The sequence below is a fragment of the Macaca mulatta genome, chromosome 1, assembly GCF_049350105.2.
Source record: "Macaca mulatta isolate MMU2019108-1 chromosome 1, T2T-MMU8v2.0, whole genome shotgun sequence".
Taxonomy (NCBI): Eukaryota; Metazoa; Chordata; class Mammalia; order Primates; family Cercopithecidae; genus Macaca; species Macaca mulatta.
This window is the reverse complement of record NC_133406.1, coordinates 146052199-146196377: the sequence shown is the minus strand read 5'-3', so window position 1 is coordinate 146196377 and position 144179 is coordinate 146052199. Positions and strand designations below refer to the sequence as shown.

At 40.0% G+C, this 144179-nt stretch overlaps 1 protein-coding gene and 1 non-coding gene across 6 annotated transcripts; one reads left to right on the top strand and one right to left on the bottom strand.

Moving 5' to 3' along the window:
• Positions 1–44602: 44602 nt before the first annotated feature.
• LOC114675336 (small nucleolar RNA U13) lies at positions 44603–44706 on the top strand. The gene has a single exon (XR_003726386.2). It is a non-coding gene; the product is annotated as a small nucleolar RNA U13 (small nucleolar RNA).
• A 21040-nt stretch (positions 44707–65746) lies between these two features.
• On the bottom strand, positions 65747–141607 carry ARHGAP29 (Rho GTPase activating protein 29). Of its 5 annotated transcripts, none has more exons than XM_077952829.1 (24): positions 141466–141607; positions 124894–125130; positions 123159–123270; positions 112939–113073; positions 102548–102644; positions 101838–101910; positions 98621–98669; positions 98056–98193; positions 96632–96696; positions 95813–95923; positions 95632–95712; positions 95219–95407; positions 94366–94503; positions 83080–83237; positions 82359–82495; positions 81980–82084; positions 79644–79742; positions 78476–78615; positions 78015–78203; positions 77308–77445; positions 72880–73112; positions 70993–71320; positions 70753–70861; positions 65747–67915 (listed from the first exon to the last, which is right to left on the bottom strand). In XM_077952829.1, the coding sequence occupies exons 4-24, from the start codon at positions 113009–113011 to the stop codon at positions 67032–67034; spliced, it is 3534 nt and encodes a 1177-aa protein (XP_077808955.1). In that variant the 5' UTR covers positions 113012–113073; positions 123159–123270; positions 124894–125130; positions 141466–141607; the 3' UTR covers positions 65747–67031. The 5 variants fall into 5 exon arrangements, with proteins under 5 accessions (XP_077808955.1, XP_077808953.1, XP_077808948.1 ...); XM_077952827.1 differs by lacking the exon at positions 141466–141607 and adding an exon at positions 131200–131357; XM_077952822.1 differs by lacking the exon at positions 123159–123270.
• Positions 141608–144179: the final 2572 nt, after the last annotated feature.

The window sequence follows — 144179 nt, the reverse complement described above, 5'->3', positions numbered from 1 at the left end:
CAGCCTCTGTTCTCCCACGTGAAAGGCCTCGACACTGATGCCAGAAGCACAGCGCTAGAGATCCAAATGTCACGTTAGTAAGGAACTGGAAAGAAATTTCCCCGAAATTCCTGTCCTTATCTTCATCTCCCTTTTATTACCAACTGGAAGTCATCACAGGCATTGTCAGGACTTGAGTTTTGCGAGCTGAAGAGAAAGCAAAGGGGAAAATGAGCAATCGGTGCCGACAGCACCCCCTCTGTGGGGGTGGGAGAGGAAGCTAAACAGGGCCTGGCAGGAGCCGCACCACCCCAGGGCCTGGGCACTGCAGGCGCCAAGCTCACCCTGCCTCCAGGCTGACCCTGGGTTCCCCTTGTCTAGTTTCGGTGAAAACCTCAGGGTCTGAGAAGCCAGAAAAGCAGGTATGGGCTCCTTCACTGTGCAGGGAACCAGTGTGAGAACCTGCTTCCAGGAGCCGGTGCTGACCACGTGGGGTGGGGTCCCTCACTCCTCTGGACTCAGACAGCACCCTGTGCAGACCTTGATCTCAGGGTTGACACAGGCTCTGAAGTTGTGTTTATGTCTCGTTCTCTCCTGGAGTCTGGAGGAAGACCAGACCCAGCCAGGAGGGAGTCGGGAGGGTGTCTGGTATATCAGCTGCTGCAGATCTTGCATTCTTGCTGTGTTCATCACACTGAAGAAGCTGGGCGGGGAGCCCTGAAGGCCCAGAGGACAGCTGCAGCTCTCACACCTGAGCCTGCAGAATCACCTGGAGGGCTTGTGAAGCACAGATTGCTGGGCCTTATCCCAGGGCTTTGGACCCAATTCGCCTGGAGTGGGGCCTGAGAATTTGCATTCTTAACAAGCTCCCAGGCATTGCTGATGCTGCTGGTCTCTGGGCTTTGAGAGCCCCTGGACTGGAGTAAGAAACACTGGATTAGGATTGACAGGACCTGGATTCCATCTGGCTCTGACAATTTCTAGCCCTGTAACTGTGCACAAATCACCCCAGCACCAGACGCCCAAGCCTCCTTCTCTGTTGACCCGTCTCAGGATTGTTGTGAGGAGTAAAGGAGCTAAGGGATGTGCAAGTCATGAATTAGTGGTAAGAATGCTCTACATAAATAGAGGAGATTATTTAAAGGGGTAAAATAAATTGGGGTTGTATACACAGGTCAGAAATGTGCCAGGGGATAGAAGAAGGAGTTTCCTGGTGCTGAGAAGGAAGTGGTCCAGGAAAGCAGAGGTGGGCTCTTCTGCAGCGTCTCAGGTTCTGTAGCCCCGGGACGCCACCGCAGCACTTGCCAGCACTGTGCTGGCAGCTTCCCAGCCCGGAACGCTCCTCTCACTATGTGGCTAACAGACAACTCTGCTCAAATACCACCTCATCAGGAAGGCCTTCCTGAGCATCCCCCTTAAACCTGCCCTTGTGTCCCTCTCTAACCCCCGACCCTATTGGATTTTCCTTGCAGCAGCCATCACAGCCAGGAGTCACACAGCAGAGTCTCTGCTTACCTGAGCGCTGCCTGTGGCCCCACTGGAATGGAAGTTCCTCGGCCTGGGGTTTTGCCTGTCTGGTTCACACTGTGCTCTAATACCTATAACTGTCCCTAAATAGTTGAGTAATAAATGAATAGACTTCTGTTTCCTCATCTATAAAGAGGAGGTTGTACCCCATGATCTCTACGTTTCCTTCCAGTTATAAAAACCTGAGATGTTTTAAAGTTGCTAGGATGTGTGCAGCTTTGAGTCCTATGATGAGAATGATCACGATCTCAAGTGATCCCCCGGTTTTTTCCTAAATACAAGGCATTAAGTGATGGATTCTGAATGTGAACACAAGGAAGAAAAAAGAATAAAGTCAACATGTTTCTTGCCTTTCTCAGGCTGGGTGCTTCCCCCCTCCCCTCCAGGGACCACCAGCCAGTGACATCCACCTACCTGCTCCGGCCGGACTTGAGAGTTGATCAGAAGGTGGACCACTGAGTCAGACAGGCCAATGTTTTTAATGAGAAATAATGTCAGTGTTTCTTCGTCTTTCAAGATATCCCTTATCCGTATTCCTCTTCCTACATATGAATAAGAGAAAGAACAGGGTATTGAAGGGGAAATGGGTCAAAAAAGGGAAAACAGCTAGAGTTGATTGGGAACACTTCTAACTCGACTCTCAGAGGAAGACTCTGTTCTTGGGGTCTCTGGGAGCCCCTAGAGGTGAGGCTCTTGCCAGTGGGCTGCCCCCAACACAGTCACAACACTGACTGCTGAAGCAGCTGGGCCCAATTTAGTAAGAAGGTGGAAAAAGTTAGCCAGGGCTGGGTGGGGGTGTCAGATGCTTTGTGGGGTTGGTCTAGGACAGTGCTTCTCATTGAGGTGGGTCTGGGGAGCTGGAACAGGGGAATTTCATCCTCCTGGGACTATTTGGCAAGATCTAAAGACATTTCTGGGTGTCACAACTGGGGAGGTGCTAGTGGGTAGAGGCCAGGGGTGCTGCTAAACATCCTGCAAGGCCCAGGACACTCCTCCCTCCCCCACACAAAGGGTTGTCTGGCCCCAAGTGTCAGTAATGCTGAGGTTGAGAAGCCCTGGTCTAGGATTGGAGGAGACACGTGCTTTTCCCACACTGCAGCTGTCACAGGGTAGAGGACCCTTCTGGGTGTTTCTATCATCTCAGCTTGGGCTGAGATGCCCAGGGCACTGTCATGGACTAAGAGAAATGAGCTGGGGCCATTGAGGGCAGGAAAAGCTCCATGTAGAAAGAGGAGAGCCAGGCACATGCCTGGGCTCCCTCCAGCTCCTCTCAACACCTGTGGGAAGCAGGGTTTCTTTATAAGGAGGCATAAAGAACACCTAACAGTTAAGGTGACCTTGGGGCAAGTGACTGAGCCTGTCCCTGTGTCTGCACTTTCCACATCTCCCTCATAAGATTGTTGACTCGGGGTAAGGAATGTGAAGTGCTTAGCTCCCAGGCCTCAAAACAGAGAGCACTCAATAAATGCTTGTTATGATCAAATTAATATTCTTACCCTTCCTGGGAGATTCACACAAGCACCCTCCTCCTCAGCTGGCTTCCAGGGCCAATTTAGTAAGAAGGTGGAAAAAGTTAGCCAGAGCTGGGTGGGGGTGTCAGATGCTTTGTGGGGTTGGTCTAGGACAGTGCTTCTCATTGAGGTGGGTCTGGGGAGCTGGAACAGGGGAATTTCATCCTCCTAGGAATATTTGGGAAGATCTAAAGACATTTCTGGGTGTCACAACTGGGGAGGTGCTGGTGGGTAGAGGCCAGGGGTGCTGCTAAGTATCCTGCCTCAACCCCGCTAGTGCTGTAGCTCATGAGGCTCTGACCAGAGAAGAGCCTTATGGGCCTGGGTGTCTATGAAGGGACTTCAACATGAAGGGAAAGCACTGGAGTGCGTGAAAATGCCAATCTCTTTACCCCGAGTTCTTCAGGGGCATGGGTGACTGTTTATCTCCCACTTCTTCTCTAACTAACTTTAACCATCATGTGTCCCCATTCTTTCCTGGTCCCAATTCCACAGTGTCCCATCCTCTCCCTCTTCAAATTCTCCCCTCCCCAAGTGGCCAGAGGCCTGCCCCTGTGTGCTGGACAGCCACCCTTCTCATCCCCAGGTTGTGCCTTTTCCTGAACAGCACCATATCCAGATTCATGTTGCAGCTACTTTCCTCTGGAAGGGTCTTGGGCCAACCCCACAGGCCTGTCCATGCAGCTAGGGCAGGGGAAGCCAGTCCTGAAGTTTGACCACACAGTGGCACAGTGGCCTCTCTCACAGTAATGGGCGCCCTGAGAGTTGTGCCTACTGTCACTCCCCTTTGCATAGGAAAGATTTGAGGACTTTAGGGAAAGCTGGACACAAGGCCCCAAGGGAAGAAGAGGGCTCTGAGGGGAGCTGCTCCCTTTTATTCTAGTCTTCCCTCCTTTTCAAAAACATAAATCCGGCTGTCTTCCAAACCCAGCCTCCTGCTTTTCCTCCTGTCGCTGGGTGCCAGCTCCACTCTTCTTTTCCCAATTACCCCTTCATATACAGCCTTGTACACTCTCACTCCACCAACACCATCCCCAACACACACATGCACACACATGAACGCACAACATGCGCACACACACATGCATGCACACACACGCATGCACACACATGCACGCACACACATGCACACACATGCATGCACGCACATGCATGCACACACACATGCACACACATGCATGCACACACATGCATGCACATGCAGACACACACACATGGGAGATCTCTTGAGAGTTGGGGGCTATGGCTCCTGCTTTTATTATACTCCTCATTGTACCTAGCAATGCTGAGTGCACAGATGCAAGCCCTTGAAGTCACCTCTCTCTGACACCAGCATTAAAGACTGACATCAAATCAGAGTCTCAATAAATGTCTGTTGAATGACATGAGGCATTCAGTAAATAACTGTTGTCTTGACCTGAGAGTCAGGACTCCATTTGACTGTTTATCTCTTCGTTATTCTTTAACTCACTCACCTGACCTTACATACAAATATCTTGCTGGGGAGAAGGGGCAAAACAAGAAAAGCCGGGAGCGATGTTGCCCAGGCTTGGCACGCCAGACCACCCAGGTGACAGGGCTGCTGTGGCCCTGGGGGGAAGGGGGAGCGTGCTGGCTCCCGGTACACCTGAGGAGGGTGGGGGCCCGGGTGAAGAGGAGGTCGATACCAGACAGAAGCTTCCCTACGCTCCTGAGGGAGAAATGTGAACTGGGAGCCTGAGGAAAGAAAAATAAATTTCGTTTAAAATGTGGTTCTTCTTGTTCCCTTCCCTGGGAAGATTAGAGGCTGGGGGGTGGGGACTGCTGAGGCCCCAGGAGCTGAGGGTGGGGGTGGGAGGGAAGCCAGGAGAATGTAGGAGGCTCCAGGGAAGAAGGTGTTTTAAAGATGATTGAGAGACCACAGGGAAGGGGGCTCCATGCCTGGTCTTTTACCATTAATCCCCCCTGCTGAGAATACAGTACTACAGGTTTGCCATGAAAGAAAACCTCTGCCTGGGTCAACCAGTGGCATGCCTTCCCAGGTGGCTGTGCAGCAGCACGCCCAGCACCAGCCCTGCCACCCCCACCCGCTTGCTTTCCAAGGTGGGCTCTTCCACAGCACTGGCCTGATGGGTCCATGCTCACAGTGAGCAGCGCCCCGGTGAATCTCGACAGACTGGAACAGTCTTTGTTCCTGACAGTGCCCTTCAGGCCCTGGCCTGGGATTTCCTCAGAGACCGTGTCCCTTACTTGGGGATGGACCCCTGTCCCCTCTCACAGCCTCTAAGGCCAGGGATCTTGCAGAGCCTCCATTCCCACAGGGCCGTGGCCAGCCTTTCCTGAGCCCTTGTCCCCAGATTTGCTCCGTTATGGACTTCTCAAAGCCTGAAGCCGGCAGAAGGAACCGCCTGCATACCGACTCAAAACCAGTCCTGCTCTGGGGTTAAGAAATAGTGATTTGGGTTCTCATATCCACATTGTAAAAGTCACAGAGAAACTGTGGTTTGAAATTACTTCCTTCACACTTCCTCCCAGCAGGACTCAATCTGATGATCAGACACTTAAGTGAAATGTCTGCCTCATCATCGAACCCACTGGATGTATGAGGTATGTCGTCCCGCCAGGAGCTGGACAGCCCACGTTTGCATCTGTTTGTTTAAATTAGGAAAAAAAAAAACCAAAACACCTTCTGGTTGGTGCCTAGGGGAAGGGGGGTTTCTTACTATTAAAATGGTAATTGTACTCATACCATATAACGTTCTTCAAACTTGGGCTCACTAAAACAAACTTTTCTATCCAGGGCAGCAAAGAATGGAGTGTTTATAATGCAGTTTGTAGAAGTGACTACATAAAGTCTATGCTTTACTAGTTTGAAACAATGAGAACGTAATTGAGCATCTTGATGCACCAATCTGGTCATACGCCTGTCCTTTCTCACTCGGATAGGGAGAGAAGGCTTCAGAAGGTGGCTGGATGGGAGGATCAGATTCTCCTCGGAGAAGTTTCCCCCGTTGACTCTCCTGTGCTCCTGAATCTCCTACTTACTTCCCTCCACCCGGCCGCGCACGCGCTGTGGTCATTTTCTGCTCACTCATCTCTCACCTTCTGCCCTGTGAGCCCTCTGAGGGCTGGCATTCGCCTGACTCATCTCTCCATCCCCAGAGACCAGCCCAGTGCCTGGCTCACAGGAAGCACCGAAAGTTGGCTAAGTGTTGAAGGAGCTGCACGCACACTGAGGAAGGTGTCTCCGGGGCTGAGTTCAACCATTCTCCCACATTTCTTGTTTGGAACCTGCAGCAGAAGCTGTTCTATCGATACAGCCTCTCCCACTCCCCTGGTAGACCACTTGGTGACCCCTTTCTCATCCCTGTCAACCTCTAAGGTCATCCTTAGAGTCAACTCCCTCATCCCAGGAGCATACATCTCCCAGAAGCCCCTAACGGCCGCCTTCGCAGCCTCTGAGCCCGGTTCCCTCAGCAATCTCCCTCCGACTAGCAGCCTTTTCTCAGAGGGCACGCTCCACCCACAAGGCTGCAGTAACCTCTGGATTTCCGGGGGGCTTTACTTCCTCACGACCTCTCATTTCCTCCACTCTCACGAGTGGGCTCCAGTGGCCATTTCCAGTCCCTCTAGCCATCTGCAGAGGAGCCTACTACACATGTAACAGCACACAACACCCACTCACACTTTGTAAAGGCACACTGGAGTTGTTACTCTCGGGCTGTTTCTTGTTCTTTCCCTGGGGAGGGGAGACACAGGAGAGGGAGCCCATTCATCCTTCCTCTTCGCTCTTCCTGACTCCTGGTGGCTCCCACCCTGGTGCCCAGCTCCTGCCATCTTCCTGCACAACCATAGTGCCCATGTGGGGCCAACACCCTCACCTCCCATTTCCTCCTTGCCCTCACCATGCACCTGCACCTCTGCTCCACTTCACCCTGGCCACATCTGGGGGCCAGTCATCACCCGCCTACCTTGCCTTCGAAATCCTGAATTCACATATTTCACTTTCTGACCACAGCCATCAACTCTTTTATCTTGTTCATTTTCTCAATCACTTAAACAGGGTCATCACACCCATTGAAACTTCTATTCCCTTGCCTCTTCATTTCTCCCAGTCCATTTCAGTACCTCTGCCTTCTCATCCTTCCTCGTGCAGCCTGGACCTGATGCATGTAGTCCAGTGCCTGCCTTCTGCCCCCTGCCTGTTGACCTTCCGTGGTGCCTCCCTACACACCCCCAGCCCTGCATCACCCACTCTCTACTTGCACTGCCTCAGTGCCTGGATGGTAAATATTACTGGGAGAAATAGTACAATTATGCGTATTTATATCATGATGACACATGATCTCCAACCTCCCTGGCTCCTTAATGATAGTTGGCCTTGCTTCTTCATGTTCCTGGTTAGCTCTCTCTCTAGAACTCTGTGAGAGTTGCACCATATCTTTACCAAACTCTGCAAACTCCTCTCCCCCTGCTTCTAGTCCTTGACCTCATACTTCCCATAGCACCATCTGTCTTAGCATTCTTTCTATCTCTAGACTTAACTGGATGAGACCTTTCCTGCCTTCCTTCCCAACTTCCTACCTTCCAGGCTTCTGTGGAGGAAGAGGCATCTCCATCAAGGTGATGCTCAAGCCGCCTCCAGACCCCATCCCTTCCTGCCTCCGCTAGTATCTTTTTCACCAAATCTCCCTGTTCTCTCCCATATCTTCAGTCTCTCCATGGGTGAGGCAAGTGATGCTTGAGAGCACTGGAGTCCCGCTTACCTGCAATTCTCTCCGGGTGAGTCCGGAGGGTGTCCATGAATTGGGACAAGATGCGGAGCTCTGTCCAAATATGGCCAAGGTGCTGGCTCTCTGGTGCATTCATGAGGAGTTCTTGAAAATCTCGATATACCCTTGCCAAGCTGTAAGGACAAAGCCTCATTAATAAGGAAATAGCTGTTATTCTTCTAATAGTGATAATATCTCATGCTATTTTTAAAGATTTATGTGCCTGAACTAGCTACTACATTGAGTATCCTTATAATACTGCCAAGGTAGGAGAAAGAGGTAATTTTACTTCCTTGTACATATAGGCTAACTGACAGCGATATCTCACTATCTGTTCAGTCTCCCAGTTTTGGCAGGGCCTGGTCACCTCTCAGTCCCATGCTCTGTGTGTCTCTTGCCCAGAGAAGCCTTAAACAGGGTGACATTGGTAGATATTTTTTCCAGTTTTTACCCAGATTTCTGAGACCTGTCCTTCCACCCATTCACACGGGTAGGCTCTGACAGCCATGCTTCATCCACAAGGACCTCCCTGCACACACACACAGGCACACACATACATGCACGCCTCTGCCAAGGCTGATGAGAGAATAAAGCTGGATCAACCCGATTTGTTCCCAGGGATTCGGATGGTGTTCAGAGATGGGCTTCTGATTGCCCAAGCCGAGGTGCTGTGAACTGCATGAACGGTGGCAGCCCAGTGCATTGAGGAGCTGGGGAGACTGGTCCATGGAGAGAGGTGAATGGAGTAGATACAGAGGCCAGGCCATGCAGGCCCAGATGGAAGAGAGTTGAGGAGGCAGCTCCTGACAGCTCCCCAGGTCTTGGCCTGCCCCTCCTGAGCCCTGCCTTGCTGCCCTTGGCTCTGTGAGAAGGTCTAGTATCCAAATCATACATTTCCTTCAGGGGTTTAAGATTGCTTGAATGGGTTTCCATACCTTGCAAGCAAAAGAGCCTTGAATAAGCCAATATTTCAACCATAATGTGTGTATGAAACATGAAACCCAACTTTCTGGGTTCAAATGCCAAATACAACTAGTGTCTGGAGCCCCCTTCTCCAACTCCCATCCCTCAGTTTTCGCCAATAACTTCTACAGACACTGCTAGGGCCATTCCCACCAAAGCTCCATGCAGCCTCCACTGAGCTGTCTCCAGGCCTCCCTGATCCCACATGTGACCCCATACGATCTCTCTGGATAGGCAGGTGTTTCTTAAGCTGAAAGTGCAATTGTAAACTAAAACTGCAAGGCAGTGCTTGCAGGAATATAAGCCCTACTAAATGCCATTTCCTTGACTTTGCTAGGAAGACAGATGTTTCCTCTTCTATCATCCTGTAATCTGGGGGTCAGCAAACATAAAAATTACAGACTTACAGATCATACAGTCTCTGTCACAACTACTCAACTCTGCCATTGTAGGGCACATGCAGCCATAGTTTGTTCACAGTGGGGAAGGCTACCTCCAATCATTAGGTTGATCTATCAAACTCTTTTTCCTTTTTAGTCTAAAAGTGGGCTTCTCCTGGAAGAATCACACTGAGCTCCTCCAAGGAAAAAACTAAAGTAACCAGGTATCTCAGTTTTCACCTAGCCTGGTGTTTATACAGGTAGGGTAAAGCCTGCTCCCCAACAGGCCCTTGCTGGTGGCTTTCAGGTGTGGGCTGTCCAAGATGCTGCTTAAGGTCAGCACAGCGGGTGAGGAATGGCCCTGTCCCCACCCTAGGCCTCTGTCTCTAGGATATGTTCCCATGATGTTCTGCCAATGCTCTGAAAGGGAATTCCGAAGACAGACCTTCTTCCTGTGGGATTCGACTTGAGTTTTGACCCTAGACCAGAGGCTATTAACCTGGCATCCACAATTCCCTGAAATCAGATGTACAGTGTAATGTTTGGTATGTGGCCATTTTTCTTGGGAGACGGGTCATTGGTTTTCACCAGTTTTTCAGAATGGGCTGCAGGCCCACAGTGAAGAGCCACTGCACCGGAGCCATATTCCAAGATCTCACCACTCCAGGGGGCCGACGGCAGTTACGACAGAAGATTTGGAAATTGTCTTTTTCTCCCAGGAAGTAAACTTCACTTTGTAAACCTGACTTCATTTATCTTCTCAATGCTCCCTGACATTTTTCCTAGCCCTTAGATGTCCAAGAAAGCTTTTAAAGAGAGATCTGTCCAGGTTGATCAGCATGAGGGAACTGAGGTTTTCTCCTACAATGATTCACTCCACTCAAGCAGGTCAATGACCAGAAGGCAGTGGACATATCTCTGCAGTGGGCTGCCATCGGACTCCAGGTCACATTTTGGGGATATAAGGACCAAGAAATTGTGTGCATGTGGCCTTAGCTTGGAGATTTCTCCCCAAGTGCCCTGACAGTTAACAGAATGTTCCAGAGAGGAAACCTGCTCTGCTCCTAAGAAGTTAGGGGCTCGGCAAGCCACAAGAACACTCTTCCAGTGCTCCATGCTCTGTGCACGCACGTGTGCATTTCAGCACGTGAAGGAGTGTGCAGCTTCCTCCCCCGCATGGTAGAGATCTCAAGACTTACATGGAGTTGTTGTAGTTTGACACAATTCCAGGAGATTCTCCTGGGGTGGGGCTTTGAAAGCAGGGATTGTTCACATTGCAGAAGATCCCCTGGAGCCACGGCAGCATTCCTGCTGAGGGCATCGCCTTGTTAGGAAAATGGCCTTTAAAACAGAAAATGAGGACAAGACGGGATTAGTCATGGAGCCCAAGCAGGATGCAGACCTAGGAGTTGGCTTTTTTGGGAAGGAGCCCGGGCCCCTCTGATGTCCTTCTTCATTCTCAGCATTTAAGAAGCAGGAGCATCTCATGTGGGCCAGGCCCTGTGCTGGGTGCTAGAGACATGGCCTGTTCTCTCAAGCTCCCGGTGTAGTGGGGAGACAGACAGTTGTTGTAATAGGCATGGGTGGAAATGTGAAGGGGAAGCAAGGGGGGACACATCATTTTGTGCTGAGAGGGGCATAGGAGTGTTAGTTCAAGAAGCCTCCACGCAGCTGCTGCTGCTGCTTGAGCATAGGTTCATCTATTCCTTCAGCCACGGTGAACTGAGCACCTACCCCCAAGCATGCAGTAGGGCTGCAGGATATGGGCTCCTTGGGGAGAGGTAAAGAAGGAAGAGTCTGATGGATAGGAGGCTGATTCAGAACTGGGGCCTGAAACTCATGAACGGGAGGGTGAAGATCAAGAATAGAGGACTGGGCAGCTTTGCATAATGCTTTAGGCTTCCACATTAGCCGCATAGACGGCCAGAAACCAGGTGAAGCATTTCCCACAGGGGCAGAGTGTAACAGAGGCTCTCACTAGGTTCCTTTCAGGTCTGCAGACACCTCAGGGGTCCAAGAAATAAAATTTTTCTTTAGTACAATTGTATAGCATCCCTTTTCCTCAGTTTTCTCTGGCATCATGTATAACATATCCTCTATACTGATTTCTGAAATATTTTACAGAACTCATCTATAAATCTCTTCTCTTTAAAACAAGAGAGTTTAGGTATAAAAAATAAAAAACAAAACAAACAGAAATAAGTGCACAGTCTCTTAGTAACTACACACAAGTATTTGCTTAGAATGTTTAGGATTAAAACACGAAAATTTGGGCTGGACAAGGTGGCTCATGCCTGTAATCCCAGCGCTTTAGGACGCTGAGGTGGGAGGATCACTTGAGGCCAGGGGTTCAAGACCAGCCTGGGCAATGTAGTGACTCTGTCTCTACAAAAAACAAAAGATTAGCTGGGAGCAGTGGCTCATGCCTATAATCCCAGCACTTTGGAAGCCGAGGCAGGAGGATCACTTGAGCCCAAGAGATAGAAGTTTCAGTGTGCCATGGTCCCAACACTGTACTCCAGCCTAGGCAACAGAATGAGACCCTGTCTCTAAACATTTTCTTTAAAATTATAATTTGTGTAACATTGATACATCGGTCATATGCATCATAGACATGAAATGATGATAAGCGGATCAGATCCCCACCCCCCCCACCCCAAGACCTTTCTAGACAAAAGGCCCAGACCAATATCTCTCCAGGGCTTGCCCAAGCTACCCTGCTATGCTTACATTCATGTTGGCTATAGAGCGGGTTGGCGTTCCTTAACCAGATCAAGACCAGAAATAAAGATAAAGGCCACACGAGTTCCACCACAAAGCGAATCTGGAAAAGCAAAACAAAAAGAGAGAAAGTTCAGCGGTGCTAAGAGATTATAGAAAACATAACCAGAGCAGACACACCCATCCTCAGAGCCCATGTGAGAAGTAGGACTTTGGTTGTGGTATATTTACCTAAACAGTTTCCTTCTTTTACCCCCTCCCCACCATACAACCTCTGCCTTGTTTTATTATATCAATCAGATTTTGTGTCCATCTGGGTTCTACTCTGCCTCTATTTTAGAAAGCTGCATTAGCATGAGACTTTCATAAAGGATCATCAAGATCCTCTGCTTCAGTGCATTTTAGCTGTCACTATGCACATGAATGCAGATTTGGGTTCAGTATGGCCCCACCAGAGCTTGCATTTCTAATATGCTCCCAGGTAATGCTGATTTAACAGGTAGTAAAGATTTCTCTGTCACCACTCACTCTGCAGATAAAGGAAGAGGCTCAGAGGAGGCAGGTGACCTGTGCAGTGTCACATCAGCAGTGGCAGCATCAGAACCAAAATCCAGCCTCCTGTTTCTGGGGCCAATGTCCTTTCCCACCCTCCCCATTACCTTGCCCTTGCAAATGTGGTCATTTAATGAATGAATGAATGAATGAATGAGTGAATAAATGACTGTGATCCATAGCAAAGCCAACAAAAATCAGGCCTACCAACATGTTTCCTTCAACAGTTTCTATTGCTTAAAGAAACAAAGCAGGGCACACGGCCATGGGTTTTTACATTGGAAGAGGCTGCTGATGTCAACGTACAGTTGAAAGTTGGTATTTAAACTTTGGTTCCATTTGGAGCTTAAGGACTCTTGACTCCAAAAGCAGATCCAGTGGCTGTGGCAGTCCACACCCTGTGGCACTGCGCATGGGGGTGGGGGTTGGAGATGTGTAATTAGGAGAGGAAGAGGGAGAGGGACAGGTGAATTGGAGAGTAGAATAGTTCTATGCAACCCTTACTCCAGGGACCTTAGGAAGGAAACACGTAAGATCTGAAGGAGATCTGAAGCAGCTGGCCGGGAATAGCAAGTTTAATAGATCAGCTAGGGGCTATTCACATGGTCTTTCATGTAACCCTTTGTTGTTTTCCTCTCAAAGAAATGTAAATAGGCTCTCAGCAAAATAAAAGACACCATAGCAGAGGCTCAATACATGCTCCTTTCCTGCTAGTAAGAACAAACCATGTTCTGCTTTTTAAAAAACAGCCTGCTGGCAACCAGATTATAAGAAACTAAAAAATAAATTGATGGGGTAAAATGATCATGCATTGAAGAAAGAAAAAGCAAAACTATTTGCGGGCAGGTGGTGATGATGTAGCTGTAACTTTTTACAAGATGTTTTGCTCAAAATATGTATAGGGAGGATGTGTTGGAGGAAGCGCGCACACACGCACACAATATGGGAAGAAAAGTATAGATTTTTCGTAAGGCACTCTTTTTTTTTTTTTTTTTTTTTTTTGAGACGGAGTCTCACTCTGTCACCCAGGCTGGAGTGCAGTGGTGCGATCTTGGCTCACTGCAAGCTCTGCCTCCCGGGTTCATGCCATTCTCCAGCCTCAGCCTCCTGAGTAGCTGGGACTACAGGTGCCTGCCACCATGCCTGGCTGATTTTTTTTGTTTTTGGTATTTTTAGTAAAGATGGGGTTTCACCTTGTTAGCCAGGATAGTCTCGATCTCCTGACCTTGAGATCCACCCGCCTTGGCCTCCCAAAGTGCTGGGATTACAGGCGTGAGCCTCTGTGCCTGGCCCTGGACTTCCCTTTCTTAACACACACTGCACTTGAAGGTCATCACTCCTCCAAGTAAGTGAAGCCCTCGAGGGCAGTAAGCTTCCTGAGGGCAGGAACCTCATCTGTCATTGTCACAGGACCCCACATGGGGCAGGACTCATAATAGGTGCCCAATAAATATCCATGGAATGAGTGAGCCTTTGTCAAGACTGGTTTAGGAAGCTTCTCCACCAAAGCCTTTGGTGACACAGGGCTCTGATCACTAACAGTCTGTAGATTTAAGAAACAGCCTCCCCCAGGGGCATATACCTTGGTGTCTTGCCTTCCATTCTGGATCATTCCGTCAGTGGGTAGGGCTGGGAAACAAGTTCAGCAAGATAGCAACATTGAGTGATAAGAGCAAATGATGAAACCTGGAAGTTGTTCCCAGTGTCTTCACCAAAGAAATGAGACATCCAGTTCAAATCCAACACATTTGACTCCTTTAGACAACTGCTTGCAATATTGGCTTTCTATCAAGTAGACTGGCTGTCTTCCATGCGGCAACATCTATCTGGGAGTGGTCTGGTTTGTTAAACACTGATGCTGATTTGGGAGTTAGTGGGAAGATCTGGGTTAACAACCACTTTGGGGCTTGCTTAACCTCTGAGTCTCAGTTTTCTCCTCTCTGAAATGGGACTACTCATGTTTCCTACAGTGTACACTCAGGGTTAAGAGAAGGTTACTCTGAGGTCAAGTAACTGGGGTTACTATCCAACCTGTTCCATCTTAGCTATGTGACCTTGGGCAACCCACTCAACTCTCCGTGCCACACGGTCTCATCTGTGAAACGGATGTGATACCAGGACCTATCTCCCAGAGCAGTCGTGAGGATGAAATGGGACACCTGTGTTAAACACGAAAGCACAATATGGCATGAGGTAACACTCAATAAACGTGAGCCATTTGTTATTGCCTCACAGGGTTGTCACAAGATCACAGGGATGTTGCAACGGCAGAAGAGGAAGGAGACAGAATTAAGATTATCTGCAACCTTGTAGGCCTGCCCTCCACTTAGTTCGTCTCCCTCCTTTTTGGATTCAGAACTGCCCAATTGCTGGCTTGGAACCACGGAGCTTCCTAAGAAACCAGCCACACACCGTCCTCTGCTCCATATGTAAAGAGGGAGGGCTATGCACCACGGAGGGGACCAGCCAGCTTGGCCTGCCTGTCCCATGGGTAAAATTTCCAAACCAAGCTAGTGCATTGTCATCCTCCTTTGCAAGGCTTGTCACGCACACTCCTGGCATCCACCCACTCCCTCACTCACTCATTCTTGTATTTTTGAAGAATGTGGTCTCCACAAGGCACAGTGACTTCAAGGCCTCCTCTCAGGAGTAGGGGCAGGATCAGCACCTCCTTTCTTCCTTCCTTCTTTGTCTGGCCCTGGGACTGATCCTACCTCACCTGTGCCCTCTTCTCATCCTTGAATTAGGCTGTTGTTTTCTGCCTATAGTCCCCCTCCCTCAAATAATCACCCCTGTTGATTAAGTCATCACTTCTCATGTGGCTGCGCGCTGAAAACATGCCGGGATCTCAGGTCATGCCCCAGATCAACTACATCAGAATCTTGGGGCATGGGACATCAGGGTTCTTCTTTTTAACACTTCTTAGGTAGTTCCAATGTGCAGCCAAGGCTGAGAACCACTGATCTAGGTAATGGTTGGTTGGTAATCTTTATTTGTTTTTTTTTTTTTTTTTTTTGAGACGGAGTCTCGCTCTGTCACCCAGGCTGGAGTGCAGTGGCCAGATCTCAGCTCACTGCAAGCTCCGCCTCCCGGGTTTACGCCATTCTCCTGCCTCAGCCTCCCGAGTAGCTGGGACTACAGGCGCCTGCCACCTCGCCCGGCTAAGTTTTTGTATTTTTAGTAGAGACGGGGTTTCACTGTGTTAGCCAGGATGGTCTCGATCTCCTGACCTCGTGATCCGCCCGTCTCGGCCTCCCAAAGTGCTGGGATTACAGGCTTGAGCCACCGCGCCCGGCTGGTTGGTAATCTTTAAAAAATATTTGTTGAGAGGTCACTGTTGTTCTAACTCTGTGAGAGTGTGTTTGGATTTTTTTGGCAGGGGCTGGGGGCAGGTGCTGCATTTCACATGTCACTCCCTGGTCAAAGACCACCAACCATTCTTTTCCTAGCCTGACAGGTCTGGTCTTCGCAACAGCCTCTTCTGCCTGCTTCCAAAATCATGCTCAGCACCCCCGCCCCAGAGCGGCATCCTTGTCCTTGACGCTCAACTGCGCGCAGGCATACCCCAGGGAGAAATTCCACAGTATAATTAAAAACATGTTTTCTCAGCAGCTCAGACTCCCCCCACTCTGCCCTTTACACATGTCTGTAACTTTAATTAAGCCCAGCCAAGGCTCAGAAGAGCTGGTGGAAAATTCTTTTTTTCCAAACTGGTATTTCCTTCTGTCTTTCTTTTTCTTTTATTTCTTTTCTTTTTCTTTCTTTCCTTCCCTCCTTCCTTTCCTTCCTTCCTTCCTTCCTTCCTTCCTTCCTTCCTTCCTTCCTTCCTTCCTTCCTTCCTTTCTTTCTTTTTCTTTCTTTCTTTCTTTCTTTCTTTCTTTCTTTCTTTCTTTCTTTCTTTCTTTCTTTCTCTCTCTTTCTCTCTCTCTCTCTTTCTTCTTTCTTCTTTTTCTTCTTTCCTTCTCTCTCTCTTTCTCTTTCCTTTCTCTCGCTCTCTCTCTCCCTCTCACCTCCCCTCCTCTCTTTACCATTCAGTCGACATCGGGAGGAGGGTTTCTGGCAAGGGCACAGTTGTGCTTGTTGTTTTAAAACTGAGCCTGTTACATTTTCCTCCTTCCTGCTCTGTTTTCAATTTAACAGAAGGCAGCCGAGGCCTAACATGAGCCCCATGATTTTTCTTTCTGCACCAAGAACCAGGACAGGATTCTTAGCCTGGACAAACATGACCAAGAGCCTGGGTACACTGGAGTTGGTGCCCAGCCTCTCCATACTTGCCACATTCTGGGCCTGATGTTGGGCCCCGGACAAAGGCCACAGCTGTCCCCAGGTGCTCAGGGGTGTGGTGTCCAAAAAATGACTAGCGCCCCACATTCATGAGTCCTCAGGCCTCCCCCAGATGTCTGTCCTCACCCGGAAGCTGGGATGAAGGGATGACACCAAGAGACCCACCTAGTGATCTTCATAAACCCTCCCTGACGCAGCGCCCGGTCCACAGCCGACACAGGCGGATGTGTGTTTGTCTCGTGCAGTGGAGAGAGCTCTCGTCGCTGGGAATGCACGTTAGCAGGATGAACTCCTTGGGAAGTCTTCTCTCATCCTCTCCTCATCATGCCTCCTCTGAGCTCCCAGACCTACTCCTCACTCCCACCTGTGTTTCCTTCTGCTCCACGGCTCCCATATTGTGCTGTATAGTAATTATACACGGGAGCCGCTCCTGCCTGGCTCTGAACTCCATGAAGGCGGTGGCTCTGTCTAGCTCACATTGGTATAGGGCAAACACGCATCCCAGTTTGCCAGGTCCAGTGTTAGTTTACATTTATTGTCCCAGTGCAATTATTAATAGTACTCCCTTTCACTTTCAAAACTGCCCTGATTGGATGATAAATTATGTGGTCACTGTGTCTTAGTGAGATCAGTGACCAGACTATTGGACAGATCTTGATCCATGGGGGTTGGTGTGGTGTAATGGCCATGCCTGCCTGTCCTGGGTCACACAGCATGGGTGTGAATCCCAGGTCCAACACCACCAATTACTAATCCTTCTCTGGAGCCTCAGTGACCTCATCAGTACCGTGGGGATCACAGAGAGGCCTCTCTCGTGGAGCTGTTGGGAGGGTTCAGGGAGGTGATGCACTTAGTACAGTGCCAGACACTTAGTAACACTTGACAAACTTTAACAGAGGAAGAAGAAAAAGGAGGGAGGAAAGCAGAGATCTGAAGATTTTCATCTTATGCCCTTAGGGATTGGGAGCTGACGAATGAGGAAATTTGGTATCTGTTTTTACTCTTGCTCTGCCTACAGGAGGCATGGAGGTTTGAGGGAAAACCTGGGAGCTGAATTATGGGCTGGGTGGTTGTACTTTTCTTAGAGGGACCATCTTCTAGAGGCAGAAGTTTCCAGAAAAACCGAAAGCTTAGGAAGGAGCCACAGATCCCTCTCAGAGCTACTGAAACTGTGGGGGGTGCCTCTGTCTTACCCAGACATCCTGGAAGCTCCTGGAATGTGGTAGCAGATGGGGAGCCACTGGGAGGCATGCCAGACAGAAATCTCAATTTCCAGGCCATCGGGACGGCATCCAGTGAACGCCAGCCCAGACCAGGCCCAGCCCTGGGAGGTGGCCCGGCCAAGGCCCTCAGCCTGAGTGGCTCCATCTCCTTGGGAGCACACTGTGGAGAAGGCAGAGTCCCTGAGCAGGAGCTGCCCACACCAGGGAAAGGCCAGATTGAGAGGGAGGGCACCAGACCATTCTGAAAACAGGGTTATTCTCTGTCACAGCGACATGAACGCCACAGGAATGGGCTCATTTTAGGCCAGCAGCTACAGTCCTCAGTTATCATGTGACCCCCTTTGAGGGTCACAGAGAGCACAGTGAGAATAACATGAACTGAGAGCTTTAATTTCTTATAGGAAAGAGAGAACAATGGCATATTGGATTTTCCTCCACAATCCACAGACGCCTCACATAGGCAGGGGCTGGGAGGCCTTGTTGCCATTGTATACCCATGAACCTAGCACAGTGCCTGGAGATTATTTGTTGATAGAATGAAAGAATGAATACATGAATAAATTTAATCATGAGTTTTTTCCAGTTTTGTCAGGATTTTCATGCAAGAAGGGAAGCTCCTAGGAGAAAGGACTGAGTTTCTGATTACTCTTAACACTTGGCCCCTGGGGACAACAGATAACTTCAGCAACAGTCTTGACAGAGGAAAGTGGCCTGAGGACAATGGCGCTTCCCAGACAAGCCAGGTCTAACTTGCCTCTTCCCCCTGCAGCCTCCCTGCATCCTGGGCTAGCCACCCACAGGCTTTGGAGCCATCCACGTGCATGGTTGAAGTGTGTCCCGTGCCGCTTTCTTTTATGCTGCTTGTTAAGCTATTGTCCCTTGGCTCTACATGCACCAATCTTCCAGGGCTTTCTCCTCAGGTGTCCAGACCCGAGGTCAGGCTCAGAGACCCAGCAGCAGCCTCGATGCACGCCTTGCTCCCAAGTCCTAATGTCAGCTCCACAGACCTCTCATCGATGTTTCCAAGTCTTAATAATTCCTCTCTCTTCCCTTGGTTCTCTCAGCCCTAGGGGTGGGAGCTGTGTCCTGCAATTGCTACCTCCACGATACCTTAGAGTTTTCTTTTACTCTCTCAGGTACCAGCTCTATACTTAGCTAACACCTTTTCATATTCAACTCTAAGGAGGCCCTCACTGAAACACTCATTCGTAGGCCTTCACCTGTTCCAGTTGGCCCCATCACCTACATGAACTTATTCTGAACCGAGATTTGGAACAAATACTGTTCTCTTCTCATCTAAAGCAGGTCTCCCTCCCTTTCCTCCTGAGCTCTCCAGTGGCTTGCAGCTCCCATGGTCCTAATCTCACCCCTACGCAGCCCCCACCCCTTATCCCCTCCTTCCTCTTTCAGCTCCTTTAGTCATTGGCATTTGCACGACTCTGCAAGGCTGTAGCAAAGTGCATTCTTTCTTTATAGTTCTATAGTCACGCCTTATCCCTTCCCAGAAAAAAATGCACAAAGCCAGTTGTCATTTACACGTACAGTCTTGGTCTTCTCTGATCTCCGGCACCTTTTGCCCGCACTTCTTATGGAATATTCCACCGTAAATATTCTGTGGAATATTTACGTTGCTCTTGGTCTCAAAACATACTTTGGGTTTTCCCAGCCAGCACAGAAGCCAGTGCAGGGTGGAATCTGTGTTATGCTTTTAGGGCTCCAGTCTAGCCCAGCCTGGTGTCTGCTCATTGAAAGAGTTCAGGAAATGTGCGTGATGGTTAATAATGTATTGCGTCTCACAGAATCTAGGACACAGTCAATTGTAAGATGCACTGTTATTTTTCTGCACCACTAAGAAAGAAAAAAAATGTGTCCAGTTAAACTGTGACTTGATCGTGAGCTGCATCCCAATTTCAAAATGTTAACATGTGAAAAAACAATGTGCCTTAGAGAATCAATGAAATAAGCCCTCACTAAGCTGGGAAGCTATTTGAGGGAGTTCTTGTTTGCCTTTGGCCTGCTCTTCAGGGCTTAAGGTTCTTCCCACTGCTCAATGTGGATGCCCTAGAGGGAGGTAGAGTGGACGGGCAGGTGTAAAACCGGGGGTGGGGGAGGGGTGGGCAGGCAATAGATTGACAGGCAGAGTGGGCAAAAGATTCTCATGTGGCTGAGGACAGAGAACACATCTTCCCGGGAAAGGCACCGTCAGAGGGGCCCACAGAGCGGCCATCCAGCTAAACACGGCTTCAGTGCTAATCGGCGACAAGCCCACTGACCGCTCACAACCCCCCGCCCTGCCCCACCACCCCACTCCACACTTCCAACCTGTTTATTTGCTCCACACCTCGTTTTTAAACCACAGACAGTAACTGTTACCTTTTGCCTTTTCCGCAGGGTCCAGTTCTTCCAGAGCAAAAGCTGTATCTGTCTCACGAAGCCCATGCTAATGACCACACGAAGACCAGATTGGTCAGAGTTGAGGTCCCGCAGACAGCAAAGGACATAAACGCCGCTAAGAGCGCCTCCCGCTCCAGCCACTGTGCCCTTCTGGTGATTAAAGGCTACTTTTCCCCTTCAAAGCATAATCCTTTTTAATTACGCATAAGCCCTTTGTTGGGGAGAGGAGCCCGGACACTGCGTTGGCTCGTTTTTAGTGAGAGAAAGAGAACCCTGAAGACACAAGTGGCTGGGCACCAGGGAAATTGAGGTGGGGGATGCAGTGGGAAACCAAGACCCTCAGGTACTCTCCTCCATGAGAGGGGTTCCTGAGGGGGATGTCTTTAGATATCTTTGACCTTAAGTTTGGAACAAAATCTCTTTGCATAAATATAGGCTGGGCATTTGTCCTCAGCAAGAACCTGCCATGAGCCGGCAGCCGGGGTTTGACTGGCCCTTTAAGTCCAATCAACTCACGTGGCAGATCTGAAATGATTTCTCCCTCTTTTAGTCTTTTATCTTGCTCTGTAATGACTTCAGGACAGCTAGTTGGGTTGTCTCTGAGCTTACTGGAGGGTAATGATGTTTATCTCTTGTGCTAAAATTGATCAACTAGTAGTGGTTGCCTGGAGCTCTGACAGGAAAGGCACTGGAACACTCCAGGCTCAGCAGGACAGAGCCGTGATCGACTTCCAATGTCTGACTGGGGTGCCGGCACGAGGAGAGGCAGCAGGTGGGCCCGTTACTGTCATTCCAACCCTGCAGTGGGGTGGTGCTGGGTTGACTCATCACCAGGTGAGGGATCTGTGATCCGAAGGGACACCCCAAATAGAAGCCTCCCTGGCACCTTGCTATGGCCCTTTTTGTCTCTGCCTCCTCAAATCTCAGAATGTGTTCTCTTTGAAAGACTCTAGACCCTTGAGACCTGGATAGGGGTGGAGAGAGAACCACAGACAGGAATGGATGCTGACTTCATGGAGTTTGTGGTCTGGTTGTAAACACGGGACTTGAACTCAAATAACTCAAGGAGTGTGATGAGGGCCCACAGGCTGTGCATGGTGGGGCTTCCAAGAGGAGAGAGATGGTTTCTGCGTACGAAGGCAAAAAGGCTCCTTGGAGGTGATGGCATTTAAGACAAGCTTGCAGAATTACAAAATAATATTTTAGAGTAAGTTTATGATTTATAAACTGCTTTTGCATATGCTATTTCATTTTAGCCTCACTACAATTTTGTGAGGCTCATGTTTGCCGTTTTACAGATGAGGAACGTGAAGCTTAGTGAGATTAAGTACTTTGCTCAGGGTCCACATGACAACGGTGGGTCCTTGAACAAGTGAGTCATTTAAACTCTGCAAAGACAGGGAGGAATAGCTTATCTTGCCCAGGAAAACCACAAGTGAAGCATGGCTGGAGCGAAGGCTATGAATGGAGGATGCGGAAAAGGAGACAGGAACCGGACTGAAAAATTGATGATGATGATGATGATGATGATGATGACTGATTCAACTGAGATTTACTGAGCGCCTGTGAAGTGACTGGAGTGGCCCACAAGTGCAGGCCACCCCCAAGCAAAGTCTGGCAGAATCATTAAGACCTTGTTACATGCTAAAGGGTGTGGGTTTTATCATGCAGAAGGTGACGAAAGATTTTAATCCAGTGGCTGCCAAGGGTAGTCAGTTCACCTCGAAGCAATGTGGGAGTGGTTTCGGGGGAGGCAGAGAGCCTGAACCATGCAGTGACAGCCATGATGGAGAGAAGGGGAGGGACTGGAGGGATAGGAAGGAAGGAGACACAGCAGTGCTGGATGAGTTACTGGAAGAAGGTGGTGAGGAAGAGGCAGAAGTTAGTTAGATGGAGTTTGGGGCTTGAGCACCTTGACCACCAGGTGCTCATAACTGAGAAGGGAATGCCAGAGAAAAGCCAGTGGGGAGTAGGAGGCAGTCGGGGAGAACAGGGGTTTGCATTTGATATACTGAAGCTGAAGTTCCTATGACATCTGACCACACATATTCAGCAGGCAGTTGAATACTTGGGTCTGGAGTCAAGAATAAGCTTGTGAGATGGAGACATAGATTTGTGAGTGGTCAATACATAGGTGGAAGATTAAGTCCTGGGAGTGATTAAACAGGTGACCCAGGAAAGAGAAACTTGGAGAGTATATGAGATTGCTGAAGGGGAGCTACAGCTGGTGAAGGAATATGCCTCCTTCCAATTCCCAAACACATCAGCTATATAAATAACGTTCTGTCATAGTTTTAAAATGGTCCATTCTTCATTGAGCTAGAAAGGAGAAAGTTAAACTATGAGCACTTTGTTAATATTCAATTGATGATGCTCTAATGGTATTATTCCCATCTAATCAATGTTCTTGCCTGAACAAATCTGTTTATTGAGATTGACACATACATGAAATAAAATGTATCATTTGAACCTTATTTTACAATTGAGTAGTGTTAATACGTTCATATTGTTATGCAGCCATTAGCACCATCCATCTTCAGAACTTTTTCATTTTGCAAAACTGAAACTCTGTACCCATTAAACACTAACTCCCCAGTGTTCCCTCCCCCTAGCCCCCGCCAACCATTCTATTTTCTGTCTCAATGAATTTGACTACTCTAAGTACCTCATCTAAGTGGAATCATAGAAAAGCATAATCTTTAAAGTTCATCTATGTTGTAGCAAGCCATCTTAATCTGTTTGAGCTGCTATAACAAAATACCATAAACTGGGTGGTTTATAAACAACAGAAACTTATTCCTCATGGCTTTGGAGGCTGGGAAGTCCAACATCAAGGTGCCAAGAGATTTGGTGTCTGGTGAGTGCTTGTTTCCTGACATGTAGATGGTACCTTCTTGGGGTGACTTCATCCAGTTGAAGGGAAAAGGGGTCTCTCTTGGGCTTCTTTTTATAAGGGCACTAATCCCATTCACAAGGGTTGTACCCTCATGACCTAATCACCTCCCCAAAGCCTCACTTCCTAATAGCATCACCTTTGGAGTTAGGATTTCAATTTATGAATTTTAGAGGAACACATAATTTAGACCATAGCAGATGTGTCAGAGTTCCAGAATTTCTTTTCTTTCTTTCTTTCTTTTTTTTTTTTTTTGAGATGCAGTTTCGCTCTTATTGCCCAGGCTGGAGTGCGATGGCGCAATCTCAGCTCACCACAACCTCCGCTTCCTGGGTTCAAGGGATTCTCCTGCCTCAGCCTCCCAAGTAGCTGGGATTGCAGGCACGTGCCACCAAGCCCAGATAATTTTTTTTGTATTTTTAGTGGTTATGAGGTTTCTCCATGTTGGCCAGGCTGGTCTCAAACTCCCGACCTCAGGTGATCTGCCTGCCTTGGCCTCCCAAAGTGCTGGAATTACTGGTGTGAGCCGCCATGCCCGGCCACAATTTCTTTCCTTTTTAAGGCCAATTAATATCCCATTGTCAGTATAGACCACATGTTGTTTATCCATTCCTCCATCCAGGGTCTTCTGGGTTGTTTCCACCTTTCAGCTATTGTGAGTAATGCTGCTGTGAACCTAGGGGTATAGATATCTGAGAATCTGCTTTCAATTCTTTGGGGTATAAACCTAGGAGCGAAATTGCTGAATCAAATAGTATTAACTTTATTTTTTGGAGAACTACCGTGCTATTTCCCTTAACAGCTGCACCATTGTACATTCCAATCAGCAGTGCACAATGGTTCCAACTTCTCCACATCCTGGCCAACACTTGCTGTGCTCTGCTTTTCTTCTTATCATCGCCATCCTAATGGGTGTGAGACAGTATTTCACTGTGGTTTTGATTTGCATGTCCCTAATGTTTAATGAGGTTAAGGACATTTAACTCTTTTTTACTCTTTCAATATTATAGATATTTGGTAGGATTTTTCTCTCAAGGTAACTCCAGTTGTTTAAAAATTATGTCAAACTAAAAGCTGTGTTCAGTTTTCTCATATATTTCTGAGAATATACCTAGTGAGTCAAGAATGACACTGATAACTGCACATTTCATTCTCATAGTTATCACCATTAACACAAATTGATCAGGGTAGATATGAAATTGATGTGGTCTTGGCAGTAGTTTTGAGCTAGGACCCTGCACATGGATTGAGAGTTGTGATGTTAAGTGATAGACCATATCAATTCACATTTACATTCAGAAGTACAAAGAAGTCAAGGGAAATGGTGAAGTTTTAAAGATCTTCTCACTTCTATTCCTGAGGGTTGAACTAGGAAGAGGCATTCTGCTACTTATATCAGTTATTCTGCAAACACAAATTCAGTAGTGGAGAGAAGTAATTTATAACTTTTTAAAGTTTCTGTTTGGAAAAAAAGCTATGGAAAAATTATATAGACAAAATTACTTTGAAATTACTGTAATTTTGGAGTGGAAATAAATTTGATAGTGAAACCAGTACCAAAAGATCTCCATTAATTCACTTGCAACAAGCTGAAGAAAATAGAATGTCCCAAAATATATCATTAGACACATATTTATTTGAAACAGTGATTTTAGGTGGAATGAGAAGACATTATGAATCTATGTCACAAGTATAAAGGCAGTTTTGGGACTTCATAATGTAAGATGAAAAATATCTGATTTTTAAATTTGAATTTATTCCTACCAACCTCAAAACTAAATCATTGTGCAATTAAAACTTGAAACGCCAATCATCATGAATAATATGTTTCCTCAGCTTATGCAATAATATTTCATGAGATGATAGTGCAATAAATAAATCAGCCTCAGTTTATGAAAGTTACACATAGAAAAAACTCCAAGGCTGAGTGGAAGCTGCCAGCAGGTTGGCTGCCTGGCTCACAAGATTTGCTCTTTTCTAGGAGTGACTCCAGTGCCAAGGGAAGAGTCTGCAGTAGGCTTGTTAATACCAAAGGGATTGGTCATGTGTAGTCACATGATCTTCACTGGGCCAATCAGGGCCTATTCACAGAAATTTGGGGCGTGGATCTGTGAGAAGCATGGGTTAATCATTACAGAAGTACAGAAGTGATGAGAAATTAGAGGCCATGCTGGGTGGCTAGGTTCAGTTTGTGTACGTAGGGGCCTAAGCAAAGACTGGGGACTGGATCTCACTTGTTTTGCTAAACAAGCCTGGGATCCAGGTACAGGACTGCATCCTAGCAAAGGAGATACCTTTTTCCTTTCACAAAGGCATCTTCTGCTCACCAAACTATACAACCACAAGGCTGCATCCACCCAGAGAAGCACCTTTTCTATTTTGCATAAAAGTGCCACATAGGCTAGCAGAGGACCTGAGGCTGTGTTCCCCACCACTAGGAGAAATCTGATCTGCAGTAACAGAGAACGAAGGGAATGCACAGAGAGGCCGAGGTAGAGAGCATGGGTTCCAGTTGTAGCTGAGTCCCTGGTTCCAGCTGTCCTTGGGACACAGCTGCTGCCCTCCTCTTCAGGCAGGTTAGCAGTAAGACACTCCAGTCCTTTCAATAAAACCTCCTTTTGCCTAAATTAGTTCAAATTTGGCTTCCATGGTATCTGAATAAAATTCCTGGGTAGGTCCATGATTGCAATAATAATATAAGTATTATAAATACTAACATAATCTAATGGAGTTGCTGCAAAATTTAAAGGAGAAGAGATTACTGTCGCGAGTATCTTCTAAGAAAGTAAAAGAAATACAAAATACCCAATATTAGCAATTCCTGCATCTATTTTAAAAAGGCTCACAAGTTTTCTTTTTCTTTTTTTTTTTTTTGAGACGGAGTCTTGCTCTGTCGCCCAGGCTGGAGTGCAGTGGCATGATCTTGGCTCACTGCAACCTCTGCCTCCTGGGTTCACGCCATTCTCCTGCCTCAGCCTCCCGAGTAGCTGGGACTACAGGTGCCTGCCACCACGCCTGGGTTATTTTTTGTATTTTTAGTAGAGATGGGGTGTCATCGTGTTAGCCAGGATGGTCTCGATCTCCTGACCTTGTGATCCGCCTGCCTCGGCCTTCCAAAGTGCTGGGCTTACAGGCGTGAGCCACCGCGCCCGGCCAAAACAAGGCTCACAAGTTTTAAAAACTTGCTAAGCAGTGTCAAGCCAAGTAGGAAGATGTGTGGTAAGTTCAAAATACATCAACCATTGCACATTACTAGCTGGAACGGAAGTGCTTTCATAGGTTATAAAAACATTAAAATGGTATCAACTGATTCTCCAAATCCTTTTATGGCCAATTAATCAAGTGAAATATTTGTTTCCAATTTTGAATCGGCCTTTTGTTTAAAATTTATTTATTGTTCACTCAGCATTACCAGAATTCTTTCTAAAGTGCTTCAAAGTGAAACTGTAAAAATATTTTTCCTTTGTTTTCAAAAATAGAAGCAATATTACATAGTTTACCATCAGAGAGAAGTGATGGCTATTTCAAAACCATTTGGCACAGAGAAGAGGAATTTTTCCAGAAAAAAAGTCTCCAAAAGTCGCATATTTTAAAACATCTTTAGAGGAGAAAAAACTTAAAATCATAAGATTTGGGGTAAGGCATATCCCCCTGCCTCCTCAAGACAGAATAAAATTAATATCTATTACTGTAGCTTACTAACTACATCAGTAAATTTAAATTCACACTTTTTTCTGATAATTATACCAAAATGAAAATAATTTCTGAATTATTGAATAACAAAACACTTAAAAAAACTTTACAAACTTGATGCAAATGTAATTCCAGAACTTTACTTTTACCTCTTTTACCTAAAATGCCTACAGCTCAATTTTACTTATTAATCAATCTTGACTGTTCTCTTACTTGACATGGTCTTATTAGTAAGCTGTGTGGCTCTACTGCATATTGCTTTGATTTGGCTGGTCATTGTAGCAAGAATGGCATGCCCAATTTTCTACCTTTCATTGCTAGGAAAATTTACACAATAAAAGAGGTCCCCTCATCACTAATTATTGTGGAGCAGAAATTAATGACCAAACTAATAGAACTAAAGGACTTAGTGATATTGTGGAATCACTGGGCTCACCAGCTGATAAATCAATTTTGTTTTACTAATTGAATTTCCCTATAAAAATCTTGCACTCCAGCTGGTACTAATTTCACTTTGCCTGTAATAATTTTGGACTTCAGGTTGTTGTTACTCTTGGATTAACATGTAGATATTGAAGTTTAGCTTATGAAAATAGTACTATTTACAAAAACAATACTCACTTAAACATTTTCATGAGTTTTTCTTGGGAATGAGAAGAGACTTACTGCTTTTACGTCTAAACAATCTTTGTCCATCAGCTCCTCCAAATATTCCAGAGTTCCTCCAAATATTCCAAATATTCCAGGGGACTATGTAGGCAGAAAGGTCTAAGATGGAAATCTAGGGAACTGACTGTTTAAAAGGCAGGTTCACAAGTGTTCATCACAACATCCCTTCTAATAGCAAAACTTGGAAATATCTGTCACAGAAGAATGGATAAATGAATTATGGTATATTCTCTCAGCCAAATCTCTCACTGCAGTGAGCATGAATAAACTACATCTACAAAAGTATAATTCTCCCATACATAATGCTGAGCAAAAGAAGCCTGACAGAGCATTCATAGCCTACATTTACAAAGTTCAAGCACAGGTAAAACTCAGCTCTAATGCTTGAAGTCAAGATGGTAGTTACTCTTCGGGGGGCCTGGTGGCTGGAACAGGCACAAGGGCATTGCTAAACGTGCTGGAAACACATCATCTTTTGATCTGAGTGCTAGTTACGTGGAGTGTTCTGTTTGTGAAAATGATCAACCTGTGAACTTACGATGTGTGCACTTCTCTGTATGTATACTTCAATCACAGTCTGTTATTTATTTATTTATTTATTTATTTATTTATTTTTAAGCAGGTGAAGGAAGAGAATCCAGTGAGGGAGGCTGAGCAGGATGAGCTTGAGATGATGGAGAAAAGTCTGGAAAGAGGGTGCCCTGGGAGCCACAGAAAGAGGATGTTTCGGGAGGAAGGATCAGTCTACAGTACTAAATGGCTCAGGAAAGGCCTAGAAGGATAAAAACTGAAAGCTGCCCATTGGATTTGACAACTGACCTCTGAGAGAACAGTTTTAATGGGAGGCAGAAACCAGACAGTAGAAGGTTGAAGAACAAGACCCTGGAGATGGGAGCTACTCTTTCCAATGGCCAGACTGTGAAGGGAAGAGTGATGGCCACAGCAGCTGGAGGGAACAAGAACACTGGGTCCAGGAGGTCTTCTCCCTGAAGACAGGAAAGATTGAACCACGTTAATGTGTGGGAGACAGCTGGTTGAAAGAGAGATGCTAAAGTTACTGGGGGATGATTGATGGGGTCTCCAAGGAAGTGGAGGAGGTGGGCTTAGCCCTGGGCAGGGGAAGGGGCACCTTACATTCCACAGACACTGCAGGAAAGGAGGCCAGGAAGTAAGTACGATTCAATGAGGGAGTGGAGGCTGAGAGTTGATGGTGCTCATCCTCATGACTTCTAACTTAAATGTGCATAGGAGGTCAATAAGGGGATTAAGTGAGATAATGAGAAATCTTATGTGCAGATTCATTACCTCATCTTACCTTTGCTCTCCTTTGATCATTTTTAAAGCAAAATGCAGTTTAGTCCGTCATCTACAATGGAAGAATAACTTATAGACAGTGTGTAGAGATCTTAGGGGGACAAATTATTCATAGACAACTCCCCCTTCCTTCTCACTCAGACACATACACTCACCATTATATTCATTGAATTCATTGGCAGATGACAGGTAAAGAGTAATGTTATTCAGTTCAGCTTGACGGTTTAACCCAATAATTAGCACCAAGAACAATGCTTTCTGGAAATTGTTTTCCCAGGTACCGTTTCTTCTGGCCCAGCACAGCTGAATCCATTCAGAGGTCTCCTGGCCCCAGGAAAAGCAAGGTCGAGTTTGGGTCCTGCAGTGGAACCAGCTTTCTTCTCAATCTTCAGCTGCTTTGGGGCTTCTTCTGGCACCCCCAGCTCTGTCAAAGGCAGATCAATTTGGGGTGACTGCACATATGGAAACTAAAGATCGGGGAATGTATTCATATAAACTACCTGGCCAGGCACCTTTGGGAAGTCTTCATGGAGTCCAGGGAGGCACAGGGGTGGGGTGGAGTATGCCCCAGCACGATGGGCTCTGCTTTCGCAGAATAAAGCTAAATCCAGTTGTTATCAAAAGTGAGAGGCAGGTTGTTATTCCAGGCACATCTTATACACTCACTTCCAAAGCTGTTTAGAGTTTTACTGATTTGACACCCAGAAAACCCACAGGAGTCCAGAGATTTTACATTTTCTGGGCATTAAGTGCAAAGTACTTGCCAGATAACAGAGTTTTAGGGGAATGCCAAGGAGTGTTGCATAGCAGACCATGAGTCTGGGCTGTTATCACATGAGCCGCAGTGAATTGCCGGCCGAGTACAGAGTGTGATAACACCTGAGAAGCTTCATTCTCAGGGCCAGATCTGTCACTCTGAATCTCAAGGCATCCCGAGCTCGGCTGTGGTTGTGTATTGAGAGTTGGACATTTCAAAAGGCTATGGTCAGAAGCAAGCAACCCAACCCAGTGACAAACTTAAAAAACAGAGGGAAAGAGACGTTCTAGTGCCAATAATAATTTTTTGGAATTAGGGACCCAGATTAACTCAGCACACGCCTTGTAGTGATGCATTTACTATGAATAAGTTGAATGATAGTAACTTGAGTGTCTGCATGGAAGTGTGTGCTTCCTTACACTGCCTTCCTTTGAAGGAAGCCTTGGCCCCTGACTACAAGAATTTGTGATCAGGAGGTTGAGAAGTGAAATCTCCACAGACCTGGAACTTGCATGTGCCTGAATAACTTTCAACAACAGGTACAGAGCTTGCCTCCTGGTACAATCTTGCAACCAACAAATGATCAGGAGAAGCACTTTTCCAATTTGTCCACTAAAGGGCAAAACCAAACAATGACCTAAAATGACGTTGGTTTTTCGGTTACCATTTGACCTGGAGCGCGGGGAAAACAAAAGGAAAATGGAAACTACTTAGGCAGCATTTTGTGAGGAGGTGGAAGCAGCGTGGGAAAATATTTCACATGGCTCTTGCCTACTCAGCCTGACAAAAAAAGCTGTGGTTTGTTGTCAGATTCCTTCAACTAAATGTGTCAAAGGGAGAGAAACCTCTCTTGAGTGAGAGACCTCTCTCTTCAAACAGCTGCACATCGCCTCCCGCCTCCCCGGCTCACACCATCCCCAGCCCTCTGTCTCCTCCTCTCTTCACACATGTTGGAGCTGGGAAGGAGAATGGAGAAGAGGTCCATATCCTTAGCTCTGCCTCATGTGTCAGCCTTCATCCCTGCCATGGACTCGTTTCCAGCTCCACCCCAGTGGGATGCCGCAGGGTCATTTTAGCAATCACAAGGATAGCCATGGAAGTAACAGGGCCCGAGTGGACCCCCAGCAATCATCCCAGGAGCCCCCATGAACGGTCTCCAAGTGGCTTCTGTCCCTGAAGGTGAAGCAAAAACGTTGACCCTCTTTATTCTGTTATGAAAGTAGATTATTTTTAAAGTGCTGATCCTCGATACCACTTCATTGATAAAGATGCGAGTGTGAGTATTGTGGTATTGTGGAATACCGTGGTCTTTGGAACCAGACAAAACTGGGTTGCGATCTCATATTTGCCTCTTAGCTATGTGACCTTACAGAGGTTTAAAAGTCTGGATGCTGCTATTAAAATGATGACAGAAAATGTCTGCATTAAACCAGGAGCACCTCAAGTAAATACACGAAGGGCCTTTTCTCTTAATCAGTGATACGTCTTCATCTTTCTCTCGGCTGCCGCTTAAGCTGCTAGATTAGATTCAGGGAAAGTTTAGACATGGCCATGGAAGTCCCATAACATAGAAGACTACGTTGCTTTTCTAGAGGTCACATCAGGTCAACACTGGTTTCTCAATGATGCCTGGAGAGGCTGTCTTAAGTGAAAGCCCTGTCATCAAAGGCAAAACAAACCTTTCTGTAAAATGGTTATCACTGGCTTTCAACCTTCGGCAGCCAAGTTGCAGCTAGGGAACGGCAGACCCTTGGGCCTGAGCTGAGGAGCTAATCCCAGCAAGGCTGTTAAAAATCTTTTCCAGAGCATTTAGGCTTTCCCTCTGAGAGATGCTGGATCAAGACTTTTCCGAAATTCTCACTTTTCAGAGTAGATACTCATGCCCCGTATAGAAGGTGCAGCCATAGTTCGTATCCTGTAAGTCATATGGGATAAAAAACTGTATTTCTTAGGGTAGGAATAAAACAACCTTTCAGTGCCAGGCGCGGTGGCTCACGCCTGTAATCCCAGCACTTTAGGAGGCTGAGGCGGATCACCTGAGGTCATGAGTTTGAGACCAGCCTGGCCAAAGTGGTGAATCCCCATCTCTACTAAAAATACAAAAATTAGCCAGGCATGGTGGCATATGCCTGTAATCCCAGCTACTTGGGAGGCTGCGGCAGCAGAGTTGCTTGAGCCCGGGAGATGGAGATTGCAGTGAGCCAAGATCGTACCACCGCACTCCAGCCTGGCCGACAGAGTGAGACTCTGTCTCAAATAAATAAATAAATAAATAAAAATAAAACAACTCTTTGGCTCCCATTGCCTTCTTTATGGGGTTGGTGCATTCAACCAGACTGGAGGGTGGGGGCACAGGGTGAGCTTTGGGGAGAATGTCAACAGGCCTCTTTATTTATGATCATTATTACTGTTGTTGAAGACAAAATGAGATCAGTAGAGATCAGTCGGAGATAGCCTTGACAAACACCTCTGAGATAAGCCTTTGTTTTCAAACACAGCAGGTTTTTGTCAGTGCTTCCTAGAATCATTTGTCTTCCACTTTTACTGTTTCCCATATCCATGGAACACCAGTACTTTATTATATTTAATTGATTTTCAATTGACTCACTTAAAAAAATAGAGTCTTACCATGTTGCCCAGGCTGGTCTTGAACTCCTGGACTCAGGCAATCCTTCCACCTTGGTCTTCCAAAGTGCTGGGATTATAGATGTAGCCACTGCACCTGGTTTAACTCACTTTTTTTTTCTTTTTTTTTGAGACGGAATTTCGCTCTTATTGCCCAGGCTGGAGTGCAATGGCACAATCTCGGCTCACTGCAACCTCTGCCTCCTGGGTTCAAACGATGATCCTGCCTCAGCCTCCCAAATAGCTGGGATTACAGGCATGCACCACCATGCCCAGCTAATTTTGCATTTTTAGTAGAGACGGGGTTTCTCCATGTTGGTCAGGCTGGTCTCAAACTCCTGACCTCGGGTGATCTGCCCACCTTGGTCTCCCAAAGTGCTGGGATTACAGGCGTGAGCCACTGTGCCTGGCATTGACTCACTTTTTATACTTAGCTGAACCCTAAACAATAATCTGGGAAATCACAGGTTTATAATACTTCTAGAAAGAGCACAGAGCTATTAAAATACATTTTTCATGTACCTTTTAAAATCTTCTTGTGCAGCACTAATAGGCCATATTTTAGAAGACACTTCTTTAGATGATTGACTATATAATGAAAAGACTATTACAGATAGGGCATTAATGGTTATTTTTCTTTTTCTATACTACTTACCAAAATTTCCCCCAATCCCTTTCTGGTTGAAGAAACTCTTAATCAAGCCCTTCCTTTCTATGGTATCCAAAAATACTTTCATATGTACCATCTCACTTGATTCTCACAATTACCTATAAGGTGGGCCAGAAAACATTATGTCCCCCCAACTCAGGAGAGATTAAGGCTCAGAATTTACTTACCCAAAGACATGTAGCTAGTCAGTAATAGGGTAGGTCAACTTGTCACAGAGACTAGACTTCTGTTCCAATTATAGATAGTACGGCTTCCATTCTCTTTTTTGGTGGTCAATATGGTTTGGCTGTGTTCCCACCCAAATCTCATCTTGAACTGTAGTTCCCACAATCCCCAGGTGATGTGGGAGGGACCCAGTGGGAGGTAATTTAATCATAGGGCAGTCACCCTCATGCTGTTCTCATGATAGTGAGTTTTAATGAGATCTGATGGTTTTATAAGGGGCTTTTCCCCCTTTTGCTTGGTATTTCTCTTGCCTGCCACCATGTAAGACGTGTCTTTTCTTCTCCTTTGCCTTCCACCATGATTGTGAGGCCTCCCCAGCCACATGGAACCGTGAGTCCATCAAACCTTTTTCCTTTATAAATTACCCAATCTTGGGTATGTCTTTATTAGCAGCGTGAGAACAAACTAATACAGTGGTTAAGAACATACGCTTTAGAGTCAGACACACCTGGTATTTATTTATTTATTTTTGAGATAAGATCTTACTCTGTCACCCAGGCTGGCGTGCAGTGTTACAATCATGGCTCACAGTACCCCTGACCTCCTGGGCTCATGAGATCCTCTCCTCTCAGCCAAGACTACAGGCACATGCCATTGTGCCTAAGTCTCACTATGTTGCCCAGGCTGGTCTCTGAACTTAAGCGATCCTCCTGCATTGGCCTCCCAAAGTGCTTGGATTACAGATGTGAACCACACCACTGGGCACTACACCTATGCTTTAAACCCTATTCTACTGCTTATGAGGTATACCAAATGGGGAAAGCTTTTAAAATTTCCATTTTTATCAGTTTTATTATATGTAAAGTGAAAATAATAATATCTGTTGCATAGAGTTGTTAATAGTGGTTGTTGAGAACTCCTACCTCAGATGGCTGAGATTAAGTGAGATGATATGAAAGGAAGCACTTATCATGGTGCTCAGTCTAAAGGAAGTGTTAAACGATGGCATTATTACTTAGATAAGAAATGCTGACTGTTGATGCATTTACTACTTAATGTCTTGAAATCACTGACTCACTTGAGGACATGATTGTCTTCAAGTGAGACATGATTGAACTTTTAAAACGGAGGTCCATCTTCTTACATATAAAAATATATCTGTGATGCTGGGCACGGTGGCTCAAGCCTGTAATCCCAGCACTTTGGGAGGCCAAGGCAGGCGGATCACGAGGTCAGGAGATCGAGACCGTCCTGGCTAACATGGTGAAACCCCATCTCTACTTAAAAATACAAAAATTAGCCAGGTGTGGGGGCAGGCATCTGTCATCCCAGCTAGTCGGGAGGCTGAGGCAGAAGAATCACTTGAACCCGGGAGGCGGAGGTTGCAGTGAACCGAGATTGCACCACTGCACTCCAGCTTGGGCGACAGAGCAAGACTCCATCTCAAAAAAAAAAAAAAAAAAAAAAAATCTGTGATAACTGGTATGTCCACTCAAACACTTATTATCTCTTCTCTAAATGCAAGAAAAGTTTCCTCTCCTCTCACTTGCCTCATTTCTGTGATTAAGTAACTGTTGTCACCCCTCCAAATACCTTCACAGAAGCAAAGATAACTTTACATTTTTATAGGCTTAAAATGTGAAGGCATTAACTCAGGTACACTAGCTGGCTTGTCCTTCACAACTGCCCTGTGATGCAGGTATTATTCTCATTTCACAGATTAGGAAACACCCTCAAAAAGCTGGATGACCTGCCAAAGTCACGTAGCATGCCAATAGAAAAGTTGGGGCGGAAACACAGGCTTTTTCATTCTGTCCCATTACACGAGTCTTTAACAAAGCAGGAAATACATGGTTGAATCTTCCTTTGACTTTTATCTCCCCTTCCTGGTACGTAATGTCATCAGCTTCTGCAAAAAGTTGCCAAGTGCATGTATAAGTAGGGAAGCATCCCATTTTCCACGGATACCAACGCAGGAAGCTGTTGTTAGCCCTTCATTCTAGACTGCCATTGGGCAGTTGTGGTTTTATCCCTTTTATTTAAAACAGGGAAAACAGGCAGCTGTAATTCAGCATTTGTTAAAAAGGAAAACTGAGTCATTTGTTTTTCACTAATTTCCATTCTAACCTCCCTCTGTGCTGATAGAAGGCAAATGGCTCCCAGACCTTTTGGTGATTCATCCACATATTGGCAGCTAGTCTGGGGTTCCAATTCAGTTCCAGGAGCACTGATTTCCTATTTTCTCCTTGTTTCAGAAATTATCACAGTAGACTTTAATTACCACTGCAAGCATCCAAAGAAAGGATAAGATCAGGTTGGTTCTGCAGACTGCTTGGTGCTTTCAACCCTGAAGATGGGCCTTTTGGACTGGAGCCTGCAGGTGAAATGCATCACCAGCCAGCCATCTTTGTAAAAGGAACCACCTTCACGGGGACCTGGGGCTCAGACTTTACTCACACTTCTGAGAAAAAGTAACGAAAGGAAAAAATGGAGAGGAAGGAGTGAAGAGGGGAAAGACTAGAAAAGTTAAAGGCAGACAGAAGGGGAAGCCGCTAGCCTCGGGTCCTCCTCACTGGTTCTTTTCCTTGGAGCAGGGAAACTCACAGGTGCTCGGACGCTGGAAGTGGCCATCTGCCTTCCGCCTCCCTCCTCTTGTCCCACAGAGGCCCACAGCCTGGATTGCCTTCAGTTGAGCACTTTCACAACATTGCTTACCAGCTGCTCCCCACTGTAGAGGATGTTGTCAGGTTACTTAATATTAATCTCTCTTGATTAGATTGCAAATTATATGTGAAGCTGTTTTAGTGAAGTCTGTATCCTATTTTCATTCAGATTAAAGGGTAAGATTTGTGAAAACATTCCCAACAGCTTTGGTAAAACAGTTTAATTAATTGGATTTGAAAACATTGGCTCCAAGACTGAATCTCAGCCAGCAATAAATGTCTCCAAGGGGCATATAAGGTTCTTTAGGTTTCAAGTACATTTGTTTAAAAAACCCTCTTTTAAATAGTCTAAGACATGCCTAGTGCAAGCAAACTCCCGCCTAGGTTTTTAAGCCCTTGCATCAGTTTCCTTCAGCTACTGGAAGTAAGAAAAAACAAAATGCACCCCAGAGCAATCTTTCTGCTGGTGTCACATCTCCTGCATCAACCTGGAGTGGCCATTAAACATACAGATTCCCAGGCTCCAATGGCTGAACTACTCAATGGGAACCTCTGGGAGTGAGGCCCAGGAATCTGAATGTTTAACAAGGTTTTCAGGTGGCTCTGATGCATGCACCTAGCATTTGAGAAGCACTCCAGAGGCGATCAGAAAGACAGGCCAGTTTTCCACTGGAGTAAGTACCAGGGTTTGCCTTCAGGCTCTCTCGTCCAAGTCCAGTGAATTCTCACAGCTTTAGGATCACTACAAACCAATCACTGCTAGAGGGAAAGTGGAATTGGTTTACACGAAGAAAATATAACACTGGCTTCTATTACATCACCAAGCACAACACACCAAAACCAAACATGCAAATGTGGGGGAATTTTCACTTATTGGATCACGTAACAACTCTGAAATCTTTTATGTGACGCTCTCATTTGACTGCACAGCTATTTATCCATTTTTAACTCAAGGGAAAAGACTTCATAAATATAAAGGATGTTTTATGACAACAAAGGCATATTCTTTCCGCAATCTTACATTGTTAGTAACCAGAATCTCCTTACAAAATATATACATATATATTCTTAACTTACAAAATAGGTTGGGCCTGTCCAGGTTAAGTCAATAATTTGGTGGGCTCAAATGACATAACTCAAACAAGTGTAGCTGTGGCTTTGCCAGCATTTTATTTACTCAGTCTCTTTGGACTTATCTGATGCAATGACTCTGCCAAGGCTGCTCCAGTGAAGGAAGACATCTCATAAAGCTTCATCTCAAACCAGTTTACCAATTACGTAAACAATTTTTGAGGGTTGTCTATGTGCCAGACAATTATGCTGGCTACTTATGGATAGAATGGAGCATGGTATTAAAAGAATGCCTCTCAACTTTTAGCCCTGTGTCAGAACTACCTGTGAAGCTTTTTGAGAATACTAAAGTATGGGCCTTACCACACACCCACTGAACTGAACTGGAACCTTCAGGAGCAGCATCCAGGCAACTGAATTTATAAAAATCTCTCCAGATGACCTGAATGCAGAACCAAGATTAAAAGCGCTGTGTTAAATCCTACAAAGAGCCTTCCCCTTCTGAGAATTTTCAGTCTATGGGAGATATACTGATGTAAATCCATCTGCAATAGGACACGTAGTAAGAACACATTTTAAAGAAAGCACATTAGTGATAGATAACATCAAATATGACATAGAAACAAATGTATAGACAGAAGAATAAACACAAACTTGACAGAGGTTAGGGCAAGCAAGTAGACATTTCTGGGCAGATTCTATTGTATCTGATTGGTAGGAGAAGTAACAGATTCTGCTATTCATTTTTTTTGTAATACTAAATTAAAGGCTCAGCAAAAGTTTCCAGTTTAAAAGTCAATGCTTTACTTTTTAAAAATTCTGATGTATTTGAAACCATATACAAATTTACAAAGAAATTATCTAGAATATATATACTTTTTATTAAAAATACACAACTTTTAAAATTTAGGTTAGAGCTACAGATGACTAAGTCCTACATAAGACTGCATATGTTGTCCAGGAAAAATAAAAGACTAAAGTAATATGCTATGAGCATACATATGAACATGTATCACATCCACGTTTAAATGAATTCCAGGCAGTCATATATTAAATGAAAAGAAATCAAAGGTCTGCAGTCTGGCTAATGAGAGGTTCTCTGAAGGGCATTCTGTGGAATGCATTTCTCTTCGCAAGTTGCTGGGGTGGACTCAATTCAATTCTAAGCAGATTTCTTTAATCCTTGTTTCTAAGTGGGTCAGCACCATCTGATTTTAAGTATTATTGCAAGAGACATATGCACAATGATTACTGCAACCACCCTTCCCGGGAAAGTTGCTTTTCCTTTGATAATGCTTGGAAGACCTAATTCACACAAAGTTGAAGAGTCTCAGGTAGGACCAGCACTGTCACAGAAGAGGGGACAAACTGAGTACAGCTGGTGGCTTTCAGATGATAAACATGCCAAAAATTCCATTGAGTTTTTTTTTTTTTTTTTTTTTAATAGGCTGCTTAGGAAGAATGCTTAAGCAGCTTACTATATTCTTTATATTGGTTCAGGAAGATTCTGTTGGATAATCTGAGGACATGGTCTTGAAGAGAATATAACTGAAGACAGTTATCTGTCTCTGGTGAGGAGGAGGGCCAGGGAGACAGTTTCAAGATGGCCGCTGGGTGCTACTAGTCAACTTGGGACCTAGGTGTATACTAGCATTTTCCTGAGTTCTCGAGTTGTTTGTAGTTTGTCAGTGATTCTCTTTGGGTTTTTATGTTTACTCCTTTCCAAGTTTTTTGCCTCTACATTCTTTCACGTGTTTAATTGTACTGGCTGATATTTCGAATACAGTGTTAAATAGTGAATTGTAGGAACAGCAGGCATTCTTGTCACTTTTCTTTCTATCAGGATGCTGCCAGTGTTGTTTGCCCATTAAGGATGCTGCAAACCTTTTAGGCTGTGATGCATTCCACCCTCAGATAAAATTACATTTTAGATTTTATGTTACGGGACCTTCCATGCATTTCTGAAAAACACTGCAGAGGTTACAAATGTAAGTGGCATGAGGCCAGCTGGGCCTGAGAAAGCCGAAGTGCCAATTTCTCAAGTAAATAAACTAAAAAAGAGGATCTTATTTCATTTGCTTTTGGGATTTCTACACTGAAAATTCACCACAGCAAACATACCATCTGCATCCCTGTATCCATAAATATTCATTGCCCAAATGTGCCCGGTTTGAAACATTTTCCAGTGCTCTTAGGTCTTTTTAATTGGGTCTTCAAGTCATAAAGCCAGATTACCTGGAAGAGATCTCCAAGCCCTCAAACACTGTCTCTCACAGAGTCCTAAGCACCCCATCAGGAAGACTTCTGGCAGTCGGCAGACCCTAGAGCTCTCTGTGATTGCCCTTTTCCATCAGTCCCATCTCTCTCTGCCCGTTTGCAGTAAGTCACCTTCCCGATGAGTGATTTCCACAGTAGGACAGTAGCATCTATCCTTGTTTATTGGGCTTCAGAAACTGGAAGTGTCTACAGGCTGAGGTTTGTACAGAGGACGAGATGCCAGAGAAACCTCAAAGGCAGGATTTGTGACTCATCTGGGTATGCAGGTTGGGGATACTGGGGAATAGGAAAGGGTGACTCTGCAAGAAGGAAGGAATGGCAGCAAGGAGTGAGGCTCCCACTGAGCTCTGCCAGTAAGGGGAAGCAGAGACATCAGTCTACCAGGTAATTCCATAATATTCTCTAGCTCGATGGTCTTATGTTAAAAGACATGTGAAGGTTTTTTTTTTTAAATTGTAAATCAACCATATCTATAAATTATAATGTATAATTGTATATGTTTATGAGTGCAAAGTGATGCTGTAATTTATGAATACAATGTGAAATAATTAAAGAAAACAAATTAACATATCCATCACCTCATTTGAAGGTATTTTAAAGTACATAAATACTAGCACCTATTATTTAATAGTAAGATAGTGATTAAGAGCCCTGACTTTGTAATTGGACAATTTGTTTTTTTTTGTTTTTTTTTTTTTTTTTTGAGACAGAGTCTCGCTCTGTAGCCCAGGATGGAGTGCAGTGGCCGGATCTCAGCTCACTGCAAGCTCCGCCTCCTGGGCTTACGCCATTCTCCTGTCTCAGTCTCCCGAGTAGCTGGGACTACAGGCGCCCGCCACCTCGCCCGGCTAAGTTTTTTTTTTCTATTTTTTAGTAGAGACGGGGTTTCACCGTGTTAGCCAGGATGGTCTCGATCTCCTGACCTCGTGATCCGCCCGTCTCGGCCTCCCAAAGTGCTGGGATTACAGGCTTGAACCACCGCGCCCGGCCAGTAATTGGACAATTCTATGTGTGAGTTCTGGCTCTGTCAATTACCGGTTGTGTGACCTTGGACAAGGGTCCAAGGTCTTAGTTTTCCCTTTTGTAAAGCAAGGATAATGCATCAACCTGTTTCTTAAGTTTGTTGTGCAGACAAAATGAGAGAATGTAGGTAGAGTGCACAGCACCACAGAAGCTCAGTAAATCTTAGTCACCATGATTTTCTCTTTAAGGTTCTATAAGCTAATAGGATTCTTTTTATATTTCACATTGTGAGACCTAAAAACAAGACTTCAGGGCAAAGAGAGCGGCTATTCATATCCCTCTAGTTCTTAATGCCATTTAGAACTCTTATGCAACTTCCCATAACATGTATTTCATCTCACAGCCAAGGGAAATATGGTTCAGAGTGTTTAGAACCAAGCATATTGCTCACAGACTCGAATAAAGTCTAAGAGGCCACGATTTCAGAGGAGCCATGAGTCCCTGAAGTAGGTTGCAAACCTTATCTATATGTATAGAATAATAGCTATGACATGGTCATACAAAGCAAATTTAGTACAAATGAATATAAAATGCATATGCATATACTAATGTGGACAGTTAGGCTATTTTGGTCCATTTTATATTCTATTTTAGACGTATTAGTGAAAACCCAGCAGTGGGAATTCCTGTATGTAAAATAGACACTTACTGAAATAGTTAGTGAAATATTTATCTCACAGTATGACTCATTCATCAAATCCAAGGATCAGCAAACTTTTTTCTTTAAAGAGACAGAGAGTAAAGATGTCCCAGCTCCTCAACTCTAATGTTGTAGCAGGAGAGCAATCAATCATAGGCAATGTGTAGATAAATGGGCATGGCTGTGTTCTTAGTCAAAAATCATCCTAGGTAAAAATCATCCTATTGGTGATTCTTTTTGAGTTTTTAGTTTTATTTACAACTTTACAAAAACAGGTGGCAGGCCTGATTTGGCCTATGGGCTATAGTTTGCTGACCCCTATCATACTCCAAATAACATGACTTACTGAACTATTCAGAAACAAGCTAAAGTAAATCTGGTTTCTGTACTATTTAACAATTTGTGCACTGTCCACAAATGAAGTTACTTACATATGTATATGTGTGTTATATTACATATGTGTGTTATATGTAATTGATATGTTATAAATATTTGATAATTTTTAAATGTTTTATATAACTGTGAAAAATCTTAAAACTACTGTATTTATTTTTATGTCCATATTTTCAGTTGTTGACAGTTTTATATGGTGTTCTTTTTATAAAAAAATAAATACAGTTAAGCTGGTCTTAAATTGTGAGGTCCTAAGAAGTCATATTATTTGGAATATGGTTCAATAGTTTTAAAACAATAGTTCATCTCTCTTCCAATGTTTTTGTTTTGTTGTATGCACACTTTAATTTTTTAATCTTCAATTCAGTTCTGAATTTCTTTCACTGTTACATAAAACACTCAAATTGTCAGCACTGAATTTGACTGGAAATTTTTAATTTACGTATGTCAAAGCCCAAGTCCTGAAAGACAAACTATCAACATATTGTGAGATTTTTAACTAAACCACACGATTCAGAAAGAGCCTTAAATATATCTTCTTTGTGCAATCCAGTTGATGATCACTAGTAAAAAGTGGTAAAAATGAAAATTCTGGTGTAAAAATATATAAATACAGATGGTAGGTTTTGTGTACTACAGAAAATATTGGAAAATGAAGCTGTTGTCATTCGGAAAATAAAAACTGTTAAAAAACAAAACAAAATCTTTCAGCTCTTTTTACCACCCTATAATTCATATTGGAGAGATTTTTTTTAACCATGATAGTCAGAAACACTGTTTCTCTGCTTAAGCACTTGGTTCCGCTGTAGGAAGTGAAGCGGTTTCTTGCTGATTCCATCAAGCAGCTTGACAATTGTACTTTATCGAAGATAGATTCAAATAGATCATTTTATGGCAGCAAAAAATCAATAGAACCTTTAAAATTATAAATTAGCATTTAGCATTTATAAATTCCAAAACACAATATGTAGTGATGTGCATATGGCTAAGAAGGAGCTGTCAACAAAAAGAGTCAAACTCTGCAAAATATTTGAAAAGATTTATTCTGAGCCAAATATGAGTGACCACGGCCTACGACACAGTCCTTAGGAGGTCTGTAGAACATGTGCCCAAGGTAGTTGGGGACGCAGCTTGGTTTTATTCATTTTAGGGAAGTATGAGACATCAATCAAATACATTTAAGAAATACATTGGTGGCCGGGCGCGGTGGCTCAAGCCTGTAATCCCAGCACTTTGGGAGGCCGAGATGGGCGGATCACGAGGTCAGGAGATCGAGACCATTCTGGCTAACACGGTGAAACCCCGTCTCTACTAAGAAATACAAAAAATAGCCGGGCGAGGTGTCAGCGCCTGTAGTCCCAGCTACTCGGGAGGCTGAGGCCGGAGAATGGCGTGAACCCGGGAGGCGGAGCTTGCAGTGAGCTGAGATCCGGCCACTGCACTCCAGCCTGGGCTACAGAACGAGACTCCGTCTCAAAAAAAAAAAAAAAAAAAAAAAAAAAAAAAAAGAAATACATTGGTTTCGTCTAGAAAGTTGGGACAACTCAAATCAGGGGGCTTCCAGGCTACGGGTGAATTTAAACATTTTCTGATTGACAATTGGTTGAGTTTGTCTAAAGACTGGGGTTAATAGAAGGAAAATGTTCAGGTTAAGATAAAAGATTGTGAAGACCAAGGGTCTTTTGAAGTCTTACAGTGGCTGCCCTTAGAGATAACAGATGAAATGTTTCCTACTCAGATCTTTAAGAAGTGCTAGACTTTCAGTTAATCTCTTTAGGATTGGGAGGGCCTGGAAGTAAAAGATCTAGCTATGTTTATAGAGATTCTTTACAGATGCAAATTTTCCCCCATGAAAGACAGCTTTGCAGGGCCATTTCAAGATATGGCAAATAAACATGTTTTGGAGTAAAATATTTTTATTTTCTTCCTTGTCTCATAATGTTATGCCACAGTCAGGTTGGAAAGTCACAATATATAGGGTTAAATAAAATCCATCTGATGAGAATTTATGGTTTGTAGGGCATGACTCCCTAGACCCCTTAGATAGGGATCTGGACAAGATTAAAAAAAAAAAAAATCAGAACTTAGTCCTCAGAGCTCATGAGGCTTATAAAATGCCATTGCATGTTTGGGCTATAATGTTCTCAGTACTCTGAAAGCAGTTCAAGAATTTGGAGCTGAGCAAGATCTAGATTTTTACTGAATTTTTATTTTATTTTTTTAGATATCTTGATCCAAGGCTAAAAACCTGGTGTCTTCTGAAAAAAGAATGAACATCAATTAATTTTTTACAAACCAAACTTGAGGGGAATTTAATTAACAGCCAGTGTAACTGAGTTCATAGATGCATAATCTTGTAAATCAATAAAGAGCTCACTAAAATTTGCTGAGTGAGAATAGAAACAAAGTGCTTAGAAGAGTACCTGACCTAATGAATTCTCAATACAGGTAGCTATGTTATTAAGATCAGCATTTCTTGTAGTGTACACCATGTCATGGGATAACAGAAAAATCACAGACTTAGAAGCCAGGCCAGCCTAGGTTCACATCCTGACCAATCCAAATTACTTAATCTTCCTTGGATAGTTTTACCATGGGCAAAATGGAAATATTCTGGATTCTTTGGAATAACACTTGCAAAACTTGTCTTAATTTTCATTTCCCCTATTTCTGCCATTACTCTCATTAGGAGGTCTTGTAAGAAGTTGTCTACATACAGGCAGACTTACAGATCTAGTCTTTGCCTTTCAAGTATAGAACTCAAGGTGGCTAGCTTCCCAATTGGGTTTCAGAGAAAATGGATTAGGAAATTTCCCAGACATTTTTCATTTGGGGGAGGAATGATGTTTTGAGCTCTTTGTCTTTGAATAAGTATATAATGTCATCTGAAAAAAAGAAAGAAAGAAAGAAAGGGTTGTCACTTTACGTACCATAACCAAATTTGTGTGACGCTTAATAAGAAAGCCTGACTGGTTGGACGGATGAAATCACTTTCAAAAGATACGTTACATAATTTTTTTATTTTTATTTTTTGAGACGGAGTCTCACTTTGTCGGCCAGACTGGGGTGCAGTGGTGCAATCTCGTCTCACTGCAAGCTCCGCCTCCCAGATTCACGCTATTCTGCCTCAGCCTCCCGGGTAGCTGGGACTACAGGCGCCCGCCACCACGTCCGGCTAATTTTTTTTGCATTTTTAGTAGAGACAGGGTTTCACCATGTTAGCCAGGATGGTCTTGATCTCCTGACCTCGTGATCCACCCGTCTCAGCCTCCCAAAGTGCTGGGATTACAGGCGTGAGCCACCGCGCCCAGCCGGGTTATATACTTTTTTAAACAAATTATTCTCAGTCTAAAAGATACATACACATTAGTGAATACTTCCTTCTGCTTAGCAGAAAAAAAAAACCTGTTGACTTTTTGACAGAGGTACAGATCTCTAAAGTTATATTAAAGGTACTCTTTGAAGACCTCTTGTAGTTCATAAACATGATGATCAGGGTGTCAGGCTCATGTGTAAAATGTGCCTCCCTCAAACCTTGTTACAACATGAGCACATTGCCCATGTGACATGAGGAAAAAAGAGTACACTTTGTATATATATATGGTTGCGTGTATTTAGATTAGCATAATAACTTCAAACATGGTTAGTCTTTTAAAACTTGCTTCTTTGAAGATATGTTCATGAAAACTTGAGCATTTCCATAAGATAAATTCAAAGAGGTGAAGTAGCTGAGTCAAAGGACTATCAGGATTTCAGTAGGCAGACATTGGAAAATTAACCTCAGAAAAGCGACACTAATTTACACACCAACCAGATGTAACTATGCCCTGAATCCCAAGGATTTTGCCAACTCACTCAATCTGCTTTTCAGTTATACTCAACCCAGTGAGAGCATATCATATTAGACGACTTAGATGCTCTCCTTAACTGATCAACTAATAAAGCATAATATCCATTCTGTCAAATGAAGGCTGAATAAGTTTAAAAGTGCCATTTTTGGCCGGGCGCGGTGGCTCAAGCCTGTAATCCCAGCACTTTGGGAGGCCGAGACGGGTGGATCATGAGGTCAGGAGATCGAGACCATCCTGGCTAACACAGTGAAACCCCGTCTGTACAAAAAAATACAAAAAAAACTAGCTGGGTGAGGTGGCGGGCGCCTGTAGTCCCAGCTACTCGGGAGGCTGAGGCAGGAGAATGGCGTGGACCCGGGAGGCGGAGCTTGCAGTGAGCTGAGATCCGGCCACTGCACTCCAGCCTGGGAGACAGAGCAAGACTCCGTCTCAAAAAAAAAAAAAAAAAAAAAAAAAAAAAAAAAAAAGTGCCATTTTTTCCCATCTGCTCCCAGATTTTCTTTTCTTTTCTTTTCTTTTTTTTTTTTTTTTTTGAGACAGAGTTTCACTCTTGTTGCCTAGGCTGGAGTTCAATGGCTCAATCTCAGCTCACCACAACCTCCACCTCCCAGGTTCAAATGATTCTCCTGCCTCAGCCTCCTCAGTAGCTTGCATTACAGGCATGTGCCACCATGCCTGGCTAATTTTGTATTTTTAGTAGAGACAGGGTTTCCCCATGTTGGTCAGGCTGGTCTCAAACTCCCGACCTCAGATAATCCACCTGCCTTGGCCTCCCAAAGTATTGGGATTCCAGGCGTGAGCCACCTGCACCCGGCCTGCTCCCAGATTTTCTTTCTTCTCTAGTCTGAACCCATGGTCCACGTTTTGTCACCCAGAACCCTTAGTTCCTCAAACTCTATGATTTTTTGCTGTGTCTACCCTAAAAAATTCCAGTTCCAGGAATATTCCAGCCCTCCACTCTCCTGCCTTCCTGTTCACTGCTGAAAAACATCCAACAATTCCGTGCCTTGCCACCGTCCTGACTTTGAGCTGCAGCTGGCCCTGAGCACCAGGGCCCACCAGAATCATTTTTGGTCATTGTCTCACCTAACCTTCTTCCATGCCTGGGACTGCTGGCCTCTCTTCCCTGGGTTCCAAGGCTATTTTGATTTGCTTTCCCAAGTCCTCCATATATTTGTAGAGCATTCTAAGTGACCCAGTTCCTTGCAGTTGGACTATAAACACCAACGTATATTCTTAAATTTCTGAGGGAAAAACTTAGAGCGTAATGGAGAAAAGCACAGACTCTGAAGCCTAGTTGCCCAGGTCCTGGCTCAGCCCTGCCTGCCACTTCCGCACTGGGCTAGGCAATCCCACTGCCCCATGTGTCTTCATCTGTGAAAAAAGAATCCTATGTGTACCTGTGTGGTTTAAATGACCTACTGAGAAAAATGCTTAGAATTATCTTGTATGTAATAAACACTAGAAAATGGCATTTATTATTATGATTCCTAATCAGGAGCCCTAGATCATGGGACAGCGAAAGAAGTACAGATATAGAAATCAGACTGGGTTCAAACCTGATTGAACAATTGGGCATGATTTGGGCATATTATTTGGGCAACTTAGCTCAGCTTGTTGGACTATGTGTTGAATGGGGCTAATACTATTTTAGATAACAGAGTTATTATACAAAGGAAATAAGAAAAATGGAATGAAACACATTGCACAATGTCCAGCATAGAGCAAGTAGGAAGTGACTGATTTTTAGTTGCCATTATTTTTAGACCTTGTGATTACTGATACTAGATTGTAGATCAAAGATAACATACAAGGCTCTGTTTTGAAATGTAAATTGGAATTTAGCTCTACTAGTATGTAGAACTGCAGTGGCACTGTAGCCTTTTTCACCAGCACCTAAGAATTCCTACAACTAGAAAAATTACCATACAGAAAAAAACAGTGAATAAAATGGCTACAGTTAATAAAGCAAAAACCACACATACACATATGTGCACATGATGAGCTGAAGGCAGGCCACTGTCAAATAAGGCTCCTGAATTTCAGAAGTCTAGTTCAGCCCCTTGTGAGCACTCAGACCAATATACTTAACTGTTGAGCCAGAAGTTCAAAAGAATTTTAACTTTATACAACATATCCTTTACTTGACTTTGCTTCATGGCAGAATGTATAGTCTGTTCTTTTAGGACTATGCCAATATGCATCAGATAAATTTATTTTGCTGGTTTTTTTTAGAGACGGAGTCTTGCTCTGTCACCAGGCTGGAGTGTAGTGGCGTGATGTCGGCTCACTGCAAACTCCACCTCCCAGGTTCAAGTGATTCTCCTGCCTCAGTCTCCCAAGTAGCTGGGACTACAGGCACACACCACTATGTCCGGCTAATTTTCTGTATTTTAGTAGAAATGGGGTTTCACCATGTTGGTCAGGCTGGTCTCGAACTCCCGACCTCAGGTGATCCACCCACCTCAGCCTCCCAAAGTGCTGGGATTACAGGCATGAGCCACCACCTTGCCGGTTATTCTTATACTTGTATTCATAACATTTGATTAACACATTGTCAACCCATATTTGTACACAACTGTTGGGATATTTTTAAGTCATTATGATGCCTTTGGTATATACACAGCAAAGTGGCCGTTTTCTAATTTACACTATCTTCCTAAGATATCATGAGATGCTCTGACTCAAGTGGTTCAGTGAGAAAGTCATCTTCTGGTTTAAGGACATCCCCTTCTGTTCACAAACTGCTAAGAGTTTTTGTTTGTTTGTTTGTTCATTTTGTTGTTGTTGTTTTTAAATCATGAATGGGCATTAAACTTTATCAAATACTTTTTGTTGTTGCTCCCCAGCTATAGGACCAGCTTCTGGATGTGATGAGCCCTCTTTCAATCAGTACTGCCAACAGAACTTCCTGCCGTGATGGAAATGTTCTATAGCTGCACTGTCAAATATGGAAGCCACCAGCCACATGTGGCTATGGAGCACTTGGAATATCGCTAGTGCAACAGAGGAACTAAACTTTAAATTGTATATAATGTTAACTCGTTTAATGTAAATAGTCACCTGTGGCTTCTGATAGCTGTACTGGACATTCAGATCTAGACAAGCAGCAGAAGACATATTTTAGGTGAAGTTCACAGTAGTTTTGTATTAAAGTCTCCTAAAAGAAAATCATGGATACAGCTTTTCTGATTATTCATTGTATTATTTTGGAAATGGGGAATGACAACATTTTCAGAATAATATAAGTCATACTATTTTAGCTTTAATTTAAAATTGGCTTCTAATCTTGGGCTTTTTATACAGGGAAATTCTGCTATTCATTCTTGGGAAAAAGTGGTATTTAACCAAATCTGACTTTTCCAAATAAATCTGATAATAGAACTCTCTGAGAGCACTCACTCACTAACTGCCAGCTTCTGATAGTGTTATGTTCTATGCTCTACAAGGACAGGGAGTGTTTTTTAATTGCCATTTCATGTCTAGTATCTGGTATAGTGATGGGACATAGTAAGTTGTCATTAAATGTTTGTTGAATTAAGTTATAAATAAATGTATTCAGTGCAACCCATAACTTTATGTAAGACACAAAAATCTTTGAATATAACAACCCAATAGTAATATCACATTTATGTTTCTAATAAGACAGAAGACTGGAAGCCAAGAACAACAGCCCAGTGATCCTGGCAGGGAGTTGAGGTCACAGGATGTAAGCTATTTCACCAAAGGAACACTTGTGTGTCAAAGCATGTTTGAATGCAGCCCAGCTGGGAATGAGGTTTTTTTTTTACTTCCTTTCCCCAAAAAGATTTTTTTTTCCACAATATGCTTAAAGGTGGTTTCTATGGTCTGAATGTGTCTCTCCAAAATTCATATGTTGAAAGTTAATCACCAAAGTGATAGTATTAAGAGGTGGAGCCTTTAGAAGGTGATTAGGTCATGAGGGCATCATCATCCCCACGAATGAGATTAATGCCCTTATAGAAGAGGCTTCACACAGCAATCGGCCCCTTTTGTCCTTCTGCCTTTGAACATGTGAGGACATAGCATTCACCCTTCTGCCACGTGAGGACACAACAGCAAGGCACCATCTTGGAAGCAGAGAACAAACCCTTCCCAAACGCCCAATCTGCTGGTGCCTTGATCTTGGATTTCTCAGCCTCCAGAACTGTCATACATAAATTTCTGTTGTCTATAAGTTATCCAGGCCGTGGTATTTTGTTATAGCAGCAAGAACAGACTAAGACAGTGGTCATGTAGTTTTTGCTTTGAGTGTGTCCCTAATGACTGATAGATCACAAGGTCATGTGTTCCATTTTGAACTATTCTAATTGTAAAATGAGTTCTTTATATAAAGCAGAAATGTGCCTCTCCATTAATCTTAGCTTTTGATCATATCTTTTTCCCAAAGGAGCAAATAAATAGTGTAATTTTAATTCCTATTTGCTTGCAGTATTTGAAGACAGCCGTCATGTCCCTAGTTTCCTCTTTTCCAGGAGAGGAACCTCCAGTCTTCACCTATTCATCATGTGACTTGGTTTACAGGTTCTGGCCCTTCCCTACCTTGTCCAACTCCAGCCTCACCTTCCCAATTCTACATTCACAATAGGTCACTAAAATTTTGTTAATTATAGTTCCTCAACATTTCTTGAATAAGTTCTCAGTGCTCCATCATCAATGCCAACTGGTATATGTCTACATTCTTCTTAAATTACACATTTAATTATTACAGATTATACTTCAAATGTAATCTGACCAATGACAACTTCAGTGTAATTCCAAGGGAGGCTGGTAACACTGGGGAAGCTCTGAACAGTGCTGGACACATTATTTTATGAGGAGCCTTATCTGATAAAAGCTTAGCCCAAATAAGCTTATGAGCTTTAAAAAAAACAAAAAAAAATCCCTCTTCAGCATCATACATAACTTAAAAGAGAGGAAAGCGGTGAGGAAAGAAAAGACCTATTCAATGAGTAACCAAAACAATGTGTAACTTACACAACCGACTCAACTCCCTCATGCTAGAAAATTTTTGTCTTTATCACATGAAGTCTTACAAGATCCCAAAATAATGTAGGGCTTTCTCCAGATTAGGCATTAATTTCTGGAGCCAGCTAGAACCACTTTGTTGTTACAAAACTAATTACAATATTCAGTTAAATATTTAGTCTCACATCTCCAGAGTGTCCCTTGAATGGTGCTAGTTTTGAAGGAGGCAACAAAGTCTGACAATCAGTCTGCAAACTCCAGTGCTGGGTGGAAAATTTTTTCTAACTTTAAATTCAAGGCATTTATTTAAATGAATAAATTTCCATAATATGCAGCATGCATAGTTTTTTTTTTTAAAGACTTGGATTTTGAGGTGAGTTAAATCCAACAGTGTGTTCCCCGAGGGATCTCTGGGATCCTTTGAGGAAGGATCCTATGAGGAAGGGATGTAGCCAGGTAGAATAGGACTGGAATAGTCTGTGGCATAAAGTGAAAAAGAGGCTGGGCGCGGTGGTTCACTCCTGTAATCCCAACACTTTGGGAGGCCAAGGCGGGTGGATCACCTGAGGTCAGGAGTTTCAGACCAGCCTGGCCAACATGGTGAAACCCTGTCTCTACTGAAAATACAAAAATTAGCTGAACATGGTGGTGCATGCCTGTAACCCTACTTGGGAGGCTGAGGCATGAGAATCGCTTGAATCCGGGAGGCGGAGGTTGCATTGAGCTGAGATCACACCACTGCACTCCAGCCTGAGCGACAGAGTGAGACTCTGTCTCAAAATAATAATAATAATAATAATAATAATAATAATAATAATAAAGTGAAAAATAAAGAATGTCAAAGTAAAAAGTAATTTACAACAAAGAGATATAGTTCGGGTGCTACCTTCTCTTACTAGCTGTATGGCAAGTCTTTGAACCCACTAAAAGAGAGTTCAAAACACCTACTCTGCCTTTTTGAGGATCATGAGACAGACTACATCAAAGTGCCTCAAAGCACATTTGTAAAGTACTTAACAAGAATAAATAAGACTTGGTTGAATGTATATATCAACTTGGGAGAGAACTGCCATCTTTATAATACTGAACCTTTCAATTCACAAAAATGATATATTCTTCTGTTTGGTTATTTAATTTTTGCCAAAAATATTTTGTGTATTTCAGATGTACATCTGTATACATCTGTCCTTAGATTTCCTAAATATTTGATGTTTTGATGTTATTTTAAATAATATCATTTCATAAATTCCATTTCCTGTTTGGTGTTAATATATAAGTGACTTGTGAATACTGAATTTTAAGCAGTTTTTTTTTTTCTAAATTCATCTCCAATTCGAATTCTAACGGGTTATAAATGCTTTTTAATTTTCCCTGTAATAATTACATCATTTGCAAACAATGACTATTTTATATCTTCTTTTCCAATCTTTATGCCTTTCATTTCTTTTTCTCGCCTTATTTTATGGCTAGAATCTCTAGTACAATGTTGAATAGAGGTTGTAACTGTAGATATTCTTGTGTGATTCCCAATCTCAGGGCCAAACCTTTAAATATTTTATCACTAAATAGTCTGCAGAAGAGTGTATCTCTATCAGTTTAGGGAAGTCATAGCTTACAGTTTGCTAGGAGTATTTTTAAAAATCATATTGTTGAATTTTATAAAATCTTTTTTAAAATTTGCATTTATTTATTGAGATAGCTATGTTTTTATCCCTTTAAGAAAATTAATGTGTAAATTATGTTGATTGATTTTTCAAATGTTAAACTACTTTTGCACACACAAAGAAGTAACCTCACTTGGTAGTAATATACATACAATTAATTCTTTTAATATACTGAGAGTTGCTTTTCTGTATATTGTGATGTCTTTGTCAGGTTTTGGCATCAAGGTGAGGATGAACTTACAGAGTTTGGAAGTATTCTCTTCTTTTTATTTTCTAGAAGAACTTGCATAAGATTGGGGTAATGTCTTCCTTAAATGTTTGAAAGGATTCACTGGTGAGGCTTTACATTTTGCTTGTGGAAATGTCTTAAATAACTGATTCGATTTCCACTAGTAAATGGGGACTCTCCAGATTTTTTGTCAGTTTATTTTGTCCTTAATTTTGTTCTTATTCAAATTTTCAAATTGTGTTAAGTTGTTCATTATATCATCATATCTTTCAATGTTTGTAGTCTCTAGTAATACTTTTTTCATTCCTGATGTTATTTTTCCTCTTCTTTTATTGATTAGTTTTACTGGGGGTTTATCAATTTTCTTAATCTTTTCAAAGAATCAGTCCTTAGCTTTATTATTTTTCTTTAATTTTGTTTGGTTTTACTGGTTTCTGGGTTTCACCATGTTGGCCAGGCTGGTCTCTTATTTCTTCTTTTCCAATCTTTATGCCTCAGGTGATCCACCCATCTCGGCCTCCCAAAGTGTTGGGATTACAGGCATGAGCCACCGTGCCCAGCCTCTCTTGTTGCTTCTTAAGATAAAGTTTAATTGATTTTAACCCTTCAACCTTCCAAGACATGTAGTGAAGGCTAAGAATCTCTCTCCAGGCATTGCTTTAGCTGTAGCTAATTTTTAATATGGCACATCTTCGCTACTGGTCAGTTTGAAATATTTTCTAGTGTTTCTTATTTCTTCTTTGATCCACAGATCATTTAGAAGTGTGTTCTGTTTAATCTCCAGGCAGTTGAGGATTTTCTAGTTATCTTTTGTTATTGATTTCTAGTATAATTTCCCTAAGGTCAGAGAGCACATTTTGAATAATTTCCACCCTCTGAAATGTTTTGAGGCCTTCTATATGGCCTGCTTATTGTCAATTTTGGTAAAATTTAAATATGAGCTTAAATGAAATACGAATTTTGTCACGGTTGACAGTGTTCTCTGTGTGTTAGTTAGGTTAAGTTTGTTAACTGTGGTTTTGATTTTTATTTTTTGTTTTTTTGTTTAATTTTTATTTTTTTCTGTTCAGAAGTGTGTTAAAGTAACCCTTATGATTGTGGATTTGTCCATTTTTCCTTTTAGCTGTCTATTTTTGCCTTATATATTTTGAAATGATCTTATTTTGAATTTTGAAATCTTCTTTGTTGATTGACTTATCATTATGGAATATCTCTCTTTATCTCCAGTAATCCTCCTTGACTTAAAATCTGTGTTATCTGACATTAGTATGGCTATACCAGTTTTTCCATTGGTTGCAAGTTGTATTCTTTTCCGTCTTTGCACTTCCTGTGCACCTCTAAGGCGTGTCTCTTCAAGACAGGATGTAGATAGATTTTGTTTTTTTCCTAGTGCAACAACAGTAGGTTAATACTCAGAATGTTTGGTCAATTTTCATTTAATGTGATTACTAATTTAAGCAGGTTTATATCTACCATCCTACTATTTACTTTCTATGTAACCCACTGTTTCATTTACCTTTTTTCTTCAATCTTGCCTTCCTTTGAATTACCCCAGTATTCTATTTTCCCCTCTTTTAACTTCTTTTTGATGTTACAAAACACATCTTGGTATTTTTAATACAAATTATTGCTTTTACCACTTTCTTGACAGTGCTAGAACTTCATAACACTTTAACTCCAGCTTTTTGCCTTTTCCATTATGGCTGTCATGTATTTTAGTTTTGCATAAATTTTACACTTCCCAGTATTAGTATTGTTTTGTAACAGCTGATGTTCATTATATTTACCTTTTCTAGAGCTCTTCATCCTTTTCTTTCTTTCTGTTTTTTGCCCAGGCTGAAGTGCACTGGCATGATCTTAGTTCACCGCAACCTCCGCCTCCCAGGTTCAAGCGATTCTCCTGCCTCAGCCTCCCAAGTAGCTGGGATTACAGGCATGCACCACAATGCCTGGTTAATTTTGCTTCATCCTTTTCTTCATTTCTGTATTTCCATCTGGGATTATTTTCCTTCTATCTAATGACCTCCCATCAGCATTTCAATTAGTGTAAGGCTGCTGATAACTAATTCTCCTTTCTGTCTGAAAACATCTATATTTCACCTTAATTTCTGAAGGATATTTTTACTTTAGATAGAATTATTTTTCCCCCAGCACTCTAGAGAGGTCTCCTAGGTAATGGGGTTTAAATGCTTCCTTGCTGACATTCATAACAGTGACATAACAAAAATACTGCAATTGCTTAATGCAGTGATTTTAGATTTTCAGCACCTAGAAACATCTCTTTCATTTCAAATTCAAAGGCATAGACTCAGGCTCAGAACTTGAAAGGACTGTACAGACCATCTATCTCAGTTTCCTACCTAATAATAATCATGGTAGGTGGTTACTTAGATTTTGACTTAACGCTTCCCAGTTTTGAGGGAATTCACCACATCAGAAGACAGTGTATTTAAAAACAGTCCTAATCATAAATGGCTTCCTTCTAGAACACTAAGATGAAAACTGCCAACCTTAACCTCCTTCTGTCCAAAGGAGCAAGGAAGCCAGGAATCCTTGTTTTCACTTAAGCTATTTGTCCTCAGGTTTCCACAGGAAGCATCCCTTTCTCTATCCTTCCCAACTCCACATTCCCAGTGAGTTACTAATCCCTGTCAATTGTGTTTCTAAAAATAAACTGGAATTTAGGTCATCATCCCCACAGAGGGTGGCTTAATGGAGGGCCTATTTCTCACCTGGATTGCTGACTCTTTTCCTGATTATGAGTAGAAGCTAAGTGATCTCCTTCAAGCTCTATTCCATATGCTTATGTCTTCAACAGCTCTCCATCACAGCACTGTTTTCTAAACTGTTCTTCTGGGACAGAGGGTGGAGGGGTGGACTTGTTAATTCTGTCATCTGCTGTGTTGTTCTCTCATTAACAAAACTGAACCTACAAAACTCACTGCAACCCAGAACAACTTCAGCAATTTTAGACACAAAGGTTTTAATTAAATGAATAAACTTTTATACATACACACTAAAAATGACATTGGATTTGGGATGTGATAACCCTAAACTTCAATTTCCTTGCAACTAGAATGAAAAAATACAATCTGAAAGTATATGATTTATAGCAGCTCTGGCCTAAAAATGAAGATGAAGGAATTTAGAAATGATACAGAATTTATAATAAAGACACCTGAGTTGAAGTCTTATCACCCTTTCTTGTTAGGTATATAACCTGTAGTAAGTTATTTAACCTCTTGGAAGTCTATTTGCTTGTCTGAAAAAGGCAGTTAAGAATACCTGCTGTATTAGTCAGCGTTCTCTAGAGGGACAGAACTAATAGGATATTAGGGGAGTTCATTAAATATTAACTTGCACAATCACAAGGTCCCACAATAGGATGTCTGCAAGCTGAGGAGCAAGGAGAGCCAGTCCGAGTCCCAAAACTGAAGAACTTGGAGTCTGATGTTCGAGGGCAGGAAGCATCCAGCACGGGAGAAAGATGTAGGTTGGCAGGCTAGGCCAGTCTCTCCTTTTCACTTTTTTCTGCCAGCTTTATATTCGCTGGCAGCTGATTAGATGGTACCCACTCAGACTAAGGGTGGGTCTGCCTTCCCCAGCCCACTGACTCAAATGTTAATCTCCTTTGGCAACACCCTCACAGACACACCCAGGATCAATACTTGGTGTCCTTCAATCCCATCAAGTTGACACTCAGTATTAACCATCACAAGTCTGCTGCTTGTCAACTTGAACCCATACACAACTCCTGAGATCATACATAATCTTCAAATAAAGACAATAACAAGTTCATAATTACACCTAACATAATGCAACTATCCTTCGTTCAACCGGAAATGCACCAGTCCCCAACCCAAATACTATTACATAAAGTTAACAATGCTTAAATGCTGACATGAAGTCAATAAATCTTATGTCACATGATAAAGGAAAAGGTGTTTTTCTTCTTTTATTCTTTTTTTTTGTTTTTTTGAGACAGAATCTCACTCTGTCGTCCAGCTGGAGTGCAGTGGCGCCATCTCGGCTCACTGCAAGCACTGCTTCCCGGGTTCACACCATTCCCCTGCCTCAGCCTCCCAAGTGGCTGGGACTACAGGAGCCGGCCACCACGCCTGGCTAATTTTTTTGTATTTTTAGGAGAGACAGGGTTTTGCCGTGTTAGCCAGGATGGTCTCCATCTCCTGACCTAGTGATCCGCCCGCCTCAGCCTCCCAAAGTGCTGGGATCACAGGCGTGAGCCACCGCGCCTGGCCAAAATAAAGATCCTTTCTTAGTGCAAGTGTATACATTCACCAACATGTTTTTAGCAAAAGGAGGAAATACTCATGACAATTACAGCCCCCGTTCTTTAGCTGGTCACGTGGTCATAGCCAATGACTATCTTTTTCTACTACCCGTTCTGTATTCCCTTTGCCTTCAGCAAGCACCTCAGCAGGTCGTGGTTTTTTTCCTGGTGGAGTGACCCAAACCTTCATTCCTGAGGGGTCTGAGCCATTTGTAGTCCTGCCTGGATTGGGCTGTTGTAGTTTCCTATTGATCTTAATCACAGAGCATGGTAATACTAATAGATGCCCTAATGATCTGTGTTTCACGCATACTCTTACCTCTGTTGTGGAGTAGTAGACTGATTTCATCTTGATAGTCTGGGTAATCACCCCAGCCAACACTGTAACTCCTTTCTTAGCCTGTTGACTTAAAGGTAGGAGGAACCCAAAGTGTCCAGGTGGCAATCTTAACTTCCAGTTTAATGGAATTGTTGTTGTGTCTCCTGGTGGCAGCATTCCTTCCTTTGGAACTAAGGCCTCTAGGCCAGCAGAATGTAATGTCGTGGGAAAAGGAAGCAAGAATTTTGCTAGTGGATCACTAAGGGTGATGGTGAGAGGTGCTACTTCCACTTCTGCCCCTTGATTCCTGGACCCGTGAATCCTGGCTATGGGAGAAACAGTACCATATATTGGATGCTGATTCAGAGCATACACGGCCTTCTGGAGACCTTTGCCCGAGCCCTGCAAAGTATTGTCACCTAGTTGGCATTGTAATTGTGACTTCAAACGGCCATTCCATCCCTCTATCAACCCAGCTGCTTCAGGATAATGGGGAACATGGTAAGACCAGTGAATTCCATGGGGCTGAGCCCACTGCCACACTTCTTTAGCTGTGAAGTGAGTGTCTTGGTCAGAGGCAATGCTGTGTGGAATACCATGATGGTGGGTAAGGCATTCCATGAGTTCATAGATAGTTGTCTTGGCAGAGTACTGCATGTAGAATAGGCAAACCCATATCTGGAGTAGGTGTCTATTCCTGTGAGGACAAACCTCTTCCCTTTCCATGATGGAAGAGATCCAATAAATCAACCTGTCACCAGGTAGCTTGCTGATCACCCCAAGGAATGGGGCTGATCATCGAGGGCTCAGTGTTGGTCTCTGCTGCTGGCAAATTGGGCACTCAGTAGTGGCCACAGCCAGGTCAGCCTTGGTGAGTGGAAGTCCATGTTGCTGAGCCCAGGCGTAACCTCCATCCCTGCCACCATGGCCACTTTGTTCATGGGTCCATTGGGCGATGAGAGGGTTGGCCGGGGAAAGACACTGAGTGGTATCCACAGAATGGGTCATTCTATCCACTTGATTATTAAAATCCACCTTTGCTGAGGTCACCCGTTGGTGAGCACTCACATGGGATACAAATATCTTCACGGTTTTTGGCCACTCAGAGAGGTCCATCCACACTCCTCTTCCTCAAATTTGTCGCCAATTTTCCAATCATGCTTCTTCCACTTCTTTCCAATCATGCTTCTTCCACTGACTCAAATGTTAATCTCTTTTGAGATTAACTTCTTCCAAGTCCCTGATCATCCAGCCAAACCATTGGTTACAGCCTACTAATCAGTATATAATCGCACATTTGGCCATTTTTCCTCCCATGCAAAGTGCACAACCAGGTGTAGTGCTGGAAGTTCTGCCCACTGGGAAGATTTCCCTTCACTGCTGTCCTTCAGGGATGTCCTAGAAAGGGGCTGTAGTGCTGCAGCTGTCCACTTTTGGGAGGTGCCTGCATATTGTGCAGAACCATCTGTGAACCAGACCCTAGTCTTCTCTTCCTCTGCCAACTCACCATAGGGAACTCCCCATGAGGCCATCAGTGCAGGCTGGGGTAGAGCAGGCAGGGTGGCAGCAGTAGAGACCATGGGCATTTGAGCCACTTCCTCATATAACTTACTTGTGCCTTCAGGACCTGCTCGAGCCTGATCACAGATATACCACCTCCATTAGATGATGGAATGCTGCTGTGCACGACCCACTTTAGGGGTTGAGGGGTCAGAAAGCTCCCAGTTCATGATAGGCAGTTCAGGTCGCATGGTGACTTGATGACCCATAGTCAAACATTCAGTTTCCACCAAAGCCCAATAACAGGCCAAGAGTTGTCTCTCAAATGGAGTGTAGTTATCTTCAGAAGATGGCAGGGCCTTGCTCCAAAATCCTAGAGGCCTCTGCTGTGATTCACCTATGGGGGCCTGCCAAAGGCTCCAAGACGCATCCCTATCTGCCACTGACACCTCAAGCACCACTGGATCTGCTGGGTCATATGGCCCAAGTGGGAGAGCAGCTTCCACAGCAGCCTGGACCTGTTGCAGAGCCTTCTTCTGTTCTGGATCCCACTAAAAACTGGCAGCATTTCCGGTCACTCGATAAATGGGCCAGAGTAATACACTCAAATGAGGAATGTGTTGCCTCTAAAATCCACATAGGCCCACTAGGCATTGCGCCTTTTTCTTGGTTGTAGGAGGGGCCAAATGCAGCAACTTATCCTTCATCTTAGAAGTAGTATCTCAACAGGCCCCACACCATTGGACCCCTAGAAATTTTACTGACATAGAAGTTCCCTTAATTTTAGTCAGATTTATTTCCCATTCTCTGGCACACAAATGTCCTACCAATAAATCCAGTGTGTTTGCTACTTCTTGCTCACTGGATCCAATCAGCATAATGTCATCAATGTAATGGGCCAGTGTGATATCTTGCGGAAGCAAAAGCAATCAAGCTCTCTCTGAATAAGATTCTGACACAAAGCCAGAGAGTTGATATACCCCTGAGGTAGGACAGTAAAGGTATATTGCTAGCCTTGCCAGCTGAAGGCAAATTGCTTCTGATGGGCCTTATGGACAGGAATGGAGAAAAAGGCATTTGTCATGTCAATGGCTGCATACCAGGTATCAGGAGATGTGTTAATTTCCTCAAGCAATCAAACCACATCTGGTACAGCAACTGCAATTGGAGTCATCACTTGGTTAAGCTTACAATAATCCACTCTCATTCTCCAAGATCCACCTGTCTTCTGCACAGGCCAAATGAGAAAGTTGAACGGGGATTTGGTGGGAATCACCACCCCTACATCTTTCAAGTTCTTGATGGTGGCCCTAATCTCTGCAATCCCTCCAGGGATGCAATATTGTTTTTGATTTTTCTAGGTAGAGGCAGCTGTAATGGCTTCCATTTGGCCTTTCCCACTATAATATCCCTCACCCTACCATTGAGGGAGCCAACGTGGGGGTTCTGCCAGTTGCTAAGAATATCTATGCCAATTGTGCATTCTAGCACTAGGTAAATGACCACAGGATGAGTCTGGGGACCCACTGGACCCAGTGTAAGTCAGACCTGAGCTAAAACTCCACCTGATCTCCATAAGCCCCTACTTTAACTGGCGGACCATAATGACATTTTGGGTCTCCTGGAATCAATGTCAGCTCAGAGTTGACAGTCCAGTAGTCCTCGAAATGTCTGATCATTTCCTTTTCCCCAGTGCAGTTACCCTGGTAAAAGGCCGGAGATCTCTTTGGGGAAGGATGGGAGAAAGATTCACTGCATCAATTGTCAGTAATGTAGTGGTGTCCTTCCTCAAGGGGATTGGTCTCCCCTTCATTCAAGGGGTTTTGGGTCTGTAAGCTGACTGAAGTCTGGAAATTGATTGAGGGGCTGTGATTCTCTGTTTTTATAATTCAAATTAATCTTTTGTCCATTCAACCTAGAAATTTTCTGCTTGTATAAATTAAGTAGGAACGCAGTAGCCTTCCTATCCATTTCATTTCTAGGAACACCATGATTAATTAGCTAAGGCCAGCGCTCTAGACGACTCAGACTATTCTGATTGCCGCTTTGCCTCTGCTATCCATTACGGTAACTATGCCCACCCTGCCTTTGATGGTTGAGTGTCATCACTTGGCCCCCGCCACCCCAGAATCCAATTATTTCCACTGTATTTAAATTTTGTAGTTGAGTGACTGAAGTCTCCATTATTAGATCCGACATAGAGAAGAGCAATTACAGCAATTACAGGGCTCTTCAAAGATGCAGGTTCTGATCTTGCAAATCTATTCCACAACTCAGTGTCCCTAGTATCATCAGGGTCCTCCCACACAACCCCATTCCAAGTTTCAGGGTCCTATTCTTTTCCAGTAAATGCCCTCACTTTAACAGTAGACACCTGGTGCATGCATCATTTTGTTACAAGTCAGCCACTCACATGATAAGAGCTTGTGTCTGTTTTTCCACAATTTCAGCTCTTGCTCTTCAGGAGGTAAGATTCTCACTCAGGGCAATCTTAGCAGATTTGAGGCTCAGTATCTGTTTCTGTTTCTCTACAGGAGATAAGATTCTCACTCAGGGCAATCTTAGCAGATTTGAGGCTCAGTATCTGTTTCTAAAGCTGGGAGACAGAATCTCTGAGTTCATAATTTTCTTTCATCACTTTGTCCACTGAACAGAGGAGCAACCAACCAGCTTCATTATGTTTCTTGGTTCTCCACATATGGTGAAAGGTATTATGCATAGAGTCACTAAACTCCTTGACTCTCATGAGTAATGAATCAGGAGTGTCAAATGCATTTATTTTGCATAACTCTCTAAACAGTTCACACCAAGGACTATCAGTGTTCTCCATACTATTAGAAGGAGAGTCCTTAGCATTTTGGGGTCTAAATATTAAGCAGCCAACTCCAGAAATCCCAAACCAACGAAAGAACTCCATCCTTAATATTCTGTTCCTCTAGAACCACTCCCAATACCAAAATCTGTATTAGGGTTCTCTAGAGGGACAGAATAGGACAGACACACACACACACACACACACACACACACACACACACACGGAGAGCTTAAGTATTAACTTACACAATCACAAGGTCCCACAATAGGATGTCCGCAAGCTGAGGAGGAAGGACAGCCAGTCCAAGTCCCAAAACTGAAGAACCTGAAGTCCAATGTTCAAGGGCAGGAAGCATCCAGCATGGGACAAAGATGTAGGCTGGGAGGCTGGGCCAGTCTCTTGTTCATTTTTCTGCCTGCTTTATATTGGCTGGCAGCTGATTAGATTGTGCCCACCAGATTAAGGGTGGATCTGCTTTCCCCAGCCCACTGACTCAAATGTTAATCTCTTTTGGCAGCACCCTCACAGACACTCCCAGGAACAATACTTTGTAACCTTCAATCTAATCAAGCTGACAGTATTAACCATCACACCTGCCTAAGTAAAGATTAAATGAGATGATCACCACACCGCATATTTGTTGTTGTTATTTTTAAAAAAAGTGAATGGAGGGCCAGGTGCGGTGACTCACACCTGTAATCCCAACACTTTGGGAGGCCGAGGCAGGTGGACCACTCAAAGTGAGTAGTTCGAGACCAACCTGGCCAACATGGTGAAACCTTGTCTCTACTAAAAATGCAAAAATTAATGGGTGTGGTGGCGTGCACCTGTAATCCCAGGTACTCGGGAGGCTGAGGCAAGAGAATCGCTTGGACCAGGAAGGCAGAGGTTGCAGTGAGCCGAGATCGCGCTACTGCACTCCAGCCTGGGTGACACAGCAAGACTATGTGTCAAGAACAAAAAACAAAAAACAAACAAAAAAAGTGAATGAAGGGAAAAGTAGATTAAGTTTTCAATGTAACATTGTTCATAGCAGGAAGAAAACCTGAAAGCAACCTAAATGCCCATCAACAGTGGGAATAATAATACATTGCAGGATAAATACCCAGTAAAATACTTTAGTGTTTTAAAAAAGGAAAAATAAACTATAGTTACAATTGTACAGGTAGCTTTGTTTGTTTTAAAGCCAAGGAAGGATTAACATAAAACTCAAGATAGTGGGTACACCTGCTGTGAGAAGAGACAGGCATGTGATCAGGAAAGGGCATTCTGGTGGTTCCTTAACATCCTGATAAGGGTGTTAGGGGCAAATGGGAATTCATTTTATAATCATTCTTTAAATGATACATGTATATATACACACTGCTGCATTTATGATCCAGTTTTAAAACAAAAAAAAATCATTTAAAACTCTCATTGAATCTCAATCATGAGACTTATGTATCTATACTTGGAGATGGAGAATACGTAGACCTTGGTTCCCCGTCCTAGTCTCCTGTGTTGAATCACAACACATTCTAGTGATTTTTTTGGCAATTACTAGATGAACTCTTACAACTTTGATTAAAATAATTGATACAGAAAATTTCTGATTTTGCTAGCAGATCTCTAAAAGCAAATTTTTGGTATAAAATGATCTACAGAGAATTTGGCAGATGGCAACTATTGTATGTCAGGTCTATGTCTACAACTGTAAATAAGATTTTGCCATTCTTATAGTCAGGCTGTGTTATAGTCATCCTGATTTTTAATTTTTTTTTTTTGAGATGGAGTCTCACTCAGCCTGTCACCCAGGCTGGAGTGCAGTGGCGTGATCTCGGCTCACTGCAACCTCCACCTCCCAAGTTCAAGCAATTCTTCTGCCTCAGCCTCCTGAGTAGCTGGGATTACAGGCACACACCACTACGCCCAGCTAATTTTTGTACTTTTAGTAGAGACGGGCTTTCACCATGTTGGTCAGGCTGGTCTCGAACTCCTGACCTTGTGATCCACCCACATTGGCCTCCCAAAGTGCTGGGATTACAGGCGTGAACCACTACGCCCGGCCTGATTTTTAAATTTCAGTGCTGTATTCACTTATCAATGAGCAATGCCTCATTGGTAATGGTCACTGTTCATCTCGTTTCCAATCCTGTCAACACTATAAAAGGACAACTTACAACATCCTGTAACGAATGGGCAAGAACCGTATCCAGAAACCTGAGACATGTTTTCATGTCATGTACAGTTTTTTGTTAATTAAGGCTGAAGATTAACTCAAATAAAGCTTGTAACTCAGAAGTTTAATCTATTAGTTGTTTAATCTGTTTTCTGAACTGCATGCTTATTTTATGTATGCAGAGTAGATTGGCTGAGTGTGAGGACACTTAATACAGTAGTAGGATGCCAACCAAGGCAGAAGCCATGGACTCACCATTTGACAGTCAACATAGTAACTGGTTCAGTCAAGAATTGTCAATAGACTCAACTAGTCTGTGACAATTCGATGAGAAACAGGACATTTACAATCTTTAAGAATCTCCTCACAAAGTACTTCCTAATTCTAATTTTACAATGGAGAAACCTGGTATATACCATCTGAACCAGGTGACTAAAATTAATAGCATCAGGTATAAGACAAATTGACATTGTGTGCATCCTGGCATGACACATTTGAGTATACAGCATCATTTCTGTAGTACTGGACAAAAATGTCTATCCTAAATCTTATGAGTTTTAACTAATGATAAACCAAAACTGAGGAACTTTCTACAAACTGGTCAATACTCCTCAAGTGTCAAGGTCAAAGACAAGTCTGAAAAGCTGTTCCGGACTGAATGAAACAAGAGATAGGACAACTAAAAGCACTATGTGGTCCTGGATTGGGATGCTGGAACACAGGAACATTACTGAGGCAATCAGAATCAGGAGATTGAATGTGGCCTGTGGATTAGGTATCATTATGATGTCAATGTCAATATCCTAAGTTTGATGGTGGTACTATGGTTATGTAGGAATGCCCTTGTCTTAAGGAAATACACATTAGATAGAGGTAATAATGCAAAACATATTTTGGCTGGGATTACATTGAATCTACAAATGTAAATTAACATCTCTACATGACTGAAGCTTCTAATTTGTGTACATTATGGAGTGCTACATTTATTTAGGATCTCCTTAAATGCTTCCTGACATGGTCTAACATTTTCTCCATGAAGATCTTGTACATCTTTTGTGAGACTTATTCTTAGGTATTTTGTATTTTTAAATGATATTGAAGAGATCTTTCTAAAAACTTTTATTTCTGTTAGTTGTTGATATCCAGGAATACAACTGACTTACATACTGATTGTGAATGTAGCAACTTTGCTAACTCCTAGATGTTAACTGAATAGTCTACATATATAATCATATCAACACATCACCATAATTTCCTACCTGTAGGAAAGAAAAACCTACAGAATTCCATAGACTGTAAGTTATTTAACAATATACAATGGTTGGCATTTAAAGAGGTGTTTCCAGTTGTATAAATACTGTAAGTAACATAACGATAGCTAGGAATAGTGTAGCCATAGTACCATCTTTAAATCACCCAAATAACAGACGTACAATTCTATCTGCTTATGAGTTCACTAGGCAACAAGTCTCAGGGATCATATAGTCTTTGTCTCTGTATCAAAACAAATACACTGCCTAAGGTACACTAAAAGTAGTTTAACATACTGTACTCATAAATTCTAATTAAGTTCTCTGTAGGTAAAACTTGGCTAGGGAAGTTATGATCAACCCTTCAGAAATGACTTCTCAGAACCTTGGACAATACACCTCCCACAAGGCTTCCTGGTGTTCTGGCAGCACTAACAGGGCTCCCGCTGTTGCCCCTTCCCTTTGCTCACATATCTTTCCATGTGGCATAAAACAACTTCTGGATAAATGATTTCCACCACATTATTAGCTAGCACAACACACTGCACACTGTGGACACTCTAGAAATAGCAACCTCGTCTCAAGAGATACTTGCCTCAGAGCCCCAGGAAACTAGAAAGCATCTAGAGGCTTAAGGCTCTAAGCTGGACAAAATGCCAGGGAACCCTAAAGGCAGAAAGGACCCAAAAGTGAAATTCTCATTTTTGAGCTGTGAGGGAAAACAGAGAAGTGAGTTTATTACAGGATATAACCTTTGGGTTGTCTCCATATATTAAAAGAAAACTGAAGAAGTTTAAAAGTACATTTTCTAAGTTTTAGTATAGGATGATGATAATGCTCTGGAGATGAATAGGTGCTCATGGTTGCAAAACAATGAGAATATACTTAATGCCACTGAACTATATGCTGAAAAGTGGTTCAAACAATATACTTAAAAATGGTAAATGTTACGTGTATTTTACCACAATAAAAAATTTTTAAAGTTGCATTTTCTGTTGTTAAAAACTACCAGATATCATTTAGTAATCATAGTCATTAAGAGCACTAACCATCAAAATCTGACCGCCCTATGTTTGAGATTTGACTCCACCTGTGGAACACAGAAGCAAGTCATTTAACTAAGCCTTAGTTTCCTTACCTGTAACACAGAAAAAATAACATGATTACCCACCCATTACAGGTTGCTCTGGACTTGAAATGAAATAATCCATGTAGCAACTTGGCAAAGTTCCTGGCACACAGAGAAGGCTCAATACACATTGGCTCTAATTTTCTTTTTAGGTATTCACAGCAATATGATTCTTTTATATTTTGTACAATGAGGACTAAAAACAAGGCTTCAGGAAAAAAAAGGGCTGGTTATTGCTCCCTAGACCTTCACATCACATAGAACTATAAAACAAGTTTCCATAAAACTCATTCCACATTGTAGTCAAGGGATGTATGATCCCAGGTGTTGACTTCTAAGCCAATGGTTAATAACCTTAAACTCCCATACTGTAATAGGCAACAATTGAAAAGAAGCCACGAGAACTTGAAATAATTTAACAAGTTGATATATATATATATATTATCAAGTATAACAGTCATACAAAAACATTTAGTAGAAATATAATTCACACATACAAAAACAGTCTACTTATTTTTTGTCCCTTTTATATCCTATTTTAGACAAAATGATAAAACCCAGAAAATAACAGGAATGTACTAGTCCTAAAAACTGGACATTTTATAAATGAAACAGATCCAATCACCTATACCTTCTCTCAAATTCCAAATAATGAGGCTTACTGACCTGTACTCTCAGAATCAACTTAAATAAATTTTAGCTTGATTTGGATGGAATATACACTTTCAATGGTTGACAATCCAGGTAGAACAAGTACATAAAATGATTCATAAGTCAAAACATTTCATACAAAAGGAATGGTTTTAACCCAGACAAATCAAGAGGAAATGCACTGAATTTAAAAACTTCTGACACATGCATTTTTTGGACCATTTATAAAATACCAAAAAGTTCAGAACTGCTGAATAACAAAAGTTTATATAAAATAAAGCCAAGGGGTGAAAAAACTACCAAATGTATTAAAACCATCTAATGCCAAATACAACATAACTGAACTATATAATTTAGAAACATGTTTAAGTGCATTTTCTTTATACAATGTAATTGACTATCACATGTAAAAACTGGCAATTAATTAAAATGCAATTAAATACAGATTTGCAAGCCTTCTGGCCATTATGTAAACATTTAAAAATTAAGTGAATTGCCAAATGAAAAATAAGAGCTTACATATGTATCTTTAAAAAGCACAAATGTAAAAGATGCAGTATAAAGTTATGTGAAAAAACATATTCATACCAACAAAATCTTTTTAGGCACTTGCATTCAGAAACATTCCTTTTATAAATAAGCACTTATAATAGTTTCACTCCAAAAAATAAACCTGATTTTCCCAAATTGCACCTATTAGTTGAGAACTATTATCATATATTAGGGATGCATTCAAATGGACCATTTGGTGGGAAAAGTCAACTGAACTTTAAAAAATATGAATCCACCTATCTTATTCACAACTTCAAAAATACAGAATTTAAAGATAATTCCAGTGAGGCACATATGTGACCCTATCAAAACATTCTACCATTCAGTATTACCAACAGAGGATAATACGATACAACAACAAAAGGCAAAACCCATGATTTGGCAGTCCTATACAAAAGGGGCCCTGTCAAAACACTCTTTCACAAAATAAGCACAATACCACAAAATAACACAACAACAATAACAACAACAAAAAACCCCTGAAATTTGACAACCCTACACAAATTGTGGAATTTCATCTTCGAGGTCTTCAAACTGTTGCATTCGTTTTAGCTTTGGTCTCTGACATGTTGGATTCACATCAGGCAAGCCAAGCTCCTCAGAGTCTTCTTTAGGTTGACCAGTTGCCTGCCCAGGACAAGCTGATGCTTTGTCTGGGTCCGGCCTTGACTTCACCATGAGACCCTGGGGATCGTGAGCTGTGCCAGGAGGCACTGCTGCTGAGGGTGAAGCTGGCTTCTCCTCATTCCCCCTGATACTGATGGCGGGAGCATGTGGTTTATAAAATGTTGTCCAATGTTGAGGCTGCAGTGTTCTGGGTGCTCTGACAGGAGCGAGAGGGTAGGAATCCGAAGACCGTCTCTCAGACGCCTCTCTCACTGACCTGACTGGCTCTGTGTATGGCTTACTGGGCTGAGTGGCATTGACAGAATGGTCCCCACTAATCTGGAGGCTTGTTGTCACTCCTTTTTCCTGGAGTGCAATGGGCACGATCATTGTAGTCTTGGCAGTTAGACTGTTTTGTTCATACTGTTTGTCCTGAATTTTTTGTAGAGTTTGCTGGTCAAAGCCATTAAATTTGGAACAAACAGTAGTAGCAGTGTCTTTTCTATTAACTCCTTCAAAGGCAGGATTCTTGCAAAACTTGTCTAAATTTACATTTCCCATATTTCTACCATTTCTCTCCTTAGGAGGGCTTGCAAGAAGTAGTCTATCTATAGGCAAACTTACAGGTCTAATCTTGGTCCTTGGAGTATGCCTCTCCACACAGTTTGTTGATGACCTATCAGATTTCAGAGAAAGTGGCTTAGGGGTTTTACCATCTTCTGTCTTTTGGGATGCTGATTCAACCTCCTGGTCTAGAAGCAACTGTGCTTTGTCTGAAAATGAAAGCAATCTATTTAAGTTCACGGCACATGGTTAATAAGAAAGTCTGAATGAGTTAGAGATGAACACTGTATCAAGACAATACAAGTCTTACATATTTTTTCTAAAGTAATATTCTCAGTTATCTATGCAGAGGAGTTAAACATTTGCACAGTATTAAAGGTGTATATTGAATTTAAAAGTTCAAATTTTTTACTCATTTAAATCAATATGAACAGCTACAAAATACCAAAAAACACTTGCTGAGTAACTTCCTTTTAAGTGCTGTGCATGAACAAGTACTTTCTGGGTCAAAAGATTATCACAATGTCAATAGGTAGACATGGGAAAATTAACCTCAGAAAAGTGACACTAATTTACACACCAACCAGATGTAACTGTGCCCTGAATCCCAAGGATTTTGCCAACTCACTCAATCTGCTTTTCAGTTACACTCAACCCAGGGAGAACATATCATATTAGATTACTTAGAGCTCTCCTTATCTGATTAACTAATAAAGCATAACATCCATTCTGTCAAATGAAGGCTGAATGCTTTTAAGTTAAAAAATGCCATTTTCCCCATCTGCTCCCAGATTTTCTTTCTTCTACAGTCTGAACTCACAGTCCATGTTTTCTCACTTAAAAGCCTCAGTTCCTGCATCTATCCTAAAAAATTCCAATTCCAGGAATGTTCCAGCCCTCCATTCTCCTGCTTTTCTGTTCACTGCCGAAACACATCCACCAACTCCGTGCCTCAACGCCATCCTGACTTTGAGCTGCAGCTGGCCCCAAGCACAGCATGCAATCCTGTCCCTGCCACCCAGTCCTTCACCCACATCTTTTAGGCAGTGGTTTGCAGACAGGTACCCACCAGAGTAACTTTTTGGTCGTCATATCATCTGACCTTCTTCTACACCTGGGACTGCTGGCCTCTCTTCCCTGGGTTCCAAGGCTCTTTTTTTTGTTTTGTTTCACTTTTGTTTTTTGAGACAGAGTCTCACTCTGTCACCCAGGCTGGAGTACAGTGGCGTTATCTTGGTTCACTGCAACCTCCGCCTCCTGGGTTCAGGTGATTCTCTTGCCTCACCCTCCTGAATAGCTGAGATTACAGGTGCCTGCCACCATGTCCAGATAATTTTTGTATTTTTAATAGAGACAGGGTTTCACCATGTTGGCCAGGCTGGTCCTGAACTCCTGACTTCAAGATCCGCACACTCCGGCCTCCCAAAGTGTTGGAATTATAGGTGTGAGCCACCACACCCGGGCCAAAGCTCTTTTGATTTGCTTTCCCGGGTCCTCCACACATTTATAGAGCATTCTAAAGGACCTGGTTCCTTGCAATTGGACTGTAAGCACCAATGTATATTCTTAAATTTCTGAGGGAAAAACTTAGAGCATAATGGAGAAGAGTACAGACTCTGAAGCACAGTTGCCTGGGTCCTGGCTCAGCCCTGCCTGCCACTTCTGCACTGGGCTAGGCAATCACTGTCTAGCCACTGCCAGTGGCTATGTGTCTTCATCTGTGAAAAAAGACTCCTATGTGTATCTATGTTGCTGTGTGATCTAAATGATCTACTAGGAAAAGTGCTTAAAATTATGTTGTATGTAATAAACACTGGAAAGTGACATTTATTATTATTACTGTTCCTAAGAGCTTCATGGGATAGTGAAAAAGGTTAGGTTTAGCAATCAGAACTGGGTTCAAATGTATTAGGAGCACAATCTTTGGCATTACTTAGTCTCTTTCAGATGGTTGGTTATGGGCTGAATGAGGATAATGCTCTTTATAGCACAGAACTATGATGACGATCAAATAGAATCAAAACAAATAAGCACAGTGCTTAGCACAGAACCTGGTAAATGTTAGTTCCTTTCCTTTTTTTTTTTTTTTTGAGACAGAATTTCACTTGTCACATTCTCAGCTCACTGCAACCTCTGCCTCTAGGGTTCAAGTGATTCTCCTGCTTCAGCCTCCTGAGTAGCTGGGATTACAGGTGCCCGTCACCATGCCTGGCTATTTTTTGTATTTTTAGTAGGGATGGGGTTTCACCATGTTGGCCAAGCTGGTCTCAAACTCCTGACCTTAGGTGATCCGCCCGCCTTGGCCTCCCAAAGTGCTGGGATTACAGGTGTGAACCACCATGTCCATCACTCCTTTCCTTTTTAGACCCTATGCTCACTGATACTTGATTACACATTAAATTTAACATATATGGCTGCAATGTAAAAACTTGGAATTTAGCTATAACAATGTAGAAATGACAATACAAATGGAAGCGTTTCCACCAGCTTAACAACTAGCAATGACAGCAACTAATATTATAAAGAGAAAATAAGTGAATAAAATGACTGTAGTCCAGGAAATAAAAAATACATACACATCTCTGTGTTTAATGGGTTAAATGTAGGCCACAGGTAAAAAGCATGTCAAAAAAAAAGGAGGACTCTAAATTTTTTTAAGAGTCTAGTTTGACTCCATATGAACAGTTAGTTCAATGCACTGAATTATGGAACCAGAAGATACTAATGAATATCACATTGCTCAACACATTTCTACCTTGATTTTAGCTGATGGCAAAATGCAGAAACGAAAACAAAATTCGGAAGGAACACAAAAAACATTATGACCTCCAAGATGTCCTTATTACAAGAAAGACTTTTATGAAGAATGACATTCATTTAAATGCAAGGTACACTAAAAGGCAACTTTCTCAATGGCTAGTCAAGATTTGTTAACTAATAAAACTTCATTCTCTGGCTTCCCTCATCACCCCTCACCTTGACTTTAATCATGGTTCTACTGGCAGTTTTAAGTCAGCAAACTTTTTTTTTTAACATGGCTACTCACCACTGAGACATGCATCCCATTTTTCTAACGCATTTTGCTTGCGTTCTGACTCCTCAAATGATGTAGCTCGTTCAAAAATTTTGCTTTCACTCTCTGAAGTATGGATATCCTGTTGATGGAAGATAATTTTTAAAATGGAAGAAGTAAAATACAACCTCAAAATAAAGAGTTCAAAGATTTTTAACTTATTAACATAAACATTACAAAGTTCTAATATAATTCCATAAAGGTCAAACTCACTTCCTTTGAAGGAAAAAATAGTGACTTCATGGAACGTTCAGGGTCTCTTTCTTCTGGTGATAACAGAGGCTTTGGAAAACAGCCTTGATCAACCTGAGGTGAAAAAACACCTGTGCTACACATGACATCTTGCGGCTGTAGGGCCCCATCGAAGATCTTCTGTGAGTGAGTAATGAGGAACTCCACCAAGCGTGCTTGGTTTGAATACTCGGCAAGGGAGGAGATGGTGATAGGAGCAGTTGTGGGCCTTGGCCTGATGAGACTTGGTCCAAATATCACCCCCAAGTTTTTGGAGTTCATCTTGTTTTCTTCTGCATGATCTACTACCCTGCAAAGTAGAACACATAAAGTTGCATAAGATTTGCCTATTAGAGTTCCTTGACTGTAGTTTACTATGGAATAGAGAGGGTGGAGGAAAAATGAGCTGCATAAGAATACTAGGGGGAAAAAGTCTAGGAAAAGGTTATATTTATTTGATTAAAATATTGACCACATGCCAAATAGAGTTTCACAGTTTCACAGTATTGAAATAAATTTCAAGTAGAAGGAAGTACTACAGTTTTACCAGCAGAAAGAAAAAATACCCCTAAAAACTGCTCCCATCTCAGTATATGGTATATCCTCCCAAGTCCTTATACTGGGAACCTAAACATCATTGTCAGTTCTCTCACTACCCATCTCCAATCTTCAAGTCTAGATGATTCTCCCTTCTGAAGATCTCAGTTCCAACACCATCCCCACTCCTCTGGCCTCACTTGAAGCTCTTACCACCTTTTATTTCTATGATTATTCAAGGAGATCTGAATTGTAATAAAGGCCTCCTCTTCAACCTAGTTTCCATATTGCTGCCAAAATATCTAAAAGACAAATCTGAGCCTGTCAAATCCCTAGCTCAAAATTCTTTAGTGCGTACCGAAGCAAGATGGTCAGTGCACCTACCAGGCACGCAAAACTTTATCAGGCCTCTAGCTGGCTCAGTTTCTGCTACTGCTTGCTGTATTGCAGCCTAACCAATTCACTTGTATTTCTCAGATGCACAGTGTGCTCTTGTGTCTCTATGTCTGTGACTTTGTGCCTGGAATGCTCTTCTGTGTAATTTTGCCCACCAAGATACTACTTGGTTCTGTAAGTCTGATTCAAGGGCTATCTCCTCTGATTTATGCCCTGACCACACAATCTTCCTCTGCATGCTGTACATAGCTGTTAGAACAATGATGCTGTATTCTGCTTGTCTGCAGATCTGTCCCTGCAGCTGATGAGACCAACAGATGGCTGAAGCCCTGTGTTTTCATCCTTGTTTAGCCAGCCAGAGCCTGGCACACAGGAGGCATCTGAGGGAACCATGTTGGCTGCAAGTACATATATCTTCAATGTCTCCCCTTCCCTTGCACAGATTGGAGATGAAATGTTCATTTTAAAAGTAACACTGCAGCAATATGAACACACTTAACACTTAAGAATGGCTAAGAAGTGCCAGGTGTGATGGCTCACACCTGTAATCCCAGCACTTTGGAAGACTGAGGTGGGCAGATCATGAGGTCAGGAATTTGAGACTAGCCTGGCCAGTATGTTGAAACCCTGCCTCTACTAAAAATACAAAAATTAGCTGGGCATGGTGGCGTGCACCTGTACTCCCAGCTACTCGGGAGGCTGAGGCAGAAGAATCGCTTGAACCCAGGAGGCGGAGGTTGCAGTGAGCCAAGATCTTGCCACTGCACTCCAGCCTGGGCGACAGAGCAAGACTCTGTCTCCCCCCCCCCCCAAAAAAAAAGAATGGCTAAGAAAGTAAATTTTGTTATGTAGATTTGGATTTTATCACAATTAAAATCAAAACAAAACAAAATCAATTGCCCATTAATGAATGTTCTAGTTATATAAAATTCTTACCGCTTTAGATGTACTATAAGGAAATGAAGACTGTTAAAATTTGATGCTGGCAATTGTCTTAGAAGGTCTTTGATTTTTAGAAGAATTCGGTTTATTTCTATACACATATTTGGCCATTTTTTGTCTTCAAGACTATCCTTTTTTGCCTCTTGCTCTTCATTTACATGTTGGATCTCTTTTGCAAGGTCTATAAATTCCTTGTACAATCGAAATAAAATAAATGGTTCTGGGAGCTAAAGAAATAAAATTACATTGGGGTGAGTACTCTTTTTTTCTGTTAATAATCAACTATTACTAACAGTTTCAGAACGATTTAGGATGTCCCTTTACATTAAGAAGATTTAAAGTCAATCCACATTTAGTAATGTAAATGTTTGCTACAGATGTGGTCTATAAAGTAAACCTAGAATCATCATCATAAATTGTATCTGTATTAAAAATGACTTAACTGATAATCAGTAAAACTAAACCTAAAGCTGCATGATGGAATTTTACAAGTCTGATATATATCCTATACCAATTACATTCATGACTCCCCCAAAGTTAGTATGATCTTCAACTGTTTTATTGAAATAAAACCCAGGATAATGCATAAAATAAGTCAAATTAATTAAAAAGGCAAATAAACTGAATTTTCTTGATATGAGAGAAACAGCAAGAAAACATTGTCAACATTTTATTTATCTAATTTTTTAACACACCTTGAATTGTCATAAATAGGTCAAAAGAAAAAGTACCTTCTCAAACTAACAAAGGGCATGCCATTTTGATCTGCCCGGTGTCATACCGAATTTCAATGTTTCCACTTGCTCTGTGATGAAACACAGGGTACCTCTAACTACTACCTGATGTTCTATTTTATCAGTGCTGAGGTAGGTGCCCCTTTCTCTGGTTTCCTCTGCTGGTCCTAGAGAGGGGCAGCCTTGAAATCAATTTCTACCCACACTACTCTGGGATCTGAAGGAAGTCACTTAACACCTCTTGTAGCTGCAGATTTCCTACACAGTAAATGAGTAGCATTAAGGCTACTCTCTAACATTGTTTTAAGAATGGAACATGCTTTCTCACAAGAAAGTCTCCATCACATAGTATTCCTGAGACAGAATGAGAGCTGATAGTATTGGACCCTATTCATTTCCTCTCCTTGCCTGGCTAGAAGAGATAAAGGACGATTCATTACGAGATTTATAGTCATTCAACGCTACTTGGCCTCCATTTTTCAGCTAAGAGTCCTGTAAAATGTGATTAAAGATATGCCAGTAGTTTCCTGGGCTAACATGGTAGATTCAACAATTATACCCAATTTCTTTCCCTGCAATCCCACTAAAATACAGTAAGCCCACAGGAGTGCGAGAATAGGAGAGGAGACGAAAGCATGACTTCATAAGCTGAAGAGTTGAAGAGCAAATGAACAAGTACTGACTTAGCAGCTCTGAGAAAGCTGAAATCTCAAACTGTGAACCAACATGACTGACAGAATCCTAAGGAGACTCAGGGACTGTCAGCATTAGGTCTTCTGAAACTGCTGGAGCGTGGGCTATCTGAGATGGCTAAGATCTGTAGATCCCTGTTGCCACTTGACTCTTCTGAGCAGCCTCTTCCCGAGAAGTCTCAAGATTTCTTCTCCAGGCAGTATAAAACAAAGAGTCTCTGGATGGGCAATATCAAACACAAAGGACAGATGGGCAACTATCTGAAAATGGGGATTTAGTGGCTACACATGCTGTTCTAAACATAGAGATCCTGAGACCTTCTTAGCCTGCTTGGCTCTTACAGGACTGGCACCACACTCTAGGCAAGAAAAGACTCTTCTCTGGGGTATCAGACTCCCCCATGAACAGAAACCTATAGCGATAGAGGCATCAAGTGTTTCCCAAACAGTCCACCTACATCACCCTACAATAAAGCTCAAAGTCTTCAAAGACTTCATGTGTTCAGGAGCTTCGAAAGAGATTCAATTTTCAACTCTTTCATTTTAAGCAGACAACCACGGAGACAGAAATCAAAATGAGTAGGAAAAAAAAAAAAAAAAAAGTAAAGGTCTAGGACTGTGCTGTTAACATGGTGGCCACAAGGCACATACGGCTACTGAGCACTGGAAATGTGGCTGGTCTAAACTGAAATGTACTTTAAATGAACAAAACATAGCAGATTTTAAAGACTCAGTAACAAAAAAATGTAAAATGATTTCATTAATAATTTAAAAATACTGATTAAATGTTCAAATGGTATTTTCAGTTTAAGTAAAATATTAAACTAATTTCACCTGTTTATGTGGCTACTAGAAAATTTAATATTGTAATATGTGGCTCACATTATATTTCTATTGGGCAAGGCTAGAGAATAAGCCAAGAAAAGAATCCTTTAAAAAAAAAAAGGATTAAACTATTAAAAAAAAAAAAAAAACTATAAATATCCTCAGATACTGCAGTCATTAAAAAAGGAAGAAAGTTGCAAAAAGAACAAAAACCACAGTTTTGGAAAATTGAAACATGATACCAGGAATGAAATAGTTCACAGCAAGGAAGAAAGATAAAGCTGAGGAAATCTCTTAGAAAGTGTTGTAAGAAAACAAAAAAAGAAATGAATGATAGAGAAAAGATAAGGGAACTTGAGAACCTGTCCAGGTTGTCAAGTATCCAAATAAGAGTTCCAGATGGAAAGCAAAGAGAAAATAGAGGGGAAGAAATGAGCAGCAAAATGATAAGTTCCAAAAACTAAAGGACTAACCAGGATTGGCAGTGCTCATGGAGTGCCCTGAATAGTGGATAAAATATACCCACATCGAAACACATACTTATACAATTTTAGGATAAAGGGAAAAAAAGAAGATTCTACAAGCTTTCAGAGACAAAATCATAGGCCACATACAAGGAGTTAGAAATGAGAAGGATTTTAGGTGAAGACAACAAAAAAATACCTTTGAATTTCTGAAGAAAAATAATTTTCAGCCTAGAATATTACAACCTTCCACACTATCAACACCATGATATTTCCATTCAAGAGAGTAGAATATAAAGACATTCATGGATAAATAAGGTTTTAAATATTTACTGCTATTCTACCTTGCTCAAGTATGGGCATGACCAAAACAGGAGAATAAAACAAAAACAAAAACAACAAAAAAAGGGAAGACATGACAGGCATTTCCTCAAAAATGAGGAGAAGGTGGAAGAGATATCCCAGGATGGCAGCTAGTTACCATATTTTTAAAAATCCAGTACAAAATTATAGCTAGATAAGGAGGAGTAAGTTCTGGTGTTTTATACCACTGTAAGATGACTGTAGTTCACAATAATATATTACATACTTTCAAATAACTCAAAGGAGGGTGTTGAATGTTCCTCAAATGGAGAAATGATAAATGTTTGAGATGACGGCTGGGCTAATTACCCTGAGCTGATCACTATGCATCACATATACCAAAACATCACTGTGTACTCTATAAATGTGTACAATTATTACATGTCAATTTTAAAAAAAATTTTTTAAAGGATCCAGCTGGGAGCAACAGAACTGCAGAGATTGATATGTTGAGGACTATCATCGCTATTTTCTCTGACATTATCTCTTCATTTTCACCCGAGGACAGAGTATCAGCTAAGCTTGGCTCAGATCTTTTTTTGTACTTGTCTCATGACAATGTGCTGATTAAGTTTTTGCAATCCCTCCATGAGCTGCTGCTTGATGCTACTAAAGCCATTTATTTCGTCCCACCGAGTAGGTCTTTGGACCTACTCCTGCAAACTACAGGTTTAACAGTGAGGGAAAAAAAAGAGAGAGCAGCCTACTCCCTGACCATATTCCCACTAGAATGTGCAGTACCCAGCTTACAGGACAGTCCTTTCAGATGGTCCAAATGTAGTAAATTACGTGTTCCCAGGACACATTCATGATCTTGACCACTACCCTTTCACAATGGCTATTTTAAAATATCAACGAAGGCAAAGCCAGCCTACGATCCAGACACTGTTTTATTTACTTCATATAACTGTGTGGATACTGGGATTGCCTTACACAGTTAGATTTATGCTTTCAAGTCAATTTTCCAAAGGTTAACAATACATTGTTTAGGAATAAATAACACGTATTAAAACTATTAAGAAAAGAGAGAGAGTTATGATTATTAAAGACCTCTTTGGTGGAGTTAGGCGGATGTAACTTGGAAGAGGAACGTGGGGGTTTTTTATAAGGTACAGTAATATTCTATTTTCTTAAGGTGGGTGATGGGAGATGAGTTTGTTTTTATTTTTCTTTAAACTGTACATATATTTAATATACTCTTTGACCCATGCACTAATAATCAGCAAGACACCCATACCGTCTATGCCAATGAAAAAACATGTGTAGCAAATGTTATCAGCAAAATACAAATCAGATTTTTGCTGTTTTTAATTTAATGGTGGGTTTCAAGGGTAAAAATTTTACCTGCCGAAGGTATAATTTCAAGACGTCACAGATATCATGTGAACTAAATTCTGAAATGTCTACCAAGTGCATTCCATTTTCCAAAGCTTGACACAGTTTTTCAGTCTTTATTTTGTTTCCACACACACGATAAATTCCCTTCAATAGAAAAGAAAAAAATTTTGCAAAATTCTTTAGTGCAAATAGCTAAATCTATATATATTTGATTTTCAATCTTTTCATTCTATTTCAAATTTTATTAGTATTTTAGAAAAAACTATTCAAGGCCAAATGAGGTAACATTTTCTGTAGAAATCTGAAAAAATTTAGTTATTAAAGATTGTGCATTGGCCAGGTGCCTGGGAGGCGGAGGCGGGAATATCACTTGAGCCTAGAGTTCAAGACCACCAGCCTGGGCAACATAAGGAGACCCCATCTCTACAGACATTTTTTTTTTAAATTAGCCAGGCGTGGTGGCACGTGCCTGTGGTCCCAGTTACTCAGGAGGCTGAAGTGGGAGGGTTGCTTGAGTCTGGGAGGTCAAGACTGCAGTGAGCAGTGATTATGCCACTGTACTCCAGCCTGGGCAACAGAGTGAGACCCTGTCTCAGAAACAAAACAAAACAAAACAAAACCCCTGAACATTATTTTCCTTTAAAGTCTCCTCTTCATTAGAATAGGTTACACAGGCATTTATGCTTTTTAAAATTTTAAGAGTTATAATGTACCTGTAGACACAAAGCTCTATTTTCAATCTCTGAGGCACATATTTTGAGTATAAAAGGGATACCATCTGGTTCCTTTTTTGCAACTTGTGTGAATTCTGCTCCAAATAATTGTATTTTTCCTGGAAGTTTCTGATGACCGCAAATAATGACTAAATTTTCCAAACACTTTCGATGACAAACAAGGAGACACTACAAGAAAATGATAGTTTGAAACTGGTTAACCTTAAAACTCACAACTGGGTAAACTGCAGGTGGAGGGTAACACAACAAAAGTGTGTTTAAGCGGTATTACTTGTGGTATTTGAAAGATTTAACAACAAAACAAAACATAAAATTATAGAAGGCATACTGCAGAACAATTAAACATATATTTGCAAAAGATCCTAAAAAGTAAAATTAATAACAAAAGAGTAGAAAACAAAAAGCATAAAAGGGCCAACACAATTCCACAAAGATCTTACCTCTTCACATTCAACACCTTGGAACACTACAATGCCTTCACAATCCCTACATTTCGTGGGGGATCTCAATTTGCGAAACTTGTGTGTGAGAGCTGCCTTTGACATCAATGTTTTCTTAAATGTTCCAAGGGAATTGGGTCCTTGCGAGAGAAATAATTTATAAAAATTGTAAAATGATAGAAAAATTATACCATGTGATACCATATTTTGAATAATCTTTAAACCCTGTAATCGTTCATATATTATAAAAAGCTTTGAATCTGTAATATCAAAATAGCTGCTTAGCATCCAATTTATAGGTCCAATTTATAGATCTCTTAAAAGGCACTTTTATCAAGCATTTTAGCTATGAGTAAAAGTCGTCACCAAGTCATTGCTATGAATAATAACACGGCATAATGTTTTCAGAATCAGCGTATTTACACTATTATTAACATGTTCTTTCATAGAGCTGGGAAGGGTGTCATAGGAGGCATTAGAAAAAGTCCCCATAAACAAAGAAAAATAGCTGTGTGAGGTTAGAGTGTGAGCATTATCTGCATTACAGATAAAGCTTTCTTAATTTACTATAAAATTATAGTTAATATCAGCTAGTTACATATTAATACTATACTGGAGGTCACATATTCCATTAATTTAGGAAATGATGCCAAACCAGGTATCTGTAGGCATTAAACGTACAAAACGAATTTATACGCCTCTAATTCAAGTTGTTAAGGTAACTGATTTAACTTTATCCTTCAAAATCCACAACTTCCTTATCCTCAAGAAGTACACTTACTTAGTTTTCTTGCTTGGTTTCTTGCATTGTTTCTTTTGAAGGAGCTTTTTAGAATTTTTTATGCACCCCAACCCTTTTAACACTAAGTCATAGTATTAGGTTTATGAAAACACATGATATCTAGCCTGTTATTTTAGCACCATGCCAATATATTTTACATCAGTAGTTTTGCTGCCTATTCTAATATTTGTGTTTGTAACATTTAATTAATACATTATCAACTCGTACTTCTACATAATTGTTGGGATATATTTAAGTCATGGTGAATTTTTTTTGTTTAATACACAAGAAAGTATTGATTCTTTAAAATTATACTATTTTTCTAATATCATGCAGTGCTACTGATTCAGCTGGTTTAGTGGGACTTAATTCAGGTAAATACAATACCAGTTTCTGAAGGGGAAGATGGCTCTCTTTCATCTAGATCATCTGCAGAGGACATAGTTCCACTGGATGGTGTTCGTGGAAGTTTTCGATGAAAGTCTCCTAAAAGAAAATTGTGGATACAATTACCTGACCATTCATTGTAGGATCTTTGAAATAGGAAATGAAAACACTTTTGAATTAACAAAAGTCATACTATTTTATTAGCTTCAATGTAAAAATTTGCTTCCATTCTCATTCTCTGGGTAACAGGGAATTCTGATACTCATTCCTGGAAATGAAAAGATATTTAACCAAATCTGACTTTCCTGAACAAATTTAAAACTGAGGCTCATGTAGTCCAATAACACTTTACTGCCAACTTCCGATGGTAAGTATTAGATATGGTAAACTTCACAAGTATAGCTGATATTTTCCATTCATGTCTAATACCTAATATATGACAGAGTAGCTGGCACAACAGTAAAATTGTCATTAAATGTTTGCTGAATTAAGTTATAAATGTATACGATTAAACCAAAAGCTTTCTAAAAGATACAAAAATCTTTGAATACAACAACCCAACAGTAACATCACATTTATGTTACTGGCAAGACGGCAGACTGGGAACCAGGAACAATAGCCCAGTGATACTGGCAGGGAGCTGAGACCACAGTATACACGCTATGTCAGCAAAGGACACTGCATATGTATCAAAGCATGTTTGGAAGCAGCTCAACTGGTAACGAGGTTTATTTACTCCCTCTCCACAGGCCTACATCTAAGTGGAAGAATTCACCTTAATGCAAGGCCTTAACAGTTTCAAATTCAGAGTTAGAAAAGCCTTTACAAATGATTTTAAAGAACATCCTCTTCACCAAAGGATTCTTCTCCACAATATGCTTAAAGGTAGCTATCTAGTTTTCACTTTGAATGTACCCCCAATGACTGACAAATCACAAAGTTGTATTGCTCCATTTTATAACTATTCTAAATGTAAAATGCATTTCTTACATTACTGAACAGAAAACTGCCTCCCTATAAATCCCAGGCTTGGTCATATTTTTCCCAAACGGAGAAAACAAGTACTCTAACTTTAATCCCTTTTCACTTCCAGTATTTGAGGACAGCTGACAGGTCTTCAATTTTCCTTTTTCCCAGGCAAGGCATTCCCAGGTTTTCACCCATTTATCAGGTGATGTGGTTTCTAAAATTTTGTCTTTACCACATGAAGTTTTATGGGATCCTAAATAATATGGGGCTTGCTCTAGATTGGGTCATAATTTCTGGAGCTACCTAGAACCAGTTTGTTGTTACAAAGCTAATTACAAATATTCAGTTCAATATTAGGCTCACATTTCCAGAATGTTCCTTGAACAGTGCTACTTTTAAAGAAGGCAGCAAAGTGGCAGATGATAATCATCCTACAAACACAGTGCTGCGTGAAAATATTTTTCTAACTTTAAATATAAGAGATTTATCTAAATCAGTAAAACTTCTGCAATATGTAAGAGAAGAAAAAGGCCTTGGAATCTGAGATGGCTTAAATCCTATAATCTATCTATCAAGATCCTAGAAGAAAGAAACGTTGCCAGAAAGAATGGGCCTGGAGCAGTCTTTGGTAGAGGTGTAAAGGAAGAATGTTGGATGTAAGAATCTCATGAGTTCAACTGCTACCTTCTTCTACTGCTAGCTGTATAACCTAGGCAAATCGCCCTCTTAGAAGCCACTAATGGAGAATTCAAAATGCTTACTCTGTTTCTCTCTGGGGACCATGAGATAATCTGTATCAAAGTATCTTAAAGCACATTTGTAAAAAATTAACAAGAATAAGTAGTTGCAGGCATAGAAATAGCAAAATGACATTGTTTATTATAGCAATTAAGTACCAAACAATCCAAAAGATGACAGTTATAGTCACAGAATATACAGCAGTGAAAATAAAGATGACTACCTACATTCACATAGATCTTAAAAAAAATACATGAAGTCACAATAGTGTAATTCAATTTGTATAACATTCAGAAGAGAGCAAAACTTCACCAGATAGAAGTACTAGAAACATTTAAAATAGCTAGGGAATATTTTTAAAACATTTCAGGATAATGGTTTATTCTGGTGGGAGATACGGCAATGTTACCACAGAGGTGTGTACAGGGGCTTCTAATATACTGATAACCATCTATTTCTTAGGCTGGGTGGCGAATATATGAGGGGTTTTTAAAAACTATTTTTTAAATTGTACACTTTCCTCTCTATTATGTATGAAAGTTCACTATAAAAGCAAGGTAGTAAAAAAATACCCAAAAAAGGACTGATCTTTCAATGAGTTTCATTGCTAGACTTAAATATTGATGTACCTGGACTTATAGATTCTGAATCCAGAGATCTAGATTCGCTGCTCCCTCCAGTACTCTCAGAGTCACTAAACATCCCAAATGTCCACGATCTTATAAAGGAAGGACCTTTAATAAAAAGAACAAAGTCAAAACTTGGCTACAGGTGGATTTCATAAGGTAAAATACTGACATTCTATCAAGTGAGACAATTCAAATTTCTTTAACAATAACCAATTATCAACTTCAAGAAAGGAACCATGGTAACAACTGTGAATAAGATCTCACAAATTTACAATCTAAGGCCTGATTTTTAAATTCCAGAGCAAAAATTAATTTAACAATCACATTCGAACAATCTGACCTTTTATAAATTAGCACTCTTTTTAGTGTGGAAAACTACCTGTTATATCTGCACTGTTAGAGCATCTGTCCTCTTCAATTTTATTAGAACTGTCAGGAAGGCGTACAACATCCTCTAAAGAGTTGGCAGGTCCAAATCCAGAAGTTTGGGAACTATTTAAATGCTTATTTACATTTCTGAAACAACAACAATGACAAAAAACAAAACTCAACACTCCAGAGAATAACTGATAATCAGTCTATTTCATTCTGTGTTTAGAAAAATCTATTAATTTAACAATCACAGATGAATTAAACTAAATATTAAAAACAAATAATACTACATGGTTCAGCTTCTTATAGGAGATGCAAATACTTTTTAATTATTTGTGCTTATTACAGTGTAAACATGGGAAGGAACAGCAGAAGTATAGTTAATAATTCATGGCATGGTTTAACTTTTCTAGCATGACCTCTGTGGAAAACATAGGTTAAATTCTGTGACATTCAAAACATGTACAGCCATCATATGATGTCCCCAAATGATTTTTAATTCTTAAATAAAAGAAGTCTGTGTCAAAATGCAAAGGCTTACTGTTAGTGAATTATATCTGTTCCTTAAATATATCTACTTCGATAACATAAAATAATATTTAAAGAACTCAGAAAATTTTTAAGTTAATTTTGTCAGTTAGAAAAGACACCTCCTTGTACTAGACAGAAACTTTAACAATTAAGTGTTTTATATTTTGAAATAATTTTGTCTGTACATTAATTCTCACCCATCAACTTTGTCTTCTTCAGTTGAATTTGTGGCCTTGACAAATTCACTGTACTCTTGGCCTGGGTCATAGAGTTTGGCACTATCACAGAGAGACTGTAAACTGTCTGCAAGGGAAGCAGCCTGCAGATGCTGCATGTTGAAGAGGTTAACTGTTACCTATGGACACAGAGACAAAAGGCAGAGTAACTCATGAGACACAGAATGTTATAAAACATACATTTATTTCAATGACTGCATCAATAAAAATGCCATACAGTGAAGCATACAACACTGAATATCACTCTGAGCATACTATGATGCCTGATTTTGCATAATGTCTAGATTAGGGAGAAAAGTAGTTTGAATCTAATATCTATGAGTAATCATTTCCAGCAAAACTGGCTTTTAGCTGAAAAGTTCAAAAGTGACTTCAAAAACCCCATGCCCCAACTGGTTCACAATTTTAGGAGATGGATGTGTTTCTGAGGATCCTCATCTCTGTATCCTGATGGTCTGATCACAACTGCCTAAACTCTTCAGAGGAAAACATGGGGAAAACACTTCCAATCAAAGAACTATTATTTAGACTGTTTTCACTTTTTCAATCCTATAAAAACAGAAGTGCTGAACTACAGTACTCCGTTCTTATAATTAGATATTACCTTGAATCTATTCAAAATACATTATTCCATTGAGTTTCACAAATGCCTAAATATATTATCACTATCCTCACTTCTACTAACAATAACAATAGCAGCAGCTGACAAGTATGTACAATATGCCTGACCCATTCTCAGAGTCTTACATGAATAAACTAATTTGATGTTCACAAAAACCTAAGCTTTGGGTATATTACAGCAAACCGATGAGATACTGACTCTCATGGACCTTTACATTCTCCTGAGGGTGGTATGCGAGAGAAGTAACAAATTATGTAAATAAAATACTTTCTGGTACTGAAAAATGCTATGAATACTATATAAGAATGTCAAATTATGCAGTATGACCAGGTATGTGTTTGTGGAAGGGTATTTCCAACATGGTAAATTAAGGAAGGCCTCTCTGAGGAGGTAACATTTGAATTGCAGGCCGATGTAAGAAAAGCTTCATGGAGATCTATCCAAACAAAAGGAGGAGGTAGTGCAAATGTGAATGGGAAAGAGCTTGTCATGCTCAAGAAACAGATGAAAGGTCAATATGGTTGAAGTATATGGAAAGAGCTCTCGTTGAAGATAAAGCTAAAAAAAGTAGTCATCTAAACAATGGCAAGGTGTCTGAATTTAAGTGCAACAGGAAGCTGGTGGAGCATTTTACACAAAGCTATAACATGATCTGATTTATTCTTTAAAATGACACTCTGGCTTCTTTGTGGGGAAGGTATTTAAGGGAAACAATCTGAATAAATGCTAAATTTCAATTAGCTTAATGTTATTTCAAAGACTGCCACGTTTCTTCTTCATCTCTCTTGACATAACAGATGATAGGATAATTAGTCTTTAAGTCCTTTTCAATGTAGACAGGCATTTCCCTAAGGATACTTGACTCTGCATAAATAGTATTTGAAAAGTATAGATAACAGAATAAGTAGCTTATTTGTGCCCTAACTCCTTCAAGAAACAAAGAAAATTCAAACTGCATAAGGTGCAGTTTAATTCTAGCAACTGGCTATATTAGAGCATTCTCCAGCTAAAGGTAAACTGCTTACTCTCTTGATCCTAAAGGTAACCTGCATGCTAGGTGACCTTCATTAACTGCATTGAAAAAGTTAATGTGCAAATGAATCACCTTGGGGATCTTGTCCAAATGTAGATTATGATTCTAAGGATCTGTGTTGAAACCCAAGATTCTGCATTCCTCATAGGCTCTCAAAGTAATGGCAATATGACCAAGGACCGCATCTTGAGAAGGCTTTCTAAACTTTAGTTTTCTCATCAGTAAAATGGGTATAAAAACTTGATAGGATTTTTGTGAGAATTAAATGAATTAATGTAGACCAAGAGCTTAATACACTGGCAGGTACGTAGTCAATCTTAGCTATCATTAGCTATTGTTTGAGGTAGAGGGAATTTATCAAAGGTAAAAGATTGGCCTAAATGACTTCTAAGGTAATTTCAAATCCTGGATTTTATAATTCTGTTAAATCCTTTCATGATTCTTTAACTAAATATTAATTAATCAAAATTTGGAAAATAATGAGATACAATTTTAAAAACTCAAAAACATTTTAAGGAAGTTTTCTGGTTCAGATGCAGTAAGCTAACTCCCCCCAGTCTCCCACTGAATTCACCTAAAAATCTGAACAGAATGCACAAATCAAGACTCTGAAAAGTAAATGGAAAAAAACTACAATTCGAGGTATGACCAGTCCAGCAATAGGTCTACTCCTGCCCTGTTTTCCAGCCCATGCTCAGCTCCTACCCAATTCTCCAAGTCCCAAAGTACAAACTGAGTGTAGACAAAAGGAGCACCAAGAGAGGTTCTTTCTGGTCCAAGGAACAAAAGCGGGGAGGGGTGACGGGAGATGTAACTAAACAGTAGAAGAAAACTCCCTGGTTTCTTTTGTATATTTGTTTTCTCTTCTGCCTTAGACCCTAAGCAAGTCCAAATCCCTAAGACACAATCCTGTGGGAGCAGCAATGATGACAGTAGCAGCTGAAGAGATGCCAAAACTCTGATGGAAATCCTCCTTTATGACCAGGTGTACTGTGTCTAGAGAGGGGTCTGAAATTTCTGTTACTTTTCTCTCTTTATCCTCCCCACACTTGGCCGGGGAGAACAGCAGAATAGGCAGACCTAAGTTTCCCAGCCAGAAGATTGGGAAGGGAGTCACACAGAAGCTGGAAAATGAACCTAACTGTATCAAATAGTTGCTAAAATTGAAAAAAAATTAATGTTCAATATAGGTTATAAACAGGACTCAGAGTCAATAAAGTAGTAGTGAAAATATCTAGGATATGATTCAAAATTGCTTGTCATACAAAGAACCAGGAAAATCTAAACAACTCTCAAGACGAAAGACAATAAAAAGATACCAAGACTGACATGGCTCAGATTTGGGATGATCAGATGAAAACTCCAGAACAACTATTACAAAGGTTTTAAAAAAGTAGAGCAAACAATCTTGAAACATGGAAAAACAGAAGCCTCAGCAAAGAAATGTAAGATGTAAAGAAACAAAAGGAAAATTTATTGCTGAAAAATAAAGTATCCAGAACAAAAAATTTACTGGATGAACTGTATGGGAGAATGGGGATAACAAAGGAAAAGAGCCTGTGAACTTGAAGACAGATCAACAGAACAGTATAAACAACCAAGAGGAAAAAGCTTTGGGGAAAAAATAAAGGACTTCCAGAACTGCGGAAGATTAACAAAAGCTCTAATGTTTGAGTCACTGGGTGTCAGAGAACGAGGAAAAAGAATACTACCAAAAAAAAAAAAAAAAAAAAAACCAGATTGAAGAAACAATAGTTGAAAACTGCTCAAATTTTGCAAGAGACAAACTTGTAGATTCAAGAAGTTCAATCAATCCAAAAAAGGAAAAAACAGCAAAAACCAGGTCTAGATACGTCTTAAACAGATAAAAACCAAAGACAAAAAATAATAATAATAATAATCCCACAAAAACAGCCAAAGAAAAACACATGCCACAATTGGGGAAATGATAATTAAAATGATTACTGGTATCTCATGAGAAACTATGGATGCCATAAGGCAGTGGAACAATATTTTTAAAGCAGTGAAAGAACTGGTTTCTGTATTTAGAATTCTATAACCAGTGAAAATGTCCTTCAGAAATGAAGATGAAATAAAGACATTCTCATATGAAACACAACCAAGTGAATCCATTACCAGCAGACCTGCTACAAAATAAGTGGTAAAGGAAGTTCTTTAGACAAAATGTTACCAGAGGAAAGATGGAACCACTAGAATGCAAGAAGAATGAATAGAAATAGTAAATAATAGACTACTTTTTCCTTCTTAACCTCTTTATAATATGTATGACTTTTAAAAGCAAAAATTGTGAGAGTCTGGTGAGGTTTTCAATGTATATGGATGTAATTTACATATATCAAATACAACCCAGATTAGGTAAAGGAACTTCTATGGTGGTGATGCTTCTGCATTCTACTTAGAACTAATTCTAAGTAGACTTAAAAAAAGTGTATGTATAAACATAGATAAGTGTGCAACCATTTTTTTAAAATTGGCTATTTATAGAATAATCTATTTTAGGCTGAACTGTCCTAGCACATGTTTTAAATGGATCTAGCATTTTCATATAACTCTGGAAACCACATTAAATATTCAGCTTCTTCAACAGTGTTTCACAGTTCATTACTACTTTTTCAGGTAACTAGTAATCTTAGAACTTCTATTTCTGTTCCATGAAAGAGATAATTTTTGTTTTTTACCAGAATGCTTATTTTGTATCTTAATGACACAATATCCATTTTCATATATGACAGAGTTCATATATGTACTACTACATCTGTACATTCTTAGTCACGTCAGGCTGCTACAACAAAAGTACCATAGACCGAGTGACTTAAACAACAAAGATTTATTTCTCACAGTTGTGGAGATTGAGAGATCAAGACCAAGGCACTATCAGATTCAGCGTCTGGTGTGGGCCTCAATTCCTGGTGCATAGACTGCTCTTTTCTCTCTGTGTCCTCACATGATAGAAGGGAAAGGGTCACGAGGGCTCCACCTAGTCACCTCCCAAAGGCCCCACCCTCCAAATATCATCACATTATCACACTGGGGATTAGGATCTCAACATGCTAATTTTGCAGGGGGTGATAAACAGTCCATAGCAACTCAGTTCAAGTAAGTTGCACTGATTGTGGGATTCTAATGAGAATTTACAATGTTAAATGATCTCAAAAACTATTATGTTTTGATACATGCTGCTTAACTGGTTGACTCCATATGACATAAACAATCAAACACAGTTTTTCACTGGTCAACTGACGTAGTTTTACATTTAGCTCCACTGAGAGTAACTGTAGACAAAAGTAAAAAGTAATAATGGAAGTCTACGTGCAACCATTGTGGTTATTAAGGCAATGCAAGTTTCTAAATGATAATTAGAGGGAGATTTTTTCAGGTTATATAAATAGATAAAAATTGAATTTCCTAACTGGAAGCTGGCCAGGAATGGTTTGTAACAGCCATATTCTCTTGAAAAAGACACTGTAGTCATTAGAACAAGAGAAGTGAAGGGAGAGAGTTCTACCAAACAAAATCTCAGTTTTGGTTCATTTGTTAAACTTTTTTCTCATTTTATAAGGACAAAGGCGAAAAAAATCATTCTGGTAATTGGACCCATGGGCCAGGCAACCCAATATTCAATTGACAGTGAATCCAAGACCATTGCAAGCAATATTCAATTTATGACACTGGTGCCGGGGAGGTGTTATGAGCATCCACACTATTTTTCCTTTACAATGTTTTCTTCAGAAAACACTTAGAAGTTAGGAATATAACCTGAGCTACTATAACTTCTTAATAACACAGATGTGTGCAACCAATTTTTTTTAAAAAGGTATATGAAGATACATAATAAAAAAACCCAGTAGACAAATTAAAAGATATGTCTAGAAAAATATCAATTCATCCAAAAGAAGACAGCAAAAGGAAAATAGATTAAGGAAAATATCATAAGGCATAAATGAAAAAGAAATAAAATGATAAAATTAAATCTGAACATATATTTACCTTAAATATAAATGGTTTAAACACTCCACTTATAAGATAGTGCCAAAATAGATTTAAAAAAAAAAATCAAGACAGAAGTATATGCTCTCTATATGCTATATGAGAAACTCACTTTAAATATGATAAAATTAAAAGAATGATAAAAGATACGCTACATTCAAAATAATCAAAAGAAAACTGGAATAAAATATCAATATTAAATAAAGTAGAATAAAAAGTAAGGGAATTTATCACTATAAAAAGACACATTTCTAAGGATAAAAGGATCAATATACCAAGATCATATAATAATTGTTACTGTGTAAGCAATGGAGCTTCAAAATACATAAAACAAAAACTGATAGAACTAAAAATACACCATATGTTGGAGACTTCAAAACTCCTTTCTCAGTAATTGATAAAAGTAGCAAAAGGTAAATCATCAAGAATACAGAAGAAATAAATTACATCTTAAAACAACAGGAACCAATTGATACTTACAAAGCACTCCAGTCAACAACAGAACACACATGCTTTTCAAATGTGCACATGGAAAATTCATCACTGATCTTTTCAAAGAAACAGCTTTTAGTTTCGATTTTTCCCTACTTTTCTTTTTTATTTTATTGATTTAAGAGAAATGTAATAATAACAAGTATTTCTCCTACCATAATAGAATTAAACTAAAAATCAGTATCAGGAAGATATCCAGAAAATCCTCAAATACTTGGAAATTAAACAACAGACTTCTACATTATCCACAGATCAAAGACGAAGTCTCAAGGGAAATTAGAAAATATTTTGAACTGAATATAAATGAAAATACAAATTTCAAAATTTGTGAGATATACATAAGCAATGCTTGGAGAGGAAAATTTAAAGAACTAAATGTATCAGAAAAGCACAGGAAGGTCTCAATAAACAACATAAGCTTCTGCTTTCAGAAACTTTTTTTTAAAAAGCAAAATAAACCCAAAGAAAGTAGAAATAAAGAATAAAATGCAGAATCAGTAAAATTGAGAAAAAGAAAAATTGATGAAACTAAATGCTATTTCTTTTTTAAAAGGATAATAAGACTTATAAACCTCTTGCCAGATTGACCAAAGAGAGAGAAAGAGAAAAAAGATGCAAATTACCAGTATCGGGAATGAAAGAGAGGTTATTACTACAGCCCACTGAGACATTAAAAGGTAAGAGAATACTACAAGACACATTATGCACATAAATTCAACAACCTAGATAAAAAGGACCAATTCCATGAAAGCCACAAGCTACCAAAAATCACCTAAGAAGAAATAATTAACTTGAATAGGTCTATATCAAAATACACTGAATACGTAGTAAAAAAAAAAAACTTGCAAAAGAGAAAATCCCAAGCCTAGACACTTTCACCAGAGGAATGTTATCAAACTTTTAAAGAAGAAATAACACAAATTTGACACAATCTTTTCCAGAAAACAAAATAGGAGGGAGCACTTCCCAATTCATTTTATGAAGCCAAAATCACCCTTACACTTTCAAAATCAGACAAAAACAGTTTTTTTAGACATATCAATCTTTCTCTAACAGAGAGAAAAAGAAAAAAATAGTCAACAAAGTAGCAAATTGAATCCAGCAATATATAAAAGAAAACAATTCCTCATGACCAAGAGGGGCTTATTCCAGTGATGCAAAGCTAGGTCCACACTCAAATATTAACATAATCCACCATATTTACAGGCTAAAGACAAAACTACATGTATCAAATAATGCAGAAAAACATTTGATAAAATCTAACCTTTATTCATGATAAAACTCTCAGCAAACTAGAAAAAAGAAATTTCTTAACCAGATTAAAGGCATCTTCAAAGAACCTACAGCTATCACCATATTTTATGGTGAAAGACAGTGCTTTTCCCCTAAGATGGACAATTAGGCCAGGATGTCTTCTCTCACTACCCCTATTTAACAGTGTACTAGAAGCCTTAGTTAGGGCAATAAGAAAAAGAAATAAAAGGAATACAGATTGGAAAGGAAGATATAAAACTGTCCCTATTTGCAGGTAACATAATTTTCTATGTAGAAAATCCCGAAGAATCTACAAAAAGCTCCTAGAACAAGTAAGTGAGTTTAGCAAGGCTGCAAAATACAAGACCAACACACAAAATATCAAGTATATTTCTAAATATTAACAATTAAAACAGCCAGGCACGGTGGCTCACACCTGTCATCCCAGCACTCTGGGGGGCCAAGGTGGGTGGATTCCTTGAGCCCAGGAATTCGACACCAGGTTGGGCAAACATGGCAAAACCCAGTCTCTACAAAAATACAAAGATTAGCTGGGCATGGTGGCATGCACGTGTAGTCTTAGCTACCTGGGAGGCTGAGGATTACTTGAGCCCAGGAGGGTGAGGCTGCAGTAAGCTATGATCACGCCACTGTACTCCAGCCTGAGTGACAGAGTAAAACCTTGTCTCAAAACACAAAAACAAACAAAAAAGCCCCCAAACCAATTAACAATGGAAATTTTAAATAAAGGAAATCTATACATATGCACTTATGTGTACATACAGACCATTCACAATAGCCCCCCCAAATAAACACATACATACACAGGATTAAATCTAACACAACTTATTAAAGGTATGTTGAAAACTACAAAATGCTGATTTTTTTTTTTTTTTTAATCAAAGACCTAAGTAGTTGGAGAGGCATAGTATGTTCATGTGTTGGCAACTTTATATTGCTAAGATGCTACATATACAGTCAATGCTCCCCAGTCTGATCTAAAACTTAATACCAAATCCAACCAAAATGTTGGCAAGAGTTTTTAGAGATATGGACAAGCTGATTCTAACATTTTTAAGGCAGGTCAAAGGACCTAAAATACTCAAACAATTCTATAAAAGAATAAAGCTGGAAGACCCACACTATGCACCTGATTTTAAGACTTGCTGTAAAGCAAAAATAATCAAGACACTGGGGCTTTACAAAAAGGACAGCAAGAACTAAACACCGCATGTTCTCAATTATAGGTGGGAATTGAACAATGAGATCACTTGGACACAGGGCGGGGAACATCACACACCAGGGCCTGTCAGGTGATTGGGCGCTAGAGCAGGGATAGCATTAGGAGAAATACCTAATGTAAATGATGAGTTGATGGGTGCAGCAAACCAACATGGCATATGTATACCTATGTATCAAACCTGCGCATTGTGCACATGTACCCCAGAACTTAAAGTATTAAAAAAAAAAGACAGCAAGTACTTCAGTGCAACAAAACAGAAAATATAGAAGTAGACACCTACAAATATGGCCAACTGATTTTTACCAAGATGCAGAGGCAATTTAATGAAAATGGCATAGTGTTTTCAACAAATGGTATCAAAACAAGTGGACATCTGCATTTACCATGTTTTTTATTTTCTCTATTTTATGCAGTTTTGACATCTTAAAAAGCATGCTGGCCAGTGAGAGACTGACTCTCCCTGGGCTAGCTAATTCCTAGAGATAGCCAAGGGCTCAGGTAGGATCACAGCTTTCATGTGCAAAGCAACAAGTCTCCAGTCTATAAATCCAGCCACCTCCTTTTCTAACTCTCACACACAACGCCAATTATTTTATCTGTCCTAAATCACCCCGGGGTCAGGTACAACACAACTAGAAACCATCCCTATGATCCAAAGTCCACGGAAATCCACACTAGCCAAACTGTTGAGGAACAGTTTACCTTGCCTTTCCTGAGGAAACCCCAACAAAAACTCTACTCAGCTTCCTTTCATCCCTGCTTATGCTTGCCAAACCCAGTATTTCCCTTGTGGCCCTGCGTGGACTGATGTGTCCCCTTCTCTTGGGAAATTTAAGTCCTAAGTTTTTCTTTCAACAGCACTGACCTCTCTGTGTCACTCTGATAAAGTAAAATCCTATGGGTATAATTTTAATATAACATCCATATGCTAAAAATGAACAACCTGTACCTTAAATCTTACACAAAAATTAACCCAAAACAGATCATATATCTTTATGTAAAGCTACAGAAGTTTTAGTAGAAATCATAGGATAAACCTTTATGTTCTTGGGTTAGGTGAAGCACTCTTAGATATAACCAAAAGCATGACCCATAAAAGAAAAAACTGATAAGTTGGATTCCAACAAAATTAAAACCTTTTGCTCCCCAAAATACACTGCTAAAATAATAAAAAGAGAAGCTCCAGAATGAGAGAAAATATATGCAAGCTCAACAAGAAAATAAACAACTCAATTTTTAAAATAGCTAAAATATAGTCAATAAGCCTTTGAAAAGATACTCAATATTGTTAATCATTTTTAGAAACACAAATTAAAACCACAATTAGATAACACACCTATTGGAACAGCTAACATTTAAAAACAATGACTGATACATGTCAAGGACACAGAACAACTAGAACTCTCAGACACTGCCGGTTAGAATGAAAAATATTATAGCCACTCTGGAAAACGGTTTGGCAGTTTCTTAAAAAGGTAACTATACATTTAGCACACCAACCAGTAATCCCACTCCTGGTATTGACTTGAGAGACAAGAAAACTTATGTTCAACAAGAATGTATAAGAAAATATTTTGTAGCTCTACTCATAATCACCCCAAACTGGAAACACCACAAATGTCCAACTAGTGAATGGATAAACACTGTAGTACAGTCACACAATGGAATTCTGCAATAAAAAGAAACAAACTATTGATACATGCATAACATTGATGAATCTTAAAGGCATTATGCTGAGTAAAATAAACCAGTCAAAAGGTTATATACTATATGACTTCATTTATATGACAATCTGGAAAAGACCAAACTAATAAGGCAGAGAACAGATCGGTACTTGCCAGGGGTTATGAGTGGGCAGAGAGTTGGACTACAAAGTAAGTAGCATGAAGGAATCATTTTTAAGTGACAGTATTGTTCTGAATCCTGATTGTGGTGGTACTTACACAAATTTATAACTGTTAAAACTTGCGGACTATACATGGAAAAAAAGGTTTTATATGTAATTAATTTTACAAAAAGCATTTTAAAGAGTAAATAAAAATACTTCAGGGCAGAATGCTTTGTCTCCAAACAAATAATTTGGTTCAATTTTAATATTTAATTTACTCCAATTCTGAAGAATATAACTCAGAGCACTGACAGAAGTTTCAAGGGTCAAAACAATTATGTCAGCAAAGCCAAGAAAACTGGTGGCTTAGAAGCAATTTTAAACACTCAGACTTCAATTTTAACCAAACAAATCATTAATCCAGAGAACACGGGGAAAGGTAGATCAAAAGAAATTCAAACTGTGCATCACTATGAAAAACTCAACACATTTTATTAATCTCAGAATCTAAATCCCATAAGAATTGTAACTTATAAGGCATAACTTCCCCTTCTGCAGATACAGAGACTTCTCTTTCTTTTCCCTCCCTCCCTACCTTCCTCCCTCCCTTCTTTCCTTCCTTCTCTCTCACTGTAACCTCAAACTTTTGGGCTCAAGTGATCCTCCCACCTCAGCCTCCCAAAGTGCTGGGATTACAGGTGTGAGCCACCATGCCTGGCCTGACGGTCTTTTCTTCTTGCCTTCAAAATACTGAAGAAATTACTTACAGCTTTAAGGGTAAGATCACACTGGAAAACAAGTGTCCGGAGTTGTGTTAAAATTTCTCTTTTGGTATTTTCTAGATCATTTCTTCTTTCTTCAACATTTGTCACACAAACTTTGTAAAGTTCACTTGCTTCTTCTACCTTCACAAATATGACAGAAAGAAAACCACTAGAATTTATATTTTAAACAAATATTTACTATAGTAAAGCTAAGTTGAAATAACTGAAAATTCTGAAATATTCTGTTTTCAAAATAATACTTCTAAACTTAATCTGTTCTGGTCCGTGATTCAAAGGCACTTGATTTTAATGGACAGCCATGTACAATTTATAATTAGTATATTGTTTGTCTATAAAATACTTGCTCCTATTTGAAATAGCATTTTATATTTACATTTACTATATTCCATATAATCTTATAGAATTTTGTTCGTAAAATTACACTTCATCAATAATACAAAGCTTCTGCCTATCCCTGCTATCAGGTGCTTGAATTAGTACACATATACACACACACTTGCTTAAAAGGTGAACTTTCTTGTCAAGTAAAATATCTATTAAACTACTGCCTTCAGTAAGATATTCTTTCAAAACTCCAAAATTCAGCTCTCAGCATAGTGGTTCTCAAAATGTGGATCCTCACCAACAGCATCAGCACCACCTGAGAGTCTGTTAAAAAATGTAACCTGCCTTGCCCCTTCTGTTGACTTACTGAATGAGAAACTCTGGGGGATGGGCTTAGCCATCTTTTAACACGCCTTTCCAGGCAGTCCTGGCAGACACAGAACTTTGACACAAAACTCCTGGCAGATTACTGCTAATTCAACTTGCAAATAAAAAAGAAAAAGATCATTACTTTTTGGAGAGCCTCCTCTTCCAATCTTCGCTTTTTTTCTAGTTGCTTGTTGAGGTTTTTTGCTAATGCACCACTTGAAGACAGATGCTCCTCTTCTGCACGAAACATGGAAGACTTTGCTTTCTCATATTCATCTTGACGTTGCATGCATAATAATTTTGCCTTTTTGAGAGCATTCTCTGCTTCAAGCTACATCGCAAAGAGTATTAAACACAGAATATGAAAGAAATCCTACAGAACTAAATGTCTTTAGCATATTCAGCTAAATGTCTTTATGCTAAATGTCTTTAGCATATTCAGCAAGATAGTTAAGACAGTATTTTAGAAAAATGAGAGCAAGGAAGGTCAGTATATACTGCAGATTATTTTAAATGTTCACAAATAGGTATATGAAACTCCATTTTAATACTAACCATTTTATTTTGCTCCTGTTTCCAAAGTTCTTTTATTTCTTTCCTTTGTTTTTCCATTTCATTTTTCCTCCCAAGTAGAGGCTGTGAAGGGTATTTAAAATGGAAAAAGAAAAAAGCAATTTTCTAAAGGCATGCCATTGTTTAACGAAAAAGTGTATTACACATATAAATTAATCTTTACCTGTACAAATTTGTTAGCCTGGAGAGCTGCAATTGTTTGTTGTAAAAGATGACTGCTCTCTATATCATTAAGAAGAGCATTAGTAAACAGAGACTGCAGTGGCATGAACTCCTAAAATTTAAAATTGAAAAGTAAATTTTACAATAGAAATGGCACTAGAATTCCAAACACATCACTACTCTCCAAAAAGGGAAACTAAGTTTAGACTTTTGCCCCCAGAAAAATAACTAGTCATAAACATGACTATGAGAAAAATATAGAAGAAAATTAATTAATTATAAAACTGGTTAGCAAAAGTAGTAGCTATCAAGACAATCAGTATTTGTATAAAATTGTAAATTTCTGGCCAGGAATAGTGACTCACGCCGTAATCCCAACACTCTGGGAGGCCAAGGGGACGGACTACTTGAGCTCAGGAGTTTGAGATCAGCCTAGGCAACATGGTGAAACCCCATCTCTATAAAAACATGCAAAAATTAGCCAGGTATGGTGGGCACCTATAGTTCCACATAATCAGGAGGCTTAGGTGGGAGGATCGCTTGAGCCTAGGGGGACAGAGGTTGCAGTGAGCTGAGATCATGCCACTGCACGCCAGCCTGGGTTACAGAGTGAGACCCTGTATTAAGATGAAAAAAAAAAGTATATTTCCTAGATTTTTTCATAATGGACATCCACCTAATCTTAAAATAATTTTGTCAATAAAATGATCAGCATTTAAGTGCTTTCCTATATTAACTGAAATATTCTGATTTTGCAAATTATTGGGAGTTCATGAGTAGTTTCTTATTATAGAACCCTAGAAGTTCACAGAACACTTACCTGAATTCCAATGTTAGTTCTAGTTGCCTCTGCCAACTTGACCATATTTCTAGTGGACTCCAATTCTGAAAAGTTCAAAGAAGGTATCAGAAGGTAAAATCAATTTATTTCCCCCCCCCATATTCTAAAATTACTTGTAATTCCACAATTAAGAAGTTATCACAAATACTAGTATCAAGATATAACACAGCAATACTTTCTTCTTCTTCTTCTTCTTTTTTTTTTTAAGAGACATGATTTCACTATGTTGCCCAGGCTGGTCTCGAACTCCCAGGCTCTAGTGATATTCCAGCCTCAGCCTCAGGAATATCCGGGATTACAGGCATAAGCCACCATGTACAGTTCTTAACGCAGCATTTCGTAATTGTGAGTGCTCATCAGAATCAACTGGCAAACTTTTTCAGAATATATTTGCCTTCATTTCACCTCTTTGAAGGATAGGACCTAGGCTTGTGTACTGACCCTCTACAAGACTATTCAGGTGATTCTGATTAGCATTCTCTATTATAAGCAAATAATATAGTAGAAAGAGCATAGGCTTTGGATAGATTCTATATTCTTCCAGTTATGCTATATGACTTTAAGCAAATCTGCTATATGACCTTAGGGAATCTCCTGTCTTGTCTCTCTCAGCTGTAAAATAGGAAAAACAATTCGTGTCTTGCTTACTTCTCAGGGTTTTTGTATGAAGTAAATAAGATAATGACTATGAAAACATTTTGACAACTGTAAAACACTGGGGAAATATTAGCTGTTAAAATGTTTCTTCTCTGCTTCCATTGCCTTCTACTCATACATCTATTGTTTTTTTGTTTTGTTTTTTTTTTTTTTGAGATGGAGTCTCGCTCTGTCGCCGGGGCTGGAGCGCAGTGGCCGGATCTCAGCTCACTGCAAGCTCCGCCTCCCGGGTTTACGCCATTCTCCTGCCTCAGCCTCCTGTGTAGCTGGGACTACAGGCGCCCGCCACCTCGCCCGGCTAGTTTTTTGTATTTTTTTAGTAGAGACGGGGTTTCACCGTGTTCGCCAGGATGGTGTCGATCTCCTGACCTCGTGATCCGCCCGTCTCGGCCTCCCAAAGTGCTGGGATTACAGGCTTGAGCCACCGCGCCCGGCCCATCTATTGTTGCTATTATCTCCTGACCATATTATCTGACTGCATTTCTTTTTACCAACTAGAGTATGACTTATTTGAAGGCGGAGACAGTATTCTATTTGTCTTTGTGTCCCTAGGTCTAGTAGTTGGTCCACAGTAAATATTCAATAATTACATCTAGTGTAAGAAGAGTCTTTTCTGGATAATGGTTTTATTCACTACAATGAAACAGGTACTAATTTGGAATTCTATTACTCATAATCTGTAAAAAATGAGTTAGAAACAATTTAATTATTACACTCTAAATCAGATGCTTTAAAAGGCAACTCACCCAAGTTAAGCTTTTTTTCAACCCATGAAACTATGTTCTTAGTATATTTTGACCAAGTTTTAGCATATGACAAAGCCAACTCTATAGAGTCAGTGTTCTTTAACAGCACATTGTCTAGTTCTAAAGGGGAAAAATTTCCTGAAAACAAAAATATCAAGGTAAGTATATGTTAAATGTGATCACATCATAACTCTAAACAAAGAAGCACTCAGATCCTAAGATGTTAGTCAATAAAAACTGTTTTTTAAAAAAAAAATACAAGTGACAAATTTACAATTTAAAAGGCCAGAGTTTAAACTTAAAATGGTTTCAAACTGTAATGTATTTTTGTCTTAAAATATATTTCTATTATTCATCAAGTTAAAAGCTTTACATAATTCTTGATCAGTCTATATCTCATATTATCTATCTACTCTAGCAGGCTATTTCCCTTAAGCTTTATATGTAAAACTTCATATATCATTTTGCATTAAAAATGAATACACTAGGTTACTAGGCAAGAGGAGATTAATCCAGGACATTTATAGAAAGTAACTACAAGAAGTTTGTGAAAAGTTATAAATACCTTTTTCACTGGATGAGTCCACTGATTCCACAGAAACATTTTCAAACGACTTATAACATGGAAAAAGATAAATTTAAAATTAGAGAGGAACACAAATCTTTGCTTCAGAAATTTTTTGCCACAATTTGTTACTCTGACATAATTCCTGCTAAAGAATTTCAAGTATTTAAAACTTAAAGGGCCTGAGAAGTCTGTTCAAGCGCCAGAACACTTCATAAGAATTTCACAGCTTTTTACAACAGCAGTTCCCAAGATCCAAGAATGAACAACCTCACTGTTGTTACTAACAGCATTAGTTAACATTAATGAATCCATTCAAAACTTTAAATTTTGCAGATAATAAAAATATTAGTCAAGAAGTTAGAGAAGCAATGCAAACAGATTGCTATCTAAACAGAAGACACAGATCTGTCTCTTCCAGTCATCTTTTATCATTTTACTATATGATAAGCATGTCTCCGAAAGTCTATTAGTTTAGTACAAAACTTTCTATGATGATGGAAATGTTTTATATCTGTACTGTCCAATAAAGTAGCTAATAGCTCCAGGTAGCTACTTGAACATTTAATAAGTGGCTAGCACGACTAGGAAGTGAATTTTTAATTTTATTTAACTATTATAATTAAATTTAAAGAACTACATGTGGCTGGTGCTACTTTATTGCACTGTGCTGGAAAACATCATTTACCAAAACTTTGAGATCTTAAACAAATTTAATCGATTTAAGTTGGGTAGTACAGGGTATACAGGGATTCAATGCAAAAATGATCAAGGAGACCTGGGTCTGAAGTCGAGCTCCATTATTACCTGTATGACACTGGGCTACATATTTTAAATTCACCTAACTTTGTTTGGTCTTCTGTAAAAGAGGGATAAGAACACTACTTTCAAAAGACTGTTTTAAGAATTAAGATGATGTAGGCCTAGCGCAGAGCATGGTACATAGTGACCACTATTAAATATATTGCAACAGGCCAGGTGTGGTGGCTCATACCTGTAATCCCAGCACTTTGGGAGACTGAGGTAGATGGATCACCTGAAGTCAGGAGCTCAAGGCCAGCCTGGCCAACATGGAGAAATCCACCTCTACTAAAATACAAAAATCAGCCAGGTGTGGTAGCGCATGTCTGTGGTCCTAGCTACTTGGGAGGCTGTGGCACAAGAATTGCTCGAATCCAGAAGGTGGAGGTTGCAGTGAGCCGAGATCGCACCACTGCACTCCAGCCCAGGTGAAAGAGTTCTCACTCATTCTCAAAATATATATATATATATATAATATTATATATATGTAATACATAGTTGCAATATATATATTTTTTTTTTTTCAAATGAGGCAAATATATAGAGAGAGCGAGCCTGCAACTATTATTTATTTATTTATTTATTTATTTTTGAGACAGAGTCTCACTCTGTCACCCAGGCTGGAGTGCGGCGCCCACGATCTTGGCTCACTGCAACCTCTGCCTTCCGGGTTCAAGAGATTCTTGTGCCTCAGCCTCCCAAGTAGCTGGGACTACAAGTGCCATGTCACCCTTCCTGGCTAATATTTGGATTTTTAGTAGAGACTGGGTTTCGCCACGTTGGCCAGGCTGGTCTCAAACTCCTGGCCTCAGGTGATCCAGCCACTTCACCCTCCCAAAGTACTGAGATTACAGGTATGAGCCACCACGCCCAGGCTGCAGCTATTATTTTTAAAGGATATTTTTCAAAACTGTTGGTCAAAGTAATTTTATTATTAGGATTATATATCATCATAGCTTTTTTATTCCAATCTCTAAAACAAATTAAAACCTTCAAAAAAAAGTATAAAAGAAAAAAAAAGAAAAAAGTATTTTTTCCTGTTAAGAATTAGTATCATATGTATGCACAATAAAGGTACAGAAACAGGAAATACGATTCACACCTAAAATTTAAATTGTTCAGTGTCTTGCCACACAGATAAACTGTGTTATCTTCTGAGGTAGTAGCAATAGTTTGAAAAGATAAACTTTAGGAATAATCATGAATAATAGCAAAATATTTAAACATCTTAAAACTTTTCATCATTCGCCTTCATTTGTCAATGGATGGCTTCAGAATCAGTCATAATTTTTGGCAATATTGTAATACATATAACAAATGCCTTAGATAGTCATTTTTATTTTATATAATTTTAGGAAGGACGTGAAGTTTTTATAATAATATAAGTCCTTGGCAAATTTCCATATATTTGGGATTTTTGTTTTTGTTTTTGTTTCTTTGTGTTTTTTTAGAGACAGAGTCTCACTGGCTAAAGAGCAATGACACAATCACAGCTCACTGCAGCCTTGAACTCCTGGGTTCAAGTGAACCCCCCCACAGCTTCCCTTTCAAGTAGCTGGGACTACAGACTTGTGCCACCACATCTGGCTAATTTTTTGTAGGGACAGGGCCTCAATCATGTTAACCAGGCCGGTCCTGAACTCCTGGCCTCAAGTGATCCTCCCACCATGACCTCTTAAAGTGCTGAGACTATAAGTGTGTGCCACCACACCTGGCTAATTTTTTGTAGCAACAGGGTCTCAATCATGTTAACCAGGATGGTCTTGAACTCCTAGCTTCAAATGATCCTCCCACCTTGGCCTCTTAATGTGCTGGGACTATAGGCATGAGTCACTATACCTGGTCCCAAATATCTGTTGAAATTCTTTTTGGATTTGCTCTTCCTTAACAGAAAATGATCAACACAGGTCCCTGATGCAGTTTTTTTTTACGTATTTTGCTTGCATTCAGCAGAAAAGTTTAGCCAATTAAAAATATTACTACCATAAACCTTTAAAGAAATATTATCCATACATTCCTCATATTCTGTTATTTCATAGCAATTTTGCTTTTTTTTTTTTTGGAGACAGAGTCTCACTCTGTCACCTAGGCTGGACTGCAGTGGTGTGATCTCAGCTCACTGCAACCTCTGCCTCCTGGGTTCAAGCAATTCTCCTGCCTCAGCCTCCCGAGTAACTGGGATTACAGGTGCCCTCTACCACGCCTGGCTATTTTTTGTATTATTAGTAAAGACGGGGCTTCACTATGTTGGCCAGGCTGGTCTCAAACTGCTGACCTCAGGTGATCCGCCCACCTCGGCCTCCCAAAGTGCTGGGATTACAGGTATGAGCCACTACCCCCGGCCTAAGATTAGGCAATAGTTGAAATATGAGGTTAAAAACATTAAAGACTTTGCTTTCACACAAACTTAGCTTACCTTAGTTTCTCGAGAAACAGGCAGTCGCAATAATGAATCATTGCCTACATCTCCCATAAGGAAGTTTGTAAGGCTATCCAGGGAGGTTAAAAAAAGAAAGACAAGTCATTACACTTCTTTGTGACATGGTTTACATTCAACATGTTATCTAAAATAATTTTTTAAAAATAAGAACCTTAGAAATAAATCCCTAGGAATCTGTTCACATAAACCACAGTCACTTGCAAATGGATGTTGCTTCTAAATAGCTATAAAAATACCTTCAAATGCCGGGCGCGGTGGCTCACGCCTGTAATCCCAGCACTTTGGGGAGGCCGAGGCGGGCGGATCACAAGGTCAGGAGATCGAGACCACGGTGAAACCCCATCTCTACTAAAAATACAAAAAATTAGCCGGGCGCGGTGGTGGGCGCCTGTAGTCCCAGCTCCTCAGGAGGCTGAGGCAGGAGAATGGCGTGAACCCGAGAGGCGGAGCTTGCAGTGAGCCGAGATCGCGCCACTGCACTCCAGCCTGGGCGAGAGTGAGACTCCGTCTCAAAAAAAAAAAAAAAAAAAATACCTTCAAATATAGTAATAAGGCCATACAGAAGGTCGTTTTTCCAAAGTTGTGATATTTAATACTTCATTTCCCATGTATCTTACTGGATAATGCAACACACTCTCACTAAGACACCTAGGCCCAGCTGCTTTAAATGACAGTCCTCTACTTACATATTTCCAAAGGTAAATGCCAAAGTTTCAATAGAAGAAAACACTTCCTGGAAGACATCGTTTTTGTTTTCTTCATTAACTTCTGTGAAGTTCACAGCTGTAAAGAAAAGTTGGTTACAATAAGGAAAAACATGCTTTAAACTAGATTTATACAGAATCATTTAATCCTTTAAAACTTCATCATTAGTTCAAGAGCATTAGAAGATTCAGAAATTGAAAAGCCTAACATACAAAATGGACATGATGTTCAAATTCTTCATTATGAAATTCATATAAAAGAATCAGCTTGCATAAAAGCAGCATTCCAAACTAACTACTCCATAGATTACATAATTTGACACATCTAAAAACTGACGCCATGTGAAATCAATCAGTGCTGGAGTCACAGAGTCCATGTTATACCACACCTCTCAATTATTAAGAGTGTTCTGTGCTATTTTCTCTTCCTTACTGCTTTCTGGCATTTTAAAATCAGCCAAACACATTGTAGCTCACTGAAGGCAATATGAGGTACATTTTTTAGAATGAATTACCAGTAAAGTCATATATATATATACACACATACATATACTTGATACAACATAAAACCTGTAACAAAGCATATCACATTTAAAAAAAAAAAACCCAGTGATTTGGAAAATTAAAATTCCTATTTACTTACAGCCTTATTTCTTATAACAAGCTCTTGGGCTCTGAGGTCCATGTTGACATACAGCTGCCTTTTGTTTACAATAGCGATATCCTAATATTTTGCATTTTGTTAAAGCAAATTATGAAACACAACCGAAAAAGATTTCTTATTTTAACTTCTGTATGCACTCTTGTTAAAAGCGCAAACACAGTTTACCAAGACAAAGTCTGAAGGTGGAATTGGCAATTTTTTTTTAAAGTAACCGGTGCTACTTTGACTGGGTATAAAGAGTAACTGGTTCCCTATATAGCTCCTCCCTAGTATTCTTGCCAATAAAAGGAAGGAAGAGAAATCTTTTGAAGTAGTAGTCATCCTCTGCTTTAAAACAGAGTCGTTTTTAATCTTGGCTGCACATTAGAATTCCCTGGGGAGTTTTGTTAATAAAAACAAAGTCTGGGTCCCACTAATGAAAGATTCAGATTTCATAGGTATGTGGTGAAGAATACATTTTGTCGCAAGCTCTCTCATGTAATTCTAATACGCAACGAGAGTTGGAAAGCAAGAATTCCTAGGTAGGAGTGAATTAAACTTCAAGCCTATAAATTCCACGAAATTGCAACTAAAATTTTATAAGCATAATAAGCCTCTGTAAATTGGCAGGCGGGAGGCTAAGATCCATAACCTTCATCAGATTCTTCGAAATATCACTGATACAAACAAAAAGAAAAAGTTACCATTGCAAATATGGTTCTTAAATAATGGGCATTTAAAAAATATTCTGACTTCACTCTGACCAAGATAGAGAAACAGATTATACTTCTACCTGAAACAACTAAAACACACTCAGATAAAACATAAGAAATAGGCTAGGTACAGTGGCTCATGCCTATAATCCCAGGGCTTTGGGAGGCCATGGCAGGAGGATCACTTGCAGCCAAGAGTTCAAGACTGACATTAGTTATAATTGCACCACTGCACTCCAGCCTAGCTGACAGACCAAAACTGTTTCTTATTTAAAAAAAAAAAAGATTTCTATACAAAGGGCATTACCAGGGATAAAAAGAGTCACTTACAATTATGAAAGAGTCGATTCATCAAAAGGACATAACAGCCAGGCGCGGTGGCTCATGCCTGTAATCCCAGCACTTTGGGAGGCAGAAGTGGGCAGACTGTCTGAGCTCAAAGTTCAAGACCAGCCTGGGCAACATGGCGAAACCCCATCTCTACTAAAAATACAAAAAATTAGCCAGGCAATGGTGGTGCATGCCTGTAATCCCAGCTACTGGGGAGGCTGAGGCATTAGAATCGCTTGAACCCAGGAGGCAGAGGTTGCAGTGAGCTGAAATCACATCACTGTGCTCCAGCCTGGGCAACAGAGCAAGGCTCTGTCTCCAAAAAACAAAAAAAGGACATAACTCCATATATTTATGTACCTAATAAACAGAGTTTGAAAATACTTTAAAAAACACAACGAAAAACACATAAATTCACAGTTATAACTGGTGATTTCAATAACCCTTCGCAATAACTGACAGAACACGTAGATGGAAAATAAGTAAGCATAGGGATGATTAGAACAACACTATCTACCACCTTGACAAGACATTTATATGACACCCTACCTAACATGTTCTTTTCAAATGCACACTGAAATACCAAGATAGACTATATTACAGGCCATAAAACAAGTCTTGATGAGTTTAAAAGGATTCAAATGAGGCAAAATATTTTTTGTGATAACATGAAATTAAATTAGAAGCCACAGAAGGATCTCCGGAAAATCTCCAAATATTTAGAAACTAAATAACACGCTTTTAAATAACCCAGGTGTCAAAGAAGAAAAAAGGAAATTAAAAAGTATTCTGATCCAGCACTTTGGGAGGCCAAGGCAGGAGGATCACCTGAGGTCAGGAGTTCGAGACCAGCCTGGCCAATATGGCGAAATCCCATCTCTATTAAAAGTACAAAATTAGCTGGGGGTGGTGACGCACTCCTGTAATCAATCCCAGCTACTCAGGAGGCTGAGGCAGGAGACTGCAGTGGGCCGAAATCACACCACTGCACACCAGCCTGGGTGACAGGGCAAGATTCCATCTCAAAAAATTAAAAAAAGGGATTTTGCAGAATAAAAATGAAAAAACAACACATCAAAATTCGTGAAAGGGGGGACCAGGAGATACAGGTAGAATGATAACAATTTCACAGGAGTATGATGCATATGTCAGAATTTTCAAATGGTACCATTGTTTATTATACAATCATACCTCAATAAAGCTGTTTATAAAAATACATTGTAAAGTAGACTTTAAATAGTAATTTATAACATAATACCATCAACAATGTAAATCCTACTTGTATTCCCTAACTTTAACCTGCTAAAAAAATAGTTTATAACACTATCCAAAATTGTATAATTATTCTTACTTTCTTATATTTTTTTTATCACACTAAACATGACGGGGAGATTAAAAAATAATAATTGTAACAACCGTTGAGTAGTGAAAAGAATAATTATTGAATCAATTCAACATTTGAACCATCTTATCTTCATCCCTACTTGAGTGAAGTTATAGCCACCTAATGAAAATTCCTATTCCTAATGCCTTTGTCTGACTTCAAAACAACCCTATATTTCTAATATCTAACATAATTATCTTTTTTGCTCCTGCTCAGTGTTTCAAAGAAAAGTCTTTGGCTCCTTTCCAATAATAAATATTCCTACTCTTTCCTACATTCCCCAAAACCCTATACCAACCTTACTCCTCCCTCACAGCTTCATTATCTCCTATTCAACTGACGTTTTTTCTTATGCTACTAACATACTCAAATCTTTCCTATGTGAAAAAAATGTTCATTTTACCATATTTCTCCTTAAAGTTACCATTCAATCCATTTACCGTTTCTTCACTACTGAACTGCTATAAATAGGCCATGCCATGGCCTATATTGCCTTTCTTCCCAAGTTAACATTACATTCAAGATTTGGCTTTACACCCACTTTAATGGTTATCAGAGACTGGAAAACTTTTTCTATAAAGGACCAGGTAGTAAATATTTTACATTTTTCAGGCCATACAGTCTGTTGCAGCTACTCAATTCTGTTGAAAGGGGCCATAGATGATACATAAATGAATAAGACTAACTGTGTTCCAATAAAGCTTTATTTACAAAAACAGGCAGCTGGCCAGATTTGGCCCACCAGCCTGTTTGCCAGCCCCTGGTAAAGAGGATGGGCTCTGAAGTCAGTCTGCCTAAGTTAAATCCTAACTCTCCCTCTTACAATGTTACATAACTTCACCCCTCTGTAACTCAGTTTCCTAATTTATAAAATGGGGATAATTACATACTTCAAGAACTGTTGTGAAGATTAAATGAACTTAGAACAGAGCCTGTTACATAGAAGATGTTCAAAAATGTTAGCTATTATTATCATATAATAACATAAAACACTGTCAACAATAACCTCCTATCAGTCAAAATTAGAGGTCTTTTTTCTTATAAGTCTTCAAGCTACTAAACCTTTTTGCAAGTTTCAACAACACTACCACTTAATATATATGCAAAACTTGGACAAACTTCTCTCTATGCCTCAGTTTCCATATCTGCAAAATAAGAGGTGATATAAAAGTAATATAAGGCTTTGGAGTTTCAGCCCTGAGTTTAAATCTGGTTTCTACTACTTTATGTGTTAGTCTGGATACATTACCTAACTTCAATTTCCTCATAAGCAAAACAGCATATTATTGAGAGGAATGACTGAGAAAACAAGTGTGAAGCACCCAGAGTACAGTGCTTGGATTCAGTAAACACAAGCTCTCTTCCTCTGTTCAATATCCATCTGTAGACAATCTGTACTTCATAGAGCTTTCTCTACTTAGCCTCTATAGTTCTTTCTTTATATACACTATCCCTACAGAATCTCATCCACTTCCATACCTTTGAGGGAACAAATTCCTAAGCTACCTGTCTAGTTTTAACCTCCGAGCTCAATTTGCATTTCTAATAGGCTGATATATTTCTTCTCCTACTTTCCACCTGCTATTTTCCATACAATCCTTAGCTTATTAGCTTCACTTTCAAAAATGCCTCTAAAATATTTTTTCCTCCTTTCCATCCCCATTTGCCACTGATTTAATTTAAAAGCCCATGTTTTACCTCTAGTCTGAACTATTTAGCAACCTGACTGGTGTCTCTGTCTCCACTCCATCCCCTCTATTAATAGTTCTTCAAAAGCTCATTAAAATGTTGCTTAAGGTTTAAATAATTGCCTCCCTTGAGTTCCCTATTAAATCACAATAAAAAGCCCTAAGACACATTTAGTATCTCTTCAAGAAATCACATGAATAGCTTTCATTCATACAACCTATCAGAGCAGCAACTTTCAAATGTTTTTTTACCACAACCTTGGGAAAAAATACATATTGCATCATGACTGAGTATTCTATACACATATAATAATAATAATCACTTATATAACACCTATAACATTTCTGACACATAAGTTTTATATAATAAGTGTTGCTTCTGATTTTTCTTTTCTATTCTCTTTCATTTTTAAAAAATGCTGGTCACAATCCACTAACTTGATGTCATGAGTCAGAGCCCACAGTTCAAAAACCATCAATTAAAAGATATAATGGAAGAAAAGCATGAAAAGGGGGGGGGGGGAAGAATAAAATACACAGGGAAAAAAACAAAAAAGCTACAAGACCTACCTAATGAAAACTTTAAGTTGCTTCCGAGGAACACAAAAGACAACTTGAAGAAATAAAGTACATATTATATTCTTGGATAGAAATACTAAGTATGTATATTTTCCTTAATTTAATCTATAAATTTTTTAAAAGTAGGTATTTTTTGGAACCAAACAGCCAATTCAAAAATCTTCATGGAAAAAATAAAATTCTAAACAAGTTATCCCTACCATATATTAAAATGTCACAAAAACTACAATAAAAACAGAATGGTCTGGGCATACAACTGAACAAATCAATGAAACAGAATAAGGTCCAGAAACAGATATATGTGAGAATGTAGTATATTTATGATAAAGATGACACCTCAAATTAGTGGCGAAAAGATGAATTACCTGCTAAAACTTACCAGACGCTTAGATACTTTACAATGTTTCTGAAGACTTAACTTCAACAAATGAAACATCAGAAGAAAAAACATTCAAGAATTCTATTATAATCTCAGAGCAGAGAAGTCTTTCCTGATACTTAAAACCCAGAAACCATAAAAAACACTGAAAAATGTTAATGCAAAAATAAAAGAGAAAAATCAAGTAAAAAAAATTTTCAACATTAATCAAAGACTAAAGGCTAATTTTACTTACACAGAGTTTCTATAAATCAATAATAAAAGAAGACCTATCCGCAAAAGAAAAACAGACAAAAGGTCAATTAACATAAAAGGATGTAAACATGGTATTGAAACAAATGAAAAGATATTCAATTGCACTCAAAATGAGGGAAATGCAAATCAAACCTAGACTGATACCACTTTTCACTATCACACTGGATAACAGAGCTTTGTAACCAGGTCTGTTGGCAAAGGTACAGGAAATCAGCCTCTTCAGCACTGCTATCAGAAGGGCAGAACCTATACTGAGGGTATCTGGTAATATCAAAAAATATAAACACACATGCTTGCTGATTCAGCAATTATTCATCTAGGAATTTGCATGACTATTGAAGCATTGTTTGTAATAGAAAAAAAACTGGAAATGATCCAAACATCCATCAGTAGTTAACTGGTTAAATAAATTATAGTACATCAATATAAGGGATTACCATACAGCTTTGAAAAAACAAATAGTAACAAAAGAATGAGGAAACCCTTTCCGTGCAGGTAACCAGGACAATGAACAAGGAGCAGAACGCTACCATCTGTGTAAAAAGGAGGTTAAAAAAGAGAACACATCCGTGTATGTGCTTGTATATGTATATCTCTGAAAAAACACACAAGAGACCAATAAAGGCTGTCGCTTATCTAGGTAAAGGAATGAGTGACTAACGGTCAAAGGCAACAAAAACACTTCATCATTCAATACCCTTTTATACCATTTGCATTCCGTGTGAACTGCCTATTAATAAAATCAAGTTTTCAAAACAGAAGTATAAGGCTTCTACAATCTTGAAGGCATAATTAAGACTTATTTTTCTTTTTTGTTTACCAATTTTTAAATATAGGGTAAAATGCAGAACATAAAAAACCTAAATTAAGGGTTACTTTCATTTATATTAGAAATAAGATTGTCCAAAATAACTGAAAATAATGAAAACAAATAGTACATAATAAATTACTGAGTTCTGAAGATACCTTTATCTCCTTTAAAAACAGGCTGTATCTCTCTTACCATATTGCAAATATTTTGTCAGACTTAATTTCCTGCTTGGAAACAGGAGGACACACAGGAAACGCAAATCACTACTAGAATGAATGGGAAAAAAACTAAAGATTTTTCTTTTAAAAGTTATTAGAAGGTAAACTCCACATTTAAAATAAAAAATATGGGTAAAGATTCCTTTTTCTCACTTATACAGAGGAAGCAGACACACTTCATGCATTCAAACCTGTGGTAATACAAATACGATTCCACATCCCTGATTCTAAAGTTATTCTGTATTTTTTTCTATTGTTTGGTAGATTTGAAAAAATGCATTTCATACTTAAGGTCTTAAAGTTAATCATATACCTAAGTCACTGCTGTTTTTTAAACATACACAGAGTTAAAATTAAACGATGGGGCCAGGCGAGGTGGCTCATGCCTATAATCCCAGCACTTTCGATGGCCAGGGCAGGCGGATCACCTGAGGTCAAGAGTTTGAGACTTGCCTGGCCAACATGGTAAAACCTCATCTCTACTAAAAATACAAAAATGAGCCGGGTGTGATGCACATATCTGTAATCCCAGCTACTCGGGAGGCGGAGGCAGGAGAATTGCTTGAACCCAGGAGGCGGAGGCTGCAGTGAGCTGAGATCATGACACTGCACTCCAGCCTGTGTAACAGAGTGAGACACTGTCTCAAAAAAAAACACTCAATGATGAACCCCGTGTGGGGGCTCATGCCTGTAATCCCAGAATTTTAGAGGCCAAGGTGGGAGGATTGCTTGAGGCCAGGAGTTCAGGATCAGCCTGGGCAACATAGCAAGACCCTGTGCCTGTGAAAAATTTTAGAAATTTAAAAATCAGCTAGGAGAGTGACAGCTCACATCTGTAGTCCCAGCTAACTGAGATGCTGAGGTGAGAGGATTGCTTGCGTTCAGGAGTTTAAGGTTACAGTGAGCTATGAACATGCTACTGCACTACAGCCTGGGCAACAGAGTGAGATGCCATCTCTTAAACAAACAAAAAGACTGAAACCTTAACTAATATAAAGGATCCCCATATTCCAGACAGCTTTCTGTCCCAAAAACTTTTCCTTTCTGAAATAGCTACTACTGTACATTGATAGGTTTTTAAAGCACTTAGACTGGCTGGCACTGAACAGATATTCAAAATGGTTTCTACCTACTCTCTGCCTTTCCAGGTTTTGAAAACTAAATTGCCATTAAATGAAATAATTAATTAAGTTGATTTGACCTCAATTATTCAAGTCGCTGAATATTTTTCAATTGGAGTATCAATGATATTTTTAAATGGCCTCAAAATAAGAGTTGGGGCAGGGAAAGAAGTTTTATTATAAACCATACAAATTTAACACAAAGAAAACACAATTATTTAAAGTGTTCTAGTCTCACGGAGTCCTACTGAAACAGAGGAAGTTTCCCAACAACAAAATAATCTTCCCCTTTTAAATGTCATCCAGCACAGAAGTAAAAGAGTAACAATAATCCCAAGTTTAAAGATAGTAATAGTGGAAAATAATATTCAGAAAATTACTTTTCCTCAAAGACAAAAAGATCTTCAAGGTATCTGAGACAGCACTCTCTTCAAGTTTGTTTCTGGAATGTGGACACCAACTATACACAGGCGCACTCCTTCCCCAGGACATCCTGACCGCACACAATAGCTACTGACAACAATTGAACTAGGTTGCTATTTCCAAGCATGGAAATTTTACTATCTATAGACGCAAATTTCCCTATCTAAGTAAAGTTAAATGGTACTTGTAAACAATCTATTTAGAAACAAATTTGGTTACTAAGCACATTTTTGAAAGTCAGGACAGAAGAAGCTATTCATATTTCCCATTTAAAATCATCTACATTTTTTTCAGTGTTTGAAATACAGAAAAAAGGAAACCACACAAACATGATAAATCTATGTCAAAAAGTGCTGGGTGGGGTGGTTTCCTTAAGTATGTGAACTATATTTTGTAGACAAGGTTTTTTTTTTTTTTCCTGCTTCATCCGTTGACGCATGCCCTTTAGCCTCTCCGAATATGATCCTGTTCACCAATCTCATCGTGTTCTTCTCACCCAGAGTTCTTGTATCGCAGCCCCATTCCCACTCAGCCCAGTCCAGTTAATGCCTACTTGACCTTTGACTCAGGACAGGCAATCCCTTTCCCCAAAAGGAGAGTTTCCTTTCCTCATTCAGCCTAGAGTGAGTTCCTCACTCTGTGCTCCCATGGTGCCTAGGCATACCTCTATCACAGAATTGGTCACAGGATTGCTGTTACCTTGTCTGTCTCTGACTGCTACATCACTGCTACCTAAAGGTCACATTTTTTAGTTTTATTACTTTGAATCCATTTACCTTATCGGTGGCATTTAACACTGATAATAACTTCTTAAAACCCTGCACTTTTAAAATTCCATGTCACCTCCTTGTAGGTCCAACTCCCTACCTGTTAGGTGTTTCTCCAATTCCTCTATATCTTCTCTCTCTCCCTGGGATCTCACATCAGTCCTCTACTTACTCTGCATACTCATTTGATGTCATCCTTTTCCACTACCTATACATCAACAATTCCCAAGTCCACATCTTCAACACCGAACTTCTCCATAACCACTAACATTCAAACTGTGTCGTTCTGTCAAACTGACATTCATTCCCTCTTATATAACAAATCGCATTTGACCACTACCACACCCAGCTTAAGCCCTCAGCTTCAACCCTCATCTAGCCCATTATTCCTAACAATCTCCTAATTAATTTCCCTGCCTCCTGTCTCATTTCTTCTCAAATACTCACTTCGTTCTCAATCTTTCTTTTATATACCGCAACCCAGAATAATTTTCACAATTTTGAGTGGCAAGTCATTTCATCAGAGGATAATGGTCCAACTCTTCATGCTAAGTTTTAGCATCTATATGCTATAGATACACACACACCCATACATATATATGATAAACTTATTTTATAATTTTAATTTCATTTTCACATTTTAAAATAAGGTCCCAATTAAGCCTTCTTTTTCTGCATTTGATTCCCTCTTTTAAGTAGTCACTAGAGATTACCACTCTCCAACACCAATTGTCCTCACATAACAAAGACTTCTTGTACACTAATCACCTCGAAAGAGCATGCACTCATTCATAAAAAACTCAAATTTTAAACATCAATTGTTCGGTTTCAGTTAGTCTTTTTAAAGTATTTGCTGCTAAATAAAGTTAGTTTTTAAAAAGAAGAAAGCTTTAGGTGTGACTTAGTGGGAATATTTCAGTATCAAAGTATATATTAACTCCTTATTGACATACATCATACAAATGCAATGAGAGGAATTGGCTATATATTCATTATAAACTAAAATATATCACTTGGCTCCGTTTTGCCCACAGCAACCCACTTTGACTATATCTTCCTTACCTTTCACTTTTGCAGTGAGCATTTCTGCAGCATTTTGAAGATCAACAGAATTGAGGTTCTGATGTTTATTCATTATAGACTTTAAAACACGGAGCAGTTCCTCTAGACGTATATGAATAACTTCTTTAAAACAGTCTTTAAAAAGAAAAAAAAATAATTTATTTCCAGAGCAAAGTTCCACAAATCTAAACTACAAAACATCACCTGAAGCACATTTCAAGTAGAAGCCTTGGTTACACAATTTTTGCCTACTATACGTTCATTTCTATCTTCACTGTTGCAATTACATACAATTTAAAAAGCCTTCAGAAAATCCTTAAGTCATTTTAATTCATTAAGGATTTCAAAGGCTCTCACAGTTATGGTCAATTTAAGTACTACATTTTTCAGTTTTCTCAGTTTTAATATGTGCTCCAGACTTCCCTTGAGACAACTTTATAACGTAAGTTTTCCTTGTCTTATACTTTTACTATCATATATTTATTTAACATATCCAGTAACTCAGGCATATAAAGATCATCATCTAACCTACACATTTTTAAAATTATGATATAATTTACCTATGATAAAATGTACAGACCTTTAATGAGTTTTTGTGCTTTTTAGAAAAACTGAATTAGTTGCCAATGATGAAAAATTGAGGGATCATTACACAAATTCTAGATTTTGCCTACTCCTGAAAAATCAAAATCTTTTACACTCAGGGCCACATTCCTCCTCGGCCACAGTAGCTGGAACAGAGCAGTGCTGCTCACTTAGATAGATGAGTTTCTTCTCAGTGCCCATTCATTTTCTCCCAGCCTACTCCACTCATTTACATCATTCTAGGTCAGAGAGATGCAGTTTTATTACCCCTTAAATAAGATGACTATATAATTTATCATTCAAACCAAAATACTTTTGCTAGTGGAAAGGGGGATGCTACTCACAGTCATGCTAGCACAACAATCACATTCTACGATCTTCATCCCAAGTAAATCAGAAAGTATAATCACCCTACCTTTAACCCCTAAAGTAATCCTCAAAAGTCTGACAAGACAACTACTTTAAGTACGGTACTCTTATATAATTTTCCTTTCTGTAAACTTACACGGCATTGGTTTTTAATAAGAGTTAATATCTATTAAGCACTTACTATGTGCTAGGCACTATTAAAAACAAAAGGATATTATTTCATTCAATGTAATACTGAATACTGTGATGGGTCATACTCATTATGACCCATGTATGTATATACACATATTTCTGTATCAAGTCATCTGTATTATTTATATAAGTATATATTTTTATACATATTTATATCTTTTATACACATTTCTGTATGACTACATATAGAAATATTTATGTGTATATATTTAAACATATATACACATATGTACATATATACATACAAATGTATGTGCACATATGTATGCATGTATAAATATATTCATGAAAATGTACACATAAAATATGTATGTCTATATAAATATCTATATGTAAAAAATATATATATATATATATTTCTTTGTTAGTTGAGAGGGCCTAAAAGAAATGACAGTAGCAACAAGCACACCTAGCACCCAGATCTTGGTTTCTAATACTATTCTCCAATGAAAGCAACCAGGTCTCCTTAGAGAAATAGCTGATTCTAGGACCGGGGTAGAAATGTTCAAGATAAGTAACAAGCATCTTGTAATGCCAGAAAGGAAGAAAGAACTTAAAAAAAAAAAAAACTAAAACAAACAACAAAAAACACCCTACAGTGAGGAGGGCATGTCAAAGGTGCACAGGAACCAACTGAAAGTTTCCAATAGCCAAAGCTGGAACTATGTGAGCAACAAATAAAGTAATATTGGATTATAACCTAAAGTACATAACAAATGTTCATGAGTCCATACTGACATAAATGATTGAATACATTAGTAAACAGGGGAAAAGAAACAAATCTCTAGTGTAAAAGAACTGTAAAAAATGTGTGCAAATACTTTGCTCTCAAGAAGGTGAAACATATGACCTATGTGGACTAACTTCTTCCAAAGAGTGTAGTATGGAAAAGAGGACAAAAAGAGTAACTTGACAGTGGAGAAACTTGACAAACACTATGAAGACAGGTGACCAAGGTCAACATCAACAGTGACAAATCATGTTCAAGGTAAATATCCCTGATATAAAGTGATGAAAACAACACTTTACATCTGTAATCTTCCTCCCAATATCCCATAACCCTGGTCTAATGAGGAGAAAAATGTCAGGCAAATTCTAATCAAGGGCCATCCTACAGAACACCTAATCAGTATTCCTTAAAATAAAAATGAGGAAAGTTTGAGAAGCTTACAGCCAAGGAAGACCTAAGGAGAAACAATTAAATGTAATATGATAGGATCCTGGAAGATAATAAAGAGTATTAGAGGAAATCTATGGAAATCTGAATATAGACACTAGTTAATAATAATGCATCATTATTACTGGTTATCAAACACTGGCTCTATAACTCTAAGAGATGTAAGATGTTAATACAGTGTATGGACTATATGGGAACTTTGTATTATTATCTCAATTTTTCTGTAATCTAAAACTGTTCTAAAAAATAAAATCTATTTTTAAAATGAAATACAAGTAGGTAAAATATTTTAGGAATTTTATGTGTTGTTGAAATTTTCCCCATAAACATAATTTTAAAGCTTGATATACAATTTTTGTAATTCAGGCCGGGCGCGGTGGCTCACGCCTGTAATCCCAGCACTTTGGGAGGCCGAGGTGGGCGGATCACAAGGTCAGGAGATCGAGACCACGGTGAAACCCCGTCTCTACTAAAAATACAAAAAATTAGCCGGGCGCAGTTGTGGGCGCCTGTAGTCCCAGCTACTCGGGAGGCTGAGGCAGGAGAATGGCGTGAACCCGGGAGGCGGAGCTTGCAGTGAGCCGAGATCGCGCCACTGCACTCCAGCCTGGGCAACAGAGCGAGACTCCGTCTCAAAAAAAAAACAAAAAACAAAAAACAAAAAACAAAAAACAATTTTTGTAATTCTTAGGGAAAATGTGAATATGCAGTTTAAACAACTGTCTTAATTTAATAAGTATCACTATTATCTCTTTTTTATAACTGGTAATGTTAGTTTGGTAGGTTTACTTAGTTGAGGCAATACAGTATAGTGGTTGAAAAGCATAGTCTCTGAAACCAGACTGCCTGACTGAATTCTAACTCCATGGCTGAGAAACCTTGGGTGAGTTACTTAGCCCCTCTGTGCCTCAGTTTCCTCACCTATAAAAAGAAGGTAAGGTAGCTAGTTCACAGGGTTATTGGGTTAAATGAATTAAAACACACAAAGCACTTAGAACAGTGGCTGGAACACAGTAGGCCCTTCATAAATGTTTGCAACTATTTTTAGTTGGTGGAAAAGTAAGTAACCGCGGATTTGGTCACTAAAAAAAATTATATATATGTATACATAGCCAAAACCTCAATTACTTTTGCACCAACGTAATATTTTATGCAGCAGTAGAAATAGGTTAATGATATAGGTTAGCTCTGAAATGAAATCTAGTAGATATGAAATAAAGGAAACTTCTGGGAAAATAATATAATTTGAATAGGTGTAAAAAAATCATAAAACCTTCCTTTTTTTTTTTTTTGTCTTTTTTTTTTTTTTTTAGTTGAAGTCTCGCTCTGTTGCCTGGGCTAGAGTGCCACGACGCAATCTTGGCTCAATGCAACCTCCGCCTCCCAGGTTCAAGCAATTATTCTGCCTCAGCCTCCCAAGTAGCTGGGATTACTGGTGCCTGCCACCACACCCGCCTGATTTTTTTTGTATTTAGTAGAGACAAGGTTTCACTATGTTGGTCGGGCTGGTCTCGAACTCCTGACCTCAGGTGATCCACCGGCCTTGGCCTCCCAAAGTGCTGGGATTACAGGCATGAGCCACTGCGCCCAGCCTATGGAACCTTCCTGATACGCTCTTTTTTCCCCAGTTTTGTACAGCCAAATCTCTTATTTGGCACATATATAACTAACTAAAGCTGGTGTATGCTAGTACTTCTGCTGACTTAACCAAAACCAAGGTGGAGAGATTCTCATCACAGAGAGTTACACTGCCCTCTTTTTGAAACCTAATAAATGTTAGTCTTAGAAAAAGTTATTTCTATCCTGTGTTCTAATGTTTTACAATAAAATTTTCAGGTATTAATACACTTAGGAAACATTAAATCTCAGGCCAAAAGAGCTTGATTTTCAGAGTGCCAACAACAACCATCAATACTCAAAATTAGTGTTGGGCAAAAACTACAAAATACTAATGGCCTAAATGCCTACATAAACCAAAGTAATACTGTGGTCTTCTCAGAATCAAGGAAATTAAACATGTAGAAATCCATATATTTCTAAAATTATTAAATGCTTTTCAACTTTCTCAGTTTTAATTTCTAATAGATACAACCCACATAAAAACTCTTTGGGATCTTCAGTAATTTTTTTTTAACAGCGTAAAAAGGTCCTGGGAATCCCTGCTATAGTTTTTCTTAAAAGTCACTGTATCCAATCTGTCCCTGGATTTCAAGAAAAATAAAAGAAAAAAAAAAATCACTGCAACTGCAAAACACTCTAATAATTGGTGGCAGCACAAATGATCTACAAACTTGCAATTCCTTTTTTTCCTACAGGGTAGCCCTAATAAACAGATCTTGAAGTTGTCCCCAACTAACATACTAAAAAATGGCGTCAGAATTATTTTAGTAAGAAGTTTCAGAAGCTCCTTCAGTTGCACTATAAAGAATTCCAATTCCTGAAATTAAATACACTTCTGAAGCCCACAAATAAACAGAAATGAACATGATGACTAAATAAAGAAAATGCTAATCACAAAGGTTCATAAACTTTCCTATATATTTGGGCAGAAGGGTAAACTACGAGGTCATGAGCATGTCCTAATAATATTTCAGTTGGAACTTCATAAATCAGCAAGCCCTCAACTAGTTGTGCCATAAATGGTTTAAAGAAAACTCCATTTTTACCAAAACTGAAGAAAGTGGCTGCTTGATGCAGTAAAAAACAATAGATTTAGATAGAGAAACCTGGGTTCCAACCCTTGATCAGCTTCTTCCTTGAAAAGAACACATACAAAACTCTTAGCCTCTCTGATTTCAGATCATCCTCAGTAAAAACACAATTGATAATACCTGTTTTACCTACAAGGTTGTTGTGAATATCAAATAAATAGAAATAAAGCTACTTTATAGTCTTAATATACATAAATGGCAATTACTACTAGTAATTCTGTAAGCCATTCAAACTACCTTTGAAAACAGGTTTGCCTCACATACAATCGTGTTCAATAACAAATACATTTATAGCTAGATCCCACAGTATTTTGACTAAGGAAGAAAAGACATTACATTTAAGTTTCAATTTCATTTTCTGCGTAAAATCTAAATTGGTGAATTATCTGAAAAAGAAAGTCATTCAGGATATGTTTTATTAAAAATTTCTACACCTCTCAAGTTATAGTACTTAATTGAGTCATATAACTAAATACAAGATAATTTTCAAATGCCATAGTGTTCACATTGTAAATGTAATGAAATTTAATTTACACTACAAAGTTATTATAGATGTGAATATAATAAAATTCAACTAAAGTCTTAATACTAGTTGTCTAGAATAGTAAAACTTCTGTATCCCAATGTTTGCTTATCTACTCACTCTGTAATACAGTAATCTGAATTTTAATTTACTATTTCACCCATCTGAGTCATTTATTTTCTGCTTCATTCCACTTATCAAGTGAAGACAGATTAGCCAGCTCCACTTTTTGTTCTCATGCATTAACAAAATACCAGTGTTTGTATTGCCAATACTTCATGGAAATGCTTAAGTAAATAAATGAAAAAAACATGATGTTTTCTTTCATTAAAAAAAAACCTGACAATAATTTGAAAATCAATCTTGTTAATTCAGCTTAACCTCTTTAGGGAAAGCAATGAAAATAAGGAGAAAAAATGTTTCAGAACTTATCACTAGGAAACTCCTTTTGCTGTGATGACTTTTGAAGTTACAGGATGAAAGTGAAGCCCGAGAAACAGCAACTTACTTTATTCAGCTACCGGGGATTATGAAAATAGTAACAACTGACATTTGAAAATGCTTATTCTAAGAGTTTTACACACATAAACTCATTTAATCGTCACAAAACCCCCATTATCTCCTTTTAATAGACACGGAAACAAGCATAAAGGAAGAAGATAAATAACTTGCCCAGGGCTACAAACGACTAGCAAATGGCAGAATGAGGATTCCACCTCAGGTATCCTGGGTCTAGAATTTGAGCTCCTAATCACTATGATATATTGGCACATGGTTGAAGAAGCTAAGCTTAATGACAAGTACTCTGCGATCTGCAATTTACCAGGCTTTAACTTCCAGTGAATATGCTAGTTACTACTATAAACATTGTTAAATGATATAAACCATTCTAGGCAAATGCAGAAGAGGAATCTAATGCACTGAGAACTGGCACAGGTGTAAATGAGCTATTTGTATTTCATACTTCGTTTCTCAAAGATTCATTTCATACCTTCTAGTCACTAAACAATGATCTATTAACATTCACATTAACTTCTAAGTGATATCCATTAGAAATCACTTCTAAAAAGATTTATTTCTAGGGTAATATAGAGCAGTACACATCTGAGGCTAGCAGCTTAATGTGTCTAATATTTCACAAAATTTCTGGCACACTGTAAAGTTACATAAGAGGCATCAGTGGTAAAAGTAACAATGCAATTTGTCTGAAAAAAAAATTTACACATCCTCCTGTATATTCTCCCTGGGAAAAGAACTGAGTTAACCCACAAGACAGGATTTCAATGAAGACTTTGTAAATTTATGCAGAACCTCTCATAATAGAATATATTATTTAATGGTATTAAACTTCTCATTTAATAAAAAATTCAATAAAAACTTTTTATTCAACCTAACTGTTCAATAAAATTTGTTTTAGAAAGTTAACATACTACTTCTGACTATAGTCCTGTAAAAACAATTCATCAGAAGCTATCACTTATGAGGTCAGTGTTATTATTTTTTTAATAATATAAAGGTGATACACTCTTAAATTAGAAAGCATCTTTTAAAAATAAGAGAACTTGGCCGGGCACGGTGGCTCACGAGAAATCCTAGCACTTTGGGAGGCCGAGGGGGGCAGATCACGAGATCAGGAGATTAAGACCATCCTGGCTAACAAGGTGAAACCCCGTCTCTACTAAAAATACAAAAATTTAGCCGGGCGCGGTGGCGGGCGCCTGTAGTCCCAGCTACTCGGGAGGCTGAGGCAGGAGAACGGTGTGAACCCAGGAGGCAGAGCTTGCAGTGAGCAGAGATCATGCCACTGCACTCCAGCCTGGGCGACAGAGCGAGACTCTGTCTCAAAAAAATAAATTAAATAAATAAATAAATAAGAGAACTTGACTAGTTCATCTGAAATTGGTCTTACATTTTTATCTTCCTTTCCAGCCTATTTAAAAACCAAGCCAAAAAAAAAGAAAAAAGAAACAAAAACAAGGCACGATAGTCACAAACCAAAAAATCCATTTTAAAATAGTACTATATAATAAAAAAGCTGTAAGAAATTATTAGACTATTTATTTTCCCTCAAATATATTTTAAAATGGCAGTTAATATTTCCAAGCACTGAGTAGCAGAACAATTAGATTTTTTTTTTTTTTTTTTTTTTTTTTTGAGACGGAGTCTCGCTCTGTCGCCGGGGCTGGAGCGCAGTGGCCGGATCTCAGCTCACTGCAAGCTCCGCCTCCCGGGTTTACGCCATTCTCCTGCCTCAGCCTCCTGTGTAGCTGGGACTACAGGCGCCCGCCACCTCGCCCGGCTAGTTTTTTGTATTTTTTTAGTAGAGACGGGGTTTCACCGTGTTCGCCAGGATGGTCTCGATCTCCTGACCTCGTGATCCGCCCGTCTCGGCCTCCCAAAGTGCTGGGATTACAGGCTTGAGCCACCGCGCCCGGCCAACAATTAGATATTTTATACTATTCTTTCTAGCCCAATTAAAAAGCCTTTACATTTTCCATATTCTCAGATTTTGAGCTTCCTTGAATGCTATTCCACACGAAAATGGGGAGGTATGTCACAATGACAGACTTTAAAATTATTATATAAACTTGAAAAGCACTTATATGAGTCTGTTATTTAGAATTTAGAACACATTATTCCACGGGGAGGAAACCATAAACCTGAATTGGTACTTATACTGCACATATATTAATCTACAGTGTTATAATTAAACACAACATGCATATGCATAACTGAGTGCCTTCAGCATTTTCATATAAGATAGAACATTTACTCCGCAATTATTCCTAATGTATCTTAATGACACTGGACAGAGATCTAAAACTTCAAATTCCACATCTGCTAGTTGTATAAGGCTACAAGGTAACCTCCTCCTGGAGGTTAAGTAGTGGAAAGAGAATTACCAAACTCTGTCACTTAACTTACCCCAGCAAGAATAGAATATTTTCAGTCCTCTAATCTTCCACATTAAGCTATTTATATTTGTAAATTTGAAAATTAGAGATAAACCATATACATATCTTAACCCTGTTGGGAGTACAGAGCTCTTTGGCAGACATTTACATTTTTTCTAATCAGTTCCTCAATGACGATTACAATATGAGCTTCATATTCTCAGGAAATTTTCATTAATTTGTTTTCATATAATTTGAAAACAAATACTGAGCTGTCTTCTTAGGTCTAAACTGCCAACATTCAGAACAATGCATAATAATCTCCAACTCTAATCAAATTTTGAATTGCAGATTCGTAAAACTGATAACATCTGGCACAAGTGCCTCTTTCTTAACAAAAAATTAAATGAATTAAGCCATATTCCAAAGCTAGTCAGTAGAACTAAGCCTAGAACCTAGATTCTGATTCTCTTTTCAGAGCTTTTGCTGCCATCCTTTACTACCAATTTAACCAAATCATATAACCTGGCCATTATTTATCAGCAATAAGACATTGATGAAATCACATAAGTTATACATACATCTCATCTGTGAAACAGAGCTAAAGGTACCTGCCTTTGAGGGGACTGGGTGATTAAACTTGTCTGTATGACAAAGTACTCTGTAAAATGAAAAGCACCATATACAGTTATATATCATTTCTAACTACTTGGAGAAGGTAAAATGTAGCCATAAACCAATCATGAAGCTGTTTATCTAAGACTAGCCTCAACCTATGATTAAACATCTCTGGTAAAAGTCAAGTGACTGCACATTACTGCTGCAGTTAGTAATAAAGGTATTAACAGATAAAAGTTATTACAGAGAAAATGGTATTCTGATTAAACCAAAAGATGATTTAATTGTATATCTACATTCTTTATTCTTAAGAGCTGCCTTTTTGGCTTAACAATTAACAAATGTGAATTAAAAGGTAATAAACAATGCCAAAAATATGGCATCTTCCTCTTAAGGAGGCAATACACAAAATATTGGGAGGGTTACTGAGAAATTACTGACAAGGCTCTTCCACTTTAAGAGAAAAACAGTGAATGAAACGGCTCTTTGCTGTCTGGCCACAGTTCAACATTGCAGTGATAACCACAGAAAAGAAGTCCAGGGATATTTCTCAACACCCAGAGATGAAAAGCAGGGCTCATGACTATAGGGATACATGTAATAATACCATCTTAAATAGTTAGAGCATTTTAAACATTTTACCTTTCCTGAAGATTTCATCTCACGAGATCTTTGTAATACTTTTGTTAAGTAAATAAGGAATAGTCTGATATTCTAAAGAAGCTGAAAATCATCAAAATTAAAAACACACACAGTATTATGTAGCATTTTACTTATCTTTTATAATGAGGTACATTTATGTTTATAAAACAAAAAGGTTCCATCAACTCAAATTAACTTGTTTATTTATAGATTTTGATAACAGTATTTCAAAGACCAAAAAACCAAATTCTTGTTATATTCAAAATTCATCCTGACGTGGCATACATATATCCTTTTAATTCTGATTGAAGACTAAGCATTAAAATCAACCCAAAGGTAAATAATGAACATCCTCTGGCCATTGCATATTACTGCGTTGGTTATCAAAAAAACAGTTTATCCATTTTGTAATTAATTTGTTGACCATAAATTGCAAACTTTTTGATAATGTCCTTATGAATTCTTAAAATTAAATTTCAGTGAATATATTTCCATACATATCCTTTTACCTCAAGGGGTAGTCTCTTTCTGTATCTTATTTTTTTCTTTTCTCACTTAGGATCAACTTTCAGTCCCCATCCTTCAGTATTCTCTGAAGTGTCTGCTCACAATTTAAAACTCCTATAAAAATGTTTTTTGGAGATAAGAAGTAGTCCAACTTGTTTTAAATTACTATCATTTTAAATCTGTGACACAAGGATAATTACATAAAATGAAGATTTTTTAAGAGATATAAATCTCTTAAGAAAAATAACTAAAAACAAATAGAAATCTTAACTAGAAATCTTATTTATGTGAATAAAAATGCATTTAAATTGGTGTATTAAATAAAATACGGTTTTATACCTTAAATCAAAGTAAATGACTTGTCAACTAATACATCATTTTAAATTTCACCTTAAAACTTAACCCAGTTAATGAACTGTGTATCAAGAAGTATAAATTTTGTTTGTAAATTTAAAAAATCAAACTAGTTGAGAACAAATTGTTATTACAAAGCTATGCTTCTTTAAATAAATGGGAAATTAATCATTTTGGCAAATTTGCTACCATTATAATACTTAATGTACTCAGGGTATCTTTCCACAATAACTTTAGGTAACTTCACTGCCATTTAATCATCCACAATCAGACTTCAAAATGAAGCTATTAAAATGAATGGGAATATGAACAACTTTTCTAATAATATTTATACAGTCTCAAAAGAATCACTTAATGTGATTGCTGTTTTAAGGAAAACTCAAATACTAAAACTTTGAGGCTTCAATTCCAGTCATTTTGGGCATTTCAACCTGAAAATAATAGATTAGAAATAAACTCTTAAATTTAGTACAAGCACAAGATACAATTTTAGTTTTTCAAAATGTCCATCAGAAAATAAGTATTTAACTTACATACATACATAGAACTATTTATTGAAATCTTACAAATTTCTATAAAGCCCCAGGAGGTCTCATATAAATAACACTGAGAATCTTCATTTTTATATCTAGACATACCACCATGAATATGGAAATGAAACTGCCATTTATCACAAAAGAATAGGAGCTGTTTTTGTAACTATTAATTATCACTGTCATCAAATTTAGACCTAAGAGGTGCTAAACATTCAAAGACAGGTACTAAGAACGAGTCAGAGATAAACAATCTTTTACTTTAGGAGAACAGAGTCTAATGCTCCATTATCCATTTCTAACTAGACAGATAATTCTGTGATTAGCCCTTAATTCAAGATGTTACAGATCAGCAAAACAGAATTAAGTCTGATTTTTGTAAAAAAAAAAAAAAAAAAAAAAAAAAATCACTTAAGTGCAGTCATTTTAGATACCAAAACTTCATCTAAAATGTGGAAAGCTGAACTAGGTAACAGTGTCAACAATGTAAATTATAAACATTAGTCTGCTTATTTAAGACCAATCAATGCACTATGTTACCATTAACAAAAAGGTTGAAATCCCAATGATCTCAAGTTTTCCTACGTCAAATGGACCCAACCACAGGAATCAAAGATATTTTTCTTTTTTGTATTCTTATTCCCTCACACTAAAGTTTCTATTATGTATTATACTATTATTTAATTATAAAATGGTTTACATTGTAACCATCAAAGATTTGGGGAAAAAAGCCCTAAAATCTCTAAAGCAGAATACCCTATTCCTACCACCGTGTACAAACTTATCTGCAGGCCAGCATTTAAAATTTTACGAACTATCCAGTAAGAATGCTAATAGAAAAGTGACAAACCTGAAAATATGGCTTCTTTCAAATATAGTAACATGTGGGAGAACTTCCTGATATCATTCACCAACTCCTTGATGTAATCCGGATCAAAAATAGAGTTGGAACTTAAGGACTTGAGCCCCATTTCAGAAGCTGTAACATCAGTAGAGAGTTGGCCTGATGCCCAAGCACGTTTTTTCTTTGTCTTTTTCTGTTTGTGAGCAATCATCCTTTCATGTAACAGTCAGAAAAACAGAAATCCTTAAGGGGGCAAGAAACAAAACAAAAACAAGCGGGGAGAGAGAAAAAAACACAAATACTAAATCAGCCAGGGAAATATTACACTAGATTTTCAACAACAGCCCACCTTGGTATCCTATTTTTAAATTTTTTAAAACCAATCATCATTCACTGTATTATTGATAATAGCAGTTTGCATTTATTAAGTGCCAGTAATTCTGACAACTCTGACATGCAAACCACTGTTCTTTACATTTCACAAATGAGGAACCTGAGGTTTAGAGGTTAAAACTTTGTCTAAGCTCTCAACTGATAATGAACTAGGACTTAAACCCGTATCTGCCTTGAAGTCAAAATCCACGCTCTTAATAACTCCCTGTTGATTCCTAGGGTACAGAATTTTATTTAATTGTAAAAGTTGTTCTGAAACATCACTTAGTAGAAGGTCATATTCTCCTTCCATGACATCACCTTCAAAAATAAAGATGAGATATGGGGTTTGAAAAAAGAAAGACCTGTTGTTAAAATCCTCCTCTGTCACTTATCATATGATCTATTCATCTCTTTACTTCAGTATGCTCATTTATAAAATGGGAATAACATCCTGACAACACCTATCTCAGGAGATTATTGTAGGGATTACGTGACACAATGATACAGAAGTGTCGAGAACATAAAAGTTCAATTACAGTTGGTTTTTCCTAATAATGCATATACATACATATACACAGACACACACACACGACACATCCTGGGTTACCAAGTCTCATCAAGGATATTTCTTTGTTGAAAACAAGTTACAAGGGTGTCCACTAATCTGACATATCCTGACTGGTTAAATAAATAAATGTGTGATTATCAGAGCAATATTTTTGATAATCTCAGGATGGTAGTAAAAAGGTAATCTTTTGGTATGAGAAAAATTTAGATTTGAATCCTGGCTCTAATATTTTCTAGATAGGTGACCAGGACAATTTTATTTATAGGCTTGTGTGAGGATTAAAAGGGATCACAAAATAAGACTTCATATGTTAAAACGCCTAATATTGGCACATAGCTGGAACTCAAGAAAATCATAGTTATTGTCTTCTTCACTCTCATTTTACCTTTCCAGAGTTAAAAGTTCTAATCTTATTTGTATCTCTGGAAATCAAAAAGGAAATAATTGGAGAAATTAAATTAACTCACACTTTATTATTGACACTTTTTTCAAGTATTTTGTCTTGAATATTTGGCTACTTTAAAAATGGTAGATGACTAAGGACTTCTATAAAATTTACAGTAGAAAGTTTTTTGGGTTTTTTTTTTGCGGTGGGGGGAAGGGTTGAGTCTGGGTCTCACTCTGTCACCTAGGTTGGAGTGCAGTGGTGTGATTATAGCTCACTGCAGCCTCAAACTCCTGGGCTCAAGCCATCTGCCACCCCCAGCCACCCATGTAGCTGGGACTCCAGGGACACACCACCACATCTAGCTAGCTAAAAAGAAAAAATTTTTCTTTTGTAGAGACACAGTTTCACTATGTTTCCCAGGCTGGTCTCAAACTTCTGGGCTCAAGTGATCCTCCTACATCAGCCTACCTAAATGCTGGGATTACAAGCATGAGCCACTATGCCTGGCCCACTAGAAAGTTTTATGCAATATCCGTTTCTAGTCACATGTAAAATATTTTATTGTATCATTTACTCCTTCCTATATCTCACCCAACTCCATAGTTTATTTTTCTTTCTGATCTACAGGGTTCTCTAATCAGTCCACTTCTCTCTACTGCTACCACACTAGCGAATTACCATCATTTCTTTTCTGAGCTACTATACTACTTTCCCAACGATCTATCTGCAACCATTCTTGTCTCATCACAAATGGACTGAACATTTCAAACACAGATCTCATAACGTCGTTTCTCTGCTGAAAACCCTTCCAAAGGACAAGTGAGAAGCTATCATGCTTTATAAGCCTCAACATGAGATCTAGCTCCTACCTACCTGTGCAATGTTATATGGAGACACACCTGCTGGCTCTCAACACTCCTGCCACACACACCTCCTTCTCATTCTTTCAACAGTATTTGTTTACGATGACACTCACCAGGAAATAATTTCACATAATGAGCCAATATACATGTTAAGGGTATCATATTTGTGTGTGGCACAGCTTCTGGGTAAGGCTCATGTGATGTATGTGAGGTTTTTAAAATTCCATCCCATTTCATTTTTAAAAATGCTGGGTGCAACTCACCAATTTGGTTTCACACACGTAACAGCTCATGATCCTACAGTTTGAAAAACACCAACTGTTCAGCTCAGGGTCCTGTCTATAAGTAATTCTATTTGCCGGGAATATTCCTTCTCCTTTGTTAACTCGTTCTGATCTCAGCTCAAAGCTTACCTCTTCAAAGAAATGTTCCCGGACCATCCCCATCCCCCACAAAACCACTACCACCAAACCAGAGTAGAATCTCCTGTGAGATGTTCTATAGTATCCTCTACTTTTCATCACTGCTTATACCACAGTTCAAATAGATCACCTCTTCCTAGCTAGACTATAATCTCATGGAAATCAAGACCACGTCTGTTTGCTAACCATGTGTTCTCTGCTCATAGCAGAATGCTTGGCATATGAGGAATTAACTACTTAGAACTATCTGCAGATAGGCTTATAAACTTAATAAAGTTTCAATTAATTTTTATAGAAACAAAAATAACTGGGTTGTTGCAATGTTTCGAAGTGAAAATATATATATTTTTAAAAACTCTCTAAAATGGTATGTTTGAAAAATAAAAGCATATGAAGCTGAGGGAAGATCACATAAAACTGAAATCAAAGTTGGATTTCTATTATTGCTCCTCCTGATTATTAAACTGGGGACCCCACACTTTATAATTTTTAAAGTTTATTCATTGTCATTTTGATAATCTCAAATTATTTCTGAAAATCTAACTTCTACATTTAAACCAGTTTCAAAACTATCTAACATTAATCCTTAAATGTGTGCATCATTTCTAAAATGAATCTAGGGCAATTTTTGAGCATTATTATTATATCTAAGTCTTCTTTCCCATCAACAAAAACAAAACAAAAATTCAAAGTGCCTTGTTTGGGCAGCTCTTTTACAAATCACTAACCAAAATGCCTATTAGCCTAACAAAACATCACTCTTGCAGTTTACCTAATAAAGTCATTCTGTTTAGTTATGACAGCTTTTAAGCTTAGTAAATTAGAGAATTGGTCACTGTCACTGGTAAAGATGGCTACAAAAATTAAAGACATTAAAACAATTTACCTATTTTAGTAGAAATAATTTACTTAAGTAACTACATATAAAATAGTAGCCTAAACTTTTAAAGTGTTTCAAAACTGCTGGAACATTTTTAAATAAGACTTTAAAAATCTGCAAAAAACAAACAACAACAACAACATCATCAAACACATGGCAAGGGGAAGAACTCTTCACCTCTTATAAAAAAGAATGATACCTTACCTCTAGCCAGCATTATAATGATTAATGTGCTGATTTTGTTATATATTACTACTTTTCATATTCCAGAGTAAAAAAAGAAACATTACAATTGAAAAAATGCTTAAAATAACAAACTTAACCCAAGCTTTCATAAATGAACTATGATAATGAGAAGCTGGGACAATATACACTTTCCAAGATCATACACACTATTTTCTCATGTGCTAAAATGAATATTCTCTTGTTGGCAGTAACAGAAAATGTAGTTACTAACAGACTGCAACTGGCAACTTAATTAGGTAATGATGCATGCAAAGTACTTAGCAGAGTGCCTGGTTCATCATAAAGATGAACCATAAGGAAAAGCCATTATTGGCCGGGCGCGGTGGCTCAAGCCTGTAATCCCAGCACTTTGGGAGGCCGAGACGGGCGGATCCCGAGGTCAGGAGATCGAGACCATCCTGGCTAACACGGTGAAACCCCGTCTCTACTAAAAAAATACAAAAAAAAAACTAGCCGGGCGAGGTGGCGGGCGCCTGTAGTCCCAGCTACTCGGGAGGCTGAGGCAGGAGAATGGCGTGAACCCGGGAGGCGGAGCTTGCAGTGAGCTGAGATCCGGCCACTGCACTCCAGTCTGGGCCGAGACTCCGTCTCAAAAAAAAAAAAGAAAAGCCATTATTACTAGCAGTGCTTCATTGTGGGAAATTGTTTTTGAACAAGACGTAGCTTCACTACAATACATTAGTGGATTGTGAGCAAGAAATACAGGACTGGAAACAATTGGAGAAACTTAACTGACTCTGTGGAAACCTACTAAAAAGCTTCCAAGTGAAATTTGAACTGTGCAAATAGACTGTTGTGCAAAATATTTGTGACACACTAATTCTGGTGCATCTCTTTCAACTTCAAACCAACAATATTAAAAACATGTATTATCCACTTCTCAAAGAATTCTGTAGCAAGTAGAAAATCACCGTGCAAAACCACTTTCATCGTATGTTGTAAATCTAAGTAATGTGTGCATTAGAAATGTAGACACAAACTTCCTATCCCCCACGACTTCAGGAGCCTGTGTCAGTCAAATGTCTGCTGCCCCACATACCCCCTGCCAAATGCACATTATGGCAGTAGTTTCATTTTAGGCTCTCTAACTGAAGTGTAAAACTGCCCCAAATATCTATACTTACTATTTCCCATTTTACCATTTCTTCTTGAGGAAAAATTGCCAGATATTTCAGAAATCTGCTATTTCAGTACAATTTCAGATTTGGCAAGAATCTACTTAAAGATGCTAAAAAGATGAGACGAGCTCATTCTGAAATGATGATTAAATCTTTAACTATGGTTTCAAAAAGCACTCTCCACAAAAACAGAATAGGGACATGTGAGAAACAGTTTTATCAATACTATGTAAATAATTTTTAAAGGAAAGCATGCAATACACATGCACTTCATTTCTGTACAGTTTGAACCTAGCACGCTTTAAAAAGAGGAAGCTGCCCAGCACCCCACGCCTCCAGAATGTCTAGCATTCCTGGCAGGCAGGGCTCTCCTTTGACCAGCCAAAACTACCCTTTGCCAAAGAGCAAGTTCCTCATCCAAGAATTTAAATAAAGAGGGAAGAATAGAGCAACCAAAATGGACAGCCGACGTTGGTAACGACGGACAAAAGATAAACGATAGACAAGAGATACAATCACAGAGACAGATGGAGAGAAGGGAAGGAGAGCTCAGCTCCTGTCATTAGCAGGTAACATCCTGCCCTCCGAAAAGATTTCGGGCCAATACCCTCTGAGAAACATACTTTTAAAAAGATCAACACAGAGAGAGACAAGAGGCTCGTCAGTCACGAGGGCTCCACCTTGAAACGCTAACCCGTCGACTCCAGCTAACCCGTCCAAAAAAAATACTTTCTTTAATTAAAACTGTCAAACCCCAAAACGCGTCCACAATTGAACCCGGACAAACCTCTGAGACTGAGGGAAACTCTCAACGAAACCCAAAAGACAGAGACCAGGAGAAAATGCACCACGGAAATCCTAAAATATCTCAGGAATGAGAGCCCAACTGGAGTGAGGGCTGCGGTCAGGGCAGGTGGGAGCGGGGCTGGAATCCAGGCAAGAACACAGACCCATAGTGGTCAGGAGCACGGATTCCGGAGCAAAAGCGCCTGAGTTTAGTCCTGACGCTGCCAACCACTAGTCTGTGTGCATTGGCAGGTTTTTAACCTCGGTTTCCCGTGTGAAAACCGAGTCGAACAATCATGGACTGTTCTGAACATTAAAAGAGTTAAAATGTGCAGTCTTCAGAACAGCAGGCGGACCCGTAGTACGCGCCGTGTGCTAACTTTCATTACGATCGTCACCGTCTGCCCCGGCCACCGCTGGCGTCCTCCCCGGCTGGTCCGCGTCTGCCTCACCGGACGCGCCCCTAGCCCTGGCCGGACCCTCCCCGAGGACTCCAGTCCTGGCCCGAGGGCACCCGTCCCAGAGCAGCCCGCCACCGCTTCCGCTCGGGGCCCTCCAGCGGGCCTCCCGGACCCTGGACGGCAATTCACGGGCGCTCGCGCGGGCGACCCCAGCCCGGAGCCACGACCGCCGCGGCCGGAGCGAACGCCACCTCCTCACACTCACCACGGCGCTCCATCCCGCGTCCCGGACGCGGACGCCCGCCCCACACCTACGGCCGCCGCCACCGCCGAGGGCTGGAGCTCGCCGCCCCCATCCCCCACGGCCTGCGGACGCCCGGCCAAGCCGCAGCCGCAGCCACAGACACCACCACCACTACAGCCGTCGCCGCCCCTGCAGCTACCGCCACAGGCCCGCCGACCGCCCGCCCGCCCCTCCCCCTGGAGCCCAGTCCATTGGCCCGCGCTCCCGGGGGCGGGGCCGGCGACCGCGGCAGGTCGGGGCTGCAACTAGCTTGCGCGCGGAACGCGGCCGTCAGCTGCGCCCGGTCGCTCGCGGTCCCAGTGTGACGGGCTGCGTCGGCCGCCCTTTTGGCTTGCAGGGGGCAGGGAGAGCGACTCAGAGAAAAGTCACCTGAGGACTAGATGCGGCTAATGGCCAGATGAGCAGCTACATTTCTTATGAGGCACTTCTGTGGATCGCTGTTTTCCTCCCTCTTCCAGGGGTTAGGGCCTGGGGAAGGGCGCCACACGTCTGAATTAAGAATGAACTACCTCAAAACCAGCCATCTACTATGCCCCTTTGCCCTCTATGGAGGGTAGGCCTATCTCTTTTTTTTTTTTTTTTTTTTTTTTTTTTTTTTGGAGACAGAGTCTCGCTCTATCTCCCAGACTGTAGTCCAATGGCGTGATTTAGGCTCACTGCAACCTCCGCCTCCCGGGCTCAACTGATTGTCTCACCTCAGCCACCTGAGTAGCTGGGATTACAGGTGCCCAGTACCACGCCCAGCTAATTTTTGTATTTTTAGTAGAGGCGGGGTTTTGCTATGTTGGCCAGGCCGGTCTCGAACTCCTGACCTCAGGTGATCCACCCGCCTCAGACTCCCAAAGTGCTGGGATTACAGGCGTGAGCCACTGTGCCCGGTCCTTTCTTTCTTAGCTGCACTCTCAAACTCACTTCATAATGAGAAAAAAAGAAAAAAGTCTGAGAAAGATGGAATAATTATAGCAAGCAGGGCTAGAAAGCACACGGCCCCCATATCACACCACTCGCTGGAACAAGCGATGGCACTTATCTCAGTGCGGGAACATTCAGAAAGAAAGAAATAGAGAAACAGAGGAAAAAACACAGAGAGGGAGAATGTGGGTAGTGCTGGGGTCTGACAGAAAAATGACCACACAGAGGAGAAACAGAAAAAGACACAGGAGAATATGCTGAGGAGAAGTGGAAAGAAAATGAGGTGCAGACACAGGAAAAGGGAGGAAAACCGAGGAAGGCAGAAACAAGTGAAGGCAAAAAGAGAAAATAAGGAAGAAAAATAAAAGGAAAGACTACCCACTTAACAAACAGAAAAGGAAGTGAGCATGACAGAACCAAAAGTAGGGTAGTGGGGCAAGAGAAAAACTCATTGACAAAGAAAGAGAAGAGGGACCCCTTACGTATACGTATCTCTGAACCCTTACAGGAAAAACAATGCCAAGAAAATACAACAAATTTGGCTCCTCGGGTGCTACTTAAAAAAGATAAATAAGAAAACTCAGCTCCTTGGTTACTTTGGCACCATACTGGATTTTTTGGACTCAACTTACACAGATTTTCCCCTCAAACCCCCAAAATAATAGTCCAAGGTCCTGCCACAAATACTCAGCAAACTTCAAAAACCAAAATTCCTTCTAATCGTGCTGAAAAAGAAAAATGCACCAAAGACTCTCACCATGGAAACCAATGATGCCTGAACTGAAGCAAACTAGTAAGAGGAGACAAAGGAGTCCCCAGGCCAAGAGGAGGCTGAACAGTGCAACTACGATTCAATCATAAGTAAGGTTTTTGGAAGGAAATTTTTGAGGAAATCCCTCAACCTCAAACACCCTCTTAAGTCTACTTTAAAACATATTATTTTGCACTTATACACCATTTCCCTTAATAAGGGATTAATTGGAACTGGATTAATACAGAGGATTGTGTTGCTGATTAAAATGGAACTGGAAGCATCACTGACAAAATCATGAACAAGTTCCTGATGGAGAGAAAGGGTGTATGGATGGAGGTGGGGGTGTGGCAAAGAGAAAGGCGCTCACAAGGAGGGAGAGAAAATCAGGGAGAGACAAAGGGAGGTGTAAGAAGGAAAGAGAGACAACTATAAAGGAGAAAGAAAGACAAGAGGGAAAGAAGAAATATGCAGAGACCAGGGGAAGCAGAAAAAGAAAATGAGATGGAGAGAGATAAGGAAGATAAAAGAGACAAACAGAGGTGACAGAGACTACCCACTGATAGAGAAAGGAAAGAGGGTCTCACATGCAAACAGTTCTGGTGGAAATGAAGCCAATTAGGCTCTGAGGTTGTTACCTTAAAAATATAAATATAAGAATCCAAGGCTCCTTGATTACCTGCTTCCACAATTATTTTTCAGACTTAATTTAAAAATTTTTTTCCATTAGGCCTCAAACCTAACAGTACAGATATGACAAGCAGTACTGAAGACACCTAAAAAACAAACACTCCTTCAAACCCCACCAGAGGATGATGCACCATGGACACTCATCCACTGATGACTCAAAATTGAAGGACATCAATGGGGGATGAAGAAAGAATTCTGAAGGCCAAGGAGAGTGGGGTTGGCCAACTCTCAGGAAGCTCAAGGAAGTAAAGTCTGTCCCTCATATCTGCTCTGGGTTATTCTTAATACCCCCCAAACCAGAACTACCTCTAAACCATCCCAAAACAGCCAACTACTGTGCATAGGACCTGACACAGTCACAATAGCTGGCTGTTCGGGAATCAAGGAATGTTACTTAGATGGTTAAATAAACTATAAGTAAGGTTGCCTAAGGGAAATTTTGAGAAGTCTCTCAATCTCAATCCTCCTCTTAAACCTTTAAAAAAATACATTATCTGCCATCCTTCATCCAGAGGATGATGACATTGGGGAATATTTGCAAAAATGGTAGTTCACTTTTAATTTAAAAGGGTTATTGTATTAATCTCCCATGACTTGAATTTGTTTGAAGTAATTTATCACACGAATACACTTTAAATATGAAAAGCACATTAATGGATGCAATAATACCTTTCTGCAAGTCCAAAATTCTTAGCTTATGATAAAATTGTAGTGTTCAGAAAAAAAAAGTAAAACCATCAGTGTATCTACCATAGCAGTCCAATATCTTAAGTTTTTCAACAAGTTGCAGAAAAACATTTCTGGAAGCAACATATAATTTTTTTTTAATACTTGTGTTTTTACCATTTGTATTATTATTGCCTCTAGTAATTTTTCCTTCTCAAACAGAAATTCACATCCTCTATGATGCTGTTCAAGTCAGCCATTCAGTGCAGCCTTAACTTTTATATTCCCCACATCTTCCTCATGTGTTCTCTTCAAAATGTCTGTGGTACCAGACTGAATGGATTAGTATTCTTTCTATCCACAGTGGTGACATTATCAGCATTGTTAATTTTGCTTCATCTTCCTGAAGACAATTCTGTAGTTTAGGTAGCCTACTTTTCATAGCAGAACATGGGTCTAAAAACATTTGACAGTATCTGGAGACATTTTTGGTTGTCATAACTGGGGAGGGGGATTCTACTGACATCTAGTGGGTAGAGGCCAGGGATGCTGCTAAACTTCCCATATGCATAGGACTGCCCTCACCCCCAACAAATAATTATCCAGCCCAAAAGGTCAATGGTGCCAAAGTGAAACACCCTGTTCTATATCCAACTACCACTTTTTAAAAAGCTATAAGATCTAGGAACATGTTAACTTATGCCATAGTGTATACCCAGAAAAATCTGGACTGTGGGCCATTTTATAGGATAAACATGATTTCTTCAACAAATAAACTGCAGGAAAAATGATGGAAAGAAAAATCTCTAGATTAAAATATCCTTAAAAGATATATCAAATGCGGCCAGGCACGGTGGCTCACGCCTGTAATCCCAGCACTTGGGAGGCCGAGGCGGGCTGATCACCAGAGGTTAGGAGTTCGAGACCAGCCTGGCTAATATGGTGAAACCCCATTTCTACTAAAAATACAAAAAATTAGCCAGGCCTGGTGGTGTGCACCTGTAATCCCAGCTATTCAAGAGGCTAAGGCAGTAGAATGTCTTGAACCCGGGAGGTGGAGGTTGCAGTGAGCCAAGATCATACCACTGTACTTCAGCCTGGGCAACAGGAACAAAACTCCGTCTCAAAATAATAATAATAATAAAAAAAAGATATTTCAAATGGAGGAATAAATACAAACAGACATACTCTTCCACTGTAGTAAACAACTAGAAAAATAGAGAAAATATGTATTGTTTTCAGACACTGAACTACACACAGCACTGGGATCGGGGCCGCCATCTCTGAGAGATGGGATCACAAACAAATGAGGTGAGCCCCACAATTACCCCAACTTTCTGCCTCAAGTCACATTCTTGACCATGGCACTCTTAACAAGTTGAAGAGACAGAGATCTTAGTTCCAGGAGACTGGAGTCACCAGAATCTGTAGGACAGAGTACTAGAGACTATGGATGCAGAAAAAGAGCTCCAGAAATTTGCATAGGGAATTTCTTAATTATCTTGCTGAAGACTAAGATGCACATGTATACAGCAAAACACCACAAGGATTGGCAAAGGATTTCCAGAAAGCTATAGATGGACAATTCCCAGGTTTCCCACAGGGCTGGAAGAACTCCAAATTTTCATCAGCCAGAGTAGAGAGACCTACTGAACACCCCAGGGGAGATCCCAGGGCAGGCCTCATAGTACATCTAACCTAGCGCTAGTGAAAACTGTACTCTAGCCACACTCCAACAAAGCTTCAGAACAGGCACATTTTATAATTTTGTTACAAAAGTAATAATATGTTGTGGAATTTATAACATATACAGAAGCAAAATGTATGACAATAGCATAAAGGAGGAGGAAATGAAAGTATACAGTAAGGTTCTTACATGATAGGTAAAGTAGTGTAATATTGTTTGAAGGTATACTGTAAGTTAAAAATGTATAATAAAATCTCCAGAGATAAAGTTAATTAAGCCAATAGTGGGCATAAACAGAATTTCAAAAAATCAACAACAACAACAAAAAAAGCAGGACAAGAAGAAAAAGGAAACAAAAAATGGAACAAATAAAACAAACAGCAAAGTAACAGACTTAAATCCAATCATACCAGCCGGGCGCGGTGGCTCACGCCTGTAATCCCAGCACTTTGGGAGGCCGAGGCGGGCGGATCACAAGGTCAGGAGATCGAGACCACGGTGAAACCCCGTCTCTACTAAAAATACAAAAAATTAGCCGGGCGCGGTTGTGGGCGCCTGTAGTCCCAGCTACTCGGGAGGCTGAGGCAGGAGAATGGCGTGAACCCGGGAGGCGGAGCTTGCAGTGAGCCAAGAGCGCGCCACTGCACTCCAGCCTGGGCGACAGAGCGAGACTCCGTCTCAAAAAAAAAAAAAAAAAAAAAAATCCAATCATACCAATAATTACATTAAATATAAATAATCTAAACAGCCCAGTAAAAACGCAGCGATTCTCAGAGTAAAAAAGTAAGACCTAACTATATTTTGCCTATTAAAACGCAGACTTGAAATATAAAGACACAGATATATGGAAAGTAAAACAACAGAAAAAGACACACCATGCAAACACTAATCGTAAGAAAGCCAAAGTAGCTCTATAATATAGGTATCAAAGAATTTTACCAAGGATAAAAAGCAACATTTCATAACGATAAATGAGTCATCTCATCACAATGACAAGAATCCTGAAGGTATCTGTACCTAAAAATAGAGATGCAGAATATGAGAAAAAAACTGAGAGAAATGTATGGAAAAATATACAAATCCCCAACGACAGTTAAGATTTCAACATTCTTCTCTCAGTAATAGAATAACAGAAAATCATTAAGGATCAGTAAGGACATAGAAGACTTGAATAGCACTGTCAATCAACTTGACCTGATAGACATTTACAGAAGATTCCACCAAAAAACAGCAGAATACACATTCATTTCAAATGTATACGGAATATTCACTAAGATAGGCCATATATGGGATGATAAAAAGAAGTCCCAATGAACTTAAGAGGACTGAAATCACACAGTGTATGTCCTCTGATCAAAAAAAAAAATTAAATTTGAAACTAGTAACAGAAAGATAACCAGGAAATCCCCAAATATTTGTAAATTATAAAATATAACTTTAAAATAACCAATGGGTCAAATTTCCACAAGGGAAATTTTAATATATTTTGAACTGAATGAAAATGAAAACCCATTTCAAAATGTGGAGATTACACAGTAAAAGTCATGGTTAGATAAATACACAGTTTTAGATGCTTTATTGTAAAAGAGAAATGTCTAAAGTCAATGATCTAAGCTTCCATTTTAAGAAGCTAAAAAACAAAGAGCAAATTATACCTAAAGTAAGCTGAAGTAAATAATGATAAGAACATAAATCAATGATTTAGAAAACAGAAAATAGAAAAAAATCAATGTAACCAAAAATTGGTTCTTTGAAAAAAATCAATTAAATTCTTAAATATCTAGCTAGACTGATCAAGAAATAGAGAAAACACAAATCACTAATATGAATGGAAGAAAGAACATCAGCACAGACCCTACAGACGCAAGGATAAAAGAATACAAGGGAATGTTACAAACAATTTTGCCAATAAACTTAAAAACTGAGATGAAATGGAAAAATCTTTGAAAGACACAAATTACTAACCCTGACACAAGAAATAGAAAATGTGAATAGCCCTACATGTATTAAATAACTGATTTCATTATTGAAAATTTCCCACAAAGAAAACTACACCTACATGGGCTTCACTTAAAAAATTCACTGAACCAGATAAAATAATCCTATACAAACTCTTGGAAAATAGAGGAGACAAGAACACTTCCGAACTCATTCTATGAGGCCAACATTACCCTGATACCAAAATCAGACAAAGATATTACACACACACACACACACACACACACACAACAAATTTCTTAACACAGTATTAACAAGTCAAATCCAACAATATATAAAAAGGATAATACATAATGCCCAAGAAGGGTCTGTCCAAGGAATGCAAGCTTAGTTTAACATTCACTAGAAAAAAACCATGTGATCATCTCAAAAGATGCAGAAAAGGCATCTGACAAAATTCCATGGCCACTCATGATTAAAACAGTCAACAAAGTAGGAATAGAAGATAATTTCTTCAATCTGATAAAATCTGATACAAGGCATCTACAAAAAAACCTACAGGTTTTCTCCTTAAGATCAGGATTAATATTGTTACTGTGGGTCTTAGCCAGTACAGTAAGACAAGAGAAAGAAATAAAATGCATTCATATTTAAAAAGAAAGAAGTAAAATACTCAGAGACAATATGTTTGTGTACCTAAAAAAAACCTCAAGAAGCCTATAAATTAGCTACTACGTCTAATTAATGAATATTATCAAGGTCACAGAATACAAAGTTAACACACTATAATCAATTTTATTTCTATACACTAACAACAAAAAATTGAACAAAAAAAATTCAAAACTTCTGCTCTTTGAGAGACAGTGTTGAAATAAAATGCAAGTCACAAACTGGGAGAAAACATCTGACGAAGGATTTGTAACCAAATATATCAGGAAGTCTTACAATTCCATAAAAATAAAATAACAATCCAATAAAATAATGAGTAATGAAGTGAACATACGCTGCACAAAAGAAGATGCACAACTGGGCAATAAGCACATGAAATACTGCTCAATACCATTAGTATCAGGGAAATGCAAATTTCAACTTCTATGAGATACCACTGACTAGTCGCAAGAAATTTTAATTTCAGCTAGACTGAAATACTAACTGTTGGTGAGGATGTAGGGCAACTGTAACTGTAATACATGCTTCTACACAAGGTATACAATCACTTTGTGAAACAGCCTAGCATTTTCTTACACAGGTAAACATACATTTAACATACAACCCAGTAATTCTCATTTTACATGCATCCAAAAGAAATGAAAACATACATTCACCCCTAAACTTGCACATAAATGCATAGCAATTTTTCATGATAGTCAAAACCAAAACAACCCCATCTCCATCCACAGATAAACTGTGGTACAGCCTTATGATGGAATACTATTTAACATAAATATCCATGACATAGCAAAAAATCATAGATGAATCTCACAAGCATTAAGCTAAATGAAAGAAGCCAGGCACACGCACACACTGTATATCTTTGGCATGATTACATTTACATAAAATTCTAGAGAATATGAACCTAATCTTAAATGACAAAAGAATTTCAGCGGTTGCTTAGGAATGCCTTGGTGGTGTAGGTGTGGGGGAAATTGCAAGAAGCCTTTCATTTCCTCCACTAAATATAAAGCATCCCTCTACTTTCCCATAGGACATTCAACATACTTGGGAAACTCATGATATTATACCTTGGGCCCCATCAGTATTGTCTGCTGCTACCCAAGATGCAAAGGTTCTACAGGACTGTCTACCACAAAATGGGATCAGACTAAATTTTCTTAGTGAATGCTGAATGAGTAAGTGGCACAAGAATGAAAATTCTTTAGGGTAACCTCTGGGCATGAAGTTTGTTCAATGTGGTGCTAACCCCCGGGACCAAGAGCAGTGGCTATAAAATATAAAAGCTCATGTTCCTAGGTCAAGAGTCTTAAAAGGCGAGGAAGTGAAGGTGCTTACAACTGAGGTGGATATTCTATTTTAAGGAGGTGAGGGGAGCAGTAATGACCAACCACTATGCATTCTTGAGCAGCGCTTTTCCACATCTCAGCCAAAGTTCTATTTTTGGGGGGACTGAAACATTTTCTACTCAGGCCTATTCTATTTTCTTCAAGTTCACTCTTAAACTCTTCTCAGAATCATGAGACAAGAACTGTATATACCGTACAGCTCATGAAGCTTAAGCATCAGGGTTGCTCACTTACACAGTTCCTGTAACAAGGAGGCATTTTGAAATGGCATGTCTGGCAAACTGTGTAAAGAAATCACTACAGAAAGGGACCTAATCTCCAAGACTCCCATAATTTTGTCGTGATTCACTCATTCTGAATATTCACTTTCATATCTAATTTTGAAGTATTTTTCTTGAAAAAGGAATCTCCTCTCCCAAACTGAATGAGGAGGAAGTGAAGCTAATTCCCAAAGAATAATAAAGAAAAAGGTAAATGTAGAACAAAAAGCTACTTGGAACTTTCATAAAACACCTCCTAACATTCCCCTCCCCCCTAACCCCTCCACCCCTTGCCCAAAAAAGATCCATCTTTAGAAAATAGAGAATGTCAAAGATCCAAAAAACACAATATGGAACGCCACCCTCGCTCTTTAAAGAGGGGTGGTGGTGGTGAAAAGGTGAAATAAACTCTGGACCTATCAGAGGGGCTGAAAGACAAGGGAGGAACGTCCTTGACTGCTCTGTTTAAACCAAGGGAAGACCTTCCCCCGGAACACCAAGTTTCTATCACAGACCCGGTCCTGGGACACCTAGGGAAACAAACGCACCGGGATCCGCTCTCCAGGTGGTAGCTGCAATCTCCCAGCTTGTCCCTTCCGATTTTGCAGAGCACACGACTTGCCCTAGAGCCATGGCTGGGAAAAGGTGGAAGGGCAGTAATGAGCGGGGAGCGAGAACGGGAGGAGTAGGGTGGGAGGGAACGACAGAGACGCTCCAGAAGGGGCACACAGTGAGAATGCGCAAAACGGTGTTTTACAACCTTAGATCTCCCTCCCCTAATAGCCAGGGCCTAGGTGAGGTGAAGTGCGATAAGAAAAAGTAAATATGGAACATGAAATGTCTGTTGTTTTACTCGGCCTTTACATATGTCAGACTGAAATTTCAGAAAACGTCACCAAACTTCCAAAAAGGATCCCAAGTGAGAAAGACGGACTTGAAGACCCCGTGAAGGAAACCAATGGGGGAAGGGTAAAGAAGCCCGTGAATTCCGCAGTGAGGCGATGAGGGCGGGTGGCTAGCGGGGCTGAGACACGCTCGGGGGGTCCTGGAAGGGGAGGAAAGTCCACCCGGCCAGCTTCTCCCCAGCTGCCCGCCGGCTGCCCAACTCGGAACGCGCGCACCCGGGGTCCGCGGCGTACCAGCAGCGCCCGCCCGCGTCCTCCCGCTCATCCGCGCCTGCCTCGCCGGGCGCGCCCGTAGCCCCGGCCGGACCCTGGACGGCAACTCGCCGGCGCCCGCGCGGACTACAGCCAGGAGCCACTACCGCCGCGGCCGAAGTGAGCGCCACCTCCCCACACTCACCACGGCGCTCCATCCCGCGTCCCGGACGCGGACGCCCGCCCCACACCTACGGCCGCCTCCACCGCCGAGGGCTGGAGCTCGCCGCCCCCATCCCCCACGGCCCGCGGACGCCCGGCCAAGCCGCAGCCGCAGCCGCAGCCGCAGACACCACCACCACCACCACCACCACAGCGGCGGCCGCCCCTGCAGCAACCCCCACAGCCGCGCCGGCCGCCCGCCCCGCCCCCTGGAGCCCAGCCCATTGGCCTGGTCTGCGCTCCCGGGGGCGGGGTCTGCGACCGCGGCAGGTGGGGGCGGCTGTAGCTCGCGCGCTGAAGGCAGCGGTCAGCTGTGCCCGGCCTGAAATTGTCCCAGCATCCCGGGCCGCCTAAAGTTACCCTAAAGAATTTTCATTCTTGTACCACTTACTCATTCGGCCGCCCTTTTGACTTGCAGCGGGGCAGGCGGAGCGACTTAGAGGAAAAGTCACCTTTTGTACCCTCCTGCAGGGAGCAGGTTCTCTGTCCTTGTTAAATTAGACATTTCTCAGGTGGACATTTTGAACTCCTTCCAGTCAGGACTCAGGTCTTCAACTTGTTTTGTCGGCCGTCTTCCTCCACCCTTCTTCTCCCATTCAAAACAAAAGTACATTTTGTGCTTAACTTTAAAACTTCCCCCACTCTTTTCTGTCTTCAACTGATTGTCACTTTCAGCAAACTAAATAAATTACTCAAAACATCAGCTATTATACAGTCCGCGGCACATGGCAGGTGCTCAGTAGATGCTAGTTGATTGCACGTCCCTAACCACGCCACCTGCTTCTTACCATTAGGTGCTCCTTGAGTCATGGGACTGTTCAACACGGTGGGGGAAGGCACAACCAAAATAAAGCATTTATCTAGATGTTGGATCACACATCATATCATGTTTGGAGGAAAACAAAACACTGAATTTATATATAATATATGTTAGTAACACTTACCAACTCTACTAAGAATACCTTTCAAACTGTGCTGACACATAAGCACTCCCTGAATATTAGCTGATTAATGGGTAAAATTATGGAAAGGGAGTTTGGAAAAATCACTTAAGTCATCTTCCCTTTAAATATTTTTCAAAAAGATTACATATCTGTCATATTCTTCACCCTTCTTCGTTAGGAGAAATATATTTGAAAACATTCTCAAAGGAAGATGGTAGTTTTTGTTTTTGCTTTGTTTTTAGAGAGAGACAGGGCCTTTCTCTGTGCTCAGGCTGGAGTGCAGTGGCACAGTCATAGCTCACTGAAGCCTGGAACTCCTGGACTGAAGGAATACTCCCACCTCAGCCTCCTGAGTAGCTGGGACTACAGGCTCGTATCACCACACCCAGCTACTTTTATTTTTATGTTTCATAGAGATGGAGTCTGCTGTGTTGCCCAGGCGTCTCAAACTCCTGGCCTCAAGGGATCCTCCTGCCTCATCCTCCCAAAGTGCTGGGATTAGAGGTGCGAGCCACCACACCTGGGTCATTTTTATAAGTAAATATGATTATTAACTGAGAAAGAGTGAATGTCAAACATCTGCTATGTGGGACAAGTGGCTGTGTTTGGCAAAGAAACTAAAAAATAAAGGGCAATATCTCCACCACATCCTCTAACACTGACTCAGCATGTGCCCTGAATCATCCTTATAAGCCAACTAGGTTTTTTACCTTTAAATGTTTCTTCATTAAAGTGGCTTGTGATCATGGTTTTGGAGGATAAGGACTAACAGACACACAAACAAGAAATCAAAGGCATAACTGGATACTGCATTAATGAAGCATATATGACAGATGATGTGGTATTATTTTATAATTATAGTATATATTAACACATATCCACTCTGCTTATTGAAATATTCTTCATTCCTTCCATGATAGAGAATCCTGCCCCTGCTCTGAAGCCGTTCTGTTCTCTCCAGTGAAAATTAGTCATCCGCCGGGCACAGTGGCTCATGCCTGTAATCCCAGCACTTTGGGAGGCCAAGGTGGGCGGATCACCTGAGGTCAGGAGTTTGAGACCAGCCTGGCCAACTTGGAGAAACCCCATCTCTAGTAAAAATACAAAAAATTAGCCAGGTGTAGTGGCGCTTGCCTGTAGCCCCAGCTCTTGGGAGGCGGAGGCAAGAGAATCGCTTGAACCCCAGAGGTGTGGGCTGTGGTGAGCTGAGATTACGCCATTGCACTCCAGCCTGGGCAACAAGAGTGAAACTCCGTCTCAAAAAAAAAAAAAAAAAAACAGGAAGGAAAGAAAATTAGTCACCCTATTTGACATCATATTGTACATAGGATACTATTCTTGTGGCACTTGTGGTTTTGGTGCCATGGTTTTTGGCAGTGTTTATGCTAATTAGATTGAAAGTTCCACACTACCACATTAGTTAGGTCTGTATCTAATCCAGAATGGGTCCCCACTAAGAATTTTCTGGAGGGATGCTGAGGGAATGATCAGTAGGTCCAGAAGTAAAAATTCTTCCAGTGTGATTTTTTTTTTAATCACAAACTGTGCTAAATTGGTTGTATCTAGTAGAACCAAATATGATGGTCACAAAAACCTCATGTCTAAAGCAAAGTCTATCCCAGATATCCTGTTCCCTGAGGTGAAGGGGCTGATCACAAACGTGCATGTTGCATGTGGCTGGTGGAGGTAGGAGCCCAGCCCCACAGGGGAGCAGAGTGGACAGGTGATCTTCCCTCTGCCACGCTTGAACAGC

Coding starts and splice junctions, on each gene's coding strand:
- ARHGAP29 (XM_077952822.1), bottom strand. CDS start 125,098: ATGATTGCTCACAAACAGAAAAAGACAAAGAAAAAACGTGCTTGGGCA. Junction 95,713..95,812: donor AGGCTAACAAATTTGTACAG/GTAAAGATTAAT, acceptor TACCCTTCACAG/CCTCTACTTGGGAGGAAAAA. Junction 78,616..79,643: donor ATCTTCCCCTTCAGAAACTG/GTATTGTATTTA, acceptor TTCTCTCGCAAG/GACCCAATTCCCTTGGAACA.